The 112279-nt window shown below is 39.1% G+C and overlaps 6 protein-coding genes, 1 long non-coding RNA gene and 7 other non-coding genes across 15 annotated transcripts; 11 read left to right on the forward strand and 3 right to left on the reverse strand.

Moving 5' to 3' along the window:
- The first annotated feature begins 9760 nt into the window (after nucleotides 1-9760).
- LOC117431400 (thymosin beta-12-like) lies at nucleotides 9761-15329 on the forward strand. The gene is made up of 3 exons (XM_034052270.3): nucleotides 9761-9912; nucleotides 11782-11886; nucleotides 15037-15329. Exons 2-3 carry the CDS (start codon nucleotides 11787-11789, stop codon nucleotides 15072-15074), a joined length of 138 nt encoding a protein of 45 aa, XP_033908161.1. The 5' UTR covers nucleotides 9761-9912; nucleotides 11782-11786; the 3' UTR covers nucleotides 15075-15329.
- A 5513-nt stretch (nucleotides 15330-20842) lies between these two features.
- LOC117973633 (protein Wnt-8-like) lies at nucleotides 20843-31122 on the forward strand. Its single transcript, XM_034926576.2, has 7 exons — nucleotides 20843-21136; nucleotides 28316-28448; nucleotides 28612-28645; nucleotides 28814-28952; nucleotides 29161-29286; nucleotides 29736-29878; nucleotides 30176-31122. Exons 2-7 carry the CDS (start codon nucleotides 28378-28380, stop codon nucleotides 30740-30742), a joined length of 1080 nt encoding a protein of 359 aa, XP_034782467.1. The 5' UTR covers nucleotides 20843-21136; nucleotides 28316-28377; the 3' UTR covers nucleotides 30743-31122.
- A 2389-nt stretch (nucleotides 31123-33511) lies between these two features.
- Nucleotides 33512-35852, forward strand: LOC117412800 (protein Wnt-8a-like). The gene is made up of 6 exons (XM_034021376.3): nucleotides 33512-33633; nucleotides 33757-33790; nucleotides 34374-34512; nucleotides 34619-34744; nucleotides 35034-35176; nucleotides 35295-35852. Exons 1-6 carry the CDS (start codon nucleotides 33563-33565, stop codon nucleotides 35841-35843), a joined length of 1062 nt encoding a protein of 353 aa, XP_033877267.2. The 5' UTR covers nucleotides 33512-33562; the 3' UTR covers nucleotides 35844-35852.
- Nucleotides 35853-38514: 2662 nt separating this feature from the next.
- Nucleotides 38515-41634, forward strand: LOC131699534 (protein Wnt-8-like). The gene is made up of 5 exons (XM_058996618.1): nucleotides 38515-38565; nucleotides 38733-38871; nucleotides 39737-39862; nucleotides 40052-40194; nucleotides 41065-41634. The coding sequence occupies exons 1-5, from the start codon at nucleotides 38551-38553 to the stop codon at nucleotides 41632-41634; spliced, it is 993 nt and encodes a 330-aa protein (XP_058852601.1). The 5' UTR covers nucleotides 38515-38550.
- A 15119-nt stretch (nucleotides 41635-56753) lies between these two features.
- trnav-cac (transfer RNA valine (anticodon CAC)) lies at nucleotides 56754-56826 on the forward strand. Its single transcript has one exon. It is a non-coding gene; the product is annotated as a tRNA-Val (tRNA).
- Nucleotides 56827-57998: 1172 nt separating this feature from the next.
- Nucleotides 57999-58071, forward strand: trnav-aac (transfer RNA valine (anticodon AAC)). Its single transcript has one exon. It is a non-coding gene; the product is annotated as a tRNA-Val (tRNA).
- A 751-nt stretch (nucleotides 58072-58822) lies between these two features.
- On the forward strand, nucleotides 58823-58895 carry trnav-cac (transfer RNA valine (anticodon CAC)). The gene has a single exon. It is a non-coding gene; the product is annotated as a tRNA-Val (tRNA).
- A 6136-nt stretch (nucleotides 58896-65031) lies between these two features.
- Nucleotides 65032-72177, reverse strand: LOC117431309 (uncharacterized). Its single transcript, XR_004548663.3, has 7 exons — nucleotides 71706-72177; nucleotides 67672-67735; nucleotides 67223-67565; nucleotides 66217-66434; nucleotides 65915-66034; nucleotides 65302-65328; nucleotides 65032-65058 (listed from the first exon to the last, which is right to left on the reverse strand). It is a non-coding gene; the product is annotated as an uncharacterized LOC117431309 (long non-coding RNA).
- Nucleotides 72178-76270: 4093 nt separating this feature from the next.
- trnav-aac (transfer RNA valine (anticodon AAC)) lies at nucleotides 76271-76343 on the reverse strand. The gene has a single exon. It is a non-coding gene; the product is annotated as a tRNA-Val (tRNA).
- Nucleotides 76344-81652: 5309 nt separating this feature from the next.
- Nucleotides 81653-81725, reverse strand: trnam-cau (transfer RNA methionine (anticodon CAU)). Its single transcript has one exon. It is a non-coding gene; the product is annotated as a tRNA-Met (tRNA).
- A 736-nt stretch (nucleotides 81726-82461) lies between these two features.
- On the forward strand, nucleotides 82462-82534 carry trnav-cac (transfer RNA valine (anticodon CAC)). The gene has a single exon. It is a non-coding gene; the product is annotated as a tRNA-Val (tRNA).
- A 388-nt stretch (nucleotides 82535-82922) lies between these two features.
- On the forward strand, nucleotides 82923-88748 carry LOC117431144 (WD repeat-containing protein 55-like). Of its 2 annotated transcripts, XM_034051793.3 has the most exons (10): nucleotides 82923-82996; nucleotides 83380-83418; nucleotides 83866-83952; nucleotides 84288-84430; nucleotides 84838-84938; nucleotides 85452-85539; nucleotides 86007-86186; nucleotides 86356-86455; nucleotides 86634-86803; nucleotides 87728-88748. In XM_034051793.3, exons 2-10 carry the CDS (start codon nucleotides 83404-83406, stop codon nucleotides 88059-88061), a joined length of 1218 nt encoding a protein of 405 aa, XP_033907684.2. In that variant the 5' UTR covers nucleotides 82923-82996; nucleotides 83380-83403; the 3' UTR covers nucleotides 88062-88748. The 2 variants fall into 2 exon arrangements, with proteins under 2 accessions (XP_033907684.2, XP_058852094.1); XM_058996111.1 differs by lacking the exons at nucleotides 82923-82996; nucleotides 83380-83418 and adding an exon at nucleotides 83438-83553.
- trnam-cau (transfer RNA methionine (anticodon CAU)) lies at nucleotides 82983-83055 on the forward strand. The gene has a single exon. It is a non-coding gene; the product is annotated as a tRNA-Met (tRNA).
- Nucleotides 88749-97564: 8816 nt separating the features above from the next.
- Nucleotides 97565-108074, forward strand: LOC131699446 (UDP-glucose 6-dehydrogenase-like). Its single transcript, XM_058996113.1, has 12 exons — nucleotides 97565-97807; nucleotides 100136-100306; nucleotides 100693-100794; nucleotides 100904-101104; nucleotides 101384-101581; nucleotides 101869-102016; nucleotides 102325-102419; nucleotides 102538-102668; nucleotides 103038-103177; nucleotides 103427-103518; nucleotides 103640-103750; nucleotides 106169-108074. Exons 2-12 carry the CDS (start codon nucleotides 100145-100147, stop codon nucleotides 106274-106276), a joined length of 1488 nt encoding a protein of 495 aa, XP_058852096.1. The 5' UTR covers nucleotides 97565-97807; nucleotides 100136-100144; the 3' UTR covers nucleotides 106277-108074.
- The last annotated feature ends 4205 nt before the right edge of the window (nucleotides 108075-112279 follow it).

The following is a 112279-nucleotide window of genomic DNA, read 5'->3' on the forward strand; positions in this document are numbered from 1 at the left end:
GGAACAGCCAAACTAACAGAATCCTGAGAGTTTAAGCTGTAGCCAATGCTAGTCCTTTCTGTAAGAAGGCAATTTAGTTATTGTCTGGTTCCACAGACACTGATTAGCTCCCTCCCTCTCCATTCCTTTTGGGAAGGGAATTTAGTCTCAAACAAATCATTTAAGAAAACCCATAAAAGTTGTGCTGAGATGCCACTGGACATGCACACCATTGTTTAGTGCTGGCTTACTTAATTGTGAGGCTTGTATGCTATCAATGTAATGTCTTAATAAATGGAGCCTGTTGTTAACTCACACTACAGTAAATTGCTAAATGTAATACCATATAATGCAAGTCGCATCTCATCAGTGAAATAGATTTCTGGTTTGGCTGTAATGATTCGGAAGCTAAACCTCCCCATTTGATTGCTGTAAACAGAGGATTTGTAAGATATCTGGCAACCATATAAGCACTGAGACGAATATCCTCATTTCCTGAGAATAGATTCAGAAGACTCACGAGTCCATCATGTGTAAACCCTTCTTTAGTACCAGCGGTATCTGAAAATTTGGGAGTGCAAGAAAGAGATGATACTAACAAAACAACAGCAGTTTCAGGGAGGATATATCTGAAATGATACAGAACTAAAATCTCTCTACTTGTATGAAGCACAGCAAATCCAGTTATCTTTCTAGAATTGAATGTTTGGAAATGGAACACTTTTGAAAAGTGAATTACTAAATTGCAGCAGTTGGCACAGTAAAGGCTGGCACGTGAGCTTTTCAGCAAAGCTCTGGCAAAAAGTTCTGCCCCAGTAAGTACTGCTAAACCCTGCTATTGAATCCCGGGACACTTACTATGTAAGAATATAAGAAAATTTACAAAGCAAGAAGAGCTTAGTTAGCCCATCACTTGCCCGGTTCCTAATAATCCATTAAGATCCCAAAACTTTGTCGACTCAGGTCTTAAAGGATTCCAATGATCAGCATCACTAACACGGCTTGGTAACCCCTTCCTTACCCTCACTACTCTCCTACCTTATATCTGTCTCCATGTCATTTCCAGCTGTGTCCTCTGGTCCTAGTTTCTGTGCGGTCCATTGTAGTATATTGAACTTGTATTGTTTTTCTTTTGGACTTGGGAATGTGCTTTGAATGGTTTTGAAAAGCCCGGCTTGTCATAGAAGTTGGTGGAATTTAATATTCCAGTAATGCTATCTCCATGGTTACCAGTAGCGTCCCTTGACCCTCATTGATGTTGCTCTAAAACCAATCAGATTCTGTCAGTTCTTTCCTCTGATCAAACAAGTACAACCCAGACTGAACAGTAAATGAGATTGGAAAGACATACAGTAGTGTTGCTTTGATAAGGAGCTTTGATAGCCTACAGCACTCTCCCAGGTCATCTGGAAAACAAAATTGCAATGTTTGATCCACAACACTTGACAAATATCACACAATATCTACATGAAAATGGTCAAATGTAATTTGAATGTACGTGCTCTTTAAATATGGCAACTACCTCCCTCTTCAAGTAGCAATACAGGAGTTGGACAAAAAAAATAAAGACACCTTTGATAGGGCCTTGGAAAGTGATTGAATGTGACAGGTATACAAGATGTTTAAATTGTTCTGGAGATGTACATTACCATTTCTAAATGACCCATTACTTCTGAGCCCATTCCTCTGAGACTGAAACTGCCTTGCACCAGGGAGATGCAGATTGTATAGATTACAGACATGAGAAACCATTGTCGCATGGATGGCTTGGTGGGAATGTCAGACCAAGAAATACAGGCAACAAGTACTGCAGAGGAGAGTCTCAAATGTGCTCCTAATTCTTTATTTGTAAAAGTATTTCAACAAAGACTTTGACACAAACAAAACTATAAACTATATTAGTTGTATAACTCTTACTGTTTCTCCGTCTCCTTTCTCCAAACTCTCTCCCACTCTCACCCACGCAACAGGAATGGCTGCTTCGCTTTTACATATGTGGCCATCTCCCAATTGCTCATTACTGGATTAATTGGGAGATGGCAACATTACGCACAAGTTTTAGCTGGATGGAGGATTTTAAACCCATCCATGCAGTAAAACAATAACAATACACAAACATTGTGTTTTAAAACAATACATTTAAATCAAAATACAACAAATACAAAACAAAATAACACAAAATACACACAGGGGTGGGGTGTACCCCGCCACAACCATATATATAACAAATCAGTCATGTGAGGGGCAGTGCAGGCTACACAAAAGATATGTTCTGCAGATGACAGGTGTTTAATATTCTGTGGACTTTATGTATACTGTGTATATAAAGAGGGGTGGGGGATTAAACAAAAAAAAAAAAAAAACAGGATTCATTTTTTTTCTACACTTCGGGGTTGACGAGATTAATAATTTCCTAAAGACCACAAAGGTGGATTCCACTGTAACAAAAACACTAGCCTTTCTGCACAATAATCCAAAACATTCATAATTCAAAAGCAGCCACTCTGACTTCAATAAACACCACATCAGCACAATCTAACAGTGGCCATCTGGAATGAGGGCGTGATTGTGGGAAGCTCTCAGTGTGTTTGACCTTTTGTATTACCTCTGTAAATTATTCCATTAGTCAGGACCATCCTCTCTAGCAGACAGATGCTTGATGGTCTCCTGCCATTCTCCTCTTTGTGGTGTTGAACATTCCTCTCACTGTTGCCATGCCGACAGCTCTTTCCTGTATCTCCCGGAGCTTGTGTCTTTTTTTCTGTCCGGCTGCCTGTGGTATCGTTTTCTTTAGTTGCTCTCATACTGTTTGTATTCACAAAGAGAGGCATTTCCTTTCTATTTCTGTATCTCCTTTCTGTTCCTTGGATAGTAAACATCTCTGACAACTTTAAAAGACGGTCATGGGCATCTGCATGTACAATATGTGGAACTCTTAATTGAACAAATGTTCCTGAAAGGTTTAAGCAGGTTTTGTTCTCAATGTATACTGTAGCTTTAAAATTCCCATCCTCTATTCCTATTTTGTGACAGAGAATACCCATACTGCATCACAAGGTGTGAAGACAAAAATAGGACAATTAAAAAATAAGTATCTATTAAATGTGATTTTTAATGGCTTTAATCTCCTCTTTCATTTGTCACATTCAATTGATTATCTGAATCTAACTGTATTTGAATCATAGATTCTGAAGGATTGTGCACACAGTTATACAGTGTTCTTCAGCCTTTATGAAGGCGTTATGGATCCTACATTGTGTCCAAATCAGTTTTGGACGCAAGCGATGATAGAAACCAGCGATGGGCTAGAGCTGTGAAGCAAATATAAACAAAATACCTCTATACAGCAGAAAACGACCTCAATATTACAGCCATATAAGGCCAAAGTCAAGATCACCAAAGCATTGAGATGCAGTGTTTATACAAACCCTAGAAATATTAAATCACTACCTCAACTGGTTCAGCTCATTTATGAAGTATGCATTCAAGCCAATTCAAAGGTGATGTAAAAAAAAAGTTAGAAATACAATGCATTTCTTAAATTTCCTTGAAAATCCTGACTGGGTTTCTTCATCTGGATTTAAAAATGTAAGCATATATTGCCCCCTAGTGGCTTTCACTGTCACCCACATCTGACAAAAAAAGGAAACGCTTGAAAATGTTGCAAGTCACAGTAAATAAATTAAATTGTAGCAGCTGCATGTGTTGCTAGGCAACGAGAATATGAAAAGGAAGGGAAGTTTAAGAGAAAATGTGGATACTGGTGAAGTTCACACACTTGTATTGGGATGTTTCCCCACAGACGGGGCACTGCTGTTAAAGGGGTGGCTGCACTTGGAACCCGGGTGTCTCGCTTCCTGTGCTTCACAGAGCCTGGCTCCTGCTGCAGGCATTGGAGTCTGCTGGTCATCTTAACCTTTAAATAAACAGGACTGCAGCATCTCAGAGAGCCAAGGGGTTGATTTCTATGTGAAGAATGCAGAGGAACTGTGACTAGAAACTGCTGGCAATGGAGGTACCCACCCCGCTAGGATGAGCCACAGCACTGGTGCATTTTACAGTAGTGGGGAAAATCCATGCATACACATATTAATCAATTAAAACCAAGACACCCTGTGGCCCTGCTACAGAGTAAAGCAATCATGGAATAGATGTATATTTTCTATCTGAAATAAGGCTGTAACTGACCTTTTCAATTCCACAGTGACCTACACTGCTATTATGTCAAATGAAAGGCTAATACCAGATGGCTGTAAAGGAGCTAAAGGTCACTCCTGCTCCGGTTTTAGTGACTCCCCACTCTCTGTGGGGGTGTGATGGGGGGGTAATATAAAAACAAAAAACACACATCTTGATAAGCTGACTTCCCACTTAATGTAACCTATAATTAGTAATGAATTATTAGACCATGCAAAGACAGTGTGTCTAGACTCAAGTTATAATGTGTACCACACAATAATACAAGTGATATTCTTAACGTTCCCAGGAATGTTTTGTTCCTTCAAAAGAATTTGACCCAAAGAGTTTGAAAACAAGCCTTCCTATTGCATTAAAAAAAATACTAATAATAATGACATTCAATTTCTACATGGCTGGAGGAGCTGAAATGGACGAATTCTAAATGATTCGGACAGTTGAGATGGCATACTTAATGGTGTTAAAAGGACCTTACTGAAGTGATTAAATAAATAAGCGTTAATCATGTCAGTAAAATCCATCCCTCTATCCCCAGATGCTGCTATTCTCAGTAACTTAACTAAATAATGTTCATGCCATGTTTCATTTCAGTTGTGTGAAGTGACATATGCATGTACTGTACATACGAGCACCTACTGTACCTGGTGTTCTGACTGCAGTGAATACCTTCCTAGAAGGACTGAGCTTGATATATGCAGAATAACATTGATTCTATAATTAGAGACTGTCTCCATCTCCTAAATATAAAACAACAAAGGATCCTGAAGGTTTATCATTACTATACCTCAATATCATGCACATCTCTTTATACTAGGACATTCATTATAGTGACTTCCTGATGGGGAACTAATCACGTTCGTTTGTTGGATAATAGATTTAAACAATCAATTAAATTTCAGTGTGTTAATTAACCTGAATGAATACTATATGACCATTACCATATTAGACCACCGACTAAACAAAGATAATCTATTAGTTACTCATTAAATAATCTGAATATTCATTCACGTTAATTAAAACCTCATCATAATTATTTTTATTTAATGGTGGGTATAAGGTCGAGTAATTACAATGAACACACAAAACACCCTCAACCACAACAAAGTAGGTTAAAATATAGTAGCAGTTTATTATACAATGATACTAATGATACAGAAAGGAAAAACCTAGAAAATCATCATGAGGTAGCAGTTCACATACACTCCAATACAGTTAGAGTAAATACAAATTCATTGCATCTATATAGTTCCCCAAAAATGCCTTTATATACAGTACAAGTGTAATACTACTGTTTTACTAGCATTAAGTATAGGCTCAACATTTAATTCCAACACAGTACACATCAACTCTTTTGTGTAAATCTCAGTCTGGACTGCACAGACTTTTGTGACATCACTCTGCTAGCAGTTCCCTAGCTTAGCTACACAGACAGCTCATCTGCATCTATTGCTTATATGCAAAAATAACCCTGTTCAAATACAATTTCTTTAGTAAGAGGTAACAGATAATGCTGGAATACAAGTGTTCATTAAGAATTCAGAAGTATACTTTCAAATCAAGCACTTCATATAATAAGGAGTTAAACAGCTTATAGTTACTTTTAACAAGGTTAAAACCCTGAGGTTTTTCATACATGCATTAAAAGCACAAATTAACATAACTATTTTATCAACTTTGTGTTTGCAACTACATTAATTCCACAAGGGAAAGGTACTGAAATTATACTCAATGGTTCCTTGAAGAAATGGAGACCCAAAAGTCTGCAGAACAACTGTTCTGTTGTTGTTCAAACCCAAGTTGGGGTTTCGCACACTTCCTGTGCATTTCTTCTTAGATGAATGCTTCACCCGAAGTCCGACACAGTCTCTCTCTTTTTTTTGAAGATCTCACACTGCTATTTGTACAGACTGATTATTGTCTGTATTTGAATGGCTTGTGCATGTATCAGTCGAACACATAAACATGACATTCCAGATATGAAGACCATTTTCAGATTTTAACGACATTACAGACTGCTTGGCTGATGAAGACAGTATTTGTTGTTGGGAAATGCCAATTGTGAATTAAGATTTGGTAAATAGTGGTGAACTATGCAAGTAATTACAAAGAGTATTTATTTTAGGGAGTAATACCAATCAAATCAAAATAGACACACAACCATACAAACAATAAGGGGGATATTTCAGCCAATTACCAAACAAAATATCTAATGTGCCTGTAAAAAGGTAATCCTGCTTTAGAAAAATCAAATCCTTTAGATTGAAAAGCTCTTTAATTGCATGGCTTGAATATGCTGGTACCAGATGTTTGGCACTGAAGTCAGAAAAAACTTTGATTTTACGTTACAGTGAATATGTAAATCAGTCTTTGGAAAATGAAAAACAAAAGTATCTTTGTGCCTTTGATATTCAGTTTTATACCCAGCTCTGTAAATGTGTGCATCACCTCCCTTTCTATTAGTCAGGAAGGTCCCAAAGCACAAAACAGAAATTAGGGGTTAGCAGAATTATTCTTGAAAAACAGCTTCAAATGGATCCTGTTTTTTAGCACTGCTAAAACCAATCTATGTCAGTAAAGAAGAATGATGCTTCATAAAATTATGATTCCTCAATGAACAACATCTATGAACATGGGTGCTTTTTTTTATAAGATACGATGCCAAAAACACCTCCAGATGTCTTTCCAAAATTTCCCAAATCTAGAAAAATACAGAAATATGATTGGTTAATGACATCACAATTCTAGAAAAGAATGTTTCATTCTGGTTCCTAAAACATGTTGTAACCTAAGCCAATAAAACAATTGCTCAAGTGATCAGGGATGGACAGACAACCCACACAAACACAGAAGGTACATGGAAACAGTACAACAAACGTAGCTGAAGGATCCTCAAATCAGTGATCATGTACAGCTACAAATAATTCTGCTTGAACTCCTTTCATTTTAATAATTGCTGTTCAGTTCACTCCTTCAATAAATGATCAATGACCACCACCTGTACTGAAGAAGCCATACATCAGATCATAGTGTGCTACTTACAAACACACCAACAGACGTTCATGAACACTATACACACACTACAAAGTGCAAGGCATTTTATGGCAATCAAAAAGATGGTTAAAAAAATGTCATTATTATTAGGAACACAGATAACTGCTATTACTACTTAGAGCTATAGATACAGTACTACTCTAATAGCTCATGCAGGACACAATGCCTTCACAACTGCTGTACAGGGATTGAATACATTAGTTTGCACTCCTGTAGTGACATAAAAGAAGCACTAGAGGTCAGCAGTGTGTCTGAATAATGATAATGCTGAAACTATCCTCTTACTTTAGTCAATGGTGTTATGGCTCTGTCCAAATAGATAAGGAGGACAAATAAACAATAAAACAAGGATATATTCAGATTCAAACATGCTATTATTCTGCATTAAGACTATTTACATTGTGTAGAGATTGATATAAATGTGATAAACCCAGAGAAGTAGAATCATATATCATACAAAATCATTTAAGTACAAAATCAACTCAAAAACCAACTGGCAACAAATGCAGAGATGTTAAGACTTGCTGATTAAGTTGAAATGGAATTAAAACCCATGCTTTTGCATGATGAGCAAGCTGAAGTACATTGAGAGAGGATGCAGAGGGGTTTCGCACAAGCAGACTACAGCTTGATCAACAGCACTTCAGTCAACTGCACAGTGATGCACAGAATGTAACGGGTATGAAGAGCATCATCCAGGGATGCACAGAACACACGCTCAGAATGTAACGGGTATGAAGAGCATCATCCAGGGATGCACAGAACACACGCTCAGAATGTAGCGGGTATGAAGAGCATCATCCAGTGATGCACAGGACACACGCTCAGAATGTAGCGGGTATGAAGAGCATCATCCAGTGATGCACAGAACACACGCTCAGAATGTAGCGGGTATGAAGAGCATCATCCAGTGATGCACAGGACACACGCTCAGAATGTAGCGGGTATGAAGAGCATCATCCAGTGATGCACAGGACACACGCTCAGAATGTAGCGGGTATGAAGAACATCATCCAGTGATGCACAGGACACACGCTCAGAATGTAGCGGGTATGAAGAACATCATCCAGTGATGCACAGGACACACGCTCAGAATGTAGCAGGTATCAAGAGGAGCTATGGCCAAAAGTTTTGCAAAACTATTTTCGCTTCATAAAGTGGAATGAAACCTGCTAAATAATATTACATACCGCTTTGTAGTTTTCCATATACAGTAGATGCTGGTTATTAGCAACCCTGATAGTGACAACTTTCTGTTATTAACAACATTTACCCAGGATCCAATCCTGTCCCATAGACTTTAATGTTAATGGAATTTTGATATTAGCAACTGCAAGCTGCTTATTGACAGCTTTATTACTAGTTGCTAGTGCTAAAGAGTGCACTTGCATGATTTATGCACATACTTCATGCAGCTTTTATAACACACTGACTTCGCAAGTGCGTATTTCTGGCGGACTGAGACAGAATCATGGCTTTAAAACTGGCTACAAGGCTGAATGCAAAATTGAGATGGTTTTACAGTGGGAGGTGGTAAATTGTAAAAATCAGACAACATTAGACAGTTTCTTATTGTAAGGACAATTGTAGTAAATTGTTGTGTAGTACTATTTAAGCATATAAATGCACTTGAAAATACGCTTATTGGCAGCTTTCGGTTAATGACAGTTTTTTGCTGGGAACCGAGAGGTTGTTAATAAGCGGCATCTACTGTAATTAACGAAAAACTGACAAATTGAAAAATGTGAAATTAGAAATCTAATGTACATGAAATACTGTACTACTACGACTACTACTTTGGCTTTGGCTAGACTTTTGCAATCTCATTTTGTAGTTTATTTGAATAAATAATTAAAAGATCTAAATTATGTTCATATTTTTCTTTGTTTTTTTGTTTAATTCTGTTTCAATGTTAAAATTCTAGGTGATGCAAAACCTTTAGCCATAGCTGTACATTAGATTCAAGTACATAGTCTCATGTGTGCCCAGTTGGAGACTATGTGGCATTGAACCGCGCCACAAAAATGCCCAGCGGTGCCACGCAGCATATGTGTGTTCCAGCCTTACAAACAAGGGCACAACCCTGCCCACCAGCCATCTGTCTTCAACATTGAAAAAGGCAATGGTAACCCGAATCCAAACTGTAGTAACACAAAATGACTAACGAGTGGGTTTGTTGATTGATTAGACTGTATATCACTATCCCAGGACAGTATTATTCACACACATTATTTTTTTCCCACTCCCATTATTTGGCACCCTAGACAGCCGCCTGTGTCGCTTATCCCCAATACCAGCTCTGATTACATCTGGTACACAGTAATGGATTTGGAACTGCCTTTGCATATTAAAATAATTAGAGTCTATCCACCTTTCTGTGCATTAAAAAGAGCATGCATTGAAATCACTAAGGATTTCAGAAAGGGAGATCATCCACACTGAGATGGTGTCCCAGCATTGCAGCTCGCTGGATGTCTCTGTGTGTGATCACCAGTGCAGTTGCTCCTCCCGATTACTCCAGGAATGCAGCAGCACAGGCTGAGCAGATTTCCTGAAAGCCACTCCTCTCCACGACATGAATATTAATACCAAGGGAGGTGGGGAGAGCAATGTGCAGCTCTTAAACCCACGCCCAAGAAGCACCACACACCGACTCTCTCCCTTTGAGAATTAACAACCAAAACGGTAAGAGTGTTTCACTGCTTTGTGTTCTAGTTTTTAAATGTGGATGCTTTATTTTCATGCTTTTATAACAAACAAAATGCACATAGGAAAATAGTATTTCTTTTGTTAAATAGTATGATGAGAAATCTGCAGATGGTATTGTGAAATGTTTTTTTTTTCATGACATCCTTTCAGAAGGCAAAAAAAATATACAAATCAAAATCAAACATTTTAATTAATTTTTTTAAATAATAAATAAATAAATAAATAAATAAAAATCAGTGGATGCTTTGGATTCTCGATTTTTAAACAATGCCTGGAAAAGGAATCAAGGTCATAAGAAAGGGATTCCCCTTGTTTAGACAGAGAAAACAAAGGCTCTGCTTCTGTTATTTGGGCAACTCCCTTCCTCCCAGCGAAGGGACTGTTATTTATGATAAAGGACAGCAGTGCCTCCAAGTGCAATTCATTACTGGTGATGAAAATCACAAGGGTCTGTTATATTATTTCCATGTTTTGAAAGATACAGTGGGTCTAAACCATGTCAGACCTTAATACTGTCAACCCTGCATTTTATAAACCTGATTTATTATTGTATTTTTATTGTAGTATTGTTATAAGTGGGAGAAGCCCAGCTAGATGAATGCAGAGTTAAAGAGCTGCATTACTTATATCTGCAACAGCTGAGATCATTAAAATAGACCCCAATAAACCCATTTTCCATATTTAAGAATGGTTTACTTTATAAGCACGTACGAGGACCATCAGCAACGGTAGCTGTTTCTATAAAATTGTAATCAGGATAATAAAGCTACCACAAGAGGTTAAACATGTCATTTAAAAAGACTTTTAGGCTGATAGTGATGTTCTTTTCTAGGGAGAACATGTGTGTACCCATAGCTAATCCTGGGGAAGGGATACCATGTGGATAGCAGGAAGGGATACCATGTGGATAGGCAGGAAGGGATACCATGTGGATAGGCAGGAAGGGATCCCATGTGGATAGGCAGGAAGGGATCCCATGTGGACAGGCAGGAAGGGATACCATGTGGACAGGCAGGAAGGGATACCATGTGGATAGGCAGGAAGGGATCCCATGTGGACAGGCAGGAAGGGATACCATGTGGACAGGCAGGAAGGGATACCATGTGGATAGGCAGGAAGGGATATCATGTGGATAGGCAGGAAGGTGTGCACAAAAAGCTGCAGACTAATCCATCGCTTCAGTGTTGTGTGGCCTGATCGATGGGCGCAGCAGCACAGATGATGGTGTCAGCATCATGACAACTGTTGCATTGGCACACAAGGTCATACTTAATAAAAGATAGAAATGTGCAAGTATTAGAAATACATCAAAAGAGAATAGCTTGTCTTGCGATTCCCTATTTCATTTAGCAGTCTGTTGCTTTTCTGCAATGTTAAAAGTGCAGTTTTGTAACCAATAGAAATGTTTTATAAGAGTATAACCCTAGAGCAGCAGTTCTCTGCAACGCCCTGTTTGATAAACCCTGTCTGAGACTCCTTTCTAAGTGAAAGCTGTTGTATCATAACCTGAATTGGGACCAGGGAGTGTTTAAATAATTGAGTAGCATTGCAATTGTAGAAAGGTTTATATGACTTTCCCAATCAGGAAACCACCTACAAAAAAGATTTAATACAACCATTTGACCAACATACAGTACTGCCCTGTAACAGAGATGGAGGGCTGGTTAATGAATTCTCTATGACAACATGGCAGAAGAGATCTGCACACACCAGGTCAGGTTACTGAGGGGCTTTTCGGAGAAGCATGTATTTACTGTAAATGATCCTGGTATAATTGTCAGCCTGCTCTTTAAGATGGTGGGTGTTGATGTTTAACCAGTGTGCTCTTGTTGTTTTCATTCAAAGCCAAAATGTCTGACAAACCCGATCTGGCAGAAATTGAAGGCTTTGACAAGGCCAAACTGAAAAAGACAGAGACGAAAGAAAAGAACCCCCTGCCTACGAAGGAGAGTAAGTAGAGCTGTGGGTACACATGCTAGCCCTGTGTCACAGAGACACTGTGCACATGCTAGCCCTGTGTCACACACACACTGTACACATGCTAGTCCTGTGTCACACACACACTGTACACATGCTAGCCCTGTGTCACACAGACACTGTGCACATGCTAGCCCTGTGTCACAGACACTGTGCACATGCTAGCCCTGTGTCACACAGACACTGTACACATGCTCGTCCTGTGTCACACAGACACTGTACACATGCTAGCCCTGTGTCACACAGACGCTGTGCACATGCTAGCCCTGTGTCACACAGACACTGTGCACATGCTAGCCCTGTGTCACACAGACACTGTGCACATGCTAGCCCTGTGTCACACAGACACTGTGCACATGCTAGCCCTGTGTCACAGAGACACTGTACACATGCTAGCCCTGTGTCACACAGACACTGTGCACATGCTAGCCCTGTGTCACAGAGACACTGTACACATGCTAGCCCTGTGTCACACAGACTCTGTCCTTTAGGAAGCATCAGTCACACTAATACTTACTGCAGTGATGCGTCATTTCAAGAAGATTATTTCTTACATCTGACACTCTCTAACAGCTTTTAAGGCTGGGATATAGAAACCACAATACCAGATCTAGCTGGATGAGGTTTAAAATGTACCAAGAAATCATTTTTACAGGAAGCCATAAACTTCAAACCTGGAAAACCTTGTGATACTGCTAGCCTCACCAGCAACAACCTTCTTCATTAAAAACAAAGGCACATTCATTGTTGCACAATATCACTTTTTATTACAATCATAATACTAATTTCAATTTAATGGAATGTGTTTAAATTTAACAGTAGCATGTAGACCATGAATACATGGACTCAATAACAATTATTTATTTAAAAATAAATGATAGTTGAATTAATATTGTAACTGAGCATATGTTACTTCAGCAACTTTTGTTGATCCATAGAAAGGATTAAAGATCTTACTATAATTATCTACTATAATTTGGATTGTATTAAAGCTAGCACTCTCTGGATTTATATGTCACCAGAAATCCTCAACAGAATTACAGCCTATTATGCACAGTTGGGTGTACATTATTCCTTATATAATACATGGTGAATGATAATGTTTGTATAAACAGCAGTGTTTCACAGTCTTATTAAACACAGTGGTGACGCGAGACCTGTGCCCATGCTCTAGAAAGAGTGCAAAGAAGAGCGACCAGAATTATCCCGGGTTTAAAAGGCATGTCGTATGCAGACAGGCTAAAATAATTGAATCTATTCAGTCTTGAACAAAGAAGACTACCCGGAGATCTGATTCAAGCATTCGAAATTCAAAAAGGTATTGACAATGTTGACCCAGGGGACTTTTTTGATCTGAAAAAAGAAACAAGGACCAGGGGTCTCAAATGGAGATTAGATAAAGGGGCATTCATAACAGAAAATAGGAGGCACTTGTTTTTTACACAGAGAATTGTGAGGGTCTGGAACCAGTTCCCTAGTAATGTTGTTGAAGCTGACACCCTGGGATCCTTCAAGAAGCTGCTTGATGAGATTCTGGGATCAATAAGCTATTAACAACCAAACGAGCAAGATGGGCCGAATGGCCTCCTCTTGTTTGTAAACTTTCTTATGTTCTTAAGTTCTTATGTTTAATAAGGCTGATAAGACTGCTAACCTCAATTTTTGAAAACCAATTCTACCAGCAGTACACAAGCACAACAAAACACGATCAGTACCAAAAACCAGCTCTACCACCAGTACAACAAAACACTGTCAATACCAAACACCAGCTGTAGCACCAGTACAAAACACTGTCAATACCAAACACCAGCTCCACCACCAGTACAACAAAACACTGTCAATACCACACACCAGCTCCACCACCAGTACAACAAAACACTGTCAATACCAAACACCAGCTCCACCACCAGTACAACAAAACACTGTCAGTACCACACCAGCTCCACCACCAGTACAACAAAACACTGTCAATACCACACACCAGCTCCACCACCAGTACAACAAAACACTGTCAATACCAAACACCAGCTCCACCACCAGCACAACAAAACACTGTCAATACCAAACACCAGCTCCACCACCAGCACAACAAAACACTGTCAATAGCAAACACCAGCTCCACCACCAGCACAACAAAACACTGTCAATACCAAACACCAGCTCCACCACCAGTACAAAACACTGTCAATATCAAACACCAGCTCTAGCACCAGCACAAAACACTGTCAGTACCAAACACCAGCTCCACCACCAGCACAACAAAACACTGTCAATACCACACACCAGCTCCACCACCAGTACAACAAAACACTGTCAATACCAAACACCAGCTCCACCACCAGCACAACAAAACACTGTCAATACCAAACACCAGCTCCACCACCAGTACAACAAAACACTGTCAATACCAAACACCAGCTCCACCACCAGCACAACAAAACACTGTCAATACCAAACACCAGCTCCACCACCAGTACAAAACACTGTCAATATCAAACACCAGCTCTAGCACCAGCACAAAACACTGTCAGTACCAAACACCAGCTCCACCACCAGCACAACAAAACACTGTCAATACCAAACACCAGCTCCACCACCAGTACAACAAAACACTGTCAATACCAAACACCAGCTCCACCACCAGCACAACAAAACACTGTCAATACCAAACACCAGCTCCACCACCAGTACAAAACACTGTCAATATCAAACACCAGCTCTAGCACCAGCACAAAACACTGTCAGTACCAAACACCAGCTCCACCACCAGCACAACAAAACACTGTCAGTACCAAACACCAGCTCCACCACCAGCACAACAAAACACTGTCAGTACCAAACACCAGCTCCAGCACCAGTACAAAACACTGTCAGTACCAAACACCAGCTCCACCACCAGTACAACAAAACACTGTCAATACCAAACACCAGCTCTAGCACCAGTACAAAACACTGTCAATACCAAACACCAGCTTTACCACCAGTACAACAAAACACTTTCAGTACCAAAACAATGGCCTACATTCTTCTTCTTATAGTTATTATTACCGATTCATTATTTTACCACTGTGTTGCCATTTATTTGGGAAGCATGAGTAACATTTTCTTTTCTCTTTCTGACAGCGATTGAGCAGGAAAAGAAAGGAGAAAGCGCCTCCTGATGAAGAAGCAGGAGAGACGTTTATTTCCATTTGGAAGATGGCTCTTCGTTTTGACCGTTAATTGATTTCTTTACTTTTGAGAAAGAAAGGCTCTCTCCTCCAGGAGAGGCAGCAATCCAAACTGAATGGGTAGACTACGACAACGAGACTGTCACGCGATATTCTGGATCGTTTGTTTCAGAGGAATGTAACACACCTTGGTTTTCCTATGGTTTCCGGTAATGCTTTAAAAAATTAAATTAATTTTAAACAAAATATGTTTTTGTGTCAAGTACTTTAGTGCACAGTTTATTATTATTACGACCCTGCACACCCCATGTACTTTTCTATAACCTTTTTCCTTGAAATACGTATTTACCTTGACAAACATATTTGTATATTATCCACTGCCCTTTTTACATGCCAATGCATTGTTGCTTGCCAATTGTTGCTTGCCAACCAATACAAAACCAGCAAAACTTCTATTTCTGTCAATTAAAAGACACAAAGTAGAACCAATACCTGTTGTGCCAGTAATAGATCTCTGAAGCGCTTGGAAAGAACAACCCCACCCCACTCACTATAGGGCTTTGAATAATCTGCAGCATCAGTTCCACATTGTTGTCTGAAAAAAGAGCTCTTTGTTCGGGTGTCAGTTCAAGATCTCCTGGTGCAACAGAGACAGTTGGTCAGTTCTTTTCCGGTTCCAAATCCACAAACAGATGGCCATTTCATTTCACACTGACAGCTGCAGGGCCGCCTGCAATATCGGACAATCAAGCACTTATGCTTTTGTTCTGGCTGAGGTGCAAAAGAGCATGAAGGCAGCTATACCCCAAGTACCCGGATCTCGTCAGGTTTGAATAAAGAACTGATTTATGACAAATGTTTAATGTACCAGCCCCAAATGTGTGAATACGCATGATCCACCTGGACTGTCTTGTTTTGCCAAATAGCTAACGTGAAAAGTTTATTTACAGTTGAACCCCAAAGTTGCAAACACATAGTGAATGGAGGATATTAAATAGTCTTACAGCAGCCCCGTGTCTGGTTTCAAGTTGTGTGTTTGGCTAACCGGTCACTTTGTTAGAGAGGGGTTCATAACTTTGAGTTTCTACTGTATGGCAAAATATCAGAATAGAAATACTGTGGTTATCAACTGCAATTAAAGAATTACAGGACCCCTGCAGTGTTCACAAGACACACATCATCTTTGCTGTACCCCGTGTCGTCACGATTGTTTGGATTGTTTTTTCTTAATCACAAATCATTGGTAAATCAACTAGGCAATTACTTTTTTTCAACTTTTTACTCACAAACATTCACCGGGAAAAAGGTATTTTTTCTTCTCCCTCCTGCAACATTGATTGAAATGAGTGGCACATTGGGAGAACAGAAAACCAGCATTGTTACAGGACAGAACGTGATCTGGATACACTTGGATCTTTAGAAGAGTTTTTTTTGTTTTGTTTAGTTTTTTTCTGGCAAATCAGCTGGATTTTCCCTGAGTGATTTATTTATTTATTTTATTTTATTTCTTAGCAGGCGCCCTTACCCAGGGTGACTTACAGTTGCATACAAAAAATACATATCAAGAATTACAGTACAATGGATAAAATAGTATACTTAGATAGATAATTATATACTTAGATAGACAGAATGCACAAAGCAATTAGGAGGGTGTAAGGTAAGCAGTCTGGATAATGAACCCCACCCTGAGAGTAACTAGGACACATAACAAAACTGAAAAATACTGCAAGCACCTTTGAAAGTACAGCCCTGTGAAATCTAACCACAGTGAGCAAAGAGATGGTTCTACATGTATTTAATGACATAATGTATTGAATAAGGAAAGATGTCCCCTGGAGTCACCCGAAGCTGAAACTGAAACTCTCTCACTCGATGTGAATAATGTCATTTGAAATACTCCAGTGTCTGTTGGACCCAGTTGTGCTATGCAATTTTTAGTTAACCTCTAAATATGCTGTTCTGTTTCAGTTGCAAATCATCCCAGTTTGCCAGAGCAGTAGTTACCCAGCCTACAAACCTAAAGCTTGACTGGTGAAGGAGTGACCACACGCGATTGGGAAAACGGTGCCTGGGTAGATGTTTTGATAAGCTAGACAAATAATGTTATCATTTTAAAGCTAATTTCAAAGACTTTGACATAAGAGGTCCAGTAGCACTCACTGGTCCATTGAGCTGTAATTATTATTATTATTATTTGTTTCTTAGCAGACACCCTTATCCAGGGCGACTTACAATTGTTACAAGATATCACATTATGTTTACATACAATTACATTATTTTTTACACACAATTACCCATTTATACAGTTGGGTTTTTACTGGAGCAATTTAGGTAAAGTACCTTGCTCAAGGGTACAGCAGCAGTGTTCCCCACTGGGGATTGAACCCACAACCCTCCGGTCAAGAGTCCAGAGCCCTAACCACTACTCCACACTGCTGCCCTGCCCTGTAAGGGTTCAGTAGGAAAGTGTGAGAAACAGTGACAACTTTCAAATAACGCTTGATATACAAATTAGCAAAACACTAGCTAACTACTTTTAAAATCCAAAAATCGCCAACAACAAAAATGTTGTAAATCAAACACAGCAACTCACACATTCCATCAATAATTTGTCATTTCTTAACCAGACACTATTGCCGCATAGTTATTTGAGCAGAATAGAGGACCTAAACAAAGGAAACTTTGTGAATGGCAAACCTGTGCAGCACAATACAGCTTTTACAAAATAATATACTACAAAAAGAGTCATGTAAACCAGATTCTGATCCTCACATGCAAATTGAGTAAGTGCTTCTCTAGATGTATGTAAAACCTTAGTGTGACATCCAACGAGACAGACTGAAACACAGGCTGCAGCCACATACCCCAAAGAGAAAGAATGCCCTGGATGGTTACTAAGAAATCAGTCTGGGTTACAGGCTAATGCAGAACTATGAGCAGGTGGCTGCTGGACAGAGTCAATGCAGTACTGAGTATGTAGAGGAGGGGCATGATTACTAGCTTAATAGACTTGAACAGTGTTTCTGAACTTGAGAATATTTGCATATTTAATAAAGTCACCAGCATATTAAGCCTTTGGGGCTGAGCAAGCCTGAACAAGGTGGAATTTCTGACATAGTTTACTGCTAATCTTTAATAAGCATGTCAAATATGCATGAGTTCTCCAGAAACAGTACTTTTGTTAATAAGAAGATGAATATAAATATTGTGCAATAATATAAATATTATTTGAGCTTTGCAACTACACTGAAGAAGTTAGCTCATATATTCTAACACATATCACAAAGTGTGTGAAAGTAATCATGTATTTCAGTGCATTGCAATGCATTTGCCATATGGGCAAATCAACTGTAAAGATCAAGACAAACTGACATGAAATATCTAAGAAAAACAAGAAAAAATAAATCAGACAGATCTACCAATCAGTTCAAACGAAATACATGACTTACCACAGATCCAGGCACTAACCTCAGCCCCATCAGGTGTATCCTGCACTGACCTGATGCAGTCATCCCCACAAAATACCTAAAAAACTGCTTAATTCTAAAGATTTTAAACATCTTTTTAATAATCTTCATAAAACCAGTAGCTACAATACCATGTCACAAAGTGCCAATAACAAATAAGCCTCTTATTGTTTTATTGTCGTTTTCTTTTTCCAGGTTGACTCGTGTCACCAGAACGCTACATGTTTTGAAGTACAGTACTCGCTAGTCACTTATTTTAATGATAAAGGCCAGACGGTACTGCTCTGGTATTGTGTGGCATACAGTAAGAATTATCAACCATGTAAGTCAGTAATGAATCACTAGAGGGCGCTTCAGTCACATTTGTGAACCATTTTCGTAGTTTCACTGCAGCGTTCACAAGGATTGTTAGATTTCCACTTGAATACATGTATCTGCTGTAAGTACTGAATAGCTCAAATGAGCCACATACACGCTCTGTAATTTAGTAGAGAACGCCAGCCTAATTCCCGTTGTTATGAGCCTGATGCAGACCCATGCCTCCAGAGAGTCTCCCTCAGAGGCTACTCTTCAGTTGTAGTATATGCCATTTTCAGAGACAACGCTTTACAGATCTAACTACACAGCTCCGTCGATTCGAAGTTATATCTGCATAACTGCGTTTGTTACAAACAGGATGATTTCAAAGTCCGAAATGACCACACGGTTTTTTTTTTTTTTTTCCTTCAGATTGTCCCTCACTTGGTCTAGATTTTTGCATTGGTATGACCTGCTTCAGCATTCCTGATGCCCAGTTCATACAGGCAGCTTGGCAACTTTTCTAACTCTGCAGCAATTTTAAAGTATTTTCATGTGAATAAGCCATCTTTTGGCCCCGACATTACTCTAATGCAAAACTACTGTACAGGAAACGAAGTCAAAGAGACCAGCGTGGGGGGCCATTTTTGGCGTTACACCGTCTTCAGTGTACTAATTGAGAACTGTATATTGGTGTTCAGTCTTTGGAAGGGCTCTCTGTAATGTGCAATACTAAATGCATGCCATACCAGCACTACAAATTATAATTACCAATGAAATACCAATATGTTAGCAGCGAATGGTAATGATGGTAACCACAGCAAGTCAAATTGATATGCTAATGTATTAAATACGTTTTGTCACCCTTACATTTGTGTAAATGTAAAACAATTGTAACAATTAGCGTGCAGGTTTGAATACACTGATAGCCCAAGCAATAAACCAATACACGTAATGTAGCCAGCCCTCTATACCACTAATAATAATATTATTACACATTTGGAAGTATTTCATTAGCTGAGGAAGCAGACTCGCGCATTGTAGTCTTATCATCAGTTTTTTTTTTTCTCCCTGCATTGTGAAGGCAGGATTTGACGTTGGGTTCTGAATGTAACACTTGCTAATCGGGAGCGAGAAATTTAGCAAATGCTCTCTTTCATGTTTCCGCCGTTCCCGCCTCTAACGAAGTGTGGCGTAGCTGGCGTCACTGTTCCTGGCTGCACCGAACAAACGTCTAGCAGAGAATTTGCAAACCATTTCTAATTTCCCTTACATTATCTCTTCCATTCTTACAGTTATCGTTTTATCTACAACGTTTGAATACAATTGGGAATTGTGTAACCCTAGAGGAAGGAGAGGAAAACCTAGGAAGATGCGGGCCTTTAGCCAAATATTATTATTATTATTATTATTATTATTATTATATAAAACAAGCTTTTACAACATAAATGCTTCCACGATTAACTGCAGGGTTTTATACGGCAAAAAAAAACTCCTTAATTGTTATTATTTATTTCTTATCAGACGCCCTTATCCAGGGCGACCTACAATTGTTACAAGATATCACATTATTTTTACATACAAGTACCCATTTATACAGTTTTTTGTGTTTTTTTTTTTGTTTTTTTTTCTGGAACAATCTAGGTAAAGTACCTTGCTCAAGGGTACAACAGCAGTGTCCCCCACCTGTGACTGAAACCACGACCCTCCGGTCAAGAGTCCAGAGCCCTTACCACTACTCCATGTTATGCATGTTTAAAATACATACATTATCTTTAACATGCTGGATTGCAAACCCGCATTTGATTTAATAGTCAATGTATTTTAAACATACATAACAATTAAGAAGTTTGCTGCAGTACAAAATCTTACCGTTATCGCGGTGTGTGTGTGTGTGTGTGTGTGTAGGCCTATATAGCTTTTTAAAGAATGCCATATTTCAGATGAACTGCGAAAACAACATTATCGTGTCTATCCATATAACACGGTTAACGTTTATCCTTATATATTTCAAATTATTATTATTCTCGTACCTTAATTGCTTAACTACTTGGTTAACATATTAACACAGATAATAAGTTTTGCTGAACCTCCATTGTAAGTAGATAAACGCAGCAGCATGTTCAATAGTAAAATTCCCACCTGTGTTTTAGAAAGAGTTTTCTCAAAATGCACAGAACTGTTTTTACGAGTGCAGAGCGGCAAGCATGGTTTGGATATATCCGACTGCAGTTCAACTCGGCGGAATGTGCATCCTTACACGTCCTAATGGAGCGCCACGGTCTTCAGGTAATGTCATATTTAATTGCTTACTTGGTTTAGAGTGTGTTTGTTAAGCTTAGCAGAAAGAATCTTGGATGTGATGTTAATGACAAAACGTTTTTAATGGTAAGTTGTTAGTCTGTAAACAGAAATATTCGGCAGCTATAATAATCGCAGTAGCCCATATAATGAGACTGTGTGGTTTAATAACCTAACCAGCCCTGCCGTTCTCTTTACCTGTTTCATTAAAGGCGGTCTGTCTACACAGACAGTCCTTTGTAAGGTGGTGAGTGTATTGTTTGAATTGCAGCAAAAAAGGGTCGAACTGAAACACCGTTTAGATCTCTTTGACTCGGGTATGATAATCGTAAAGTTATTGGAACGTTTCCATTATCAATTTATTTTAAAGAAATCAATCAATTTAGGCAATTCGTCTTTTAAGATAATCCTTTTGTAGGTACTTCAGTTGTTACAACATGAAATACACGAACGCTACCAAACGGACACCACTTCGTCTTTGAAACACAGATTTAAAGGGGAGCGCATACACAATCTTTATTTTTAAAACACAGCTTTCTAGTTTATCACCAAGCTTGAGTTTGCAATTGCAATACATTACTGTATGTTGCAATAATTCCACATATAGGTACAGCACTGGGGTAAATGTGTCATTTTTGAAATTGAAACCAAGCAGTTCCAATTAAAGTCGCATTAGGCCATTTCAAATCAATTTAGTATAAGATCATCGGTCTTGCAGACAGGTTAATTGCGATAATTAATTCATAAAAATCCGTAAACACAAAGCCGTGTAAGTAATTTTTTATGTGGACCAATACCTCTTTCCCTAGAGAAGCCACTCAGGTATTGCGAGAGATTATGGGCTATTGATTGTTCTCAATTAGACACTTGACGCGTTGGGGTCGCAGTCCCAGTGAAAGTTTAAGATTCCGATAACTGGTTAACAGGGATTCTCATCTCCTGGAATCCCCTTTATTCGTTTTTTTCACAGTTTGTATTTCTTAGTTTATTGTTAAGGGCGAACGAGGGGTTGATTTCTCTTGAAGTTCGGTATCCTAAGGACGACAAGCCTAAACACAGACAAAAACATCAATCGTTTACAAGTGTGCGTAGGTCAGAACTAGCTAGAAGAATTACCGTAAAATGCATTATAATCCAATGTTATCAGAAAAACGGTATAGGCCTACATCTGGCACGATATCAATGAGTTAGAAATTGTGCTTTGCCACATTTGATCCAGCATGCATTTGAGTGAGATTGTTCTTCAAGTCAGGCGCACTTGGGATCCATTTTCGTAATTTGAAGGTTAACGTATACCTATTATCAAAATGCATCTGTAAAAGTGATGGATTAATCTAGTTTTGGGGATTGATGGAGTCACTTTATACTACGTATAAATGATCCTGGTGCTGTAAAATAAATTAAAAAAAGAGTACACCCCCACCTTCAGGTATTGCCTTGCAATTCTATACAAAACACCTGATCAATTTTCCATTCACACAGATCAATAAGTAAACCGACAACACCTGGTATATGGTATTGTGCCGCGGTAGGTGTCATATCACCTGAATGGAAACTCTAGAATGGTGGCTTAGCTTTCTGCTGATTGGCTATCTGTAGCTATGTGGATATGTTCCATTGTCACTGTGGTTTTGCTGCTGTTCCATGTAATACTGCTGTAACATGGTTATACTATTTTCCATAGTTTACCATGGTCTGCCATATTTTTGAATATGCTTTACTGTAGTACCTCCTCAGGGCTATTTATATTAAGTATTCATTTATTTTATTTGGCAAATGCCTTTTACAAGTGTTACAGGGCAATACAAGATTACAATGCAAAACAATATTTTAAGTTAGGATTGAAACCATTTATATATACAATGACATAATAGGAGTGTAATAGTGCAAGGATAGTGTGTTAGCTATGCTTTACCATGCTTACACTATGCTTTATTACACTATGTTTTTACTGTGGTAAACTTTGATCTCAGTGGCAATGCAGACAGGAAGATCACATGGCATTATAATCATTTTTCCCTGGTCTTTTATATCTGCTAACATACAGTGCCTGTAGTGTAATGCTTGATATTTCCAGTGTTACTGGTTGATGGGCCATGAGTATTATTATTATTATTTATTTCTTAGCAGACGCCCTTACCCAGGGCGACTTACAGCTGTATACAAAAAATAAATATCAAGAAATACAGTACAATTAAGAGCAAGATACAAAATACAATGACTTCAGTCCTAATAAGAGCAAATACATGATGGGTGCCCAGTACGTTATTTAAATTGTGCTCAATATTTGCTAATTAACATGGAGTAGGGCTGCTTACTTCCTTGCTCTAGAACACCTCTTGGCAACCATATCACCAGGATTCATCACTTCATGGTTTTCTGGCTAAGAGTTCACACACCCTTCATACACATACTGGATGTGCACTAATAGCATCCCAACATCTTGACAATGTGCCCCCACAGAAGCAGGCCAGGGCCACCAGATGACCAAGGGGACCACTTGTTCTAGAGCAAGTCAACATATGGGAAGTCATCACTGGAAGAAAAATCAAAGAAATGTAGCATCACCCAAGGCAGGCAAAATACATTGTACCCAAAAGGACCCAGTTACTGGTCACCACCATCATAAACAGGGGTGACAAGTGTAATACAAAACCGTGCTGGAAATCATCAGAGCTGTGCTGAGCCTACTTTGCTGTCAATTGATCTCAACGGCTGATCAATCCAGTTCCTGCTCAGCCTGGTCTGACATAAGACATTACAGGTTTATCTAACCAGCAATACGGCTGAATCTCTATGTGAGACCCAGGCCTCCATGGAGAGAAACACGTTTCCATTACCCAGTTTGCACAGATGTAGGATGGCTTCATTATATTGATAGCACCTGATCATTTTGGCAAGGTAGTTCTCATACACACACAAGAGAATTGATGACGAGAGGAGGCATTCGGACCAATGATGCTTGTCCAGTTCCTGGTAGCTGGTTAATCTCAAACTGTGTTAAATCAGGGCTTCAAGGATCCCAATGATTCAGCATCAACAAGTTGACTAGGTAACACATTCTATAATCTCACATCTCTCTCTGTGTAGAAGTGTCACCTATCCTCTGTCTATGTCTGTCTCTAGTTAATTTCCAGCCGTGTCCTCTGGTCCTGGATTCTGTGCTGTGCTTAAACTACTGGAGAAGGATTTAGACAGGGACAGTATTATTATTATTATTATTATTATTATTATTATTTTTTATTATTATTATTTTTTTTTAATTTATGCGCCACTATATCTGTGGCATATCATACAATGGGCTAATTAATAATGAGACAATCTTCATAATTTCCCAGATAACAACAGATTCTGTGTCTTTAAATTTAATCTTGACTATATTTCTCAAACTGTTTGGAGGTGTTTTTTAAGTGTCGCTCACAGGGGTGTTTTGGAGACATTCCTCTTGTGTGAACTCTCCTGCTGCTGTTGGAGTGTGCTATTAACCTGCAGGCACACCTCTCATCCAAACCAGACTTGGACAGATTGGGGCGTTTGAGAAACATTGCAAAAGTTGTTCTTGTGATGCTCTCATAATGGTACATTTTAATGTTAGGCTGAAACTGAGAGAAAAGCATGGGTACTTCTAGATGTGATTGCTGGACCAAATACACAGGAATTAGTGATGGGAATCTGTGGGAGAACATTGATAATCTGACCTTTTGGTGATCGATTAATCGTATTGTTTTCCACTGTGAATGTTACAGGGTAAATATGTTAATGTCCTTCAGTTTCTTCATATGTAAACTCCATTTTAAGTTACACTATGTCAATATGAATAATGCCCCTGATGCCACAAGCAATAAATATTCCCTAACAATCATTTTGTCAAGATTCTGTGGTTGTTGATTTCAATTATTATTATTATTATTATTATTATTATTATTATTGGAAGTATTCTAAGTATAGTGTATTGTTTGATCCAGAAACAACCAATTAATTACTTTGGACCACTTTTGAGGCCATCTTCTCAAATCTACAGTTTCCAATACCTTGAAACTACAGCCTTTCAATTCATACTAAATGTGATTGTTTACCAACTGTATAGGTCCCTCGTAACGTCAGTTGTGTTTTATGAGGGCCGTATGTAATTTCAGTTGCAGTATTACACTCTACACATGTTTGTGGCTGCTAATTCATGGTGCCTCTGTCATTAAGGAAGCTGGTATGAGTTTGGAAACCCGCTCCTGTCGGCGTACCTACTACAACTAATATCTCATATACTGTTTTAGCTTCATATTTTCAGTGTTACAGAAACTCTGGCAAAATCTAGAGGCCCCCTTCACTTTGACCTGTGATCTAAAATGGCTGCCATTTTGGATTCATATGGATAAGGACCTAAGAGCCTTCAAACTCAGTACACAGCTGTATTCTGTGATTCTTCAGATTAATTTTGATCGTGGGTGTTGTACATGAAAAATGAAACCTTTCCTGCCAGTCTTTGCAAGCTGTAATCAATGATTCTACTGTATGTAGTTCCATTACAGTAGAAAATAACCTTTCCACTGTCACATTGTTTTTAACCTCTGGATATGTCAAGCAGGAACTCTCTTTGGCTAATTCACAACACCCATGTTTCGTCTTGAGTTTGTCTTTTCCTCCTCCTCCCTACTCCTCCACTTCCTTCTGTACTGCAAAGCACATGCACAGGGCTCCCTCTGCCTCGGGTTCTGGCCATGCCGCCAATTTGCCAATACGGCAGAGGCTCTCACGGGAAGCCAGAGGGGACCCCCAGCCACACCTGTAATTTCGCAGCTCTTGCGTTTTGCCTCTAGATAGACTCTTATCCTAATCCTCTCTCTACTAGCCAAGCTCAGCTCTCGCAGCTCTGGTCTCTAACTGTCTTCTTATTCACAGATTCACAATCTTATAGATATATAATGAGATATATAAATCATATAATGTGTGTTATGGACCGTTGCAGTAATACCCGGGCAGTTGGCAAAGTGCCCAGCTGCAGGGGGCAGATGCTGAATTAGTTTGGGTAAACAATGTTTTATTTTATTCTTATTGTAGTAATGTAATACAGATTTCTGAGCAGAGTTGCGTTGTTTGAATGAGAGATCATTCAATATCAGCAAGAGACTAATAATCACAGTTAAGTTTAAACGTGTAAAAGCCACCCAGTTAAATATAGTTACCTGAAACTCAGGAAGAACGCAGTGCCAAAACTAATTTATCATAAATATAAATGATTCAGTCTGTCTAATGATTAAATAAAGTTATTCGACTGGCAAACTATTATTGAGAACTGCAGTAGATACCCAGAGGATGAACACTGCTGTGTTACTTTCCATTAGCCTTTCATTTGTTACAACAGGGTGCGCTAAAGTCTTTCTTCGCTATCAGCCCAGGTGGCTGTGGGCAGATGACCGGGGCGGATGCCCAAATTTCATAAAATCCAAAGCTAATTCGGCATCTGCCCGCCTGTGCACTTCGCCACGTTATATATATATATATATATATATATATATATATATATATATATATATATATATATAAAATAACAAATGCGTTTATTACTTGTTTGTATGTTGCTGTGCCGTTCACAGGTTCATGCAATGTTTTCGTTTCTGTTCCTTGATGTTCTGATCTGTATACTCTGGCCCTAATGATTCAGAAACTGCATGAAATCGCTAACTTTCATGCTGATCTAGTTTAATTAAGAGGGCTTTACATTCATTAACATCTCGCCCTTCTACACCTTTAATCCCCCGATTACAAGTGTCCTACTTTTCACCTTTGCCAGACGAAACCCAGGGCTTTCTCTTTAGGAGATTGGCAGCAGTCTTATCTTTCTAAGAAACTAAGGGCTATGCTGTTGCAAGTGTATATCGTAAGTATAGATAGATATTATGTGTGCATTCGTACTATTTTAGATTTTAAACCAAATTTACTTTTACATAGCGACATATCACTTTTGAATTACATCTTACCACAGAAAATCATACAATAGTCTATTGGTTCTTAAAAGTAAAGGTGATTATATTTCAAATTGCTTTTCCACGTACAAGACTCAAGCCACTTCACCCATTTATTAGCACGGTATCAATTTAGTATTTCAATACATAAAAGCCCTGTATTGTTCATATTACTAAAATGAGACGTTCGTCAGTGCCCAATCATAATTCAAAACACGACCTCGAGCTCACGTTGTTCAAATCACAACAGGTTACAATCTGTATTTACAATGAGAGCAACATCCGTTTAACATCAGCTTGCAGCAATCCATCACAAAGAAAAGAAACGTGGTCCCAAAACGTCACGAAGAAAAGCCTCTATTAGGCTATATGTGTGGCAGTTTTAACACCGCCTGGCTTTTAAAAGTCGCTCCTCTTAAACCCCCTTTACATTCGGCTATTTGTCACATACAGTGTCAAAAATACGAGAAAACCTAACTAAATGCACGAATATGGACACCCTTCTTTGCAACACTGTAAGTGCCCAAGAACTGTTGATATGAGCTACACTAATAATGGGACACTAATCATGTATTACTATGGCAGTCATATTTACAAAAATAATAATTGATACGTTTTTGAAAGTTATCAAACCAGTAAACGATATGGTTAGCCTATGATTGTGTGTGTGTGTAGATCTATCTATCTATCTATCTATCTAGATATTGCACAAATAACGATGAATATGGAATCTTGAATAACTGACCCAGCACAATATTATTTTTCAATTATGTGTTTAGGCTATCTGCTTTTAAGGATCTAAACCGCTGCACAACCATTTCTAAACCCTTTTGCAGACTTCGTTTCCCTGTGTTTACTGTAATAATGTTAACATCCGTCCGTGAGTATTCCAATCGAATCGCATGTTAGCCGCTCAGTGCATTCCATGCGTACCAGCCAGTTAGGTTGAATACCATTAAACGTATCGATTGTTCTTAATGTGTCAATTGTTGTACGTACAACATAAACGACCTCTCAATGTTTAGTGGCGGGACTGCGCTTTGAAGTGCAGCATTAGGTGTTTCCTTTGCGGTTCTCACTACCTATTGCCCAATTGTCTTGCATCGGTCATTTCACAGCAAAACGAAAAGTTTTCCGTCACCCCAAATGTGGATGGTATAAATATCTGAGAGGATTCTCACAGTCACACACTGCTCTTCTCTTTCAGTATTTTGGTACTGATCTGTCCAAGGATAAAGGGATTAGGAAAGAACAGAAGGCTTTGCAACCATGGTTACCATCCAACTTTTCACTTCGGTGGTCCTCTACCTCCACTACAACGTCTTCTCAGTAACAGCATGGTAGGGCGGCTTTAATCATTCAATGCACACTTCTCTCTCTCTCTCTCTCTCTTATCTATCTCTATCTATCTGTCTATCTATCTATCTATCTATCTATCTATCTATCTATCTAAAAATTATAGACATTAATAATAACAATATTTTCTTTATGTTTTCTTTTCAGGTCCGTAAACAACTTCCTCATGACGGGACCAAAGGTAAACACCTTTTTTATATCACTTTGATGAATTACATTTGTTTATCGAAATCCTTAACACCTGCACGTCAATATTGCCTGAAAAAGTATATCACGACATTAATTTATATTAGCTATAAGGGCGGTGCGTATGTATTTAACGTGTCGCTCCGTTCGTGTGTCCTTCCAGGCGTTCCTGACCTACTCCAGTAGTGTGCAGGTGGGCGCGCACAGTGGCATTGCGGAATGTAAACACCAGTTTGCTTGGGATCGGTGGAACTGTCCGGAAAGTGCTCTCCAGCTGTCCACTCACAACGGGCTAAGAAGCGGTAAGGGTTCTGTTTTTGTCATCTGCATACATTTTACATGTTTGAGCAGTACATAGATGTATCTTTTTTTAATTGTGTAACCCATGGTATATATTATGGATGTGTTAAGATACATAACAAATTTAATATGTTGCTCATTCAAGTTCATGTACGTAAGATTAGCTATTTTCAATTCTGTGGTCTAAATGCATTTTCTTTTGAATTCCAGCTACAAGAGAAACCTCCTTCGTCCACGCCATCAGTTCCGCTGGTGTGATGTACACTTTAACTAGAAACTGCAGTATGGGGGATTTCGAAAACTGTGGGTGTGATGATTCAAGAAATGGAAAAATCGGTAAATTGTATATTGTTGTAAAAATGTATATTCAATCGCCAAATTGGTGTAAGCTGTAAATATGTTGCAGATTTATTTAAACATTTATTTTAAAGCAAGCACAAAAGCCACATTTTTATAACGGTAAAAAAAAGTTATAAAACTAGCCAGAATTAAATAGATACAGAAGCCATCATAAAAATCAATTTGAAATTGTTTCATCAAAGTTAATACACGTTGCTAAATGGCTGTATTTATAAACCATTAACACTGTAGTGAATGCATACTAATGCAGTGTATAAATCGATATTCTGTGCTCTATTTATACTGTACAAACGGCTCTAAACTGGCGTAATAAATACAGACTGATGGGCCTAGGTCTTTTGCAGGGGTAGTGGTTAAAGGACAATTATGTTTGGGGATAGAATTAAACATTCTAAATGTGTTTTTTGCTTTCTGTGTATGTTTAGGCGGTAAAGGCTGGATTTGGGGAGGCTGCAGCGATAACGTAGAGTTTGGAGAACGAATTTCCAAACAATACGTGGATGATTTGGAGACTGGGCAAGATTCGAGAGCCGCTGTGAACCTACATAACAACGAGGCAGGCAGAATGGTAAGAATCGTTTTCCAAAACATAAACCCTGAAGAATACGGTTGTTCTAACTTTAACAGTATTATTACCATGGCTAAGACAGTCTAATGGGGCTCTGCAGATACCTCTCAAAACTTCACTGTACAAAACTGTTTCCCACCAAAATCTTTAATCTCTCCAGATTCACACTGGATAACAGATATGTATTTTAACAATATGTTTACAATGTAACATTTAACAACAAGAATCCTGAGACTAGTTTGAGAAGAAGAAAGGAAAATCGTAACTTCATCGTATTAATTTCCTTGTCGGTTTCAGGCTGTAAAAGCGACAATGAAGAGATCCTGCAAGTGTCACGGAGTGTCTGGGAGCTGCAGCATTCAAACCTGCTGGCTCCAGCTGTCCGAGTTCAGAGAAATCGGGAACTACCTCAAATTAAAGCACGACCAGGCCCAGAAACTGGATATGGACAAGAGGAGAATGCGCGCAGGGAACAGCGCCGACAACAGAGCGGCGATCGCTGAAGCTTTCAGCACCATAGCGCGGACAGAGCTCATCTATTTTGAGGAATCCCCGGATTATTGCATGAAGAATGTCAGCCTCGGGCTCTACGGCACGGAGGGTAGGGAGTGTCTACAAAGTGCCAGGAACTTGTCCCAGTGGGAAAGACGAAGCTGCAGGAGGCTGTGCCATGAATGTGGACATAAAGTGGAAGAGAGAAGAACTGAAATCATCAGCAGCTGCAACTGCAAATTCCATTGGTGCTGCACTGTGAAATGTGAGCAGTGCAAGCAGGTTGTCACCAAACACTTTTGCTCCAGGAAAGAGAGAAGTAGTGCCCAGCTTAACAACACTAAACGCAGAAACCGTAACCACAGAAGATGAGAAACGAGTCACGAACATTTTTAATACTATACATATAAAACGTACTTAATATTATTGTAAAGGGTTATTTATAATTCATGCTGTCGACCGATGGTTTGTGATGTCCTATCCGTTACCGTACTTATGTGGGTCACGTTTGCCTCTTTCTGTGAAAGCGGTAAAGAATAATGTAAATAGATGTTTGACACTGATTTGTAGGTGTTTTCCAATCAAATTATTTCAACGCACTTTTAGTTTTGCAATTGTAAATTTCACGTAGTTGTTGGACTTTTTGTTGTTCTGGATTTTAGTATTTGCACAGCCACAGTTTTCTTCATGTTAAAGTATCCTCACGAATTCACATAGACCCACGGTGCCGACCTGTTATTTTTTTTTTTTTTTTGGGGGGGGGGGGGGGGGGGGGGATTCTGTCGAGAGCATCTCGATTTTAACAGTTCATTAAGACAGTCTGATTTTAAAAGAGCGAACTGAAAGATCGGTGTATACTAGGGTGATGTTTTTTGTAACCTGAGCTTCATATTAAATATTTCCAAAAGTTTTTTGGTTTTGTTTTGCTATTGTTATTATTTTGGTTTTACTATTATTAAGTAAGGAGGGGGGACGAGGGGGACGACTAATTCTTAATTATTAAAGAATGTTTATCTTTTTTTATTAATAAATGAAGTTTGAAAGATGCCAACAACCGTTTTAAACAGTCCAATGAATATCTTATTCGTTATAAAATAAATTATTAATAATAATAATAATAATAATAATAATATTCTTTAAATAACCCTTGAGTTAGAGCTCAGGGAATAGGGCCCATTGCAGGTGATTTCCGTAAACACTCCTCTTCAACTGCAAGGCACGCGCTCGTTCTCTTGTCGCAGGCAACACTGTACAGCACAGCTCCACAAATACCCCACGCTCAACTGACGTTCAAGAGCGTTTGCTGCGGGTGAACACAACGCTTGAACCATTCTTTTGCGCGATGACGCTTTGGTCAGTGAACAGTTTCCCAATTGCTTCTACACATATTGTTAACTGCAGTGTATATACAGGTAGGCCTACAAAGAGAATACTTGTGTCAATATAACCATTCAGCCTATATCAATCTGACAAATTCTGCACAGTACCTTTTAATATTCCAATGAATCCAGCCGTTATTTTGATGATAAACACATGTATGCATCAATCCAGCGCATGCAGATAGGGCAATACATACTCTTACAAAGTATCTAACTGAGATCCCATCATGGAGGGCTATAAACTGGTTGCAAATAAACCCATATAAAACCGAGATTGTGTTAATTGGCTTTAAACTTTGCTTCAGTTTGTCCACATCGCAGCTCACTCTCGTCTTTCTCAACACTCCAGTGCTCAGGTCTTTACATTGGTTACCAGTGAATTAACGAATTGATTTTAAAGTTACCTTAATGCCTTATAAGGGCCTTCCTATCTCCATGAAATACTAACTCTTTATATTCCTACTCGTTATTTGAGCTCAAAAAATGCAGAACTCAGTTGTTCCAAAGAATCGTCTAAAAATCAGCTGGAGCCAGAGCTTTTTGCTGTTGTGCTCCTCGTTTGTGGAACTCTATTCCGGTTGACATTAGGCAGTTTGAAACAATTGATTCTTTTAATGAAAACATACTTTTTTAATGCACTTTTATAATTGGTTGTAGCGGGAGTGTATTGCACATATGGGCGCTCGTGTTTTGTTTTTAACTTTATAAAGCGCTCTGGCTGCAGAATAAATATTTGTAAATAAGAAAATATCTCCTCCCAAGCCACAAGATAAGACTCAGATAAGACTCTTCAGTTTTGTGGAGTTCAACAAAAGATAGGTATGTGGGAATCGAAGTGGGCTGGTGAAGCACTGCGTTTGTGTATTTTAAAAGGGTGAAGCGGTGACAAAGTGAACATTTATTGGACTCTTATTGAAAACCATGTTTTTAGGTTGCATATTCCAAGGTTGTAGTTGCAAAATGAAGTTGTATTTATTTATTTAATGATTTTCATTTTAAAACAAACCACCCTTATTTTAAAAGCTAAATATAAGATTTTCCAATCTTTTTCTATAAAATGATGTCACTCTATACCTTCTATTTTTGGTTTTGTTTTTCGACATCAAGAATCATCCTTACTAAACGTGTGTTGACATTTATTATATATATATATATATATATATATATATATATATATATATATATATATATATATATATAATGAGAATGTATTTATTTACGTGAATATTCTAGATTGCAACAATATTCTAGGGAACATACAATTGTTATCATAGAATGTAAACCAAATAAAAAAGGGTTAAACCAAATTACATACATACAATCCTAGATAATCCCTCATAGAAAAAGCAATTCATGCGACATAAAAACAACTAATTGTCACAATGAAGTGTAGATTTTATTCAGCGTTAGTTTTTTTTCAATTGTGCAAAGATAACAATGCATGACAAATACCTCACCCACTTTTTACATGATCGGTGATACTCCGACCAATTAACTTAATGTAATTAAATTTATCAATTGTTATTAATGCGTCAATTGTTGTACGTAAAACATAACCCCGCTTCGAACTGTTAAGTGGCGGCTGTGCTTTGAAGTGTATTAGGCGTTCCCGTTGCTAAACTCGCCGCCCGTCAACCAATGATCTCGCTCTGGCCATTTTACAACAAAAGGAGAGGTTTTCTGTCACTCAGTATGTGAATCATATAAATATCCGAAAAGCCTTCTTACAGTCACATTTCTCTCCTCTCTCTTAGTATGTATACTAATCTGCCCAGGGATTAAGGGATAAGGAAGAACAGAACGATTTGCTGCCATGGCTTTTTTCCAGCTTTTCACTCCACTGGTCCTGTGTGTTTACAGCAACGTCTTCTCAGCATCAGCCTGGTAAGAACGCTGCTCGAGCGGCACATTTACAAGATTCTTACACGAAACCCAAACCGTACCAAATGTTTGAAAAATGTGTATTATGTTGTTTTTAACACTGTTTCTCCTTCTTATTTTATTCAGGTCAGTAAACAACTTCCTTATGACTGGACCAAAGGTAAAAATGTTTTGTTTTTTTTCTTCTCTTTTTTGTTATTGCTATTGATCAATACAAGACTGCTTAGTATTGTGCGATGTAAACCCCGAGCATTACAACACAGACCCCACCACAAAGGAAGCGAGTATACAACTAAAACAAATCCTTAGACTCTTTTTGGTGTAACTTCAGTATTGTGACAAGAAATATGCCAATGTTGACTACATCTTACCCATTACCAGAAACACGGGTTTATATATTGTGCAAATATTAACGATTATTTCGATGTAAAAGATGTACATGACATACAAACTGCCAGCTTCCTGCATAACAAGGACTGTGCGTAATCATGCGGATATCTTATGTGTCGCTCCCTTCATGAGTCCTTTCAAGCGTACTTATGAACAGTAGTGTGGAGGTGGGTGCGCAGAGTGGCGCTCAGAGTATATCTTATGTTCTTATTGATGACATTTAAGAAACAGTGACATTTTAATCTAAATGTTTGAACACTGTGCGTAAAAGTATTTCACGTAGGTCACTGCATTAGGTTATGCATGTAAGTCATTCATATTAAACGTGTCGCTCCGTTCGTGTGTCCTTCCAGGCGTTCCTGACCTACTCCAGCAGTGTGCAGGTGGGCGCGCAGAGTGGCATTGCGGAATGTAAACATCAGTTTGCTTGGGATCGATGGAACTGTCCAGAAAGTGCTCTCCAGCTGTCCACTCACAATGGACTACGAAGTGGTAAGGGTTCTGTTTTCACGTGTAACATTCTGTGTCTTGCACGGTTTGGTTGCTTTACGATACGCCTTATAGCTGGAATCTGATTGCATTTTCTTTTGAATTCCAGCTACAAGAGAAACCTCCTTCGTCCACGCCATCAGTTCTGCTGGTGTGATGTACACTTTAACTAGAAACTGCAGTTTGGGGGATTTGGATAACTGTGGATGCGACGATTCTAGAAATGGGAAAATCGGTAAGTTGTGATTCAAATTATATAAAATCGCCTGGCTTCTGTAAATATTTCAATGTCCTCAAATGTCTATTTGAGCTAGTCGCCCAATCATTAGTGAGGAAGCAAGTGATTGTTCTAAAAACATAGTAAATCAGTGGTCCATGACTTCATTATGCATATCAAGGTCACTCCAACTTTTTTACTGGGACACATCACGATAAAACAATAGTTTTTTTGAGTGGCAATGTAGAAAATTGATTTAACTAAAACAAAAAGAGCAATATATAAAACGTTCTTTCTGTATGTTTAGGCGGTAGAGGCTGGATTTGGGGAGGCTGCAGCGATAACGTGGACTTTGGAGAACGAATTTCCAAGCAATATGTAGATGCGTTGGAGACTGGGCAAGATTCGAGAGCCGCTGTGAACCTACACAACAATGAGGCAGGCAGACTGGTAAGAATCGTTTTGGGTTTTTTTTTGCAAAACTGAAATCTATTCACTAAATTCACCAGTTTCAAACGCGGTTATACTATTGAAGGATAATTCCTAACTCCTTTACTTTGTGTTGCAGGCTGTAAAGGCGACTATGAAGAGAATATGCAAGTGTCATGGGATGTCCGAGAGCTGCAGCATTCAAACCTGCTGGCTCCAGCTGTCCGAGTTCAGAGAAATCGGGAACTACCTGAAATTGAAGCATGACCATGCTCAGAAACTCGAAATGGACAAGAGGAGAATGCGCGCAGGGAACAGCGCCGACAACAGAGGGGCGATCGCTGAAGCTTTCAGCACCACAGCGCGGACAGAGCTCATCTACTTGGAGGACTCTCCTGATTATTGCGTAAAGAATGCCAGCCTTGGGTTTTTAGGCACCGAGGGCAGGGAGTGTCTACAAAGTGGCGACAATCTTTCCCAGTGGGAAAAACGAAGCTGCAGGAGGCTGTGCCACGAATGTGGACTTAAAGTGGAAGAGAGAAGAACTGAAATCATCAGCAGCTGCAACTGCAAATTCCAGTGGTGCTGCACTGTGAACTGCGAGCAGTGCACACAGGTTGTCACCAAGCATTACTGCTCGAGGAGAGAGAGAAGCAATCCACACAGCAAGCGCAGACGTCACCACTAGAGATGAAAGCGGAACATGATTTTTTTTTTTTCAAAATTATTTAACAAAACGTATATATGATATGATTTTTTGAATGTTTGATACACGATACGTTTCATCGTCTTATTTATGTGGGATATTTCCCCTCTTTCTGTGAAAGTGGTTAATAAATTGTTAATATGTTTCTAAACTGATTGTAGGGTGGTTTTACAATCATTTCTTTCTGTGCACTTTAGAATTGATGCACATTGTTGCGCATTATTATTATTTTTGTTCAGTTACACATCACACCTTTGTTCACAAAAATCAACAGTTGCGTTAAAGGGGAATCTCGCTAACCTCTTGGTTTTATAATAGTACATGTTTACAGAGTTAGAATAACAAACCGAATGCCTGGTTCTTGTTCTGGGCAAATCTTTTGTAATGTATACTTAATGTTAAATATTTTAAAACAGACATCACATAATCACATTGTTTACAAAAATGTAATCGGCTGTTTCTGAGAACACAACCCTAGGAAAGTATCATTGGTAATGATTATCAAGTGCAGTAGTATCCTATATGTTACCAGTGGCAGATGCGTTTTGCATACTGCTCCGTAGGTTGATAAATCTAGCACATTGTCTTAGTCCTAACTCAGTCATAATTATTCTAAATAAGACCTTTAGCGTCACCCAAACATACCACCACAGTATACTAGCAATAACAATAATAATAAACAGTATATATGTACACTTAATGTATCAGCTTTAACAATATGGAATTTTTAATATCCCCAAGAATATGGACAATGATTGCAAATGAGCCAGAACATAAACCAAATGCAAAAATGCTTACCTATTTTAAATGGTGCTTGCTCGCTTTGAGGATCAGCCCTTGTAGATGGTTCACCTGAGTAAACCCCCGGATCTATAGGAAGCCCCAAAGAGGATGCACGAAATACAGCGACTTTAAATACATCTTGGTCTTTATTCTAAGAATACACTTTACACGCGGGTTAACAAAACGAGCATCATAAAAAATACAAAAATATGATTCAAATCTATTGCATTGCAGATTTATTTTTAGTTCTTAAACATTTGGTTTACAGTGTATTTGACTCCAATCTCTCTTATCCTGAAAATAACATGTAAAGTTTATCTAGTTTATAAATAAAGTATTTCCCATGCATTTTTTTTTTCTTCTTTTTTTCCCTTTGTTATGAACGCAGGTCTCTAGGAGACTGCTGGGAGGAAACATAATGTTTGAAACATCCAGACTCAAGCTCTCTTTGCCGTCTGGTGCTCGTTAAATAACAATAATAGACTTTGTTAACCGAGTACCTTCACCAAACTAAGCGTGTGTGCAGCTAAAACATATTCTCGTTAAAATATGTCCCATTACTGAACTTCTCTTTAAAAACAATACGGAAAAAAGATAGACCACATGTAAAATAATTTGGAACCGACCCTGCAAATATGTTTATTTGAATTGCTTGTCAATATACACACAAAAGTTATCAAAATAAACATTGCAGTGTGAAATATATAAATAATAAAATGTGCTTCGAATCTTTACCATAATTTTACAGTGTAGGAGACAATATAACAGTGCAAACGTAAATCCAATATTGTATATTCGTATTTAGATTACCGCTGATCAGTTTGCACATTAGGTGCAGTGTTTTCACATTGTGTTACTAGTTCAGGATGCGTATTGCACAGTGGCGTGTACAGATGATATCCATTAGGTCCAATTTGGAACTAGTAATAAACACTATGATGTGTGTTGGAGCTCTGAAATTAACACCCTATTATTAGACGTGTTGTATTAACACTGTTAAACTGAGACGACTATGTCTATTGACAAATGCTATATTGCTTACATGTCTTTGTTTCCATAGTTTACCTAAAAGTTATTTAAAAATACCATAAGGATTACGCAAAATTGAACTCATTAAATGTAAAGAAGTATTCACATCGATCGTGCATTACGTGCATACACGCCAACTGTATCCCTCTTAGACAGAGAGATGTATTCAGTGGTAGATTAAAACTAAACAGGTCGATGAAAGAGCCATTAGTGTAGATTCCATTCATTGATATCTTTTAAACTGAGTTAAGATACATCGGACGGGATACAGGGCTGATACAGGTAGTTCACTAAACTCTTAGGGCCCTATTCTGACTTAGTTCTTTTGCGCGTAAACCAAGCCAGAATAGGGCGCTTAGTGAGCGTTTAATATAATTAAACATACCGATTGTTATTGTTGTGTTTCTTAGCGTAATGATAGTTGTTAAGCTCTAAGCGGTGAATGTGCTTTGAAGTGCAGCAGGCGTTTCCTTTGCTTTCTCACTGTCACCCAATGATCTTGCATCCGTCGTTTCCCAGGGAATAGGAAGGTATTCACGCATCCCAAATGTCGATCACATAAATTCCCGAGAAAGCCCTCTCACAGTCACACTCCTCTTGCTTTAGTATGTGGTTCTGATTAACCCCAGGGATTACAGGATCACGGGAAAACAGAAGGATTTGTAACCATGGTCCCCTTCCATCTTCTCACTTCAGTGGTCCTCTGCTTTTACTGCAGGATCTTCTCAGTAGCGGCATGGTATGCATTTCAGTGGGATTAACAATTCAGCTTCAAAATTAAAAGAGCTACTAAAACGCGGGTGGTGTTTGCCAACAATGTTAATAATAGTCCTTTTGTGTTTCTTTTCTTGCGTTTAGGTCCGTGAACAACTTCCTTATGACTGGACCCAAGGTATATCTTATGTTCTTAATTATTGATGACATTTAAGAAACACAGTGTTATTTCAATCCAAATGTTTAAACACTGTGCGTAAAGGTATTTCACGTAGGTCACTGCATTAGGTTATGCATGTAAGTCATTAATATTAAACGTGTCGCTCTGTTCGTGTGTCCTACCAGGCTTTCCTGACCTACTCCAGCAGTGTGCAGGTGGGCGCGCAGAGTGGCATTGCGGAATGTAAACACCAGTTTGCTTGGGATCGGTGGAACTGTCCAGAAAGTGCTCTCCAGCTATCTACTCACAACAGACTAAGAAGCGGTAAGGGTTCTCTCTTCATTAACCGATGCTGTTCATTACATATATAGTGGGTATATTGTCGTCGGTGTTATCAATGTATTCACCGTTTTTTGTGGACTAAGTGTTAGTGCGTTTACATTGCACTATATTTTTTTAGCTGTTAAACCGATTTGGATATTTGTATCTGTACATTGTGGACGTGTACGTCTCGTTTTAATTTCTGCAACGCACTTTGTTATCTTTGTTTAGATTAGAGAGCTTGAACTAAACCTCTTTCTACAACTAAATGCACAATGTACTGCAAAAGTCATTCTGAAAGTCTTACAGCTACTTTCATGCGTAGTCTGAAGGATGATGATAATGATAATGATGATTATTATCGTTGTTATTGATAATAATAATAATAATAATAATAATAATAATAATAATAATAATAATAATAATAATAATAATAATTATTATTATTATTATTATTATTATTATTGTTTTAGTAGTTGTAACACCGTTGTATTGTTGGTTCTTTTTATTAGCAAAAAGCATGGCGGATATAAGCCACCGTTAACCTTTTCACTGGTCTGTATTTTGGATAAATTTGTGTAGGTGAAAACAGTTCTGCTCCACTGTCCTCTGCTCCAGGTCCGCGTACTGCACTGAAGATTCTTAATAGAACCCCTCAAACAAACGCTATTCACAGCACGGGGGTTCCATAAGAGCAGTGAAAAGGTAAACCAGAGAATACCATCACCATGCTTTTATTACACTGTTATACACTTAAACATGTGCAATGTCACCCCCACTCCTCACCTTAAAATACTATGACAATATAGATTGTACTATATGAACCTTATTAGGAGTGCATCTGATTGCGTCGTCTTTTGAATTCCAGCTACAAGAGAAACCTCGTTCGTCCACGCCATCAGTTCCGCTGGTGTGATGTACACTTTAACTAGAAACTGCAGTATGGGGGATTTCGAAAACTGTGGCTGTGATGATTCAAGAAATGGACAAATCGGTAAGTCCATACATTATCTTTCCGATCAGCGTGTCCCATTTAAACATACAAGGGTAACATCCGTACACCAATGGACGTGACGATGTACATGTGTAATCGTTCTGTATAATAATTATATTTCGGGTGCACAGTCCAAACTTATTTACAAAACTGATATGAATGCTGTTGCTTTATTTTTTTTTAATTTAGGAGGTCGAGGCTGGATTTGGGGAGGCTGCAGTGATAATGTGAAGTTTGGAGAACGCATTTCAAAAGAATTTGTAGATGCTTTGGAGACGGGGCAAGACGTAAGAGCCGCTATGAACTTACACAACAAGGCAGCTGGCAGAATGGTAACCTTTTATTCATAACTGTCAAATAAAGAAGCACTGTTTATAGAGCGTTTAGTTTCCTCTGGGCTTACACTTCAAATATGTGTAATGTATGAGTGACCAGCGGAATTGTAGGTCAAAACTCTGCCTCAAGTTTTCCAGCTAATCATAGGATATATCTGAAATATAGTAAACAAATACTGCACATGTATGAATATTTTAATAATATGAATATGTATTTGATAATATAAAAACAACAAGGAAACATTACTCTCATGTTTTTAATTGGTCAACTTCTACCGTACTGGGACACCCGATACCCATGCCAGCGTCAGTGACACACTTTCGCTGGAGGTGAAAAGCGTTCAGTGCCTACTGGCGCTGGTGTATAACACCTGTAACATGTTAAACCAGCGCTCAGTGCCGTACCGCCGCGGACTAGCAGCCAATTGTAAGCTAGCAAGCCAATATAGAAAGTGTCACATGACAATTGTTCGTGTGGTGTTTTAGATTGCTGAAATCATCTTTTATAAACTTTATTTTTATTTTTGATGGCGTACATTGTATGTGATATTCTGGAAGACGAGACTCCCTTTTCAAAGCGCGTAGAAACAAGCAATCCCGTCCCTGCCTATTGGATGAGCGTCGCAGAACAAGCAGGGGCGGCACATTCAAATTTCAAACTGTACAGACAGACACGGAGCACTTAGCTTATTTGTTTTTAAGCTACTGGCTGTCTCTGTTGAACCGAATACTGTTTTGTTTTTAGTCGTATTTTTTATTAACTAATAATAATAATAATAATAATAATAATAATAATAATAATAATAATAATAATAATAATAATAAAACTACATGATTTAATAAAAGGTATTTCCTTGTCGGTTTCAGGCTGTAAAAGCGACAATGAAGAGATCCTGCAAGTGTCACGGAGTGTCTGGGAGCTGCAGCATTCAAACCTGCTGGCTCCAGCTGTCGGAGTTCAGAGAAATCGGGAACTACCTCAAATTAAAGCACGACCAGGCCCAGAAACTGGATATGGACAAGAGGAGAATGCGCGCAGGGAACAGCGCCGACAACAGAGCGGCGATCGCAGAAGCTTTCAGCACCATAGCGCGGACAGAGCTCATCTATTTTGAGGAATCCCCGGATTATTGCACGAAGAATGTCAGCCTCGGGCTCTACGGCACGGAGGGTAGGGAGTGTCTACAAAGTGCCAGGAACTTGTCCCAGTGGGAAAGACGAAGCTGCAGGAGGCTGTGCCATGAATGTGGACATAAAGTGGAAGAGAGAAGAACTGAAATCATCAGCAGCTGCAACTGCAAATTCCATTGGTGCTGCACTGTGAAATGTGAGCAGTGCAAGCAGGTTGTCACCAAACGCTTTTGCACTATGAATTACAGAAATAATACCCAATTTAACAACACCAGACGCACAAACGGTAACCACGGGAGATACTAAACAGAGTGTGACACCAACATTTTATATAAATATGTACTTAATAATAATTTCAATTGGATGTATTTATAGTTCATGGTACTGACGTGTGTGTGTGTGTGTATGTGTGTGTGTCTGTGCGTGCGTGTGTGTGCGTGTGCGTGTGCGTGTGTGTTTTACAACGGTACGCGTTACATGTCTTTTCACTTTATTTATGTGGGATTCTATTTTGCATCTTTCTGTGAAAGAGTTTAAGGGAATTACATTTTTTACAATAATGGTAGGTCTTTTTTTAATCAAGTTATTGGTCTTATTTACGCACTTTTAGGATTCGTTTGTATTTGCACAAACACAGTTAGACCTTGTTACAGAATCTTCACAAAGTTTCGACCAGTGAAACAGTTCTTTGCTTTAGAATAATGTTTTGTTACACGGACTTAATATTGCATATTTTAAAGTGACATTGACGTTTGTTGTATAATAAATGTGTTTTATATATTGAAAAAGTTGATGTAAATGTACTTAAAAAGCTTGTTTTCATTTATTGTATATCCCACTCAAGTCATCCTATTTTTACACTAATGTGCAGTACCGTAGTAGTTTCTTTTTTTTAAGGCAAATTTAGTTATTAAAAAGGTGTTTTAAAAAGTAGGAAATTCACCAGAACGTAGTTTTTTTCAGGAGTTACTAACTTTGTGGGGACATTCGATGGTGTAGGAAACTGTACTCACTGACACCTTGGCTTTCTTTGCAATTTCTCTAAAGGAAAAACCTACACTTTTAAGGGTTATAATGGTCTGTCTGTCTTCCTTTGTTAATTGCCTTTTTCTCGCCATTATGAGAGCAATATACTACTTCCTGCAGTACAATACTGTCCAAATAATGCTTAAGAGGGTGTAGTAACACAGTCTGTTCCAACACTGCTTTTATACAGACAGAGGGTTTGTAAATAATCAACAAAAGTTGGGACACCTGTAGGAATTGTTAGCATCAACTTTCAAGGCTTAATTTACCTCCATTGGTGCAGAACAGCTGTAAGTTGTTAACCCATTACTTGTTCCCTGAAAAAGGCCTTTTTGTATAACTCTGAAATGTACATTATTTTTCAGTTTTTGGTAACCTAAACTTTTTTTATTAACCTCTGGCTGTTTACCGCTTACCTTTGTACCATTTCAGGTTATTCACTGGACTTGAACTGCTTAAATTTCAATAAAAACTGGAAAAATTGGGGTGTTCTAAAACTTTTGACCGGTAGTGTATATACAGTAGGCCTATATAATTTCCGAAATTAACATATATGTTCTGCTATTTTGGCCAGTAACGCTCTAATCTCAGTAGCCTACAAAATTGATGTATGTCAATACAAACAAAGAGGCCTATATACGCTCCTGAATGGAGGTGTACGAAGCCGTTCTTCCCGAGGCAGCAAAAACTGGCTGATTTAGCCAGGCTTTGAAGTGTGCATGTTCGCTAAGATGTTGTTTCATTATTCTAAGGGCGTCAGGCCTTTGAACCTGGATCAGTGGAAACGTGTCAATGGCTCTGTCCACGTATGGCATGTTAAACTGGTAACCTGCTGCTCCTTCACTGTTAATCGTATGCCCAAACAAGTAACTGTGAATAACAGGAGATATTTGCATATTCGCCCTTGCATAGGGATGCTTTTTTAACATCTCCATTTAACTTGAATGGATCTACGCAGTAAACGTTCTGCATAACTTGTACTAAAGGAAGTCAACTGAAGCTTTAATTTTACAACGCCCTGGGAGTTCTGCAGGAACTTGTTTTCCATGCACTATACCCAACTAACTACAAAAATGTAACGCAATGCCTATTGCACTACAATACCCAGCGTTAACAGCATTACGTCATCAAGAAATACCTCATGGAATTGTACTTGTATGACATTGTTTCACATACTAGTATATTACTACTGACACACTGTGGTAACCTATAATCACTTAATACCATGTTGTATCATATTAAAATCATGTGCATGACATACAACACTGTTGTCAGGAGGTGTCATATCTTGGTTCAGGTCTTATCTTTCCAATAGGTTTTAGTTTGTCTCTATTGGGGAGCTGAAATCAGCATTATGTGAAGTCGTCTGCAGTGTTCCACAGCGCTCCATTTTAGGTCCTTTGTTATTTGCGTTGTGTACGTTACCCTTAGGTGACATTATCCGCAGACATGGAGTGAACTTCCATTGTTACGCTGAAGATACTCTGCTATATTTGTCTTTAGACTTTAGCAGTCTCTCACCAGAACTAAAACTAGAAATGAGAAATGTGGGGCTCATCTTTGACCTTGATTTATCATTTGAGACTCACATTAGGAAAGTTACTAAAGCATCCTTTTATCATTTGAGAAATAAAGCTAATCTTAGACCTATTATTCTGTATCTGATGCTGAAAGACTAATGCATGCTTTTGTTAAATCTAGAATTGATTATTGTAATGCACTTTTCTCTGGTATTCCAAAACACATGGTGTCTCTTCAGAACACTGCCACTAGAATTCTGACTAAAACTAGAAAAAGTGAACATATTACCCCTGTTTTAGCCTCTTTGCACTGGCTCCCTGTGCAGTTTAGAGTTGATATTAAGAGTTGGCTTTTCTATATTATATATATTGTGTGTGTGTGTATGAAGTGCTTTGGGATCCTCGTGATGAAAGGCACTACAGAAATGTGAATTGTTGTTATTCATCTAGATTCCAATAATAATGGTTCTTTATTGAACCTAACTGAAACAATCTGACAGTTCCAATGAACCACCCTAAGAAGCACTGGTCAAGAAGCAGATGCACATGGTACTGAAAACTTAAACTGGGTTGCACACAATCAATAATACCCAACACAAAGGTAATTAAAACAGTTTTTGGCAGTAACGAGTCCAACCTGATAGCACTGCCAAACCTGTACATAACTCTGGCAGTTCTGGTGTGTAATGTAAGGTTGCATTATTTAAAGGTTTTTTTTTTCTTTTAATCTGTTTTATAGTTAATAAGCTGTTCCTAGTAAACTGAATGCATACAAATCCATATTTCTTCCAAATAGACTTTTAAAGTCATTGAAGTTTTGTGTACACGGCCCAACATGTCAGTGATGATCTGGGATGTGATCATCATTGCCTCTTCCACTGGGTGAGGTTCCATAACAATTATTTATCTTGCAGTGTGTTGAGCTATTTTCAATTCCTGACCTCTTGTCCAAAAAGCATTACACGTTTCAAACTTTGCTATATAACTTTGTAACAGCAGCATGTGAATGTATTCTGTGATCTGTTGGTGTATACTTGATGTAACGTGAATGTAGTTGTTTTGCTTTGTTAAAACTACACATTCTATCTGCATATAACTGAATGGTCAGCTATCGGTGAGTGGTCTTCCAGACTGGTGGTTCTGAGGTCTCTAATGAAAAATAACACATAGAATAATTAGGGGTTAAAAAGCCTGTCTATTTCCACTGATTCATGCAAACCACATGAAAGAGAACACAAAACAGATGAGGGATAACAGATGAATGAGGGACAGTACCCCCTAATAACAGACATCTGGTACTATAACAGTCATAACAAGCTCACTCGTTTCAATCATTAACAACAGTAATTGCAACTACTCCCTTAGCTAACTTTGGCTATATATTTCCTTAATATTTCCAAAACTACAAGTCAATCTTTCAAAATGCAGTTCAATTAGAAACGTTGATACCTTGCCCAGCTGCTGTCCCAACCTAGCCACACTTTTATAAATTAAAATTGAAAAATCATAAAACATTTCAGGATGCACAGGGCTGTAGCCCATTCCATACCCTCACTTGTGGAATTAAATGAGCTAACAGCTGTAGGGTCAGAAGTCTGCTTCCTGCTTCCGATGCAAACAGATCAAGCTAATTCATGACCGATATCTTATTCTTTTTCTTTCTGAATAGCATTCAGTTCTTGACAGATTGATGCACCGGGATACAATGGAAGTTTTGCCTTTTCAATCCATCACTGCCCTGACAGCAATCCAACTGGACTGCAATAATATTCACATTCCTTCTACCCCCTATTGCTTTAACCAACTGCAAACCCACTATGTCATTCGGGAGTGACAGATGTGCAGACACTGAAGAAATAAGACTTTATTACAGAACTGCTCTTCATTTGCACTTCCTTGAATACTCATTTAAAGAAGTCACTGGCCTATTATTTAATTAGTCCAGTGAAACAAGGGCCACTGTTAGACATCTGTCCCTCAAATACAATACTATACATTGACAGAGGGTATAGAGAGGGTTCATATCAAATATGGTCAGCTAAGGCCTAAGACTTATAAAAAAGTAGCCAAAATGTTTGTCTGCTTGAGTTTCTTGTAAGTTGTAGCCTTCAATTTTGATTGAGGGTATTGAAGTTATGGATATTTTTGGTTCTTGTTAATAAACAGACTGCAGAAGTAGCTACAGGGGTCTCCAGAGCAATTAAAAACTGTAAGTGTGACATACATACAGACAGGCAGTCGGTCAAACAGTCACCGGATCAAGACACACACAATGACCTGTGCACCCAAGACCCACACAATGACCTGTGCTACCAAGACACACACAATGACCTGTGCTACCAAGACACACACAATGACCTGTGCTACCAAGACCCACACAATGACCTGTGCTACCAAGTTTCATCACAACCGCTGCTTCAGATATATGTAGAACTAAAATGTTACATGAATGCATATGCCAGTCTCAGCTACATACCCCAGTGAGGACAGGCATCCCCAGCAGAGTACCACAATAATAATAATAATAATAATAATAATAATAATAATAATAATAATAATAATAATAATAATAATAATAATAATAGCATAAAAGCTACAGTCCCTTTGTTTTTAAGCCTTCATACACCCTAGCATTATTACACATTCAATAAATTGTGCTGAATAAGTTCCTTTGTAACTTTGATCACAATTGCTTAAGACTTTACTGAGCCAGTTTCATGACAATTTGGACGAGTGCTTCTCTACATTAATGTAAAACTGAAGTGTGATATGGACAGACACCCATCTCTATCCTTTAACATAGTGATCTAGAACAGTACTGTGGAAACCATTGTGTATTAAATAGCACCATGTAGGTACCATTCTCATTATTTTGTAATTTCAAATGTATGAAGGCACACTTAAGGGGTTCTATATAAAATAATGTATCAATTGAATTCATGATCATATGTCAGAGGCCCTAATGTATATATTGAGTTTTTCCATTTTTGCAAATAAGAATTTTTGTTATATTTATATAAAAAAAAAAATCCACTGGATTGAAATATCAGTAAATGTAGCCTGCAATCTCTGCCACCAGCCTTGCAATCTGCTCAAAGTGCACCTTTTCATTGTGACTGCAGGGCGCTAATGAATACATACCCTGCTGGCTGCTATAAAGGACTCTGTCTCCTGCCCTTGAAGTGCAATGTTTTTAATCAATCATAACATACAAGAACAAGTAACTCCATTCTCCTTCATGACAAGCATGCTTTCCATATGCATTGTAACTAACTGGTCACACTGCAAGACATTCAGGTCGTTTCTTTGACCAAAGTTCAACTTCAGCTGTTGTCTGTTTTACCAAACAAAAGACCTATTTCCTTTTGATTGTGAACCCCCCTCTTTAACATGACAAAGATCAGAGACTTTCATCAGGGATTACTGGAATGGTGTTAACATGCACAATCCCACTGATGTGAAACAACATCTTATTCATACTTAGCCTGGTCAAACTGTTTGTTTTGTATGAACTCTATTAATGTATCCCTCTGTATTTATGTGTAATATTTAATCTGGCATACCCTTTTTCAGAAGCAGCATTCTAAAACGGTTTAGGGAACAAACTATTTTTAGCCTTGAGGAAGGAAGGATGGGGAGGGAGAAATGGGTTACCTAGCCACGTTGTTGATCCTGAATCATTGGGCACCTTTAAAATCCCAAAGTCAATAAGCTACTGGAAACCGGGTAGACACTGATGGGTCGGATGGCATCCTCTCGTGATTGGGAAACGTGTGAACAAAAACACAAACGGACAGTTAAAAAGCTCTGCAACAATGACATTGGCAGCTTTTTCCTTGTAGAAAAAAATTGGGACAAACTTAGAGAGGCGAACATTAAGAATTCTCAAAGTGTGCTGGTGCCAGGTAACAGATCTGCCTTCATTTCAAAACATTCTACGAACCTCTTGGAAATGAGATCTCAAAGTGCATTTAGTTTCACCTTTCAAACTAAGGTCACCTCATGTCATGTCTGTGTAAACACTAAACTAGTTGGGAAGAATAGAGGCAAGCCTTGTTAACACCCATTGAAGCGCAATCTAATCAAGTTTAGGTCAATTGCTTAACCACTTCAAGTATTTTTTTATCGTATCAGGATAGCCACATTAAAACAATCTCCTCCTTCTGTTTGATACATATATCTGGAATATACAGTAAATATAAGAGAAGTAAAAAAAAAAAAAAGTCTGCTTAATTACATAAAGCCCTTCCGCCCTAAATAGAAAACTAAACTGATATCCTGCTCTGATTATGCTATTTTGATGTTATCTCTGTATATACAACTCTGTGGGTTCCACTGGTTACTGGCATGATTAAAATCAAATCCTATTTGCTTGGTGACACTGTACCTCTTATTAAAGTTCACCATAGTAAAAGCATAGCAAAGTGTTAAAGGTATGTCAGTATGGTGGAGTGTGACATGCATACATATGTGCGACTGCCTCCACTATAATAAAGCATGGTGAAAGCATGGTAAAGCACAGGTAAGTATTGTAACGCCTAGAGAGGTATGGTAAAGTATATTTAAAAACATGGTAAAGTATGGTTACTGTACCTATGCTAAATGCATAACCATGGAATGCACATGATAGCTGCAAAATGACCTTGCAAATTGCCCTTGTTAAACTTGTATAAGGGACATTGCAGTGATGTGCTGTAGTGCCATTAACTAAAATGTATATACAATAACATGGCTTTATCAGTACTATGATTTGCATTGACTCCATGCTTTATTGGTTTTATCTGATTGCTGTCTGGGAACACAGTTCTCTTTGATTACAGCACTGTTACCAAGGATGTAGTCATAAAATCTTAACTCTCCTCCCCAGAGACGCCAAATACATTCTGAAGCTGGAGAGATAGAAAGTGAATCTGAGGTTTATTACTAAGACAAGATAAGCACGCATTTTACTTGCTTCTGGTCTGTTCTACTCAACCTCCACTGACCAGAGTTCCATTGGTGTATTCCATCTACCCTCCAGTACCTATTGTATGCACACTTGGGGTAAGCTACAGAATAATTGTAATGCATTTATTGTGAGATCCACACCAGATAGCAGCTTGCCTTTATCTCATTAATCAGCAGAGTTTGCTAACAAATCACTGCACGGCTCTGCACTGGCAGTTGGTGCCATTTAAAGTGTAGTTCTGCTCACCAGATCACTCACAGTTTTATACAGACAGGGTGACCTGGAGACAGACTGATAGTGGGGAAGGCTGCATGCTCGCTGAAGCTCAAGACTTCCTGTAGTTTGTAATGACAAATGTAACACTATTAAGGCATGTGACATTGAGTATATTTTATCTCACATCCCAGTGTAGATTTCACAGAGATGGGTTTTTTGCCACTCAAGTGTTATGGTCCTTAAATTCCACCCTCTTTAGGGTAATGATTCTTTCCATGCATGTCTTTATTACCCTTGTTGTGAAAGCAATGCCACAGAGGATGCCTTCAATGTGGCTTTTCTAACACCCACAAGCACTGCACAGGGTTTCTAAGACTTCCGTGATGTTGTAAGAAGCGCTTATTAAAGGTTTCTTTTTTCAGTAGTTGATGAGAATAGATTGAGTTCAAATGTTAAGCTACTTTGTTATTGGCAAAACACTGTTAAGGTATTGCTGAGAATAACAAACATTGCATTTCACTAGTTTATTTTAATGAAAGAGTACATTTGACCCGGTGTCTTATGGTACAAGTCTTTTTCTGTGCACTCTGGGTGGGCAGGAGGACTCCAAAACAGTTGAGTGGTTCTGTCAGCCAAAGTACCAGTGTTATACATTCAAACCGTACATTTTCACTTATTCTCACTAATCTTTTCATGATTAACCTAAGGGTTGACTCGATTTGGCATGTGGGCATCTAGATTTGGGATCAAAACATTTAAATATATATCAATTTTGATGTTACCACAAGACAAAACCAGCAAACAGAAATATGATATTTTTCAGGTTGCCTGCTTCAAATTAGAAAAGCTTTTCATACAAAACCAGGATTCTTCCAATCCACGCTTGGTACTTACGTCTGCACCAATACATTTTACTCAGGCTGCAGTTTTGCTCCTTGAACAAATGAATATGTTGTAAAAACAAGCCCCACACACCCTTCCCCCGATCCCACCAGCTGCTCTCCAGTTTATTATTTTATTATTATTTATTTATTAGCAGGCGTCCTTATCCAGGGCAACTTACAATTGTTACAAGATATCACATTATTCTTTACATACAATGACCCATTTATACAGCTGGGTTTTTACTGTAGCAATCTAGGTAAAGTACCTTGCTTAAGGGTACAGCAGCAGTGTCACCCACCTGGGATTGAACCCACGACCTGGTCAAGAGTCCAGAGCCCTAACCACTACTCCACACTGCTATATAATATTATACAATCACTACATTGAAGTGTCCCGGTCAGAATAAGAGTCAGTGTGCACAAGCTGAAAACATATCGCTTTGGTTATCAATCACAGTTACCAGTTTCAACTGATTTTCACATCACGTAATACCCCTTTGGCAAACAAAAGCATTTAAGTAATTTGCTGTAAAATATTTACTGACATATAAAGTAGCACGATAAAGCATAGATAACACTACAGTGTGTAAGGTTACAACTTTCTTGATTGTAAAGTGTTGTAAAGGAATCAGCATGGTCTAATTCAATACATAGAGCTATTCTGTATTACACTGCAAAATAGGCATGTGTTATATCGGCCCTTCTTCTGTATTTCAATACCATGTTATTACCATGCTATTTTTGGTTGGACTGCTTTTAATATATATGCAATGATCCATTTCTTTTTATGTACCGATACTAAATATAAACATAAAGCACAAACTTGCAGTGGATACAAACAAGCCCTCAATTGTATATTCATTTATTAATATGAAACTTCAAGAAATGGAGAATTGCATTTCAATTAAATACTTCTCCTGCAGTGGCTATCAGCTTGTATCGTACAGCACCCTTTACCATATTCTATACATTATCCAAACCCAGGACTGCATTCGGACACTGGGGATGTATGGCTGATCACTGTGGTGTACTGCAGGTTTTAAAGGCATTTCCGTCAAGGCACCAGATAGAAGAACGTGACAGAGGAGATTCTCATAATGTAGTAGGAGAATATGGGTCTGTCACTCAGGGAGGCTGGCTGGTGGGAGGGGATGTATTGAGGTTCCCTGTAGAGGGACTCCTTCATGCAGATCCGCCCAGTGATTGGGAGTCATTGGGCTGCAGACAGCATTCAGGACCGGCCCTCAGCTCCTGCAGAGAGCACCGCTGTGACTGATAGGGCATGAGACAGCCACCCAGCAGAGAGATGAGTGATGGTGGTACTTAGCTTATAATGCACATCAACCAATTTATCTGGCCCAGCAGCAGGCCTGAAAGCCAGTGACTTGTCTTCTTATCTGTGAAATCAAGCCAATCTTCCATTGAAGAGGTTTTGGGAACAGCAGAAATGTAGACCTCCAGGCTTTTGTTTATGGTAGTCATCCTGGTACAGTCCAGGGAAATGGCTTTCATTTTGTATCAGTCATGCAATCTAAATAGCTGTGGTGGGTTTGTTGCTTCATTAACAAAGGACTTCCAGATTTAGATGATTTGAAAATAAAATCTATAGTATTATTAAAAAAAAAAAAAAAACATAAATCTCATAGTGAAAATTGACCCTGGTAAACTTTTGTATGGGTAAAGTAATGTTTAAAAGCAAAGTTAGTAAAGACGAATGATATCAATAATCTAAGTTTGAACTTCCACATTGAAATGAAACTGAGCCCAGTAGCCTACTGGAGCTAGAACTATAAAACAAAATTCAAAATCACGCTACTAATTCTGACTACAATGCAAGCTTTCAAATTACAATCTCATTTGCAAACGATGTCCATAATCTGTTATTATTTGTGGAGATACCATTTAACCAAATGCTTTTTCACATGCATCCTTGAGGTATCACCTAGGAGACAGACAGAGATACATTCAAGGATGATAGTAACAAAACACATTTTAAAGAGACAAATGTAAGCATCGTCCATGTGTTACTCTGTCATCTCCAACAGGGCTGACTACATGCACAATTCAATTACAAGTGAAGTCACAAGGGTGCATCTACAGGACATTGAGCCTATTAAGAAAGTGGAGAAAACACACTTAACAAATACAACACAGTGACCCTCTGCTTTTCTCATGTCACTTCACTACTAACAGATCCAAATTATATATATATATATATATATATATATATATATATATATATATATATATATATATATATATATATATATATATATATATCTCAAATAGTGTAAGTAGCAACCAGTCTTGCTTTGCATAAGTTATGAACACAATCAAGAATTAAAGTCTTATCAATGCTGAAATTCACTTTAACGAGTGGGTTAATACTAATGTGATCAATACTGTCTATACATTGGTGGGTGGCTATGACAAGGGGACATGCCAGAAACATACAATTAAAAGTCCTGCAAACTACATTATTAGTCCACAATTAAGGTTTTCAGTCCCATTTTGTTCCCATATAAATGGTAATTATTGTATTAAAAATGCTACCCATATCTTAAAAGCACTTCCTCTTAGTGTCTGTAAGATATCCTATCAATTACATGAATGGGGAAACCTAAAAGGGATCCATTTCCCACGCCTTTGTTGTCCTTATTGAATTAAGACGAAGGTACCATTCAGCAGCTCAGCATGGGGCTTATTTACTGATGAAGTTTACAAAACAAAGACAGCCGCGGTCACATTTCAACTGTCCTGTCCAAACGGGCCCTTTCGCAATTTCAAAAATAAATAAATACCTGTGTTAGAAATACCCAGCAGTGTAAAACAAACGCAGTAACAAACACAAGCCTTGTATATACAGCAAGCAACATATTGCAGCAAACACGCCTGCTTACAGATTTCAGAGGCGCATTCAACACTACATTACCATTTAATTGCATCACATTCAATATACACTGCCTATTTCAATGACTGTTTGTTTACACCTGGTTCAAAATGGTGTGGCTCAGGTCAACACTTGGTTATCTTGTCTGTTTCAACTATTTTTATTTGTATAGATAAATACTAATGGACTTTTGAGTGATTATCTGGTTTAGTGCAAAATCTACAATAGGTTTTAGTATTTATTGAGCTTTGAATTTGAAATACTTTCTCCTATTATGCTCTAATTTGAAAGAAATAACGTAACATTTTTTTTACAAATATTTTGGCTTGCTCAATGCATTCTCGTCTAAACCTTTGTTGAATTTGAATAGTTTCTTAGCATTTCTATATCTCTTCTGACTGACTGCAAGTAATAGTCTGCAAATCAGCAGTCTTGGAAGTCAACAGATGCAAGGAAAGCATTCAAGAAACATATTCCAGTATGTTTAAAGCATGTTTATCCAAGGCGACTTACAGGTGTTACACGGCACAAGGTTACAATGCAAGCTAAATATAATACAGTATTGTTTAGATTAAGTGCAAAAAATACCACAGAAATACAATCTGCTATGATACTATACGATTGATAGAAATCCCTTTCAGGAGTGTGACAGCCCAGAGGGAAGATGTTTTGCACTGATCTTTGTCTCGTTCACTTCTCAGAGAAGTGTTTGAGAATCCTGCTTCTCATTGGAATATTATACAGTAGTGTGTGCATTTATTAGAACACCTCAAGGTTTGTCATTTATTGAGCTTTGCACTCAAAAAATATATTAATTTACTACAGAAAGTAGTTATGTATTTCTGCAAACTCATCTTACATGATATGAATTATGAACTAAAAACATAGCTATGTCTAAAAGTGTCTTCAATGCTAATAATTAGTCCAGCCGCCTTTGGCATCATTAACAGCTTGGCATCTTTTTAGCATTGTGTCTGTGAACTTTCTCAACATCTCTGGTGTAATCAGAGTTCATTTTTCTTGAAGTTGTGCCCACACTTTCTTTTGTACAGCTGGTATTTCTGCCAAGCAATACAGAAGCAATGGGGTGTTTTAATACATTTGCACATGACTGTGTGTGTTTCTCCTAAACCCAAGATTGGAGTAACAAAAGGAAAAACAAATGGCATATTTCAGAAACCTGGGCAGTTAAAGAGAAATGCTTTTGAGCTGCACACCTGAACAAACAAAACACACAAGAGAAATACAATTGTGTCACAGTATAACAAAATCTATCTGACGATGCTCATACCCTGCAGCTTTTCATCGTTCATCATTGCTTTATAGCTCAAATCCACTCTCTTATGTCTTGTTACATCTATGCGTTATTTTGTTTCTCCTTTCGTTTCTCCAGTAGTAGTTTCACAAGACACACTTCAGACATATACCAAATTCGAAAGAGAAGGATATAAGATGCTTAATCATATGGGCAAGATAGATATTGAAAACAAATGGGACACCAGTTGGACCAGCAACCAAGAAAGTAGCCAGTTTGATCAACAAATCAGGTTGTAGAATGCTGGCTGACGGTGAAGCTCAGATATCAATTTATCATGGTAATCATTCACCTACATAGGTTTCTTAAATCCTACGACACGGCTTTTGCGTTGCACTGTAAACCGTCTCTGTTCTTAATATGGTTTTACGTCCATTTGAAATTTGGACTGAAACTGTGAGTTGTAAATAATGACAGGTCATAAAAGTTAAACAAGCATCATTAAGAACAGCCTCTAGTGGGGGCAGCTCAGAATATCAGCCTGTAATGAGTGCTTGATCAGGCTGCTGACAGAAAGCCAATGCAATTAAAAGGTGCATTGACACAGGTATGTTAAAGACACCTGGGAGTTTTCTCACAGAGATGGGGCACAGTCTCCCCACAAGCACCAAATGCATTCAAAGCAGGCCAGGTCCCTGAAGCTTCGTCACAGACGCCACCCAGCCAGATAAGGTTTACACCTCAACGTATCTCTTCATCAGCCCTGACAAGCCACGCTGCGCCTGACATGACAAGGCATTTATTTGTAGTGGTTTATGAACAAAATACAAATCCACCTTTTTCAAGTGGGTGTAAGGGAGGTAATGGCAGTTAGTTCAAGAAATTAATGAATTGTAGCTTTAAACCACAATCAAATCCACACAGATCAAAGTGATCAGGCGTTTGAATCTACAGAATACTTTGACATTACACATTTCACCATAACACTTTACACAGCAAAGTTTGAACCATTATTTTGTAATAAGAAATAGAAACTGGCAATGTTGCTGTTAATACAACTTGAACTAATTGCAATTTCACCTTTCAGCACTGCAAACCAATATGCAGGTCTACCTCCACTCAAAACTGCAGACCAGTAAAATAATACTTCAGCCTCTTAGTGCTTAAAGAGCTAAGTCTGTTTCAATGCAATAAATACAGTTGGTTTATCATTAATCTTTTCTTGGCTGGACAACAGGAATCTAGAACAGTTTAACGAATACAGTTGAAAGTTTCAAACTTTATTTAATGAATGAAAAGAGTCTTTAAATAGTGTATGATCTTTGTGGGTGTGGTGCATCATTACAGAACCAGCAACAACAAACGTTTATATTGGACAACTGTCTGAAATGGGCCATCAGAATAAAATAAAATCACCCAATTGGTCGATAGCAGAAATCTTGTATTTGGGTTTATCTAAACTTGTGCTCAACCTACTTGCATTGTAGTTCTCGGTGGTTTGTAGATTTTTTTGTTGCCCAGAAAAGGCATACTGAAACCCAGAAACACCTAAGGGCATAAGCATAATACCAGGGGACTATATACACACAATGTACTACTAAACTTCCCCTTAGTAAATCCAGTTGTATTTCAAAGTATCCCTTTCAGGATTGCCGGCTGGCAGAAGGTGCTCTCTCACACTGATAGTGGAATGTGTCTAATGACACCCGCGAAGGACAGAGAGGCTGGCTTTAAATCTAAAAATTAAAACAAAGTATGTAGGCAGATTATGAAGGCTGTGAATATTTTAAACTATCAGGTGATACACAACACTACAGTTGAATATGCAAACTCTTAACGTTATTTCATTCCAAACTGGGACATTTTCGGTTCATCTTACACCAAAGGGTTTGCCGTTTTTGTGCGGTGTTCTTTGGCTTGCAAAGTGGCAGTATTTATCACTTTATGAGCATTCATAAAAGATTCAGTCAGTAAGCTCTTTTTCAATCAAACTGCCATACCTCGGAGGATACCTTCAGACACAACTGTGTATCAACAAAGTGTATTAATTTCACTGAATCACCCCTGAAGTGGATTAACAAAACCCATACCATACCAGGCTGCTGTTTAATCGCAAGTTATCTCCCTAAGTGTGACACATTCATTTGGACTAGTATCTGTTGAAATTGTAACCTCATCTGCATGGTCAGAATCCTTTATGACACTGCCTGTTTTATAAGACCCCACTGCAGGCAGCCAGGACAGCAGCAAGGCTGTTCCACAGAATATTTGCTTACGATTGTAAGTCGCCCTGGATAAGGGTGTCTGCTAAGAAATAAATAATAATAATAATGTCCCTTATTCATCACAGACTTGTTTTGGCTAATCCCTTTATTAGTGTTCTGAGTTCAGCAGTTTTGTAGTGGTGTTTTTGTATCTATTATACCCCCAACCTACATATTAATAGGGGAAAAGCAATTTAACTGAACTCGCTTTTTGTGTTCAAGTTACGCGTGACAAAACAAAAGTGACTTGTTTCACAATTAACACTTTTGCAAGAATCTATTGAACATAGCCCGCTCAATATAACGTTAGGGGCACATCACGTGACCAAATTTAAAACCCCAAAACGGAGCGCCCTAGATACGTTCCAGTACGAGCGGCGTTAAACTTATGTTCAAAAGTTAGGGCAAGCTTCCTAACTGAAGTTTCCGTAGTGTAGTGGTTATCACGTTCGCCTCACACGCGAAAGGTCCCCGGTTCGAAACCGGGCGGAAACAAGTGTGTTTTTTTTTTAAATGTTTTATTATAAATAACTGGGATCCGATTTGGAAATAGATAGTATAATTCCCGTTGTAGTAACCATAACGTACTGTCAACATTTTTTTTTTTCATGTGTATAACTTATTCACATTTTAAAACAGATTTGATACTTTCATCACAAATACATTTGGAAAAGATCTGAACCTTTCCTTAAAAAAAAAAAAAAAAAAAAAAGCACATAATATTTATAAACGGACCTGTTATTTTGAGAATCTGATTGTTTTACCGTTCTTACCTTCACATATTAAACAGGTGACGTAAGCTTCGTGGAGACTATCAGGTGCATTTTCTACTCCCGACGGGCAAACAGCGAACCCTAGTGGGTTTAGTAGGAATTACAGCCTATAACACATAGAACCTGTGCTTTGAATAATCCAGTGCCAATTTACAGTTTTCTTTTCCTAAATTGAAAAATAAACACGTAATACTTTCAGAACTGCACATAGACACGGTGTCATATTTGTATTAAAACAACATAATAATAATAACAACAACATGCAGCCCAAACATACGTATATGTTCATTGGCAATAGCGTAATATGACATTTCCAAATTAAACTTATTTCTTTACGTTTATTTAAATCCATATAAGGTATTAATTTACTCGAATTGTCTGATTATTTAACTGCTTACTTTAACTGTAAAAACCAAATACTGTACCATTTTGATTAAAATCAACTGTCATGCGCATGCAATTCAGTGCCTAATGGACTCATCCATTTATTTTTGCAGGGGATATAAAACGCACAAGCGGTAATAAATGACAACATACAATTAAACACCAACATATAATGGAAATTTAAAAAAAAAAAAAAAAAAAAAACGTTTATATTATGAAAGATATATGCCTCCCGAATATTACATAATCTATGCACGGGGCATTCATTTGTAATAATAGTTTTCCATGTACACCTCCGCCCATGAAAACTTTGGTGTAGTCCAAACTAGATGCAGAAAACACCCAACGACACTGTAGCAGAAACATAAAATACTTAAATTGTACATACTGTTACAACAAACGAAGTAATATGCATCTGCAGTGGACAATCGTGTAAAACATGCCCAGCAAAACATTCAGTTCGTTTCAGAAGATATCTATTCTGTAATGTGCAGGGATTGCTTCAGTGAAGTTTCCGTAGTGTAGTGGTTATCACGTTCGCCTAACACGCGAAAGGTCCCCGGTTCGAGACCGGGCGGAAACAGCATATTTTTTAAATCTTATTTTTCTTGATTATTTAATACAATGTATTGTTTCTTTATGTATTTTTTTCCCTTATTCGCATTCAAGATGGAATATCTAACACAAAACGTAAATTAGGCTTTTTTGTTCATCAAAGGTAGTGAGCGTAGTGCCGGTTGTCACGTTCGCCCACTATTTTATTTTAAAGTGTGTATTATTATTGTTTCTCAATCGGCTATGTTTGCCTTAAAAACTTTCCAAAAGCTGTTCATGGTCGTATAGTTGCATTTATTACTTTAAAACGGAGCATGAACAAACCATCTGGGACAATGTAACTGCTTCATATGTGAGCACAGGAATGGACATGAACATATACGCGCTTATACTATACAACCTATAGGAGAAAACAGTTGTTTTCTTTATGCAATAAGTAATAATAAACAAAATTAAATGAAATAAAAACTTTAAAATTGGCTAATTTACTCTCTGCAGAACGAGTTAAATATAACATACTCCCTTCTCACTCATTCCAGAACAAGTTAGTTAGTAATCTAATATATCCTTAGCTAGACCACTTTATCGTTGGCAGGATTCTGTAATGTAGTGTTTTTTGTCATTTATTTTTAAATAATAACCGTTACGAATACATGTATTTATATACTTTGTAAATCCTATAAACTCGTTGTATCGCAAACTGTAATAATATACAGTACGGTACAATATTCTTATATAGTTTGTTGTGTTTGATAAGTGTTGGGTTTGATTCATCAAATGTTTCCGTAGTGTAGTGGTTATCACGTTCGCCTCACACGCGAAAGGTCCCCGGTTCGAAACCGGGCGGAAACACGTGTCTTTTTTTTCTTTCTTTCTTTCTTTTTTTATCAGTGTGAGCCGAATTGGAAGATATAATATTTCGGATGTGGTGAATAAATAAATTTAATATTAACAACTCCGCTGGACGCCGACAGATTACAATATGACAGTTTTATTAAAATAGCTCACACGAGGTCAACAACTGCTCCACCCAACATACATCCTCATACACTATTCAAGCAATACTGCACATCAAGCGTAATGCTACCAGGAGAGTTTAACCAACTTACTACTAGCCTTTTAACAGCCTTTATAATAATAATAATAATAATAATAATAATAATAATAATAATAATAATAATAATAATAATAATAATAATAATAATAATAATAGGGGCAAACCAGGGAAATACATGCCACTGAAACTACAGAGAAAACTATTAATGCTGTCGAATCCAAGGTAAAACAATAATGAGTATCGCACACTGCCTAGCATTAAAATAGTCTGAAGCGACATTTACCAGCGGCCTGCGTAACAGCACGCTTCCCATCTAGGGCTCCCTCACCGCTTGGGAAGTGCCAGACTTCTTCAGAGAGACGCTTTCACTCCATCTGCACAAACATGGAACCAGTAGAACCTGGGGCCGCAATGCATCCCATAAAGAACACGTTCCTCAGTAATCTAGCCAGCCTCTGATCTGGAGATTTGAGTGAGAAAGCGAGTGAATGCTGCGAGTCTGCTGCTGCCAGATACCTGAAACAAATACAATGTGGGTACTAAAAACTAACTACACTGTGGAGGAAACAATCTTATCGATTAGTTTTTCAAATATACTCCAAATTCAATAAAATTAACAAAGTATGCAAAATACATTTGTAGTTAAATGATGGCAGTGATATGCCAGTTGTGTGAAACAATTTGTTTCTGACATTTACAAGTCAACGTTAAAGCTGTATATTTAAGTTAATGCTGTATTATATTTAAGTTACCGGGTAAACAAGTAACCCAGGGCAGACTCTTTCACAGCAGAAGCCTGAAGCTACCTTCTTTTGCAGTTATGTGATCAGTTACAAGGAGGAAATGTGCTTAACTTTCTTTTTTATGTATGTGCTGCTTTAGGAATATTTATATGCTATATTAAAACACCATTCCTTAAAACATTCCTTAAAGTTTTGTGACCAGGGCCTAATGCTTTTGGCCCACAAGAGGGCGCTGTTTCTCCGTTTTAGAACGAGCACATGCCCTGTATTGAGAGAGGAAAATGCAATATTTCAGTTCCGTCTTTCGGGTGAGATGTAGTTGTAAGTGACTCTGCAGCTGATGCATAGTTCACACACCCTAGTCTCTGTAAGTCGCCTTGGATAAAGGCATCTGCTAATTAAACAAATAATAATAATGCTACTTCAATGATTTTACTGCACTCTTTTAACAATGTAGTCTTCTCTACTGCCATAACTTCCACATGTGAAAACACTATAGATTTGTTTTTCAGTTTTTACCGTTTCTTTTTCTTCTTGCACACCCGTTTGCTCACTCAAACCTTCTGTGTTTTATTACACTGTGCTGTGCTTTTACAAAGGGGATACCAAAGCAGTAAACTTTGAGAAGGGGCTGGTTCATTATCTTCTCTGTGCTTTACTACACTGTGCTGTGCTTTTACCAGGAAATAACAAAGCAGTAAACACACATGCTAAATGTACTTGCTTTATATAATATACAGGGATCTTTGCAGTCACATACACATTCCAGCTCAAGTGGGAGGTGTTGTGTTGTTTTCCCTGTGTTTGTAGATGATGATGATCCATACACCACATGTGATTCAAGGCAGGGGAGGATTATGCCCATTTTAAGGTTAAGAAGAGTTGTATTAGTATCATTTAAAAACTTTTCCCTTAAAATAAATGGCCAACATTTACTTTCCCTAATTTTGAGAATGTAGTGTGGCCCCCTCTTCATAGTGACATTGGAAGGGTTACCAAATCAGCCACGCTCATTATAGGGTCAAAAAGCATCTTTATTTTCAAGGTAAATGCTGAACAAACATGACAGTATATACAATCTACTGAAACAAGCACTTCTTCATTTACAGGTTGTTCCTCACAACAGATCAATAGTTACCAGGGAAGCGCGTATTAGGCATTGGGTCGTAGATCTCAATACTGCTTGGTTTCACATGATTATACTGCACTGACACATCAACACAACAGTTAAGCAAGCATATGCACAACTATCAAAATGGATCTCCTCATTTGATTCAAAGAAACCACAATACCAATTAGACTAGCTCAGCCAATCAAATGACAGTGCGCTAAGGCTTGCGGATAAGCTAAGCCAATCAAAATACAACATTATTTACATTATTTTCACACAGTAAAAAAAATAGTGATTATAACAAGAACATCCCTGTCTTTCATTGCAATGAGAGACCAGTTTAATGTTCTGGAGTTCTGATGCAGTTTGCAGTCCCTCAGAGCTGCCCTTCCATTCAAACTGCCAGGGAATGCACTCTTTGTATTTATAAACCAGAATGGATGCTGCAAGCCGATTGGCTGTTGAGGATTGTTTAACATGCAGTTAAAAATCAAATTAAAACGAACATTTTTATATAGCATCTCTCATGGCATCTCAAGATGCTTAACAGAAAACAACAGTTCAAAACATCAACAATAAAACTGCAAAAGCCATACATAGCAATAAAACTCTAGTGCATCGAGAAATAAAAACAGTAAGGAAGCAAAATCAAAATGAGTCAGATTAAAATGGAAGTGATAGATTATAAAACAGATTTTCAAACTTGACTTAAAAATTGCAACGGTAGATGCCTCTTATATTGAGCCAGGCAGAGCGTTCCACAGTCAGGGGCCACCTGTGTTTCTCTTAAAAGCCCTTGGGACAGTAATATAAGGGACTAAAAGATCCCTTAAGTATGATGGGGCCAGACCATTCAGGGCTTTATAGGTTAAGTGCAGGACCTTAAAATCAATTCTAGAACGCACCGGGAGCCAATGTAGGGCTGCTAGCACAGGGGAAATATGTTCACATTTGTGTGTTCTTGTTAGAACCCTGGCCGCAACATTTTGTACAAGCTGTAATCGGGATAAAACATAGCTTACGATACCTGAAAACAGGGCGTTGCAATAATCAAGCCTAGATATTACAAAATGATGCATCAATCTCTGAGCATCCTGCAGTATAGGATTCACAGTTAAAGGAAAGGCTGTGCACATATTCACAACTGATAAGCTTCCCAATGAAGCTGGTTTGAAAAGACTAGGTGATAATGTGAATATAAAATGAATATCGAACTTCAAACCAACTTTACATTGGCGCTGACATAAATCACAATGATAGCCCATTAGTGACCAAGCATTTAAAAATGCCAGTCATGTATTTTTATATTAGCTTCTCCAGGTCAGTGGTAGTAATGCGTGGATAGTGAACTTTGTCTTTGCCTCCTTTTCTGTATCTTTTCATTATCAACAAAAATACATGATTGGCATTTTTAAATGCTTGGTCACTAACAAGGTTACATTGCAGGTTATGTCAGCTCTGTTTATGGAACAATTGAGACCAGCATGGAGGCTTCATTCATTTGAATTAATTACAATAAATGGAAACATTGAAAACCTCCAGTTTAATGTTTACAACAAATAGAACCTCGTTTGAGGGACTATTTTTTTCTCCAAAGCGGAAGGATATATAATAAAATGCATTTTATAAGCGGGATAACATGCTCCAGGGCTTGTGCGTTGTGTTGCATTGACATATGGCTTTGTTTGTTAATGCAACACAACACACGCCCTGCTATCCCTGAAAACAAACGGCTTTTAATATTGTCTACGGAATTGTTGGAATAGCTCAGCCATTAAGATTGTCTGAGCTATCCTCCCCGAAGGCAAAAGATAGAAGTTATCATCCAGAACTTCAAAACGCTTCATCAGAGTTGAGGTAAAACTGTAAGAAAGGAAGTCAAGTAGGCAAACGTTTTGGCCAGTTGTGATGCCTTTAGTCCTGTATATTAAACAGAAATATCACAGAAAGCACTCGTTGAATGCTTCTTACATTTTTACTTTAGAAGACCGAAGCTTTAAAAGGGTTGTTCCATCCCAAACCAGCAGATCCAATCAGACACTCCCGGTATACCCATTGTGACTGTGGTTAAGCAATCAACCAATGTGAACAATTTGTCAAAATTCATGTAATGTTATCCCCTTGGACAGAACATACAGCACAACTGGAAACTACAAACAGCGTGCACCAGAGCGGGAAGGAGTAATCCACCACCATCCCGCACAGTTCTGCTGATTTCTGAATGAAACAGTGACCCCAAAATCATTTCACCCACCACTGCCCCCCACCCCCCTCCGCTGAGACTCTCCCTCCTCCTCCTACCCCTCCCCCCTCCCCCTCACAGACAGAAGGGTACGGCTTTGTTTTTGAACGCGGTGTTGAAGGTGTAGAGCCTCTGTTTCCTCTCGGCATCGTACACAGAGAGCTGCTTCTCCTCCCAGTCCAGCAGGAAGCCGAGTTTGCGTGGGGGCTCGGAGGGGGTGATGGGGAAGGGGGAGGAGAGGAGGGCACGGAGCTCTGAACTGCCCTTCATACTCAAAGCACACACCCCCTTCTCAGGACACGCGCTGGAGCCCTCCTTCCCTCCCACCGCAGTCTTGATATCCATTCCATCCTCAATCACACCTACTGTCCAGTCTTTCTCCCGCACAGCCACCTTCCAGTACGGATTACCAGAGCAGACGCCTTCCTTCATTTCTGGTGTGGCTGGAGAGGTGTGAGACAAAATTCAGGATCTCCTTTTACACTAGCAACATTATCATTGGCGCTCTTTTAAAGGAATGTTAACCCAGGCTTCGATTGCTTGTCTCGGTGCGGGCAACATTAATATTAAATGCACCTGCCATAACACTGTCATAGAGGTGTAGGGTCACCATGGGCAGTCAGGACGGCACTGATTGAAGTTCTGTATTGTGTTGTACTGTACTGTACTGTATTATTATTTATTTCTTATCAGACGCCCTTATCCAGGGTGACTTACAATTGCTACAAGATATCACATTATTTTTACATACAATTACATTATTTTTTTAAAACATTATAGGGCAGCAGTGTGGAGTAGTGGTTAGGGCTCTGGACTCTTGACCGGAAGGTCGTGGGTTCAGTCCCAGGAGGGAAACACTGCAGCTGTACCCCTGAGCAAGGTACTTTATCTACATTGCTCCAGTAAAAACCCAACTGTGATATCTTGTAACAATTGTAAGTCACCCTGGATAAGGGCGTCTGCTAAGAAATAAATAATAATTATTATTTTTACATACAATTACCCATTTATACACCTTTCTCAAGGGGTACAGCAGCAGTGTCCCCCACCTGGGATTTAACCCACGACGCTCCGATCAAGAGTCCAGAGTCCTAACCACTACTCCACACTATACTGTGTTGTATTGTATTGTATTGTACTGTGTTGTGTTGTACTGTGTTGTATTGTATCGTTTTGTACTGTGTTGTGTTGTATTGGACTGTGTTGTGTTGTATTGTACTGTGTTGTGTTGTGTTGTGTTGGATTGTATTGTACTGTGTTGTGTTGGATTGTACTGTGTTGTATTGTATTGTATTGTACTGTGTTGCACTGTGTTGTATTGTACTGTGTTGTATTGTACTGTATTGTACTATGTTGTGTTGTATTGTACTGTGTTGTACTGTGTTGTGTTGTATTGTACTGTGTTGTGTTGTATTGTACTGTGTTGTGTTGTGTTGTGTTGGATTGTATTGTATTGTACTGTGTTGTATTGTACTGTGTTGTGTTGTATTGTACTGTGTACTGTATGTCATGTGCTTTCATTACACTTATTTATACCACGAATGATTACATTTTCCAGCAATAAGAATACAGGGTTGGGTTAGGGCTGAGGTTAGTGAATTATTCAGTCATTTTGAACTTTTCGACTTCCATCTTTTAAAAAATGTGCTATTTTGTGATTATCAACACTATTTGTAAAATGGTGCAGCAAGTCACAATGAAAATGAAAAAAAAACACAACACACACACTCAGAGGCACCCTAAACTCACCCCTCCCATCCTCACTTAATGACAAAGCATAAAAACAACTCCTGGATATTTAGCCACAGGAGTGGTATAAGAAAACACATTCTCACCATACTGCTCCAGAAGAGGCTCTCGTTCTGAAAGAAACAAGGAGATTCACAGAGATTGTTATGAGACTGACACAGTTCTAAATCCCAGTGATGATGTCATCTCGTGCATGGAACATTCACCACCATTTGAACATTACCTATTTGAGTTTCTTTTTTTTTTTTTTTTACTTTGTCCTCTACAAGTTGTGTTTTGACATGGGATCAATGTTACATTTTTCAAGAATATTTTTTACAGTTAGCTCCCTCCGTCCCTCTCTCTCACACACTCACCTGCTTTAGCAGCTTGGCGTTCCTTCACTGGAGAGAGAAAAAGAGAGATGAAACAACTCAAATCCAAATGCACCTCTCTATCTACAGGTCTGTCTGTACCTGTGTTTCAACCAGCTGTATCTGTCTATCTGTCTGCTAATTACTGATTACCATGGCTTTTACAGTATTATCTGAACCTTCATTGATTGACTAATGGCTCTGGCACCCTGTTTGGAGCCTTGTGTATATATTACTAGAACATGCATATTTCAGTTGTATCTGAAGGCTGTTGTGAAGCATGTTTTTATTTTGCTTTTTAAATAATGCTTTTCTCAATGCATATATGACCTCACTGTATAATAAAGGGCACATGCATGTTTTCAGTTTGGATTCTTGTCTGACCTCTGGTTCGTTCTTTTCTTAACCTGGCTCCTTAACCTCACAAGCAGTTTGGATCCTGTGTTTTGTCCTCCTAGGTCTCTGTTTAAGCAATTTGAACTGCCAGGTGATTTCATCCTGATACAATCTTTTGCCCATATTGGGAGACTGTCTGTTTGTATGTGTATGTGTTTATCTGTCTCTCTGTCTGACTCTCTAACTGTCTGTATGTTTGTCCATCTCCTCGGGTCCTCACCTCGGATGGCTTCTCTCTTCTTGCTGTACTGCCAGAACACAACCCCGGCGATCACACCGAGAATCAGCAACAGAACGATGAACACAATAAGCCAGGGAGAGACACTGGGAGGGAAATCACCTGGGGAGAGGAGAGGGGAGGGCAGGAGAGGACAGAAGGGAGGGAGGGAGGATAGAGGGGAGAGGACAGACAAGGTGAGGGAGAGCGGTCTCTGTTCAGTACAGGGTTGCGCAGTGCGTAGACCACACAATGACACTCTTCTCCTTCCTTTCTCTCTCCTTCACTTGCTCCCTCCATCTCACCTGTAATGCTCAGTTTCGTATGTCTCTTTCCCCAGCAGTGTCTTGCTCAGTGTGCAGGTCAGGCTCTGATCCATGACCTTTAACCCCCAGCGAGCTGCCATCGCCCCCATTCCACGAGACCTGAGGAGCTGGGGTCCACCCAGGGGACTGACAGGAGAGAGAGATCGAGAAAGCGGTGGGGAGGGAGGAGAGTAAGATCAAAGGGCGTTGACCTACATCTGTGAGAGAGGAAGAAAGAGTGTGTGAAACTATACTAAAAAAAAAGCAAAGACAAATCTTGACCAAGTACAGGCATATTGAGCACAGCCTGGCGATCCAAACAGATTGACAGACAAAACAAGGACTGTGAAAGATGGGAGAGACAGACTGAGATGCATTGTGTTCTGTCCTGTAGTAAGGGACACATTCCTCAGCAGCTGGACTAAAAACTTCATGCAACTCAAAGATGAAAAAATATGGACGCATTACTGGGACAGCATAAGAGACACAATTTAAAAACAATACACTTTCTGTTATTTTTATATCTAATATGCATAATAACATGCATGCTTTTAACATGCTGTGTGTGAGGGAGACGGGAGACTGTGAGGGAGAGGGGGGAGAGAGGGGAGTGAGTGTGAGGGAGAGAGGGGAGAGAGAGGGGAGTGAGTGTGTGAGGGAGACAGGGGAGACTGTGAGGGAGAGAGGGGAGTTAGTGTGTGAGGGAGAGAGCGGGGCGAGACGGGAGTGAGTGTGTGAAGTGAGAGATAGCGGAGTGAGTGTGTGAGGGGAGAGAGATGGGGAGATGGGGAGAGGGTAGAGAAAGAGAAGTGAGTGTAAGGGAGAGAGGGAGAGAGAGAGGAGTGAGAGGGGAGAGAAAGAGGAAAGGGGAGTGAGGGAGAGCGAGGGAGAGAGAGGGGAGTGAGAGGGGGAGAGAGAGTGAGGGAGAGAGAGGGAGAGAGGGGAGTGAGAGGAAGAGAGAGGGGAGTGAGGGGAGTGAGTGTGTGAGAGAGAAATGGATACCTACTCCCCACTTTCAGCTCCATGGTCTTCTCCACTTTTTCCCCTTTGCTGTCTGTGGTCTGGCACAAGTAGGTCCCCTCATCAGCCAAAGTGAGGTTGAGTAGAGTCAGGGTAAGGTCACCACGGGTCAGCTTGCTGAGGTCAATGTTAGCACGCCCCCCCCTCGAACGTGGGTCCTGCCGTGCTAGACCCCAGATGGTACGAGTAGACCAGCGAGTCAGTACATTTTTGAAGCCAGGAAATACTCAGGGGCGTTGCATCGGAGATGGGGGAGAGGGAGCAGGGGAGAGAGACCTCTCCAAAGAGCGTGCCCTTCACTGGAGAGTCTGATGTCTTCAAAGAGGTGGCTGAGAGAGAGAATTAGATTAATATAGGTGAGAGAAGAGGGAATAGGAGAGAGGGAAGAGGGGAGCAGAATGAAGTGCAATTCAGTTTCATGAACAATAATCTTACCCTCCGCAGTGCTGTGCAAGACAGAGAAATACAGGAGGAGCATCCACTGTTTCATTGTGAGGACCTGAGAGAGAAAGCGATACGGAATCAATACCTACTCTGCATCCAACACACTGCACCCTCCACACTGCACCCAACATACTGCACCCTCCACACTGCACCCAACATACTGCACTCTACACACTGCACCCAACATACTGCACCCTCCACACTGCACCCAACATACTGCACCCTCCACACTGCACCCAACATACTGCACCCTCCACACTGCACTCTACACACTGCACCCAACATACTGCACCCTCCACACTGCACTCTACACACTGCACCCAACATACTGCACCCTCCACACTGCACTCTACACACTGCACCCTCCACACTGCACCCTCCACACTACACACAATCATACTGCACCCTCCACACTGCACCCAACATACTGCACCCTCCACACTGCACACAACATACTGCACCCTCCACACTGCACCCAACATACTGCACCCTCCACACTGCACTCTACACACTGCACCCTCCACACTGCACCCTCCACACTACACACAATCATACTGCACCCTCCACACTGCACCCAACATACTGCACCCTCCACACTGCACCCAACATACTGCACCCTCCACACTACACACAACATACTGCACCCTCCACACTGCACTCTACACACTGTACCCAACATACTGCACCCTCCACACTGCACTCTACACACTGCACCCAACATACTGCACCCTCCACACTGCACTCTACACACTGTACCCAACATACTGCACCCTCCACACTGCACTCTACACACTGCACCCAACATACTGCACCCTCCACACTGCACTCTACACACTGCACCCAACATACTGCACCCTCAACACTGCACCCTCCACACTACACACAATCATACTGCACCCTCCACACTGCACTCTACACAATGCACCCAACATACTGCACTCTACACACTGCACCCAACATACTGCACCCTCAACACTGCACCCTCCACACTACACACAATCATACTGCACCCTCCACACTGCACCCAACATACTGCACCCTCCACACTGCACTCTACACACTGCACCCAACATACTGCACCCTCCACACTGCACCCTCCACACTACACACAATCATACTGCACCCTCCACACTGCACCCAACATACTGCACCCTCCACACTGCACACAACATACTGCAACCTCCACACTGCACTAGGGGTGGGACGATTCATTGTGTATCGTTTACTTTACAACACGATACGATACACCTTCGTGTAGCAGCCTGTCTTGTTTGTTCTGGACAGAGAGGAATCAGGAAGCGAGCATGTCTGTACAAACTCGCTGCTATGACTGTATTTTTTGTTTTATTTTAATTTAGTCGTTGCCATTTATTTATTTTTTCTACCAATTTGAAACGGCCAATTATTTTTTAGGCTCAGCTCACCGCTACCACCCCTGCGCTGACTCGGGAGGGCGAAGACGAACACACGCTGTCCTCCGAAGCGTGTGCCGTCAACCGACCGCTTTTTTTCACACTGCGGACGCACCATGCAGCCACCGAAGAGCTACAGAGTCGGAGGTCATAACCACATTTAAAAACAGCACAGTGTAGAATAGTATACAAAATAAAGTAATATACTCAACCTTAACTTCAAAAATACAAATACTTAGTGCTAACATGTATGGTATAATAATAATAATAATAATAATAATAATAATAATAATAATAATAATAATAATTATTATTATTATTATTATTATTATTATTATTATTATTATTATTATTATTATAAGTCTTACAATAATCTACTGAGTTAGTTAAGTATGATGCAAGCAAAAACAATGATGTACTTTTTAAAAATATTGAAATTGTTATTGATTAGACATCACAACTTAATGCTGAAAAACTTGATGAACAAAGTTTGTACTTTAATAGTGATCAAACACATTGCTTTTTTTTCTCTCTCAGAAATGTGGTAAGGAGATTTGGTTAATTCAACTAAAATGGATATCCCAGGTACTCTAGTTCACATACTGCTTTGTCCGTAAATTCAAACTGGTGGTTTACAACTTTGTGTTTTTCATTAGTATCGCAATACGTATGGCACCTTGGGTGCATCGTCTCACCCCTACACTGCACCCGTTCTTACGGTCAGCGTTAACACTGCCCCTGACCTCTTTTTAAACACCCACACAGCTCGCTCCCAAGCATTTTATAAAGGTTATGCTCAGATGGCAAATAGAATTTAGGAATCTGCTTCAATATGTTACACTGGTATCACAGAAGAATGAACATTACTTTTGGAACGCCTATATTGAAACTTCTATTTAACGTTTAATGTATTATTATTTATTTCTTAGCAGACGCCCTTATCCAGGGCAACTTACAATTGTTACAAGATATCACATTATTTTTACATACAATTACATTATTTTGTACACATTATTTTTTTACATACAATTACCCATTTATACACTCTGGGTTTTTACTGGAGCAATCTGGGTAAAGTACCTTACTTTGCTCAAGGGTACAGCAGCAGTGTCCTCCACCTGGGACTGAACCCACAACCGTCCAGTCAGGAGTCCAGAGCCCTAACCACTACTCCACACAGCTTTATGTACATTTCAATAGAGATATATACACACATACACCCTCTGAATATTGTCAGTGCCAACGTCAGCGGCAGTACCGTAATCAAGGAATGACAAGTTATAGAAATCAAACAACTGGATGCAGACTGATTACTTTGAATACACTTAATCAACACACTGTGAACAAGTTACTGAACAAACAGTATGATCAGCACTAACATGTATTCTCCAAGATATTTTTAATTACTAAAACTTACAAAAATAGCATTACTTTCGCGAATACATTTTAGCACCTAATGGTAACCTAAATTTACACAACTGGGTGAAGTGCGTGAAATCCGGACCAAGACAAAACTGGACACACACTAAAACAATTCCCTATCTTCATTTGGCAAATGTTTTTTGCTCCGGTCCCGGTGTTGTGTTACGTCAGCAGCACTGTGCCCGACTTATCTCTACAGTGCACTACAAATATATGCAAATGATTCTCTTTTTAAGAGAGTAATGAAACAATCTCAATCTTACAAATTGGCTTTTCCATCCGATTGAGCAATTAATAAACCGAAGAAGACGAAAGTCGAAATGTTTGTTGAGTCTGTGAAGTTTCTACTAGTTTTACAATAATACGTTTGTTAAGTTTTCGAAGTTATGGAAGCAGTTCACAGTAAGAGTTCAGCTCAGATTTATTTTCGAATAGTACTGAGAAGTACTAAACTGTATTAGGCTACTTTTACAACACGTTTATGGGGTGTGGTTTGAATTTAAGCACGAGCCACATTAAGCGTTTTTCACGTTGAGCGCATTTCACCTGAGCAGGGTTGTTTAGGGAGGGCTTAACGTTAAGTGTTAAGCCTGTTATCTGTAAAGGTTTCTAGGGGGTTCGTTTGAATGAAAGCACATTAAGCCACGTTAAGCATTTTAGGAATTCCCCTCATTTCTGCCATCATGACATTTCTAGTAATAGAACATAACAGACTCGACTCATAATTGTGATGCACACAGCTTATCAAGTCCAATCCTCTATTAAAATAACAAATTATAAAGTGACCATACCAAAGCAGTAATTCATGACAAAAAAAGCAACGTTTATCATTTATGATCATTTCAGAGTGAGACGCGCCCTATGCTTACTTTACTTTCACTTTTACTTACGCGCAAGCTAGCTGGAAAACGAGAAATTACAAAACATTTTAATAAAAAAAACAAAACAAACAAAAAAAAGAAAAAAAAGAACGAATATTAATGTAGAATGTATCCAGTAACTATACCTGATCAATAACTGACCAAACTGCAAAATAATGCGAGGTGTATGAAAATGTAGAATCGAAAGTGAAATTATTATAGAAGCAGGGTATATTCTTAGAATCTTATTTTCTTCTGTCGTAAGGAGAGTAATAGACAGATAGTCAGACTGTCTGAAAAGTCAGTGAATCGGTTTTCCCATGTACTGTACCTGTTTCCGAGCCGAGCCAAACCGAACCGAAGCGCTGTGACTGCCGTTTGGTCCAATAGAGTAATGTGCGCAGTGCAGGCTGCCGAAAGGTTCTCCGTATTATTACACACCCTCGATAATCAAACATACAAATGTAATTGTCCGCTCCGGCGCTTGTCCTGCTTATTATTATTGTAGTGTTTACACACTCACACACACACACACACACACACACACACACACACACACACACCACACCACACGAATAATATAAATGTTATTAAACTATTTGAAAATATATTTGAAAAATAAATAATATGTAACTATATTTTCATTGTCATATGTATGCTGCTATAATAATAGTCAAGAGTCCAGAGCCCTATCCACTACTCCACACTGCTGCCACAACAACAACAAACAAACAAACAAACAACAACAACAACAACAACAACAACAACAACAACAACAACAACAACAACAACAACAACAACAACAACCACCGTCCTGTCCCCAGAGCTACCGTCCTGTCTTCCTCCTACCCTTCCTCTCCAAAACCCTCGAGCGGACTGTACACCGCCAGCTCTCTGCTCGACCCTCTCCAATCTGAATTCCGCTCTGCTCACTCCACTGAAACCGCCCTCCTGTCTGTCACCAACTCACTAAACTCTGCCCGAGCTGCCTCTCTCTCCTCTGTCCTAATTCTCCTCGACCTCTCTGCTGCCTTTGACACTATCGACCATTCTATTCTACTATCCTCTCTCGCTGACCTGGGAATCTCTGGCACTGCTCTGGCCTGGTTCTCCTCCTACCTCTCCAACCGCACTTACCAGGTAACCTGGCATGGAGCAACCTCCACACCTCGCCCTCTCTCAACAGGAGTCCCCCAAGGGTCAGTCTTGGGTCCTCTCCTGTTCTCTCTCTACACCCGCTCCCTGGGCCCCCTCATCACATCCTATGGTTTCTCATACCATTTCTATGCTGCTGATGCTCAGATTTTCCTCTCCTTCCCCACCTCTGACTCCACCATCCCCTCCCGTATCTCTACATGTCTGTCTGCTGTCTCCTCCTGGATGCACTCGCACCACCTCAAACTCAACCTCTCTAAATCTGCCCTCCTTTTCTTTCCCTCCTCCTCCTCCCCCTCCTCTGATCTCTCTATCTCTGTTCCTCTGGAATCTACCACACTCTCTCCCTCTTCCTCCGCTAAGAACCTCGGAGTCACCCTGGACCCCTGCCTCTCTTATTCCCAGCACATCTCCACTCTGGCACGCACTTGCCGATTCTTCCTGAGCAACATCCGAAGAATCCGACCCTTCCTCACCAACTATGCTACCCAGCTCCTGGTCCAGGCCCTGGTACTCTCCCGCCTAGACTACTGCAACTCCCTCCTGGCTGGCCTCCCTGCGTCCGCCACCCGTCCGCTCCAGCTCATCCAGAACTCTGCTGCCCGCCTGGTGTTCTCTCTGCCTCGCTTCGCCCACGCAACTCCACTATTCCGCTCGCTCCCGATCACCGCTCGCATCCAGTTCAAGACTCTTGTACTAGCCTACAGATGCCTTGACCAGACTGCACCCAGCTACCTCCAGACCCTCATCTCTCCCTACACCCACACTCGACCTCTCCGCTCCGCCTGCACTAGAAGACTGGCTCTACCTCCTTTACTCTCCCCTGCCTCCAGACTCACCTCTTCAGACAGCACCTGTAGAACTCCTCTGTTTTTCCCCTGGGACACTTATCACCCTTCCTTAAATGCGCTTTACTTGCTCTTATCTGCCCCCTATTTTACTGCATTTAATCCTGTACTGTAGAGTACTGTAATCTGCCAAGTGTTATTTAATCTGTAGTATTTTGTATTTAATTATATCCTGATGTAACTATCACTGACACTGTTATCTGCTGTATTATTGAATCATATTTTGTCACACTTGTACTTGCTTGAACCAAATTATTATTACTTGTACTGTGATTCTTGAAATGTGTTTGTTTACGACTGTAAATCGCCCTGGATAAGGGCGTCTGCTAAGAAATAAATAATAATAATAATAATAATAATAATAATAATAATAATAATAATAATAATAATAATAAAAACAACAATATTTGACAATAATATTGTCAAAGTTTTTATCAGTAGTCAGATCCCTTTTCAAAGACAACCAATACACCTTTACATTTTGTAAGGTGATAATTTGTATTGTGGTATTTTGTAATAACTGTAAGTCGCCTTGGCAGGGCAGGTGTTATAACCAATTCAGTACCCCCTCAGCTATCTGTATCTCCTGGTGCATTGCGCATGCGTAAAATGATTTCAAAACTGTATTTAATGTTGTTGCTCTGTGGCTTGTGCTGTTATGTCTGGAATAAACACGAGTGGTGTAATGATATTAAAAATGCATAATGTATCACATATAACGTTATTGTTTATAGATATTTGTTCATATATTTCTTTTATATACAGTACACACCAGATTGGTATTTACAGTGAGAAACCGGGGATACCAAAACAGCATAGTCTATGGCTGTATTATTTGGTGTCCCCTGTGCATTTCAGGCAGTGGAGCTCCTAGAAATGTCAAACTTGCACAGTATGTCTGTCTGTGCCCCATTGTCACACACAAAGTGTTTGATTGATATTGGGTGTGTTAACAGTGAGAAACACAGGGGATACCAAATTAGACAACTGACTACGTTGCCACTATCTACAGGGTGTTTTTTTTTTTGTTTGTTTGTTTGTTTTGGCAACCTAATCAGGAACAAGTCAGATGATTGGCCATCATTCTGATGAAATTTCATTCCGGCATGCGTCACAAATCCCTGCCCATTTAGTGTAGTGTTACTAGTGTAATATGAAAACAGCGGTATGGAGTTTATTTGAGTATTTAAGTTAAATTTGACAGTTTTCACTTGTGTGCAAAGCTTTTTTTTAAAAACAAAACAAAAAAAAAAACAGTAACGCTATTACGTGGAAATGTGTCATTTGCCACTTTGTTTATTGCGAAGAAACTACAATGGCATCATTTTGAGTTTTTTGACATCCTCTGTTTTATAGTTAATTCAGTGGAGCAAAATAAAGCCTTCACAACCTTCTTTGGAATATTACAGTTTTAGACATAGTTTTAGGATAAATAGTATTGGAAAATCGCTTTAATTTCGCTAGATTTAGCGTGGAATTGTGCAGCATGTGATTGGAACATGAAAGTGAAAGTAGTTTTTGTATGCATTTAATTTAAATACGTTAGCAATGTACATTAGCTTAGGTATTGTATAGTTAGATAAATGATTAACCTATTACGTTTGACCTGGTGCCAGAGCTTTTTAAAAAAAAATCTTGCTAAACACCAAATTCGAAACTCGATTTCATTCCTCATTATATACATCGACATAAATACTGGATAGTCGATTAAATAATTACATTTTTGTAACGTGCACAGTTAATAACATTATGCCTTGCTATTTACACTATTTCAAAGACAAGCAATGGGCGTGTTCTTCTTTTCCTGTGTAAGTGGTAACTAGCATGTGATTGGCTGGTCCCATCCTGACTACCAACGGAAAGTCCTTACAGCCTACAGAACAGCAGGGGGCTCGCGGTTTGGGAGTAAAAGGTAATCGAAGTATGAGGGGCGGGCTTTAAATGTAAAGTATTTACTGGTTGTTTTTTTATTATTATTTATTGCAATAGAAAGTGGATAGAATGTCACCAGGTTTTATTCAGAGTAGCTTAATTATCTATACGTCGCATTCTCATTTATAAAATCCATCGGGTTTACAAAGTCGCCAGATCTTGGGACAAATTCGCAGAAATGTCAACACTGCTCACACACGGCTGGCTGAGAAAACGGGTCAGATCGACATCGATTGTATTTGCCTGGAGCTGGGTGGACCAATCTCCAATGCAACATAGATTGATCTCTGCCTGCCAATGGTGTAATTGATACCGCCCACTGGTTCTGATTGACAGAAGTGCTTTTGTCAACGTGAAATGGAAAAAAGAAAACGAGAAGATGACTTCGAAATGAAAAAAAAGCAGATAAGGAAATGCGTTCGCGAAAATGTAAAAGCAGAGTGAAATGTAAAAAGTGGAAAATGTGAAAGAAATACATAAATAAATAAATACATACATACATAAAGAAATGTCTATTTATTTATTTTGATATTTATTTACTTATTTATTAACTTCTTTATTTTTAATTCTGGCATGGAATGCCCATAACCCCAGATGGCATCAATGTTATAATCAGTCTCTCACCTGCTCCGTATCGAGTCATTAGAAACGATTGGGGGAACTTCTGCAATCTAAGTACACATCCATTACAGTACTAAGATACAGTAGTACAGAGCTGGAGGACTTTAGAACACATATACTGCAAATCCTGCTTTTAAATAACAAATATACTGTTTGTTTAATGAAGTGTACTGCTCATCAAATTAAGCTCCCTTTGTTTTTATTTTATGTTTTATTCGGGCTATTTCTACTAAAATGTATACATCGATATTAATTTCTGATTAACTGAAACAACATAAATCAACGTAAAATTATTAATTTATGAGACGGAGGAAAAAAAAAAAAAAAAAGAAAAAAAACATGTTTCCGCCCGGTCTCGAACCGGGGACCTTTCGCGTGTTAGGCGAACGTGATAACCACTACACTACGGAAACTAGGCGATGACATATTGCACTTTCTGTAGTGTAGTGTACACCTCCTACCGGTGTACTGTATATGAATGTTCAAACCTAGGGTGAGTTAAAGTTTATTCAAAGTAATGCATCTAGTTGTTTGATTGTAGAGTTTGTGATTCAAACCGGACACGAGTTGCTATTCCTCTTGGCATTACTGTATTCCGCTGACATTGACAGACAATTGGTTTTGCAGTCACGAAAAAAGAGCCGTAGCTAAGGCCCTGTGAAAATAGCGATTTCATGGTCTGCGCGGAAATCGTGAAATTAGCCTAATACCGTAATTTTTACAATATTCTTAAGAAATAAAAAAAATCATAATTATTTGTATTTCATTAAAAAAAAAAATACATTAACGAAACTGTACAGCTCTGCTATGTGTCTGCATGTAATATTCGCCATGCACAGTGCTGTGATTATGTCATGTGACTATATGCAATCTAAGCGGGAAATTAAAATACTACACACTGCTAACAAGACAATGGATGTCTCTAAAAAGGCTAAACATGTGTCTGCAGCAGATCACGTAAAGCAGTATCCAGCAGGAGTTGTACACAGCGATGGAGGTAAGCTCTTCTGTATGCCCTGCAACGTTACTGTAGATCACTACCGTCAGTTGACAGGCATTAGGTTCACCGAAAGAGCAAGGCGAAAATCCAGAGCAGTACTGCAACTGCTTGCAAAGAAACAAAAAACGGTGACTTCCATATTCCAAAAGTCCACTTATTAAATTTTGACCTGACAGAGGCGTTTGTTTGCACAAATATTCCTTTGGAAAAATTGGACAACCATAAGTTACGGAAATTCTTCAGACAGAATATAGCAAATGGTGGAGCGGTTCCTTCATCAGCCCAGCTGAGACGTGAATACTTACCTAAAGATGCCGAGTATCACAAGCAGGAGATTATGGAATTGGTAAAACAGTCTCGTTGCTTGTTAGTGGTCACACTGACTAGTCGACTGATGCACAAAATCAGTATAGGTTACACATTGTATTTGTTTTGCAAGACCTAAATGGTGAACAAGCACCTGATGAACTAGAACTGAAAGCTGTCCTTGCAGATACACTTTACAAACAGGCTGTTAATTACAACACCGCTTCACAAGCTATTGGAAAGTATTTGAATAACTTTTATGTTAATTTTGATGTCGGTGCATTTATATGTATATTTGCTGTTTAAAAAAATAATAATACTTTACCCGTGACACAGCCGTGAATTTTAAAGAAAATGTCCTCGGTTTTTACATGGCCTTAAATATAGCAAGCTCAGTTTAAATGGGAACACAGCCCATCCTAGGATCACAGAGAACTACAAGGGTAAAAACATAGCTGCCATTTACTTGTTCCAGACTGTAGCTGTTCAAAATAACGGTTTTACTAAATCAATTAATATAACTGTGTCATGATTATCAGATGGACACATGGCTATTCAGATTATAGATTCTAAAAAATATATATACAGTAACTTAATTACCGCCCGGTTTTGAACCAGCAACCTTCCGCGGGGGAGGCACTTCATTAAACAAATCAAGTGAAGGTGATTTTGTTTAGCTCTGCACGGTGTGCTGTGAGAGGGGTTAGGATATGTATTATATTTGATGTATACGCATATTCTTCGGGGGTGCAGTACCTCAGCTAATAAAACACCTTTTCTTCATGAGTGCAGTGACTCATAGCTATTAAAACACCTTTTCATAAATATACAGTACTGTGCAAAAGTTTTAGGCAGGTGTGAAAAAATGTTGTAAAGTAAGAATGCTTTCAAAAATAGACATGTTAAGAGTTTATATTTATCAATTAACAAAATGCAAAGTGAGTGAACAGAAGAAAAATCTACATCAAATCAATATTTGGTGTGACCACCCTTTGCCTTCAAAACAGCATAAATTCTTCTAGGTACACTTGCACACAGTTTTTGAAGGAACTCGGCAGGTAGGTTGGCCCAAACATCTTGGAGAACTGTCCACAGTTCTGTGGATTTAGGCAGCCTCAGTTGCTTCTCTGTCTTCATGTAATCCCAGACAGACTCGATGATGTTGAGATCAGGCCTCTGTGGGGGCCATACCATCACTTCCAGGACTCCTTGTTCTTCTTTACGCTGAAGATAGTTCTTAATGACTTTCGCTGTATGTTTGGGGTCGTTGTCATGCTGCAGAATAAATTTGGGGCCAATCAGATGCCTCCCTGATGGTATTGCATGATGGTTAAGTATCTGCCTGTACTTCTCAGCATTGAGGAGACCATTAATTCTGACCAAATCCCCAACTCCATTTGCAGAAATGCAGCCCCAGACTTGCAAGGAACCTCCACCATGCTTCACTGTTGCCTGCAGACACTAGTTCATGTACCGCTTTCCAGCCCTTCGGCGAACAAATTGCCTTCTGCTGCAGCCAAATATTTCACATTTTGACTCATCAGTCCAGAGCACCTGCTGCCATTTTTCTGCACCCCAGTTCCTGTGTTTTCGTGCATAGTTGAGTTGCTTGGCCTTGTTTCCACGTCGGAGGTATGGCTTTTTGGTCACAAGTCTTCCATGAAGGCCACTTCTGACCAGACTTCTCCAGACAGTAGATGGGTGTAGCAGGGTCCCACTGTTTTCTGCCAATTCTGAGCTGATGGCACTGCTGGACATCTTCCGATTGCGAAGGGAAGTAAGCATGATGTGTCTTTCATCTGCTGCAGTAAGTTTCCTTGGCCGACCACTGCGTCTACGGTCCTCAACGTTGCCCATTTCTTTGTGCTTCTTCAAAAGAGCTTGGACAGCACATCTGGAAACCCCTGTCTGCCTTGAAATTTCTGCCTGGGAGAGACCTTGCTGATGTAGTATAACTACCTTGTGTCTTGTTGCTGTGCTCAGTCTTGCCATGGTGTATGACTTTTGACAGTAAACTGTCTTCAGCAACCTCACCTTGTTAGCTGAGTTTGGCTGTTCCTCACCCAGTTTTATTCCTCCTACACAGCTGTTTCTGTTTCAGTTAATGATTGTGTTTCAACCTACATATTGAATTGATGATCATTAGCACCTGTTTGGTATAATTGTTTAATCATACACCTGACTGCCTACAAAATCCCTGACTTTGTGCAAGTGTACCTAGAAGAATTGATGCTGTTTTGAAGGCAAAAGGTGGTCACACCAAATATTGATTTGATGTAGATTTTTCTTCTGTTCACTCACTTTGCATTTAGTTAATTGATAAATATAATCTATTAACATGTCTATTTTTGAAAGCATTCTTACTTTACAGCATTTTTTCACACCTGCCTAAAACTTTTGCACAGTAGCGTACATAATTTAGAAGTGTTTAAAGCCATCTCTATTTCAAACCAGTATTTACTCCAACCAGGACTTGAACCTGGATCTTCCACCCAAAGGGCCAATGTGTTCAATTACACCACAGAAGTGCTATGGTTTGAACTAAGAGCACAGGCTTAAATATTTTCAAAATTTCTCCTCTGCTTTTACAAGGGCTTGGAACCTTCTACTAGTTAAAGTTGTAAGTTCGAGTTTGAGTAATACAACTTTAAAATGGACTAGTAGGCAGCATTAAAAATTTTAAGAACAGTCAACCTTGGAACACAAACAGAAATTACACTGTGGCAACATTGCAATTAAGTTAAAACGGTACGATACTATGTTGTGGCAACACAAATTTGAACTATTCACAAATAACAAAAAGTAAAGGATTAAAATATTCTTGAAGTTAAAAGAAAAAAATCTATACTGTATGTATGAATGCAAAATACAACCAAAACCTGCGTTAGCTGTGTTACTCTGATAGATCACTAGGTGGTGGTGTTTCTCTCTACCTGAGTTAGCTTTGTTACTCTGATAGATCACTAGGTGGTGGTGTTTCCCTCTACCTGAGTTAGCTTTGTTACTCTGATAGATCACTAGGTGGTGGCGTTTCCCTCTACCTGAGTTAGCTGGGTTACTCTGATAGATCACTAGGTGGTGGTGTTTCCCTCTACCTGAGTTAGCTGGGTTACTCTGATAGATCACTAGGTGGTGGCGTTTCCCTCTACCTGAGTTAGCTGGGTTACTCTGATAGATCACTAGGTGGTGGCGTTTCCCTCTTTGACTTTTTTTGTACCATAGCCTTTCGACAACATCTAATTTTTCCACTCCTGAAAAGACACTGTTGCTGTATCCTGACAATACCAGTTTCAAAAAATACTGCTGGTGTGAGGACGATTTTCTATCCTTTTTGCACTTACTCCAAAGAATAACATCTGTCTTTTTGACATATGTCCTGCAAACAATTCCAACCTGCTTCTGTTGTATCTTTCTCTTTCTGTACCGCTGCGTGGTGTACGATACAGATGTGCCCTGACCTGGAGCTGTCAAACTCTGTGTCGGTGAAGCACTAACGATCAAAGTGACGGTTTGGGGCCCTCCATACACAGCAGGAAGATGGGAAGGATGCGTGGATGGAAGGTTTAACAGCTGGGAAGGTGTTGGTACTTGTATCACTGAAACATTGGTTGCAGAAGTTTCCTCTGGTCTTTGGGCTTGTGTTGTTGTTGCAGGTAACTTCACCACACGTCTTTTTTTTTATTTTGGCAGTACCAGCAGTGCTTGGTGGTGTGGAAAATACATGTGGATTCTCAACACTCCCAGTAGAAAGACATATTGTCTTTTGAAGAGGAGGAGGTAGCCTCTGTCATTGATGTTTCTAGAGGAGAAATTCCCTGATTTAATATGTCCCTCTCCTGAGGCTTCACATACCTGTTGTACCTTAAACAACAAAAAAAATGTTATACAAATAATAAATTAAAAGTATCTGTTCTTTTTTTTATCGCATGGTAGTATGTGAGCAGTGTGGGTGTGTGTGTGTGGTGCCCTGCAATGAAACAAATAGCCTAAAAACAAAATAGTCACAATGGCCAAATAAAAGGTTTCTACACAAAACAACAAGAAATCAAAAAGGTGTTCACTGGGTGAAAACAAATAAACACTACTAAATGGCAAAAGGGACTTGAGCATTTATTGTTGAAAAAAGAGAGATTATTAAAAAAAAAAGCATGAAGTACCCTTGTTCACATTTTTTATGTATTGCTTTCAAAACAAGATCATTTTTCAATGAAAACTAAATTAAACTTAAAAATAAAGTTAAATACAGTAATATAACATTCATGGATACATAATTAAAAATAAATGATAGAAAAACACAATGTATCCTATACTATCAATGTACAATGCACTATTATGGTACTATAATGCAGTGCCATCATGATAATACAATTGCACTTTTTATTTCTAAGAATTTATCGATTGCTAAAACAAAACTTCTGCCCCGTGTGAGGATCGAACTCACGACCTTCAGATTATGAGACTGACGCGCTACCTACTGCGCTAACGAGGCATTGGAAACGCTCCTCTTCCAGATCGAGCAAAAACGTTTCTGCTCGATCTTGAACCGGAGACCCGTCGTGTGTTAGACGAACGTGATCACCACTACACAACAGAAACATTTAATAAGAGCTGTAACCCACTTATCAAACACAATCACCTACAAATAGACAATAAGAATTGTATATTTCAGTTTGCGATATTTGCAATATAATTTAAGAAGTATAAAAAAACATTCCAATGAAGACCAGCTGCCACACCAGAGGAAGATCTCACCAATGCCAGCAAAGGTGTTTCTTCTGAATAAAAAATAACGGGACCGTTGGGTCTGAGCAAATCTCGAGATCCCTGATTTGAAACCGTTGGTACAGTTTTACAGGGTCTCGTTAGCGCAGTAGGTAGCGCGTCAGTCTCATAATCACACGGGGCACTGCTTTTATTCTTGGGTAGGAGTTATTTAAACATAAATACCAAAATCGTTGAAGGCTGCGTTTGCCTTAAAAACTGTCAAAGCGGCAATTTGTATGTGAGCACATGAATGTCCATTAACATATACGCGCTTACACTATAAAATGTATCGGGGCTATATTGTATATTAAGGGCTTTTGTTTCATTTATGCAATGTTAAATAAAAAAAATAAAAAAACTACTTTTCAGAACGAGTTAAATATAATGTACTCCCTTCTCACATGCAAGAACATCTATGTTAGTAAGCTACTATATGAATAGTGGAAGGGGTATCCAGATGTGTTTCCGTAGTGTAGTGGTTATCACGTTCGCCTCACACGCGAAAGGTCCCCGGTTCGAAACCGGGCGGAAACACGTGGATATTTTTTATTTATTTAATCAGTTATATTTATTAGACGTGGCTGCATTTTTGTAACAGCATGGCGGGTGGTTGCATTTATTTGAGTGCTGTACATCCAAATTTTTCTACGTATCATTCATCGGGTCAAAATTTGATACATATCTTACTTGAACAACAGCCTCGTCCCAACCAGCCAAAGCCGGTCGATGTTCAAACTCGGTAATATCTTGGTAGTTTTGACCAATCACAGCCCGTGCTACCAAGAATTGACCAGGAAAGAGCCAATCAGATTTCGCAGAGCTACCAATAAAAAAGTGCAATTGTATTATCTTTGTATCAGTGGAGAATATAACTAAACGTGTTTCCGTAGTTAGTGGTGATCACGTTCGCCTAACACATGAAAGATCCCTTGTTCACAAACATCCCACCTTTCTCAGTCTAGGACCAGGGAGCGTTTTCAAGGCCTCGTTAGCGCAGTAGGTAGCGCGTCAGTCTCATAATCTGAAGGTCGTGAGTTCGATCCTCACACGGGGCAGAAGTTTTGTTTTAGCAATCGATAAAATTCTAGAAGTAGGACAAAAAGCATCACTTTTACGCTGTTCAAACTAACGCCTGCAACACACAAGAAAGTGTTCTTTGTACGGTACTGCAACACGCACATTTGTAGGTTTCTTTAGTTTTCAAGGTCCTATCCGCTGAGACCCTGTTGGAATTCTAAGCAGTCTCTAACATGTAGAAGTTAGCAAGGATTTATTAGAAATAATTTTTTTTCAATTGCACGTATATTACAGAAAGGCAAATAATGCTGGACTATCCTTAGCATATTATGTTTAATCTTCTAAATTGTTAACGCTTTTAGGACCTCGACGTAACAGCTTTAAAGATGGCCGCGTCCATGGTAAGCGCACGCTTTGTTATTCATTAAATAATTACAATACTACAGTAATAAGTATTGATAATGTTTTAAATGTGGTGTGCAAATGTTATTTGTGAAAAATATCTGTATGCATTGTCTTCAAACTGTACATTTGATGTAAGTATTTAATTACAGCTAGAAACTAAGCTGTATTGTACTGTAAGCGTAACCGGTTTTGCACACAATGTTGTGAGCAATGTATATAGAGTTCTGAACTGAGTTGTGCACGTTTGTAAGATTCTAAACTGCTGTAAATTCCAATTCCGTATGAAAATCGAATGGCTGAATATACCGTATAGTATAACTTTACTGTTTTGTGTACCACACGCGTAGGTATTGCAACCTTATCATACAAATGAGAGCGAGAGAGAAATAGTGGTTAATTGATAGCTGCATTATTTTGATGATTATAATTAATATCCTTGTCAGCAAGAGGCGGGAGAGATGCCAGCAGTATCTGTGGCCAAAGATTCAGACACAGAGGAAGATGGTGAAGAGAATGACGAAAATGAACAGGTAACAAACGCGAGGGTACGATAGAGCATTGTTAAAAGTACAATAGAATCCCTGATCCGAGGACGTGGGGAAAGTATCGGGCGTTCAGCTAAGGGAGTTTTAATACGGCCAGCGGCCAGCGGCCAGCGGCGTTGATACTGTTGGAGAATGTTAGCTAACACTCCCCCAGTCAGGGTACAGTTGGTTCTATTGTTTTTTATGTTAACATATCTCAAGATCCACACTACTGGAACCACTATGCACTGTCGAACCTGCAATGCCCTTCGCGTTGTGTGAATGTCCGTTTAAAATGTACACGTACCGGCAGCTTCACACGGTTCCCTTTTCACACGTAGGATGAAGAACCAGATGAACCCAAAGAACCAAAAATCCGAGAGACCCCTGAAGACATTAAATTTGAGGCCATTGTGAATACTGTAGCATTCCACCCAACACGGGACATCCTGGCTGCTGGGGACATCGATGGAGATATCTATGTGTAGGTGGTCAGGGGGGTTCGGCCCTGTTATGGGGTATATGAACAGCAATCTGGCTGCTCATTTAGCTGACTGGGTATTCAAAAGGCATGTACAGCATTACAAGTCTCTACAATGGCTTTCTTTTCAAAATGCTGTTTCATGATCTTTATGAGAAGTATTCGTTTCAATTCACAGAAATCATTTGAAAACCTAAAGCCTTTTTCTAATGAATAAAGTTGAGGATGTAAAAGCCATCCAAGTTGCGTTGCAGCGTTAAATGCTAATGGAAATGGTTTGTCTGGGACCATATAAAAGACGTGTCTGTACTCCACAGAAGATGAACAGTGCATTTAAGGGATGTACAGCTTATCTTTATCATGTCACATTATCAGTCTAATATTTGGTGTGCGTTGCTTGTCCTTTTTAGTCACTCCTATTCCTGCGTGGAAGGAGGGAACAAGGAGCTGTGGTCCTCCGGGCATCACCTCAAATCCTGCAGGGAAGTGGCTTTTTCACATGACGGAGAGAGTAAGTATGCAAAGATTGGGGCATTTTTTTTATTTTTTTTACATTAATTGTGAAGCTCAACCAGTGCCCCAGCTTGGTGGTAATGTACAGGACCCTTTACTACAGGAGATGTGATTTTGTTTTAAATTAACTTCAGGAATTCCCCAGTTGCTGTGGTCAGGGGCAGGACATCCCTGGATTAAAAGATGATGCATCTCAGTGGATCTGTCCTGCTTGAATCTTTTTCTATAATAATAATATAAGACATGATTTTGTGAGACTGAGCATACCGGAGATACACCTGGATTATCTGATTTGGCAAAATGATTCCTTGTGTTCCTGTTCCACATCGAACAAACGGAACCGTGTCCAAATGTTCATCTCCCATAATTCCTCTTGTTGTAGTTAGCAAAAAAGTATGGTACGGTATGACATCAGTAAATCTTAACTTGCATTAGGCTGTCTATAGCAAGCTATACTTAAAAGCTATCCAATGAGTGTTGCTAACTTTCATGTTGACTGTTTTCCACCTAGAACTCTTCAGCATATCTAAGGACAAATCTGTCCACATTATGGACGTGGAGGGAGGCAAGCTAGTCAAAAGGATATCAAAGGCACACAGGTACTGAAGCTATGGCCCTGGATCTGTTTCGATGTTCTGTTATTTGGGTTATTTTGTCATGGATATCCTGTACGTCTGCCACTCTTACATCTTTCTAAGTTGCAACACTTGGTATGAACATTCCTTATTTATGTATGTTTTAAATGTCTTTCTAATGTACACAAATATGGTTACAAGGTATGCCAAGTATGCCTGTTTTGATTTAACAGAGAGTAAGTGAACAATGCCTAAAATCCTCAGGGAATGGTGAGATCCTTAAGATGGTGTCAGAATCTAGGTCGTGGTGGCCTTTATCCTGGGAATCAAATATGATTCAACTGTGCACTGGCACTTTTAAAAATAAGCTATTCAACATGCTGTGAATGAAAGTCAGGGTTACCTGTGGGCACTGACTTACTGCGAGCAAGCCTGTTTGGTGTGTTCAGCTGTGGGTGTCTTCCTTTCCTCTTGTGCCTTGCACTCTCCAGTGACCCCCTAAACGGCATGCTCCTAATTGATGAGAACCTGCTTGCTACTGGCGATGATAGCGGCACCCTGAAAGTGTGGGACCTGCGGAGGGGCACCGCCTTCATGGAGATGAAGCAGCACGAGGAGTACATCAGTGGCATGGCCATCGACCACGACAAGAAGATCCTCCTCACTACCAGGTATACTGGGGAATATGAAACAGAACTTTGCAAACTGGCACGTTACACAAAGGCACTGAAGCTAAACAAGGGGGGGCATTTCAGACACCCATTTTCATCACCTACAAAACAATACTATACTCTGTGTATTGAAAATAACTCATTTAAAACACTTTCCTTCCATATCCAGCGGAGATGGGACAATGGGAGTGTTTAACATTAAGAGGCGGCGTTTCGACCTTCTGTCTGAGTTTCAAAATGGGGATCTCACCTCTGTGGCAATCATGAAGGTAAGGATGAAACGAAATGTCTTGCTGAACGTTGTGAACCCCAGTATACTGCAGAAACCACAAGTCTGTGTATGTGAACTGGAAACTGGCTGATTTCTGATAAAACAGACTTTCTGCTCTAAAAGTATGTAGTAAACAGACACCAAGTAATGTATTCTTCTGCCTGCTTGCTCAACAGCGAGGTAAGAAAGTGGCGTGTGGTTCAAGCGAGGGCATGATTTACCTCTTTAACTGGGATGGGTTTGGTGCCACCAGTGACCGCTTTGCAGTGAAGGCCGAGTCTGTTGACAGCATCATACCGATTACTGATAGCATTCTGTGTGCTGCGTCTACAGATGGAGTTATAAGGTAAGAGGATGAAAAATTGAAAACCTTAATCAAATAGACTTGGAATGAAGATCCATGTAGACCTGTCTTATTGGAGAACATGTCATGTCAAGTTTTTAGTACATGTAGAAAGTGTCCATTCATGGGCTCAACATTTGTGTTTTGATTTAAAGAAACAATTAGATTCATAAAGTACTTCAATGATTTTGAGAAAGCAACATATGATTGTTACAGAATGCACAATTAATTTCAGTGCATTCTAGAACCTATTAAGAATGTCCATTCAAATAATGGTCTTCATTCATACAGTATGTGTGATTTTAATACAGGGTTACAGATCAGTGTTTTTAATGTACTGTTTTAGGGGTGTTGGATTGAAGGTTATGTGTTCCTGTAATTTAGGCTGCTTTAAGTGTTTGCTGATTTGCCATTTTTGTCCAGTAGAGGGGGGTGTGATATTTATGTTTTATTTTTAGCATAAATAAAAACATACCCTTTTCTCCGAAAGGTCAAATTCCCAAACTCGGCTATAAATGACAGTGGTTTGTTTGAGTAGTCTACAATATGAAGCCCAGGATGCATTAGTGTGTTCAGTACATAAAGGCAATCTTGAAAAGATCAAACATTTTCTAATATTTAAGTTCTTACCAGTTAAATATCCTATTATGTGTATTGTGTATGCTTCTCTATTGCTGTTTCTGCTTCTAACATTATTTATCATGTATAATAACTATTCCGCAAATAATTGCTCACTTTCTTGAAGTGGGGAAGCCTATTACCATGAAGCTTAAAAAAAAACAGTGGTATTTTTGCTGGAAATAATAATCTAAGTACTGTAGAAATAAAAATAGAGAACTATCCAGAAGAAACCTAATAGGATATGCAGACCCTTTTAAAGTGCTGTACGGTCATTTATTTGTACATCTGGTTGTGTTGCTGTTACAGGGCGATCAACCTGCTGCCAAACCGTGTGATTGGCAGCGTGGGCCAGCACGTGGGGGAGCCCATTGAGCAGATTGCCAAGTCGTACGATGGGCACTTCCTGGCCAGCTGTGCCCACGACCAGAAGGTGAAATTCTGGGACATCTCCTCCCTGAGCGCTATCACTGTGAGCGACTATCGGAGGCGGAAGAAGAAGGGGGGGAACCTGAAGTCACTGAGCAAGAAAGCGTTTGGGGGAGGGGATGACTTTTTCTCAGGCTTGATCGAGGAGACAGAGATCAAGAAACCAGAGGAGAAGGAAGAGGAGGAGGAAGACAGTGACAGTGGCAGCGATTGAAGTGCACAAAGTGGACTGGCGTACTGGGTGAATGTACTAAGAGACTAATTTTCAGTGCGAGAACCCACTGTGCTACTTTTAAGGTATTGCTGTCTTAAGTGATAGAGCTGGTGGTTGTTACCCAAAGACTGGGCTTTTGAGTATATATTCTAAGCCAGAAAATAGTGGTAATACAATAGCTGGAAGGGGAATGTGATCATTTCTAACCATTTGAATATGTGTTCATGTGTAATACAATGAAGAGATCAGTTAAATACTGTGCTAGAAGGCTGTCTAAATGAAAATTGTGCCTTGACATCTTACCTCGTTTTTGTAACTCATTCTATAGGACTAACTCAAAGACACAATGTGTTATTTAGTCTGTAAAGATAATATTGTGGCACAAAATTGAAAAAATATGCAGATGCTTCCAATGCACTTTTCAGATGTTAAGTACTGGATATCTCTGTGCTAGACTGTGGTGTCTGGCAGTCAGCAGATCACTAAAACATGAATCTCCCTGAATTTAAATTTGAATGTTTAATACAATATATCGGGAGGCCCACAGCAAACAAATGCCATGTTTTATGACATGTATGTTTTCCTGTAAAACGTCTCCTGTTGGCAGAGATTGCACATGCCAAAGGTGATAAATGTATGTTTGAAATGACATGTTTTGGAACCATTTGAATACACGCTTTCAAGTGACTGTGTTGCTGTTGTAAACTCATTTGTAAGAGAGCATGTTCTCGTATTAAAGGGTTCACACACTGCACTGAACAATTAACTGAGGTACAGTATAGAGAGAGATACCTCGGTGATCATTCATAATATTAGTGTGAATTGGAGCATTCTGCATTGTAACGATAGGGTGTTATTGAGATCTGAGATGGTGTATATAGTGGTGTTTGAAGATGCATGCAGAAAGTGTTATGCAGGTGTAGCTCTACTGAGCCAGCCTTGAAAGGTTTTTCCATGTAGCATTCCCTTAATGGATCTGAGAAGTCTTGCACTTGTCTGCCAAAATCTCCAAGGCACCGAATTTATTTATTTAGGGGTGGGCATCGATATGAAAATTGGATATTGATATCCAAGTCTTCCAAAACACAGAAAAATACAATAACACAATTGCAATATGAAACATATACATATAGACGTTAACAGGTATTTACATAAGAAAAGCAATAACTTACTTTAAGTTAGCTTTGAAAATGTAATTACTTGTCTAATTATGTTACGTCTAACTTTGTCAGGGAATTCTATGATCGCAGTGTGCTTAAGAAAGACAGCCTGTACTATCCTGGTGGGGGGATGGGGGTGATAACTAGCCTGCTGTCATAGCAACGGGCCTACAAAGGCAACATTCACCAGGAGCAGGCCTAGTAAGGTAAATAGTTGAGAGAAAAAACCTCTGTGTGCTGAGATGCTGAATACAGTGCTGTTAAATTATTAGAAACAAAAACTTCTTTGTGACACTGCCTGTGTGCAGTTTCTAGACTCTTATTAACGTCTCAATGCAGTGGCCCTGCAATGGTACTGTAATGCAATCTCTCTTTAGGGGCACAAGGCCATGCATCTGTTATTATACAGTACAATGTCAGTGCCAGTGTGTAACCCATTGTGTTGTGTTTACTGTGCTGGTAATAAGGTGATCTCCTAATGCTTCAAAGATTTCTGAAGGGTTAACCCTTTCAGTCCTGGCAGGACCAGGTCCCTTGCTCCATATGGTAACATACGCTGTAAAATAAATCATGTTGGAACCTCACGGGACTCCTAGGTCTCAGAGGTTTAACTATATGTAGAAGATATATTTTTCTCTCCTGTACTGATGTATATTCAATAAAGGAGTTTTTTTTTTTAATTAAATAACTTTATTTCGACAAAAAATAATTCAGGACAGAAAAGGTTAAAAAGTAAGCAGCCTTAAATTTCGCTTTCGTAGTTTTGTATTATTGTCTACTTAATTTCCCATTTTGATGATGTTTTTAATTCTTCAGAAGGGTTCTAATTGCAGTTACTTGAGTACTGTTTTTGTTTTATTTGTTACGAAGTCTGGATTAAAGGGGATTTGAGTTCAGAACCCTCTCCTTAGTTCTGGTTATCTGTCATAGATAAATGTAACCTAGATCTAGGTCTATGGCAGTCAACTATAGCCTTAACACAGACACAGAAATATTTCAGTATGCAATAAGAATAACTCAGATTGAATGCACACATCATGAGGGGAAAGGAACAAAATTAATATGTTTCAGGATTTTTTGTATGCCAGACAAAGAAAAGGTCTTTGTGATTTTTACTCACTTTTCTTTAACACTCAGTAACTGGCAAAACAATACACAACTGGTCCCTAGCAATGATCAGAATACAAAGCAAGACAAACATATTGCGTGTTTGTGATGGGAACAGAACATGCGTAATCTCAAATCACTCTTCTCCGTACAGTGGGAGTCTCTTCCATTTCTTTGCGTAGGTTTCCATCTGGATCCAATCAGCCTGGCTCAGTCCACCCAGCGGGGGTGTTGAAAACTTGTAACGACATCACATCGCTTTACTGGGGCGTCAAGCTGCAGCTGGAACTATTTAACTTGGGCCAATGAGAAGCAGCAAGCATCACCCGTAGACAAGACGTTGCAAATGCTAGCTCACCAGTGAGTCTGGAAACAATGAGAGCCTAAGCATGACCACAGACGTCGTGATCGCCTTAAAATGAACTTTACTATGGCAACTACTCCGAGAAGTCAGAGCTACGCTGCTGACACTTCTCCTGGTAATCACAACATTAGAAGATCATTGGGTTTAAATGGGTGGGAACATATTTTTGGCATTTGCGGTTACACTTTACTGAAACATTTACTGCAATAAACAAGGACTGCTTAAACAACTGAAGTGGATTACTGACATGAATCCACCACTCCCAAGTCCGTTATCCTTTTTATACAAGATAGCATGCTGGCTTGTACTGGTCTTGTGCTCTAAGCTTGTACAATGGACTGGTTTTTATTTTCTTCACATTTATTTAAGGTACACATGTGTCTGGCCAGCGTCTTGTCCACTAAGTAGATACAAAGAGAGCACACACCAGCCAGAAAGATAATGAGTCTGTTCAGCCTGTTCTAATCCATTGTTCTCTTAATATGGACAGATACTAAAGCATGTCCTTAAATGAGTGGTGCCGTAGATTATGTACAAATATAATTGTCACACACACACATATACGTACAGATGGACGGTAATTTATATCGCCTAGATTCTGACACAGGTATTTAAATTGGATTTGAGCACTTCTTTGGTAGCAGGCTGTTGATTTGATCCCCATGCAATAATAAGCCATTATTACATGAGGAGAGGAAATTCATATCTCACTCCTAGAGCAAGCAAGTGAAGAGAGTTAAGTGCAAAGGTAAATATGGAAAACATTTGGAGAACTTTTGAGATGAACTGTTAGGGGCTATATATAGGGCAGCGGTGTGGAGTAGTGGTTAGGGCTCTGGACTCTTGACCGGAGGGTCGTGGGTTCAATCCCAGGTGGGGGTGGGGGTGGGGGTGGGGGTGGGGGAGGGGGGCGCTGCTGCTGTACTCTTGAGCAAGGTACTTTACCTAGATTGCTCCAGTAAAAAACCCAACTGTATAAATGGGTAATTGTATGTAAAAATAATGTGATATCTTGTACAAATTGTAAGTCGCCCTGGATAAGGGCGTCTGCTAAGAAATAAATAATAATAATATGAACGGTGCATGTTTTAACTCCATAAGAATGCCCTGTGGTATGTGAGCAGCCACTACACAAGTACATATTGTCTTCATACAGAGGGGAGTGTATAGTATATATGGAGTTAAGGCTTTTCCTTGTTTCAGTATATTAATGTGCATTGCTGGTGTCTAACTGTATTGTTATTCTGAAACAGTATATTGAGACTATAACAATGTATCAGGAATATATATTTTCATTAATGAACCATGTGTTTCTGTGGGATTAATTACCTTTTAAGAATAAATAACAACCCCACTATCCTGTTACTGTTCTCAAGGGACCTTATTAGAACTGCAGTGAAAGCCAGATGAGTTACAGAGCTCCACTGACAGGAAAACAAACAGAACAAGCTGGCATGTTTAAAGTGATACATCACAGCCACTGGTTATAAAAGTAGCCTATACTGGCATCCTAAAACATTGTACTATCTATCAAACTGTGAGTCAGAGACTCCAAACAGTTTTTAAAGGAATAAAAATGGATTATGTTTCATTCACAGTTTCTATATAAATTATACATTGCTACATAATTGGCACATTGCTTTGTTTTTGTATACTGCCCCTCAAATGTCGATGCCTTGTGCTCCTAAGCTGGTTTTCACATTAGCAGGTCTTACTTATTTTTTTTGCTGTTTTAGACCAAAAATAACAGTTATCCCTAGTATATATAATACTGGATAGAACATTTTACTTTTATCGGTGAAATATTTCAAAGATTCAGAAAATGTGGCAGTCTAGCTCTGGAGATAAAATATGTACCATGTCTCCTTCAAACTTCTTGTTATCTCTGTCTCTCTCTCTCTCTCCCTCCCTCTCGTCCCCCCTATCAGACTTCCAGTTGTCTCCTTGTGAAGTAAAAGAGACCAAAAAATAACAAGACCCAAACCTAAAGCAACCGTGACAACAGAACAGATGTGCTTTGTTTTAAATGATTCATGTACACCCACTGAGATTGGGCAGGGCCCTGGAGATTCAAATGGAGCCTGCTCACATACTGAACAGGAAAAGCACACATGTTTACAATCAGGGGCAGAATTAGGGGCCAGAGAGTGTATAGGCAAGTCTAACTGACTCTGGGTTTGGGCACCAGTTATTCAAGTCAAATCAAGGTATATTACCAGGATAAGACTTTCAGTTTTTAATTTGAATAGGGTCTTTTCAAAATAGAAACTACTGTCACAATTTGTTCCATTCAAGCACGACAGTTCAGGAAATACAGTATAGTAAAAAAAAAAGTACAAAATGACATGATCATGAAAATAAATTCAAGAATTCAAGATTTTTGACATTGGTAGTGGACTTTAAGGTGTTGTCCCACAGATTTTAAAAAACATTTATCAACCCTTTTTAAGCTTGAAAAACATGTGCCCTTCTTCCCCTATTGTTGTGTAGTTGATTTTTAGTTTGTCATGCTTCACTGAAAGTGTAGGACCGATGAGTTATACAAAATGAAGCACACGTCTGCTATATTTTATCATAGCTTCAGTGATATTTAGAGTTATGTAGGTAAACGCAGTGTTAGTGTTAATGGCTGTTAGTCCTGTCCTGGAGGATTCTAAGGGATAAGGGACCATTCAGCCACCACGCCCAGCCATCTAGTCTCCTCTTCTGGCCTGTTTGTGTGAACATGCTGATAAATGTGACAGGTGCTGTGACATCAATTCAAATTGAGTCAAACGTCTGACTCTTCACATATTTGAAAAGATGTTTTCTCTGTACTAGAGTCCTGTCTATTAGTATCTGTATTATTATTATTATTATTTATTTCTTAGCAGACGCCCTTATCCAGGGCGACTTACAATTGTTACAATATATCACATTATACACATTATTTTTACATACAATTACCCATTTATACAGTTGGGTTTTTACTGGAGCAATCTAGGTAAAGTACCTTGCTCAAGGGTACAACAGCAGTGTCCCCCACTGGGGATTGAACCCACAACCCTCCGGTCAAGAGTCCAGAGCCCTAACCACTACTCCACACTGTTTCTCCCTAATGTTTTCTGTGAAGATGGTCTGGTTAGAATGTTTACTTAATACTTACCATCCCATATTCACAGAGCTAATTATTTAATGAATGTTTTTTTTTTTTTTTTTTTTTTTTTAATAAAGTCTGTTTTCATGAATAATAAATACAGTTTGATATCCATGGAGCAGTTCTAGAATGTAGCTTATTTAACATTTTAAACCTATTTTGTGAATATCAAATGTTTTTACTTATTCATAATAACAGACTTTGAAAAAAACTATGATTGAAATAAATAGCTTTGTGCCATTCTGCTTCTTTGAATGTGACAGGCAGGTGGATAGCAAAGTTTACAACAGGGGTCTGACTGTTTTTGTGGGACAAGTGGAACAAGAAGAACAGGATAGTAACAGTGACTGTCTTTCAAGAAAAGACTAAACAACCTTTTAATTGCCAGTCTGTCAGTTAAGTTCTCCCAGAGAGAATGGTGAAGGTATTTTATCTCATCACTCAGTCACAGCAATTAGGAATGGCTTTAGAGATAAATGGTAAAATATATATATAATTATATCTTCAGAGGCAATTGCTGTAGAAGGTGACTGGAGATAACCCCTTTGTCTGCCTATTCAGTGACTTGATTAGTGTTATCTTACAATAATAGCACTAAGACTAACAATTACATACCTACTACTTCGACTACGTATAACAGTAAGGAGAACACATGTAGTCATGCTACAAAGAAACTTACATTCATGTTTTAGAAATTCAGGAAGGTTGCTTCTAAACTAATGTTTTTTTTTTGTGTGATCTGTGAATACAAATATTGATCGCTCTTATTAAACTGTTCACTGCTCTTGGGTTACTCCTGTACTGTGACTAAAGTGTACTTGATAATTATATGCAGACTAATGGCCTTGACAATAGGTTGTTAAAGGTTCACATAAAACACGTCTCTATACCAGTATATATTAAATACACCCACCCACCCAGAATATTATTGGGAACTTTTTCATGGTGTTGTTTATTTAATCTTCCAACTTTGAAACTGTGTTACATTAAATTGAAACAAAACCAGTTTTCTCCATGACAGCTGTGTAATGTCAGCCAAGTCCTAGGACCCACCCAGCTGATTCAGACCAGTGCAGTGTTGTCATGTAATAAACACACAGTTCCAGTATTTGTTATTTATTTTACTACAGCTAAGAGGAAGTAGTACAGTATTTTATATGGTATCCTAATCACGGCTTTAACAGGAAAATAAAAACTATTTCAATATATTTTCAAGGTATAAAGCATCTGTGTAATTCATGTTTCTTATTTTTATACGTTTTTTTAAATATATTTAATTTTCCAGCGTCAGTATCTTTATCGCAGGTTTTGTCATTTGGTACTTTTTTTAAAGTCACTAAAAGGATACCAGTGCCATAATTAAAATGTTTCTAAACGTATTTAAAATGAAATATGAAAACACACTGATTATGTATTGGGGTCCAATTAAAGGGAAAAAAAAACACATGCATTGTCTCTGCTCAAGCAGAAGAAAACACTCAGATCTGCAGGGGCCTTCCTGGAAAAGTTTGATTAAGAACAAGAGAGGGCCTCCCTTGGTTAATCCCTTGCATGCTGCAAATCAATAGCATGATGACTGCTAGCTGTTCAGCACAGAAACAGTTTAACCCTATGGATGGCAGAACACGATTGCAATTCTTTATACTCTTACATGTTGTTTGTAAATACAGACTTGTGTAAGTTATGCACTTTCAAACAGGTATTTTATAAAGAGGTGATCCACTCAACTTGCTATTGGTAGAAGCTTTAAAAGTAAAACATTCCATTAAGATTCTTCATCAAAAAATCTATTCAGTATATTTATTATTATTATTATTATTTATTTCTTAGCAGACGCCCTTATCCAGGGCGACTTACAATCGTAAGCAAATACATTAGTGTTACAATACAGTAATACAATAAGAGCAAGAAATACAATAACTTTTGTTCAAGCAAAGTACAAGTGTGACAAACCACAATTCAATAATATAGCAGATAATAGTGATAGTTACATCAGGATATGATTAAATACAGAATACTACAGGTTAAACACTTGGCAGATTACAGTATTCTGAAGTACAGGATTAAATGCAGTAAAATAGGGGGCAGTATACCGTCATAACGGCTTGGGAAAGAGTTCTACAGTGTACAACTAGATGTCTGAACATATTTCTTATAGAACCCAATATAAACACATTGTTTGGTTTGGACTGTGCAATTACAGTGTGAAGTATATAATCCTATCATGTGTTTATAGTCTTTTGAATCCGATTCTTGTTTCATTCTTAAACGGTTTGCAGTCTAGTGAAAACAGAGACGTGTGGTTAGCCGGGACATAAACATGGTCACTGAAAAATAACTGAATGTTAAAGTATCTGTCCATTTCGGGTTTTACCCAATTCCCCCAAGAACTTTCTTCCTTGAGCCAGCTTAATTTACCACAACCTTTTAATTGTCAACCATGTCGAATTCTCACGGATTGCAATTAGCAAGAAACAGACCACACCAACTGCAGCGATCCTGAAGGTATTTTATCTGATCGGTCACAACATAACGACAATCAGCAAAACAAACCCTTACATATCTTACCACTTGTTCTGCGAGAAAGGTTGGGTAAACCCTACTCTACTTGTTCAGTGGCATAATTCATGTTTAATTGTCATAGTGCAATAGACAAGATAGCAAGAATGCTGGCTCCACAGAAAGATACATGCTGCCATCAATGGTCACATAAAAGTATACTGCACTAAAATACATTTACCGGTGTGTGGAACATAGGTAGTGTCAGTCACCTTCATGTAGTAGATAGTGCTAGTAGTCAGAATATTATTAATTCTATGTTACCCCATAGCAAATAAAATTCAAGGAATATTATGTTAGAACCATAAAATGCAAGTGTAAACCAAGAACTCTACAATCATGCATACGTTGCACATAACTTAATTCTTTTTTTTCTAAAGTCTGATCTTACAAATTCCTTGTGTGATCTATGCATCCCTTGCATTATTCAAGAATAACCCTGGCATTTCTTTTGGTGCAAGGCTTGCATGAAATCGTTCCTTATATTTGTATCCGTTTTTCTTGCACAGTTCTTTATTTAAACGTGCATGTCTTACTTAAGCCAAGTATGATCCTGCTTTTCTATTGGTATAGGATTTGAGCATCTTTTGGGGGTTTACCAACAGTAATAGTAACCCTTGTTACCTTGAGTCAGACTAGCTCCCTAGGCTATTGGGTATAAGAATGACCTGAGATGTAACTCGTAAATACATGAGCCACAATAAATGTAAAATGACCATCGGTGCAGTTTTGTTAATAAATTCGTTTCCACACAGTATGCCTACTCTGCAATCAACATTTTGTCCACAAGTCACAACTCATAACTCTGGCATCACCCCCTCATTTTTACTCTTAAAGAAAAGCCATCATTTGTAATGTACAGTCCACATTTTAGTCTGTGAATGCTCTCTCCCTTCCTCTTTCAGAAATGAAGGATTGTTTGCTAAGCCTAACTTTTTTTTTTTAACAAATTCATTTTCTGGTTTCATTATTCGGGGCTGTTGGTCCCAGCTTGGTGCCCCATAGTTCATGAAAACATGAGCCCAGGAAACCTGTGGGGGGCTAGAACCCTAATGACACAAATCAGAAGCACATTGCACATGAAACAAAAAATACTGCGAATCTTCATTATAAATCTACCAGTCCCAATGATATATTTACATCTGGGCTGGGCAGTCCTTAAATTAGGAGGTGTAGCTCACGAAATGAGGAAGTGACGTCAGGACATGTGACATCCCCCTTGCAGCTGAAGTACTTGAAAAGGAGCAACGCTCTACATTTTAGGAAATATTCCTTAGTGTTGAAATTGAGACTCGGGGTTTCATTTTTTTCTTTCGGTTTAAGTAGATTTATATAGAGGCATTTCTGTTAAAGCATACGCCTTCGATTTTAAGCATAGTGTTTTTATTTTGGATCATCAATAGTTGACAGAAACTAAAAGGTACGTTATAAGATTTAACTGATTTGATTGGGTTGTTATTAGCTGAGAGTTTAGCAGAACTGTTATTGTATATGTTTTGACCTTATATATTTTGTGTATTTCCTAATTAATTGTCAATAATAGATTATTGAGTTAATTAAATCTTTGGAGGTTTGTATTTATTTTTGTATAATAATAATTTGTATTTGTCTGCTGATCTACAATCATTTTCTGTGGTTAATCCCTATCTGTAAAATAGTATGAGTGTTCTCCTGTCCAGTTGGCAGTAGAGCTTGACCACTCGAAACGTATTAGTTTCTTCCTCCCTATCCGATTGGTTGCTAGTGCGGTTCGCTTCTGTAGTCGTGTGACTAACGGACGTATCGGGCAGGGTCTTAAAGCTGTCTGTTTTAAGGTTGAAACGCTATGTCTGGAATTTGATTTAATTAAAGGGACTCCTATATATATATATATATATATATATATATATATATATATATATATATATATATATATATATATATATATATATCTCTATCAACTACAACACATATGGTAAGTGTACAATGCAAAGCATTAAGGATCACTGGAAATTGGGCTTTTGTGTTCTCGGTAGTGGCGTGTGACTAACTGAAACGTGTGGAACTATGTATGGCTAGTTACCACAGTATCTGGGTATCCGTGCATTTTTCATGTTCGTCCATTCTTGAACATATATATGGCACATGGATTAGACAAAGTACATCACTTTTTATCACTGGTCTGCATCAGCTGGGCGGGTCCTAGGACTTGTGGACATCATTTTCAAATCTATAATCACTTTATTAATTGAGTCAGTACTGTAGTACAGTACTGGTATTTTACCTTAGACTTTGCTTTTGTGGTGTGTTGTGCCCTGGGACATGATTCCTAGAGCTGTTATAGGATCCCTTCCCTGGTAATGTGTGAGACAAGGCAGCACAACTCAACTCAGCACACCTGGTTATCTTGACATACAAGCCTCTGCAGGTCTGGAGTTTAACAAAAGGCAGGACTGCTTCCCAAGCACTAAACCTGAAAGTCGTGCCACTAGCAGCAGTCACTGTAGCCAGAATCCCACAGCCCATTGTGTGCCTCTCTAAATATACACACTTTTGAATTTGAAACGACCTCATGTTTTGCAGTGGGGATTTTTTGGTTTAATAGTTAGCCTACAGTTACGGAAAGCTGGTTGAATCCGCTGTAAAATAACAGTGAGCTGTTATAAAGCTGCTACTGGGTGGTTTTGACATTTTTAAAATACTGTCATAAATGTACACATAGAAACAGCCCTTCAAAGAGTGCAGGTTTTATTAGGTTACTGTACTTCCTAGGATATGCACTAGAGTACAGTTGATAGCGTTTACAGATGATTTGTATTTCTTTTGATTAGTGGGGGGACACTACAAAAGCACAGACATCATGTTATGTGTTTCATAGCTGTGCTATGTAAAGTACTGTAGATCCCTTTATTTAAGCAAGTTTATTCTCAGGGCTGCTTTGCTGGCCAGTCTGGGATAATGAAGCAGTTGTAGCTCCTGGACAGCTTTTCCGCCCCCTTGGATTGAATGGGCCTGCAGCGTTGCAGAGGCCTGCTGTGTGAGAGGGGTTCTGTGCTGGCTTAGCAGACAGTGGGCTCTGTGTGAGGAGGTGACTGCGTGGCAGCAAAGCCTGGCATAGAGAGCGGAGACAGAAAGAATTTCGAACTGCAACAATGAGTCTTTATGTGCAGGTTAGAGAGCCAAGGTTAGCGTATTCCAGCTTAATGAAAATCTCGATGCCTGGAAAGAGCTAAGCTTGCGTTTGGGTTTTTCTGTCAAATTTCCTAGGGCCTCAAAATAAGATTTGTTTGTTTTTAGGCCTGGCTGTTATAAAGCTGATGGAATTAACACAGTGTGTGTGATTCCCCAAACTCTGTTTCAGCGCCCTAATTGACTGAATTTAAGTGTTCCCCATTTATAGGCAGGCTGACTGCAATAATGTCTTATGCAGGTATCAAAACCATCACATAAAAATCTCACCTTGGAGTTAATAATTCAAGAGCCTTTTTTGCTACCAGTTTATTTACTTTAGGCAGCTCTGTAGCAGGTAGGTGGTATTTGTGTGCTACTATGTTTAGAGCCCCTTCACAGCTTGGTTGAAACACCTCTTAATGTAATGGTGCTAATCCTTAACTTTCTATGCTGTTGTGTAAGCATACTGAAGATAACATTGTTTGGCACAGCAGCAGTACATAAACTGGAGTATCTGGGAATTGCAGGTGCTGTAGTTGCAATGTTAACTTATGATGTCCATTAACCGTTTCCCCTGCCATGTTTCTGCCCACTTCAGACCGTGAAGATGGTACAGATTAAGAGAATCTGCTGTATTGGTGCTGGCTACGTTGGAGGTCCGACCTGCAGCGTCATTGCTCAAATGTGCCCTGAAATCACAGTAACAGTCGTGGATGTAAACGAGGATCGGATTAAAGCCTGGAACTCGGACAGCCTTCCCATCTTTGAGGTAATTGACTTGACATGATGTAGGGAGGCAGGCAGGGCAGCTTGAGCTTTCTGTATAGGTTTGTTCTTGGTAGGTCATGGGTCCATATCGCAGTTTATTTAATGTAACTTGATTTTTTTTTCTATTTTATTTTCAATTTGTTTTATTGTATTCAATGAGTTGTCAGATTCTGATATGTAACGCATCTGGGTGCCTGCTTGTGTAAATACATAAACACAAATACAATAGGCATAGTATTAGAATGTGTTTCTGAATACTTTTCTGAGCACAGTGGGAGACTTGGATTCTAAGCACAGGGGTCAGATGTTAACTAATGAGGCTTTACATTTGAATGCTTGGTATTCCAACTGGTTTGATTGTGTTTTTTTTCCTTTTTTGTTCTCCAGCCTGGTCTTCAGGAAGTGGTGGAGTCCTGCCGCGGCGTTAACCTCTTCTTCTCCACTGACGTTGACGAGGCTATCAAAGAAGCAGACCTAGTATTTATTTCAGTAAGCACTCTTTGGTTCTTCTAAGATGTTATGCTGCTTGCACTTACTTTAACCATGTACATGTCTCTGAATATAATCCGTACCTCGTGCTAATAAGTACCCTTTTCAGGTAAACACACCGACCAAGACGTTTGGGATTGGTAAAGGTCGTGCTGCAGACCTGAAGTACATTGAGGCGTGTGCCCGTAGGATAGCAGACGTGTCCAATGGGTGTAAGATCGTAGTGGAGAAGAGCACAGTGCCCGTCAGAGCGGCTGAGAGCATCCGGAGGATATTCAACGCCAACACCAGATCCAGCCTCAACTTCCAGGTAAGAGCCAGAGATCAGAATGATGCATGTATTATCACCACTGGTGACAGGGATACAGTGTCACACTTTAGAGTTTCACTTATCTACCTATTGTTGAAAACCACTTCTCCAATTGTGAAGCAACTTGTTTAGTAGATTCTTTAGCGCAAGTTGTTATCAGAATCCTGAAATAAAAGGAGATTACAGTTGAGATTGTAATATGTTATATTCCCAAAATCAAGGGCTATATAAACTAGCTTGTATGTATGTCGCTAACATACCGGTTTGTTTCTCCACTAGGTCCTCTCCAATCCAGAGTTTTTGGCTGAAGGGACAGCCATTTCTGACCTGAAGAACCCAGACAGAGTGCTTATTGGTGGAGATGAGACCCCAGAGGGTCAAAGGGCGATTGAGGCTCTCCGCAGCATCTATGAGCACTGGGTACCCAAGACTAAAATCATCACCACCAACACCTGGTCATCCGAGCTCTCCAAACTGGTATGCAGGTCCTGAATAATTCTGCATATTTGGATGTTTGAAAACCTCAGATAACAAATCTCATCAAAATGCTTAAACATTCTTGGATTTCCTATTTAAATATACAAGTGAATTATTGACTGCTTTGTTAAAGCTTGGATGTCACTGAAAAGAATTAGTGTTTTGATAGTCACTGTTTTGTTGCCTTGCTAATGAAAAGAGACTGTCACTGTGGGGTAAACTATCTTGGGCATCCAGTGTTAGATGTTCCTTCTCGTGAAGTTTTAATTTTCTCCCATTCTCTCTAGGCTGCCAATGCTTTCCTGGCTCAGCGCATCAGCAGTATCAACTCCATTAGTGCCCTCTGTGAAGTGACGGGCGCCGATGTGGAGGAGGTGGCACATGCCATCGGCACAGACAAGAGAATTGGGAGCAACTTTCTCAAGGCCAGTGTTGGTAAGTACCTATTTATTGGGGGTGGGGGACACATTTTTGGTATGAAAGAACATATCTTTGGCTTAAGGCTGTATCTAACTGCATACATTTACGTATGAGACGTAGTATAATCTGTGGTCCAGGGTTAATATTATTCACTCATTTGAACTTTCCTTAACAGTCACAGCTAGCTACTTATTCAGTTATAAGAGCTGATATAAACCACCTGTAATGACTATTCTAAATAGAAATGGGTGTATCCTGATGCATTCTATTTCTACCATTAATTTGAATGCTCAATCTAACTTTAATTGTTTGATTGCCGTCAGGTTTTGGTGGTAGCTGTTTCCAGAAAGATGTTCTCAACCTGGTTTACCTCTGCGAAGCTCTCAACCTCCCTGAAGTAGCCAGGTACTGGCAGCAGGTGAGTCTCCTTGCCTTTTTCTTCCAATGTAGGAAGGATTATACAGCACAGCCCTATCTCTCTCACATTCCCTGTTGGTTTTGGCTTGGACTAAGCATTCTCCTCCACGTTCGTTTAGGTGATCGAGATCAACGATTATCAGCGCCGACGCTTCTCCTCTCGTATCATCGGCTGCCTCTTCAACACTGTGACTGACAAGAAGATTGCTCTGCTCGGGTTTGCCTTCAAAAAGAACACCGGTGACACAAGGTACCCCGTTACTCTAATGAGTTCATTAAGCTTTACAGCCAGCAGCTCTTTCCATTGCACACCCATAAAAGGGTGACTGAAGTATCTGCAGCCAAATTTACTAACTCTCCACTTAAATAACCACTTAGGTGTGTCTGTAGGAGCTCCTAAAGAAGCATGCAGAACACTGTAAATGATGTGGGATCTCCATAAAGCCATAAGACTCCCTAAATTAAGTGACCAGGACTATTCTTGGCACAAGATATGTGCATTAAACCGAAAGCATTTGTATTTTTCATCCCTGCCTTTTAAGTCTCCTAAACTTGAACATCTAAGTTATGTTGTCATTTTGTAAACTGTATAATGATGTAACTCCACTTTGTCTTCCAGAGAGTCCTCCAGTATCTACATCAGCAAGTACCTGATGGACGAAGGGGCTCGTCTGCACGTTTATGATCCGAAAGTTAAGAAAGAGCAGATTATTCAGGATCTCTCCCATCCCACCATCTCTGAAGATGACCCAGACAGAGGTGCATATTTATGCAGTAGCAGATGTACTCCAACTACGTAACACCAGCCCCAGATTTATGTTTGGGTGTGCATTTTTATTTTCTCCTCCAGGCTACATTTTTATTTCTCCCCTGTGCTTCTCAAACCAGTCTTGGATTACATTTTGGACCTATTCAGTTCTTTACAGTATTATTTATATTAACGAATGGGTAGGAGTTTGTTGTCTAGCTGTAATTCTGAATAAAGACATATTTATTTTTTGTTTGTAGTGTCCCGCCTGGTTACCATTTCCACTGATCCCTATGAGGCATGTGAAAACGCTCATGCTATTGTAATTTGCACAGAGTGGGACATGTTCAAGGTAAGACACATCAGTCATAGCTGCAGTTTTTTTTAAAAGGTTTGGAGATTTTTTATTCTTTACCAATACTTCTCTGCTCATCTTGCATCATTATTTTTTTTGCTGTTTTTGCTCCCTGTAGGAGCTGGACTATGAAAGGATCTGCAAGGCCATGTTGAAGCCAGCATTCATCTTTGATGGTAGAAGAATCCTGGACAGTCTATACGATAAGCTGCAGAATATGGGCTTCCAGGTGAGTGTGGGCTGAAACTCTTATTAAAAGTGCAGGACATGGATGCAACTGTGCGGTTATGTACAGTACTGTGCAAAAGTTTTAGGCAGGTGTGAAAAAATGCTGTAAAGTAAGAATGCTTTCAAAAATAGACATGTTAATAGTTTATGTTTGTCAATTAACAAAATGCAAAGTGAGTGAACAGAAGAAAAATCTACATCAAATCAATATTTGGTGTGACCACCCTTTGCCTTCAAAACAGCATAAATTCTTCTAGGTACACTTGCACACAGTTTTTGAAGGAACTCGGCAGGTAGGTTGGCCCAAACATCTTGGAGAACTGTCCACAGTTCTTCTGTGGATTTAGGCAGCCTCAGTTGCTTCTCTCTCTTCATGTAATCCCAGACAGACTCGATGATGTTGAGATCAGGGCTCCGTGGGGGCCATACCATCACTTCCAGGACTCCTTGTTCTTCTTTACGCTGAAGATAGTTCTTAATGACTTTCGCTGTATGTTTGGGGTCGTTGTCATGCTGCAGAATAAATTTGGGGCCAATCAGATGTCTCCCTGATGGTACTGCATGATGGATAAGTATCTGCCTGTACTTCTCAGCATTGAGGAGACCATTAATTCTGACCAAATCCCCAACTCCATTTGCAGAAATGCAGCCCCAAACTTGCAAGGAACCTCCACCATGCTTCACTGTTGCCTGCAGACACTCATTCGTGTACCACTCTCCAGCCCTTTGGCAAACAAACTGCCTTCTGCTGCAGCCAAATTTCAAATTTTGACTCATCAGTCCAGAGCACCTGCTGCCATTTTTCTGCACCCCAGTTCCTGTGTTTTCGTGCATAGTTGAGTTGCTTGGCCTTGTTTCCACGTCGGAGGTATGGCTTTTTGGTCACAAGTCTTCCATGAAGGCCACTTCTGACCAGACTTCTCCAGACAGTAGATGGGTGTAGCAGGGTCCCACTGTTTTCTGCCAATTCTGAGCTGATGGCATTGCTGGACATCTTGTGATTGCGAAGGGAAGTAAGCTTGATGTGTCTTTCATCTGCTGCAGTAAGTTTCCTTGGCCGACCACTGCGTCTACGGTCCTCAACGTTGCCCGTTTCTTTGTGCTTCTTCAAAAGAGCTTGGACAGCACATCTGGAAACCCCTGTCTGCCTTGAAATTTCTGCCTGGGAGAGACCTTGCTGATGCAGTATAACTACCTTGTGTCTTGTTGCTGTGCTCAGTCTTGCCATGGTGTATGACTTTTGACAGTAAACTGTCTTCAGCAACCTCACCTTGTTAGCTGAGTTTGGCTGTTCTCACCCAGTTTTATTCCTCCTACACAGCTGTTTCTGTTTCAGTTAACCCTTTGCAGTCCATTGTCAGACTGGGTCCGACATTGCAATTATTCCTCACAGGTCCTTTGTCGGACTGGGTCCGACATCATTATAGCAACGCAATAAACGGGTGTTTAGTCGTTTTTTCTCCGGAAAAAGCCGAGAAAACCATTGAATTGCCGAGTGGTAGCGACAGGAGCCGAGACAAGTCGGGGGGGGAAAAAAAAAAAAAAAAAAAAAGTCGTATTTCTTGAATAGTCATACATGGTATCAGGTATCGGATAATGGGCGTTCATAGTAAACAAGCTGGCTAAGTGCGTCAGCGCACTGAGACTATCATGGACATTTGCAGAGCTTTTTTCAGATGTTATAGTAATAAAATAATGACTTGGATCGCATTATTGAGGAGTTTGGTGATAAAACGAGTGATCTGGAGATGATCGATCGGTATGTACGACTATTATTATTATTATTATTATTATTTATTTCTTACATAGCTGAACGCTATAGCAAACAAAAGGGTGGGGCGGGGCTGGAGATGCCTAGTGTGTGCTTTGTTGATATGCAGGGCCATTTAAACCCGTTTGACTGTGAAAAAAAATACTTTTAAACAGCGCGTCTAAAATTAACTGCGCGTGTGAAAATTAATTAGACCTGGCGTGCCTGACACGCGATTAATAAATGGACCGCAAAGGGTTAATGATTGTGTTTCAACCTACATATTGAATTGATGATCATTAGCACCTGTTTGGTATAATTGTTTAATCATACACCTGACTATATGCCTACAAAATCCCTGACTTTGTGCAAGTGTACCTAGAAGAATTGATACTGTTTTGAAGGCAAAGGGTGGTCACACCAAATATGGATTTGATTTAGATTTTTCTTCTGTTCACTCCCTTTGCATTTAGTTAATTGATAAATATAATCTATTAACATGTCTATTTTTGAAAGCATTCTTACTTTACAGCATTTTTTCACACCTGCCTAAAACTTTTGCACAGTACTGTATATGTAGTTGACAAATTTTAATTTGTAGCTTGTATTGAGCAAATCAAGGTGTTACAGCACAGAATTTATTTATTTTGTTTCTCTCGTTTTTTATAGGTGGAGACGATTGGCAAGCGAATTAGTCAGAAGATTCCATTCACCGTCAACAATGACATTGCAAAAGTAGATCTCCAAGCCCCTCCTACTAAGAAAAGCAAATCTTAAACTACACTTGTTTTTAATGTGTGTGTTTTTTAGTGTGTGTGTAGGGCAGTGGGGTTTATATACAGTATTAAAGGTATTTTTTTTATTTTACTCATGACATTTAAAAATGCTGCTGCAGGGCATACTTTGCCGCTGGAGATGTCTCCTGTTCATATTATCTGTACCAGATATATTCATATTTTAGAAAAGGTGACATTTTGTGAGACAGAAGTGGACAATGTGATTTGGTGAAAGCGCCCCACTTTCCCGCTGTGGACCGCGTTCCTCTTGTTCGGTGGAACAGCCCGCTCTGCTTGATGAGCCGTTCCACACGTGGTGAAACATGGCGGCGCTCCGCAGGTACAGCTGTGTTCTAATATTAGCTCCATGACAAACTACTACTGCAATACTGGCAAAACACAATAAATGTAGCCTCAGCTTTTACAATGCTCTGTACTGTATAGCGAGAAGTTTTATATATTTGACCCATAGTAATATTATAGCTTGATTACATATGCTGAACAAGCATGGAACAAGCTGAACATGTCCAAGTCTGCAGGGACACAACATAAACACACATATTCAGTTAGAAGTGAAGCGGCTCTGCCCATTTTAATGTGTGTGTATTTCTAGCAAAGGTTGATATGTCAAAGGCTACAGGTGCCTTGCAGACATTTCAGGATTCCAAAAAGAGGTTAAGGTTACATCGTCCACTATCAACAGGGAAATGTACTTTACATTGGAGTACTGCTTCAAATATTTACCAAACAAGTCTAGTAGTGGCAGACTTCTTGTGTGTGTTGTTGTTATATACAAAACAGAATAACAAGGAGAAATACCGGTACTGGGATGGCTCAACATATAAAAAAGTGTTTCAAAGGTAACACTTGGTACGTGTTCTTACTTTTAATTACCGTGTAATTGCATTCAAAACTGATTGAAGCTTTTAATGGGAGAATGCGTACATTTTGCAAGATTGTAATTTGAAATAAGGAATGGTTTTAAAAAGTAAAAAAAAAGCAATAAGCACTGTTCTCCTCCTTGCCTATGTTGATAGTTACAGCTGTGTAAAAACGATCACGGTTTCAGAAGATGGTGTAAATATGTGGTAGAACATGCGAAGCATTACTAAAACACAAACCCTGCTTAAGGTATCATTTTGTTTGATGATGCATTTTAGATTTTATTTAATGGCATAGTTACTGTTTGTTTCTACTTATATATTCAACTAAACAAAGATAATTGTTCTGCATCCAATAGGATTGGAACATAGACTAGAATTATGTATGTATGTATAAATGGGGCTGTTTTACAGGTCAATTTGATTAGGGTCAAAGAAAGTAATTGTCAACTGCAGATTTACAGATTTCACATGACCATGTACTGTGTATTTTATTATTATTTTAATTAAAAATCTTAAGCATTGCTGTGGAAGTGATCTTTTCATATTGGGAGGAAATATGTTTCCAATCTAATATCTTCGAATTGGACCAAATGGCATTTCAGTGAGTCGTTGGTTGGCTAAATAGTGCTTTATTATCGATTCCAAGGGTGAAACCGCTGTAAAAACACTCCTCTGCATCTTTTAGTCCTTAATGTTGCCCTTCATCAGTTCAGGGCAAGCTGGACTTGTATCAGACTGTGTGTCCTTTCTGTTTTGAAGTATTCAAGTGAATCATGTAAGATGACGGAGCAGTAGCTCCTTGAGTATTTTATGTATGATATAGACCACGTCTCGTCTGCTTATTTTGAACTTTCACTGGGAATTTAATGTAATATTTCATACTCGGCTTCCTAATAAAGGTATGTTTTTAAGATACTCTTGTGTGTTTATTCTAACGTCAAAAGAATACCTTACACTTCACAACAATCGTAAGGAACTTGACGTGTATATTGAGTACAAGTCGAGCAAGTAGCAGGGTTCAGAAAAATATAGCGTCACACGTCCCCACGTGCAGCCATTTCGAAAAGAGATTTGAAACACTTTAAAGTTGTAAGTTATTAGGATGTTAGCAATGAAAGAAAACTTACAACTTGTAGCAACACGTGGGAATGTATAAAGCTATACTGTTCAGAACCTGACTACTTATTCTTTAATAGGCTGTTGAATGTGTTGATGGTTAAGTCTTTGAGATGCCCTTTTCAGTCTGCCCTGTACTGTTACACAATTAATAACCACTATTCCAGAAGATCCAACACGTTTTCATTAGTAGGTGCTGCAGTGGTACTACATGCTATTAAACTACAAAGCTTATGAAATTAGATCTATTTTGATTGCCATGACTATAGGGATAGCAGCAGAAAACTCAAACCTCAATAGATGGGACTGACTGGTTTTCAAACGTTTTGATCTTTTGAAGTCAAGTTTCACTCTGCTTCTGGGAATCCTCTATCCACTGTACCCTGCCCTCACCAAGCTGGTGTGGCTCCAGACTGGGGTTATCAAATCAGCATCAATCCTCATACAAAGATCCAGGAACTGTCAAAGCAGAGCGGTTATCAAAATAGACAAACTATTTTTAGGTAGTAGTGTGCTGCAATGGAAACCGTTAATGTTGTTTATTTGGAAACCGCCAAAGGCATTATTCAAAACATCTATCAACTTGACTATTCTGAAACTGATTTTTTTTTAAAGTTATGGATTAATTCTACTGAATAAAATAAATTGAAAGAAAAAAAGACCCTTCTTTTGTAAAATATTAGTGTGTGAACAAGGTAGAAATAAGACAGTTAGCAGCCCGCTCAGTTCTAGAAGTGAATATGGCTCAGTTATTTGACAAAAACTCAACAAAGCACTGAAACGGGGCAATTATGTTACATGTTTCAAGCACAAGACTATATTTGTGGAAATACGTATATTATATTTTTCATATAATATAGAACCTAAGGAATTCTACAGTGCTATACATAGTTCAGGTATGCTTCCTATACTAAATATAATGTGTACACATTATACAGTGGTGGATACACACAACTAAACATACAATTGACTGTCACGTTGACAACACCTTTGTGTAAATTTCTTTATGCAATCAGTGGCACTGCCTACCTTTGTCTTTTCCCCAAGAATAGCATGGTTCTCTGCTGAATCCACGTTTAAGTCTTCCCTAAAAAAAAGAAAAGAAGGAAAAATACATTTAATAGTGCAAGGTTGTACACCGCCACCTTGTGGACAGACTGAGGAATCTGGTGCAGGCGTTTGAAATGGCCCTGATGTTAATCCATCACTTTTTGTTTTGTTGGCGTGTGTTTTGTTATATTTTTCGTTTCTAATCCATATGTATGTATGCATCTGTATATGTTTATTTAAAAACATAATGAAAAGCAATTATTAAAGATATAACTTTTATACGTGACCTATTCTTGTTTGCAGAGATTGGCTGTTAATAATACAGCATGTACAGTATTTAAACACTTTTGGATTAAAGCAATCACATATATAACAAAAATAATCAGTGCCTTTACATTGTCAGAAGGTTATCAGAATAACAAGTAACCACTGGTACTTCTAAAACTGATCAAACATGCTAATTCCACACCTGCAGGACACACATTAGTCCAGAATAAGACCCTTAATTACAAATGAAGAAAATGACCACACACATAAATGGATTCAGGACACTTCTGAACAAATTCGAGTTGCTAAATCATATTTTCTTCTTCTTACAGCCCCTGTCTGCTTGCCGGAATGTGTTACTTCATTAAGTGAAATATTCACTGTTAGCCAACAACAGACTGGAACAGTTCTGTGAATGTAAAACTTCATCTAATTCAGCAAAACAGATCCCACCGCCTGCAAGATAACTGGGAATATGAATTTGTTTGAATAACATATGAATCTCTTATCATTAGATCAGTGTGTCTGAGCCAAACATTCCCTTACATTTGTATACATAACATTAAAATATTAATATGGTTTATATCTACTTATTTAATAAAGTAATATATTATTACAGTGCATAATTATATTGTAGTACAAGAAGAAGAAGAAGAAGAAGAAGAAGAAGAAGAAGAAGAAAACATATACTGGATAAAGTTCTAAATGTATGTATGTATGTATGTATGCATGTATGCTGTAAATCTTAATTGCAGTAATCCATCAGAAAAATAAATTCTAAATATGCATGGCTTCCGATAGATGGCGCTGTAAACTTTCAAACGCGTTTGGAGGTTTGCAGCGTGTCTGTGTGGAACAGGAATCAAGCCAGATACCGAGATATGACACCGGCCCAGTTTTTTGGGATTGCACCGCATAACAGTCTCGCTTTTTGATTGGTCCATGTGTATTTGGAGGCACAGAATTAAAAAGACAAGTATTGGGTTAGGAGCACACCTATTTTTTTGTAACTTTGACGGCCTTTTTTAAATTCTGACAGCCTTTTGTAAAAGTGAAGGCCTTTTGATACCCAGCATACACTGCAATACCCAGCAGAGTTATACACTGATATTCTGATAGCACAGCAATTCAAATGAAGTTTGTAATTGGTTGTGTTCCTCAAATACACAATAAAATTGATATTTATAGGGTTTACAGTTATACAGCGATACAGTGGTTTCGGACATCTAAGAACAGGTACTGCGAGCATCTGGATTCATACCCAGAGGTTCTCTGTAGCCTCCTAGGACATTCACAGCTTGTTTGACACCCTCTTGTAGTTGCCCGTTTCTGCATATAAAGCAAAATGCTGTTTTTAATCTCTCTTTTTTCTTATAAATCAGTCTTTGCAGGAATCATTCCAAAAACACTTGAATCAGTTAGGGACTACCAGTTTGACACTACAGGCTTTTAAATTGCAGTACCAATTTGCAAGTTACTAAGTGGTTGTGTTCCTCAAATTTGCACTGCAAAGTGATATTTTAAAAAATAGGGTATATAGTGCTTTTTCGCCTCTGCTCGGTTTTGGAGCAAAACTATGCTCCTATACACTCAAACTGATACTGTGATCATAAAACACTAGGAATGGACTTAAATTGGTGCTGCTGTTGCATAAATACACTACAAAATGTGCACATTTCAGGTCTTATATATAATGGACATTTTTTGTATGTATTTTGTTATAGGAAATCGCGGTCGGGGGGGGGGGGGGGGGGGGGTCCTCCTGTCGTACCCCATGAGTCCACAAATCCTGGGCCAACAAACTCGCTAGTACTCTCTTTAGATGCACAACAGTCTTAGGTAAAGAAAATGGGTTCCTTCGAGTTCATACGACCCACAACCGCCATTGGCCGAGCGTTACCCCAATGGTGTTTTTATAATGGAATTTGCCATAGGGAAGGGGGTGGTCTCTTATCGTACCCGTATCTCCACGACCCCTGGGCCAACGAACTCAGAAGGGCACTCTTTGCGTACACAAGAGTCTTAGCTAAAGAAAGACATCGGCCACGGGTTCATACGCCACCCCACCGCCAGATGGTGGGCGTTGTCCCAAAGGGGTTTTATAATGGGATTTCCCATAGACATTTTTCAGGGTGCTATATCTCGGGTTCCGGGGGTCCCCGAGACTTGAAAATCGGTACCGAGGTCCACCTCGGGGCCCCTGTCGATCCCTCCAAGTGAAGTGTCCCCAGCTAGAAAGGACACCAGTTTAGACTTTTTTTTGCCAACCTGGAGCTCAAAAGCTATTGGAAATGCAACCTTGACATGCCATCATGCTGAAAATGTGTAAATTTGTTGAAAATGTACCATTTGAAAACGGGTGGCTCCCTGTGAAAGAGGGCCCCCATACATGACCCTAGGAAGTTCAACCCAGTTTCTAGGCTCCAGGGTCATGGAGATATGGCCCCGAAAAGGGTAGTTTTTGGACATTTTTGACAGGGCGTATCTCGGGTTCTGTGGGGGTTAGGAACTTGATTTTTTTTTGCGGCGGGGCCCCATGGGGCCCCACACAAGGAGTCACCATTTTCATGGTTCAGATGCCAGGACGGCTTTGCAAAGTTAATTTTTTCGTCATGACATGAGTTTTTGGGTGGTTTGGGGTGCTCCCCTGAGTCTATATCACTTTGAATGGTGGTTCTACGTGCTCG

This window comes from Acipenser ruthenus, chromosome 22 (assembly GCF_902713425.1).
Source record: "Acipenser ruthenus chromosome 22, fAciRut3.2 maternal haplotype, whole genome shotgun sequence".
NCBI classification, from domain to species: Eukaryota; Metazoa; Chordata; class Actinopteri; order Acipenseriformes; family Acipenseridae; genus Acipenser; species Acipenser ruthenus.

Coding starts and splice junctions, on each gene's coding strand:
- LOC117431400 (XM_034052270.3), top strand. CDS start 11,787: ATGTCTGACAAACCCGATCTGGCAGAAATTGAAGGCTTTGACAAGGCC. Junction 11,887..15,036: donor CCCCCTGCCTACGAAGGAGA/GTAAGTAGAGCT, acceptor TCTTTCTGACAG/CGATTGAGCAGGAAAAGAAA.
- LOC117973633 (XM_034926576.2), top strand. CDS start 28,378: ATGGTTACCATCCAACTTTTCACTTCGGTGGTCCTCTACCTCCACTAC. Junction 28,449..28,611: donor GTCTTCTCAGTAACAGCATG/GTAGGGCGGCTT, acceptor TTTTCTTTTCAG/GTCCGTAAACAACTTCCTCA. Junction 29,287..29,735: donor TTCAAGAAATGGAAAAATCG/GTAAATTGTATA, acceptor GTGTATGTTTAG/GCGGTAAAGGCTGGATTTGG.
- LOC117412800 (XM_034021376.3), top strand. CDS start 33,563: ATGGCTTTTTTCCAGCTTTTCACTCCACTGGTCCTGTGTGTTTACAGC. Junction 34,513..34,618: donor TCACAATGGACTACGAAGTG/GTAAGGGTTCTG, acceptor TTTGAATTCCAG/CTACAAGAGAAACCTCCTTC. Junction 35,177..35,294: donor ACAATGAGGCAGGCAGACTG/GTAAGAATCGTT, acceptor TTTGTGTTGCAG/GCTGTAAAGGCGACTATGAA.
- LOC131699534 (XM_058996618.1), top strand. Junction 38,872..39,736: donor TCACAACAGACTAAGAAGCG/GTAAGGGTTCTC, acceptor TTTGAATTCCAG/CTACAAGAGAAACCTCGTTC. Junction 39,863..40,051: donor TTCAAGAAATGGACAAATCG/GTAAGTCCATAC, acceptor TTTTTAATTTAG/GAGGTCGAGGCTGGATTTGG.
- LOC117431144 (XM_058996111.1), top strand. CDS start 83,488: ATGTGGTGTGCAAATGTTATTTGTGAAAAATATCTGTATGCATTGTCT. Junction 84,431..84,837: donor ATCGATGGAGATATCTATGT/GTAGGTGGTCAG, acceptor TGTCCTTTTTAG/TCACTCCTATTCCTGCGTGG. Junction 86,187..86,355: donor AAGATCCTCCTCACTACCAG/GTATACTGGGGA, acceptor TTCCATATCCAG/CGGAGATGGGACAATGGGAG.
- LOC131699446 (XM_058996113.1), top strand. CDS start 100,145: ATGGTACAGATTAAGAGAATCTGCTGTATTGGTGCTGGCTACGTTGGA. Junction 100,307..100,692: donor ACAGCCTTCCCATCTTTGAG/GTAATTGACTTG, acceptor TTTGTTCTCCAG/CCTGGTCTTCAGGAAGTGGT. Junction 102,420..102,537: donor TAGCCAGGTACTGGCAGCAG/GTGAGTCTCCTT, acceptor ACGTTCGTTTAG/GTGATCGAGATCAACGATTA.